Here is a 143,471-nt window from a genome sequence, read left to right on the forward strand (position 1 = left end):
AGTAATAGAAAAAACAATTAAAAAGCTGAAGTCTCACAGTAGGCTCTGCCTTTTCATTCAGTGAATCAAAGTGGATCTTGTTTCCTGTTTCTTGGAACAGAAATTTGCTTTTTTGAGCTGAACTTTTTTGGCATTAAACAGCTTTATAATTTTTGTCTTGTTTGGAAATAACTTTTTAGCAATTTTGTTGAACAGCAGAAGGAAAATAATTAAAATTACTTTGTATGAAAAAATCTATTCTGTACAAAATTCATTAGAATCACACATTAAAAAAAAATAAAACCGCAAAGCCATCAGCCTTGGCATCCAGAAATTTTGTATGTTTTTTTTTTTTTTTTTACTTATTTGGGTTTGAAATCCAAGCTTACAAGATCATCACTGTGACCCTATTCACATGATGTGAGTAAGGGACCTGAGGGCTTTTTCTATTAACAATTATTTAATTTCTTGTCATTACTGAAAAGAAAATCCTGGCAGTTTTGTGTTTGAATTTTTGGTGATACATTTGGCACAGACGTTTTCCTGTGTAAAATTATGACACTTTCAGACAGGGATATGTTGAGTGTTTTCTTGGCTGGGCACAGTGCCTGAAAAAATCCAATTAAGTATTAAAGACAAGTTTCCCAACTCATTTTGAATGCTTATATTTGTCATTCAGATCCCTTTGCCTCCAGTACTGGAATAAAATATCAAAGAATGCAAGGTGCAAAGGTGTCCAAGAGTTTCCAACAACAATTGTATCCTCTGCTGTCATAAATAAATAAAAGGAAACCAAATAAACGTTGTGGGAAAAACATTGCTAAAAGTGTTTCATATCTCATATTGCATTTGAACAAATGGATGATGATGGAAAGCACAGCTTGCTTTGCACTTGAATACTGATGGTTATATCTGAAGGAGTTATTTTTCTGAATATGATATTTTTGTCTATTTTAAGGGAGCAGTTCCATTTATGTTAGATATTTTGACATGATTACCTTAAAAGACCATGTAGCTTATTCCAACTTTTGCCTTGATTGCATAAACCAGCAGTTATTTTCATTTAAGTGGAAAATATTCCGACTTGAGACACAAACAGGGTGAAACTTCTGTCTGCTGAGCCATCTATGCAACTTTAAAAGCTCCATGTGTTATTGAGGCTGTCACTTCTGTTTCCCTCCGTGGGGAAAGCTGACTCTAATCCCATTAGCCCAGCTGAAGGAACCAGGCAGGGCCAAGGCAGCAGCTCCACTGTCTGGGGATTTCTGCTGCTCAGAGTGACCCCAAGCCTCTTTTCCCAGCCCAGCAGCCAAAGGAGTCAGAATTCTTCTGTTCCTGCTCTCAAGGTTGTTTATTTTCTCTTATCTTTCTCTGACCTGCTGAGGTCTGTCTGGCAGGTTGGGTTGTGGCACACTGACCAGATAACCAGGGCTGTGTTATCTTTTTATACCAAAAACTACCTGTACTTAATTTACAATAATTTTCCAATGCCCATCACCCATGTTAGACAGTCTGTCTCTACTCTAAACCAATCCAAAAGTGGCACCATCACCCAGAAGATGGAGGCCAAGAAGAAGAACAAGGCACACCCAAATCCCTCCATCTTGGCTTCTGAACCCCCATTCTAAAAACTCAAAATTCTACTTTTCTATCTTGTAACTTTTGTCTATTATCTTAACTTTTTGTCTATTATCGTAACTTTTGTCAATTATCTTGTAATTCAGTGTTAGACAGTCTGTCTCTAACCTAAACCAAATAATTTCTCTCTCTGTTGCCTCTTTTTGTCTCCTAAGCTCCAAATGAAGCTTCCAAGCTGGTGCTGGAAAAGGAGCAGGAGCCTTGAGGAAGAGCAGGTGCCATGTCCAGAGCCTGCATTTGCCTCCTCCTCTGCCCAGTGCATGAGGAACCTTCCAGAGCTGTGATCTGGATGTTCACACATTAAATTCAATTATGTGACCCAACACCCTCCAGTTTTTCCATTTCAGTGCAGCTGGCTCATCCCATCAAGGTGATTTAGGCTTCAGTTGCTTTACTTGTTTCCCCAACCAGCTGGAATTGGCCACTTAGTCACCAAAGCTGATATGGTACCTAGCAATGTTAATTACTCTGCCTAGTGAGCCTAATAAAGAGCAAAGCTTTGTATTTCTCTGTTCTGTTTCCTAATTAATTCACTGTATGCACTTCACAAAGTGTTTTATAAGGAAACAGATACAGGCTGCCAAGTCTTCTTCCCCTGTAAATTCCAGGCTCTGCTGCTTGTATTGGAAATAATTTTAGCATGCTGAAAAAAACAGAGGAAGGCATTGGACAGAAATAAGCATTCATATTGAGAGATTAAATATATTCCAATTCAGCCACAGGATTTTGAACATTTCCTTTCCACCAGGGTCTCATTTTATGAGCATACAGGTAATTTTGCCATGGCATGTGACTGAACTGATTTCATTGCTGCATTGTCTCAGAATTAAATTCCCAATAAGCAGCAGTGAGCTATGGACAAGGGGATTTTCTTTTTCTTGTCCCATCCCTGAGTCCCTGCTTTGCTGTCAGCCACCATCATAAGCTGGAACAAGTTTTAAAAGTGTGGAAAAATATTGAAGTTGTTTGGTTTTGACACCCCCCAGGGAACGGGTGAAACTCCACTGACACTCCTTTGGGCATGGCTGGAAGGATTTATTTCAGTTTTCCACCATTTCATTTCAATTCCCTGAACTTATAGATGAGATTTTTTCCTCAGCAGATATCAACCCTAATGCTAATAAAAAGTTAATGTAAATGTGATCTAGTTTGGGGGATTTATCCCTTTTTGGGTAGGAGATTAAACATTTTAGGGTGTGTTTTAGTGGTTTTGGGTTTTTTAAAGTGTTTATTTCAAGTAAGACGTTTGATGGGAAGAGCAAAACAGAGGCAAGGGAATTCTCCCTTTGCAAGCAAATGTCATGGAGGAAGGCTGTTTTTATTTGGTACAAATAGTTCTTAAAATATATATATTTATTGTTTGACTTCACACCTCCTGTCCAGACTCCAGATTTTGTCCCATAGCTTCAGTCAGTCTGCCTTAAATAAGCTTTCACAGAGTGAGGAAAGAGTTGGGCAAAAAGTTAATTTGAAGCAATTTTGAGCTATGTGATTACACATTGCTGACAGGAAAGACAATGGCACAGAACTAATAAAAGGGGAGGGGGGGAAAGCTGGAAAATGGGAGAGGAAACAAAGGTAAAAATGAGTTTAATGCACAAAGATCTACCATTCAGAGTTGAAAAGCCAGACTGTGAAGAGCCAATTAGTGCACCAAATATGAAAAGCAGCTGAATTAAACAGAGAGAACATCATCAAAGAGATCTCAGATAGGGATGTTCCCAGCATGCAGACATAAAGACATTTCAGATGAGTATATAAGCAAATCTTTTTAAAAAGAAATGAAATGCAGTGGGAATTCAGTAAAAACAAGCCTGTAATGGGCAAATGATAGGCTGTGAAATAAAGTAGAAAAGCCAAATCTTTATAGTGTCTAACCCTGACAAAACATTTTAAGGCTGAGTTTATGAGGTTCTGTGCCATAAACATCAAAACTTAGAAAGCACATTTGTTGCTTGATGCCTGTTTTTATTTACTCTCTTGGAGTGTTAATGAGCAGAAAGATGGATTCTAGTATAATAGCCATGTTACCAGAACAAAACAAAAAGGACCAACATTAGCATTGATGTTTTAAATGATTAAAAAATGTCTCGAAAATGGTATCTCCTATTAAGCAACTTGGATGCTCCTTGTGGTCTGAACACACTCAGAACTGCTTTGATATAAAATTCAAATTTGTAAATAATTTTTCTGCATTTGAAGTGGTCACCTGCTGGGTTTTATTCAAACGAGATCAAACAGAAATGGTTTTATGGTCCTCTTCCATTTGGATAAAGAAAAGTGTTTAGGCTGTGCAATAACAAATAAAAAGTTTCTTGAGTTTCTAGCAATTACTGACAAAAATGAGTTTAAAACCCCAAATACAATAAGAAAATATTTTGGCAAAGTATTTACACTGAGATATGAGGACCCTGAATTAAGGAATGTGGGTGCTTCCTGCAGGATAAATGAATCCTGTCTCTGTATCCTTGAGTATTTCATAATCCTGGAGGCAGTCAGTACCTCAAGCTAATATCAAGTCAACACCCAGGATTCTCACTGAGCCCAAGTTAATATTTTAGTTCAGTCACCATGCCAAGATGATTTGCAGTGCGTGTGGAAATTTTGCTGCCTGCTCTTCACATGAGGATTTTTTTCTTTCAAATAATAAATTCCCTACAGTCAGAGGTTAGCTTTGCAATCAGGACAGTAAATACTGAATTGGAACCTGAGCACTGCCTTAATCTTTGGGATGGGGTTTTTGTTGTTGTTGTTGTTGTTTGGGGGGTTTTTTGTTTGTTTTTTTTTAATGTTTCACCTTTGAAGATGTGACTGCTACCAGAGGTTTTGCTCAAGCTTTGAAGATAAGACTGACCTGTGTCCCCACGGGGGCTTGGAATGAGATGATCTTCAAGGTCCTTTCCAAGCCAAACCATTCTACAATTCTGAATTAACTGCCTCACTCTATGAATTATGTCTCACTCTATGAATTAGCTATCCTCACTCTGACACACCAGAATCTGTTTTTCAGTCCTGGCCCAAAGATTGCATCATGAAATGCGATGAGAGAGCTGGCAGGCCTTGGGTTGCTGCTTTGCACAACAAACCAGAGGATCATAACCTGCCCTGCTGGAAATTCCCCTTGCCAGTGAGAGCAGCTCCATGAAGAATCCCTGAAGGAGTTAACTCCAGCTTTGAGCTGCAAGGATACAGCTGCAGGTTGGTGGGGACCTCAACCAATAAGTGTTGCTGAAGGAATGAACCTCCTGCAGCTCAGCCTCCAAGAAAACACATCCAAGGCTGCAGATGAACCAGCCTGGACTGTGTTTGAAATGCCAATTTTGTTACTTCACCATCTCTGAAACTTTGGATGTTTGATTTCACAGCTCTTCAAGTGTTATTCCAAAGCTGTTGACTGAAGACTGTATGTAAGCTCCTGCTGATATCTTTCAATTTATTCAGCGTGTAAAATTCAAACTTTTCCTATTTTTCTGAGACTAGTTCTTTAACCCACTAGAGCCCAACATACTCTGGAGATCTCTGATAATTTTCTGAAGAATTTACACAGGTATCTCTGTGTGTCCATGTAAAAAATCTATATATACATATATGTATGTATTTACAGAACCTCCACGCTGACAAGTGTTTTTGGCATGACAGAAATTCTCTCTCCTCCTGTTTTGCTGACTGAATTTTCAGACAGCACCGGTTTTTTCGCTAAACTGAGTATTAAATTCACCCTATTTTACAGAGCAAATGAAGCTCCTAGCAGATGGCCAGCCAAGGCCATTACAGGCTGTCATTACTTCCCACACCCACTTGTCCCTCCAGATTAGGAAATACAACTGAAGAGTTGCTTTTCCTCCTGCACTGTTTCCTATTTCCATTGCCAGTGAACAGATGATGCCTCACAGATATCTCCAGCTCTTCCCCAAGCACTCTGCTGCCATTCCAAGGGGTTGCTTTGCTTTCCTATCTCAGAGAAGGAAAATGGAAGTTTTAAAGATGCACACCTGCTTCCTGCAAAAGGGAGTGCAGCATTTCACCGCACAAATAAAATCTGCTTGGGACAGAACTTGAAGGAAAATCTGATTTATGCCTGAAAAAAGGTGTTTTCCCCAGAGCCATCAGTATAAGGTGTCCACATCCAACAGGAAGACTTCTGCTGCAGAGTAATTATACACAAACACACACACAGGTTGCTGTAGCTCAGGAATTTCTCCCAGAGCAGGTGTTGGTTTCTTCATTTCCAGCTCCTTCCTTCTCCCCCCTTGCCTGGCAGGACGCTGAGGCACAGCAGCACTCCCAGCAGGGCAGGGATGCCCTGGGGCTGGCTGGGAATGGATCTGCTTTAAGCACAACTCATTTCACAGTAATTCATCCATTTTTCACTCCTCAGTGCCTCCCCAGTTTTGTTCTGCATCTGCAGGTCACAGGAAAAGCAGGTGATGCAGGAGCCAGGGAGAGCAGCAGTGGTGCCTGGTACAGCCCAGGCTCTCAGCACCTCCTGGACACCCAAAACCTCCAATTTTCCATTAACAGTTTTAGTTCCACCCCTTTGGTCACTGTCCCAGACCCAACAGCACAGCAGAGGCTCTGTGTGAACCCCTCACCCTGCACAGCCCCTGGGCCAGGCACTGCTGACTTTGGTTTCATTTCTATTGATTAAAGACCTGCAGGACACAATGAAAATGCATTTTGGTGCCATGCCCTTGCTCCTGGTCATGCTTTGTGACCTTTTTGTCAGATTTTAACAGACTCTCTGAGGCTGGAGCTCAGACAGTTACTGAGGTTGCTTGTGCACACAGCAGCTTTAGGACCTGGGCCTGAGACACAGAAAATGTCAGAATAAAAAGAATTTTTTTTTCCATTTTTAATTTTATTTTTTAAATGTTTTCATTTTTATTTTTAAATTTTTTATCTTATTTTATTTTGTGTTTTTTATTTTTTTATTCTTTATTTTATTATCTCATTTTATTATCTTATTTTTAATCTTATTTTCTTTTATTTTTTCTTATTTTATTTTTTTCTTATTTTTTAATTTTTTTTAAATTTTTAATTTTATTTTTTCTATTTTATTTTATTTTTTTATTTTATTTTTTTATTTTTTATTTTTATTTTATTTTTCTTATTTTTTCCTTTCTTATTTTATTTTTCTTATTTTTTAATATTTTATTTTAATTTTTAATTTTATTTTTCTAATTTATTTTATTTTTTTTATTTTATTTTTTAATTTTTTATTTTAATTTTTAATTTTATTTTTTCTATTTTATTTTATTTTATTTATTTTTTAATTTTTTATTTTTATTTTTATTTTATTTTTCTTATTTTTTCCTTTTTATTTTAGTTTTTCTTTTTAATTTTATTTTATTTTTTCTTTTTTTATTCTATCGTTTCTTATCTTTTCTCCTCCTCTCCTCTTCTCCTCTCCTCTTCTCTTTTTTTCCCCCCACAGCATCAGTTCTACAGCTTAAGTTTACAGCCAAATTTTCATTTTCCAGATTAGATGGGGCTTCCACTTGCTGACAGGGATTTTTTTTTCAGCATCAGGACTAAGTAGATGTATAAACACTTTCAGAATTAGCTTCCAAACACCAGATGGAAAAGTAATTGGAGTCAATGCAGAAATCTGTGTTCCAAATCACTGATACATCTTTAATTCAGGGTTACAACAGGAATCTTTCATTTGCATTTTTTACCTCAGCTCTGATCTCTCTGGGCTTTATCATGCTCAGTGATGATGAATCATAAGCAGTGAAGGACATGGCTCAAATTCCCTTTCAAAATGTCATTTACAGGGCAGGCAACAAGGCAGAAGAAATGCCTTTTTTTGCTTATGAACTGAGCAAGCTCACCTGGGGAGACTGAAGTGACAAATAAATGTGCCATTTCCCCCTGCCGCTCTCAGAGTGACTTTCCAGAACTGAACCAGACTTTAACTTGAAAGCAAAAATTACCTCTGCCAAGTAATCCATGGTAAACAATGTGATTTTAATTACAGCTCATTAGTTTTTGTTTACTGTGTCAGAAAGTGCCTGGGGGCCAGCAGCCTGTCCTGATGTTCATCAAACCCTTGGGGTGGATTGTCTTTCATTTTAATGGGCTAAAAATGGTCCCTTGAAATCCTGTGTTTTAAACATTTTTACTTTTAACTCCTCTAGTATCAGAAAGATTTCTTACTTGCACGTTTTTGCAGACCCAAAAGCCTTGAGAACAATCCTAACGGGGCACTGCTTGCTGGGTTGAGCGACAGGTACTACAGAAGCAATTAAAACCTTGAAGTCTTGAGCAGCTGAACGAAAATTCTGGTTTTCTTCGGTGTGCAGAAGGTCACTAAAGTGAATTTGAAGCTGGTGTGATAGCGCTGGATGGCTTCTAAAAACCTGACACAGTGTTAGCAGAATTTGACAGGGTGTGTCAAATGGTTTCTGTGGAGCTTGAAATACTCATTTCTGATTATTTTGGAAGAGAAGTGACACAAGAATATGGAAGTGCTTTTTCAGAGTTAGATAGTGAAATAAGCTTCCATAATTTAAGCTCATCTGTGCCATAAATACCAAGCAACTTCACTCTGGAATTTCTAACCCAAAAGAGAAGACCAACACTAGCTCAGCAGAGGATAAAAAAAGTTGAAGAAAATGTTTTTGATCATAGTAGTGGCCTCTAAAGCTCTGAGGATGCTCAAAAAGATAACATCAGCTTTTAGGAACTGTTTGACTTCAAAGAAATTGCTGTCACAGAAAACTGAAAATTGATGATCCCATTTCTCTATCTTACCCAAGCAGGTATTTCAGAGCTGCTGTTGCTGTGAAGGGACCATCACTCCTCAAAATCCTAAACTAATATTCACAGCCTCCCAGTAAGGGTGGGGAAGAGTGAAATATTACCATGGCAACTGAAGAAGCTGGAATCTAGAATACAAACCACTTTTACACGGGCTGCCCCTAATTCTGGGTCGTCCTCTACCATGAAAGCCAACCAGTGGCTGCAGAAGGCTGCAATGAGCAGAGCTTTTTCCTCTTTAAAAAGTTTTTTCTTCCTTCCTGCTCCAGCTGACCATTCCTGGGCTCTGCCACAGTGAGCTGATGCTTCACCTGCCTTCAGGCCTTCTCAGAAGTATTTTTCTTTTACCAGTCTGTGAGTTTTTCCTTTCTTGTTCCCCCTAGTCCAGTAGCAGGGCAAAAGTTGGAAGGTAGTGGTATAGTCACGATAGAAGAATGCAATTAAAACCAGTTACATGCAAATAAAAAAAGATTGGTTTCCATTCCAGAAAGAATTGTTAGAATTTCACTCTTTGTTATTTATTCATGGCTGCACTGTTTCTATGATTAGTGCTATATTTGGTACAAATTAGTTCTAACTTTTGGCCAGCTAGTGCACTAAAAAGTATTTGAATTGCAAGCTGCCAATGCAAAAAGGTACAACATAAATCAGTCAGTGTGCAGATTGGAAGGAACTGGATTCTTTTCTTCCCCCTCGTTTTGCAGTGCTGTTTTCTCCACTCAGAAGTATGAAAGATTATCTTACAGTTTTTGAAATAACTCCCAGGCCACTTTAATGAGTGTCTTAAAGGATGTAAGCAAACAAGAAGGGTTCAAAAAACAGGAATTACAAAAGCCCGGGCTATGAAAAGGCTTTTCTAAAGGAAACAAAGCCTCTGTGAGCATCACTCCCTCTCAGAACTTTAATTAGGTCTCTGTTTAAAGTATATCAAAGAACAGATGGTTTTCACAGTTAATAGGCAGCTTGGAACCATTCAATATCAGTCATCCAAGCAGGAACCCCAAGAGGACCCAGTTTAGGGCCAGACCATCTTTCCCAAAGGGACAACTCTGTGTGCTTGATTCCAACCTGGGCAAAGGCAAGATTCAAGAGAAGAGCCAAAACAGTGCTTTTCTGTAATTGGAACTTTCAGCTTTTTCCATACAGAGGCCATACATGTCCTCCTGTCCCAGTGGTCAGACTGGGATTTATAGTGGCCAGTATCCATCAGAAGGACAGAATTCACTCTTGTTTTCAAAGTCAGTGCCAGATGCAGGAATTTGAAACCAACCTACCTAAAGTACAAATCCTTAATTCCAGGATCTTTTATTAGGCTCTGAATCTCATCCATCTGATGCAAGAAATCCCAGAAGAAACAGAAAAAGGAGTTTCAGTTTGATTCTGCTTTTCCTTAATAAGTACAAGTTACATTGCTGAGCTCTAGTAATGATCCTCTGGTTTTAATCCCTGTATTATCTATTAACTGAGCAGGAAAGTTCTGCTTAAGTTTAATCACTGTCTGTGCTCCCTCAGGTGAACTTTTTTACTCCTGAATTCTTTATTGGGCTGTGAATTAAGTGCTACATAATAACAACTTCCCTCTTCCCTTCAAATCCTGCAGACCTTAATGAAGTTCTCGGCACCAAACAACTTTTCAGTTTCTGGATGTGGCCAGAAGCTGAAAAGGTTCAAATCAAAGAACCAGAAAGAAGGGATCCTAAATCCCATCCAGTGCCATGGCAGGGACACCTTCCACTGTCCCAGGCTGCTCCAAGCCCTGTCCAGCCTGGCCTGGGACATTTCCAGGGATTCAGGGATGCCCACAGCTTCTCTGAGCACCCTGTGCCAGGGCCTGCCCACCCTCTCAGGGAAGGATTCCCAAAATCCCATCTAAAACCTGCTCTAAAAGCAGAGTATTTGTTCATCTTGGTTCATTGTCTTGATAGAGAAATGGGAGAAATGGAGAAATTCATCCATTGTCTGGATGAAGATACTGACTGACTTACAAAAAGATGATTGCACTGTGATCAGATCCAGACACTCACCACAATGGGGAGCCTCCCAATGCCCACAGTAACTCCCAGATTCCAAAATGTTCATATTCTGGCCTTAAAAGAGTCTCAAATCATAGCAGTGACAGGCAGCAATAATAAAGCTGCAGTTCTTCATGTGCAATTTGAAAATAACAAAAGAAATTGGATTTTTGACTGATTTCCCTAAAAGAAAAAATCTTGATTGCTTGGAAATATAAAAGTTTACAGCTTTGGAACTATGCATTTATATAACTGTGCAAAATAAGGCTTTTTATCCTTTAGAGGGAAACAGAAAAGAAAATACTGTATTTTTCAAGGTGAACTCATTAAAGGCAGTATTTAGGACTTGAACATCTAACCTCTCTTGCTATAGTGATGCCACAGTGATGTATATCAATGCTTCAGTTTGTTCCACTTACTTTTATCTCTTTTTTCCATAAGCTACATATACTGTACCATCTTAGAGACTGAATTTTTAATATAGGGATCTAGGAAAGCGACCTTATACATATTTGTAATTTTTGGCCCTTCATCATCTGTTCTAGAAAAGCAATGAGCAGGAATTCCTGTGAATGAAATGTACCCTCCATTTAAAAATAAACCAAAATTTAGTAGCTGGCTTCAGGTAATAACAAGTCCTCCTTTTAACAGCTAAATACTCCAGATGGGCATTTTCCACTCTGAGAACAGAAATCATTTTTCCTGGGTAGCATGTAAAGCCAGCTCCAGTAGCCTGGTGCTTTGGTGTGGTGGATTCTCTGCTTTTCTGCAGGGAAATGCTGATGTTTGGAATGAAAAGCTGCCATCAAACAGCTGAGTGCTGTCCCAGGTACCTGCCCTGCTGGGAAATGTTCACCTAAGTTGCTTTTCAAGGTCATTTCTTGCCTGCATAGCTGGGGTCTGTGGTTGGGTGAGGTGCAGAGCTCCCTGGGGCTCCTGGGCTCTGGTTTCACAGAACCTTTGCTTCCCTTTCCTCCTGCCCTCTGGAGCTCTGGGGATCTGGTGGTGGGAGGGTTTGAGAAATGAAACTCAACAGGTGGTGAGATTGCTACTGGCAGCTCATTTGTTATCATTAGCTGGTACAAGGAAAAGAGTGTTCAAGAAAAACATTAGAAATAGATAAATAAAGTGAGTGGCAGGGCTCTAATCCCTGTATTTGGCATTATTTTTTAATTTCAACAAAGCCTCACAGGAACTATTCATCAAGTTCTTTCCCTGGAGGAATTTTTTCTCTGCGTACATCGAGAAGACAGAATTTACAAAAATTATACTGATATGGTATCTATTTAGAACAAAAAAGGGGAGAGTGATCCCTTTGCTTCATTCCAAAGTACATCAAGAGGAAGGCAATCATTCCCACTGAGCTACATCAGACTGAGACCAGAGGCACACAGCAAACACATCAGTATTTAGCACAGTGGAGTTCCACTGATGCTAACAAAAGGCACTGAACCTGGGAAATATTACACAACAGCCTGAGCCTAGATAAGAAAAAAAACATGCTAAACCAATCTTCCAGAACATATTTTTATCTGAATCATGCTAAGACTAATTAGATGGATTTTTGAGTAAATTTTTCTTTTTGTTAAGAAAGAGGAGCTGGTGTGTGGTCACTTTGCTGCTGTGACTTCAGCAGGATAAGCTGCAGATTCCTGGTGGGACACTGGCCCTGCCTGCTTTAATCAAGGGCTGTTCCCCCAATAACCCCTGCAGTTCCAGCAAAGTAGGCAGCAGAAAAACAGCAACACAAAATGGATCTGGAAAGGAGCCACCCCTCCATAATTCTCCTGCTGAGCCCCAAGCCCTGGCTGCTGCTGTGCAAAGTGCCAAACTCACCTGTGAGTGCAGGCTGGGGAAGCAGCAGGGCATGGAGTCCCTGTCCCAAACCCTCTGCAGCTGTGAATGCGGGGCTGCAAAGCTCTCCCCAGCTGCAAACCTCTGCAAATGCAGGGCTGCAAAGCTCTCCCCAGCTGCAAACATCTGCAAATGCAGTGCTGCAAACCTCTGCAAATGCACTGCTGCAAAGCTCTCCCCAGCTGCAAACATCTGCAAATGCAGGGCTGCAAAGCTCTCCCCAGCTGCAAACATCTGTAAATGCAGGGCTGCAAAGCTCTCCTCAGCTGCAAACATCTGCAAATGCACTGCTGCAAACCTCTGCAAATGCAGGGCTGCAAAGCTCTCCCCAGCTGCAAACATCTGCAAATGCACTGCTGCAAAGCTCTCCCCAGCTGCAAACATCTGCAAATACGGTTCTGCAAAGCTCCCTTTCATTGCCATGCTGCTCTGCTGGGGATGGCAGCAGCAGGACGTGCAGTGTGTGATGAGTTCAGAGAGGATTTCAGAGACTGAGCTAAAATGAGCTCTCACAAGTGGCAATTGCTCTGTCACAAACATTCCTTGCAGCAATCCACCTTTCTGGTGTTTTGGGGCAATACAGTGTTGTCTTAATACTTAAAATTTAACTGAAAGTCACAGCTCAGTGGGATAAGAGAGCTGCCTCAAACTGTTCCTGAATAAGGAATTCTCCTGTTTCATTCACAGTAACCTCATTGTTTATACCTAAGATGAGTTTATATATAATCCCTGAGCCCAGGGCTGGGGGCAGAGGTCTCAGGTGAGGCTGTTTAAGGCTTTTTAGTGCCCTCAGAATGGTGACAGAGCTGTGCCAGGCCCTTGGGTGGTGCAAAGCAGCTCTAGCATTTTTAATTCCCCTCCATTGCCTCAATCTGCTCTTTGCAGGAGGTGGAAGGCAGAGAGAAGGGAGAAGGGGCTGAGACAGGCTCTGCATGTCCCCAGCAAAGTGTCTGCAGGTGTCAGAGAGCATCAGGAATGCCCTCACATGCTACAGAAATGGAAACAGCAACCAAAAGAGAGGAGTGAAGCTGATCTGGGTTGTATTTTTTGATCTTTCTGCTTTCACATCAGTGAGTCACAGCTGCAGCTTATAAAGGTCCCAGAAAAGATGCAGTTCCCCCTGAAGCTCCCATGGTAGCTTTGCTAATGGTTTAAGATGTGGGACAATAATGATAAACAGTGCCAGGAAAAGGAAAATGGAAATCCCTTTCTTACCTCTCAAGATTGGTTAAGGAAAAAAAAAAAATCTTTGTTAGCTCTAAAAATTTCATAGCATGAAGAAAGACAGGAGAGTGCTGCATGATTCTCCCAGAATCAGAGGATTTTTGGGAGCTCAGTGGCTGACCTGGTCCCACCTCCCTGCTCCAGCAGGGCCATCCCAGAGCACAGAGAACAGGATTGTGTCCAGAGGGGTCTGGAACATCACCAGTGGGGGAAACCCCACACACCTCTGCTCTCTGTTCCAGGGCTCGTTCCCTGCACAGGGAAGCTCTTCCTCATCTTCAGGTGGAACTTCCTGGGCATCATTTTCTGGCCGTTGCCTCTTCATGGTGTTAATAGGAAATAAAATAAAATAAAAATAAAAATAAAATAAAATAAAATAAAATAAAATAAAATAAAATAACAGTTAAGATTTTCAGTTCTGACACATGTAGAGATGAGTTTATAGTTTTGTGATTCAGCTGGACTGGAGAGAAAACATCACCTTATGCTGACTGGGAGTAGTAGAAGCTGTACTTGTCTCATCAGTGTAAATGTATTTTTTTTTCCTAAACAGTTTAATGATTTTATTCTAATTACTTTGTTATATTTTAATGAGGCATTTTGAATGAAGTTTAATTTTAATGCATGTTGAGTTTGCTCTGTTAATTAGATCACTTCCATCTATTTTATATAAATGTTTTGGTTGTAGTTTTATACCTTCTGCAAGAACACATTGTAACCATTACTTCTTATGAGATAATAGAAATGTCATAATTCCATGTTCTGTATTAGATATAAATGGAGCTGTCATGCAATATTCCATTTCTGACAAGAAACCAATAAACCAAGAGAAAAGAGAAGGTAAAAAAACACTAAAAAAAATCCAAATGAAGCTGTGACTGATGGACATACAACTGAGCTAGGATCCCCATGAATAATGTTAGTTACACAACATGCCAAAAGACAGGGCTTCCAAAGGGAGTGATTTTGTGATTAGCTGCAAATTGTAATCAGGACCAGAATAGTTCCAGGAATTAAATGCTGCTAAGCACAGAAATGAAGAAAATGGAAAACCATTCTCATGTTAAACAGGGCTTTGTTTTTCTTGGCATGATATCTTGTGGCAGCTGTCCTGCCTATAAAGTATTGATTTGGGGGATTTTTTAAATTGACAGCTGAAAAATCTTATTAAAACCAAGCCCAACCTGTGCTGCTGATATTATTCGATATTATTAAATCTGAAAGAACTTTTGAAATCTGATTTTTCTCTTCAGTAATTTACCACTCACACATTAGATGTCTTGGGCAATAAAAACATCTGTCATATTTTGCTTTCTGGATTGTCACATTTTAACAGGGGTTTGTAACATGTAAAATGCTACAGAGAGGTTTGTAGGTAAAAACATTCCTTTCATTTCAACAAAATGAAAATACAAGAAAATAATTTAATCAATATTTGATCCTACAGAATGACTTTTGCCTTCTCACAAAGCATAAGTTATCTGACAACAAAAATAGATACAACTGAAGTGCCTGAGAGAGAAAACTTCTGAATTTCATTAAGAATAATTAACACAGGCCACCCAGCTTGGTAGAATTTCAGCCTGTAATGCTTTCCTTACTGCTTAGAGTTACAACTAAAGGGAGAAAAAAATCATCAGTGTTTGGTTCCATGTCTTACACACAAATTCTCTTACACAAGGTCAACATTGCATGTATTGTTCTCCCATGGATTGTCTGCACTTGCTGATAATTCATTCATTTTCTGGCTCATCAACTCTTCCTTCCAAGAGATTAAATGGCCCTTGAGTCTCCTCAAGAAATATGAGAGAGCTTGATTGCACAGGGGTGACAAGAAGGATGGATGGATTGAATTTCCACGTGGCTCCTGCCTTTGCTTCTCTTATTTCTCTGCTCCTTGGGAAAAAACAATCTGCTGCCAGCTCAGGAAAAGCAGGATGGATCCACTGGGAGGTTTTGCTTCCCAAAAACAACTTGGGCCAGGTGAAATTTCCCTGTGCTGGAATCTTTCTGGACAGGAGGGTGCTGCTGTCTGTGGGGGACTGGCATAAACAGGAGTCTCTCACACTTATTCAGTTTTCTCTGGAAAAATTCTTGCTACTGGTCTTTCCTTCCCATGTCAAAGAAGAAATTTTAATTCATTTCCATGGTTTTGTTTCCCTGTTCCTGAATAAAAATATGAATGAAGCCCCCCTCTGAAACATGCACAGGAAAAGTCTGTGTGAGCATAATCAATTTATGCTGCAAACCAAATTATTGTCTCAGAGCAAGATAAAGGTATGAACATTTTATTTGACCTCCTTTACTCCTGTATCTGACTAATTAATGCAAATGAACCCATTTTGGATCTTAAAAGTAAGAACCCATCATGGGTATTTTTACATTCAAACAGGATTTTTGATTTTGCTGCACATTTTTGTGAACTGCCTTTGCAGAGGTGTGGAATGAACTGGGCATGGAGGGAAGGGCAGGAGGTTCTCAGCAGGGCTTGCCCTCCAAAAACATCCAAGCCAGATCCAAATCCCACTGAAGCACTAAAAACTCCCATTCTCTTTCAACTGGCTTTCCATTTCTGATATGATTAATCCTCATTTTATATAGTACTTCCCACATTCCATACTGGGCATGAAAATAGCTAGTTAGGTTCTGCTCAAGCACCCTCAAAAAGATAAAATTAAAACAAGTTCTGCAGTGTATATATATATATAAAATGGTCAATACTAACAGAGCTCCTAAAAGCCATAATCCCCCTGCAGGGGGAAATATCAGGGCCTCCCTGCCAAAGTGCAGGACAGAACCTGGTCTGGTTTTGAGCAGAAGTTTAAATTAAACATTTAAACCAGCTGTATTTTTGCAGGACATGAGCACACCATGGACACACTTTCTCAAGGTCTCTGGTTTGCAGTACAGGTTATCTCATGGACACCATCCCTGCCTCAGCAAAGACATTGCCATTATCTCTGAGAAAGGTACCTAGAGCCATTCTCTGGTGTATATTAATAATGATACACTAATTGAATCCTGAAGCTCATTGCTCAGAAGCAGTGGATTCAGGGCTGATAGTAGTATTTTATGGTTTTGGACAGAATGCCAGTGAGAGTGTTGCCAAGATAAACTCAAGGTTTGCTTTTATTGCTGGCGGGCATTGCAGGAGCTCCTTTGTCAGAGCTGGAGTTCTGCAAAATATATCAGCACACAGCTCAGCTCCAAGACCTTAACTCACTGTGCTGAAGGTGAAACCCTTAACAATCTGTGCTGAAATTCCCTTACTAAAGAGAATTTAAGAAATTCCTTCCCCTCCTGAAGGAATTCTTTCTTGAAACTCAGCATGGAAAGGTAAAGACTGTGGAGTTCATTGTCATTTTAAAGTGCCCTCAAGAGAGCAAGAAATGAGACATTTATTACCTTTTCATTGCAGGTTGCCACTGGCACATGAAGTTTGCCACTGGAAAATGGGCAAGGTTGGACAGGAACAATTTTTATCCATAGCAAGCCCATGTTAAAATGTAGGCAGCATATTTTGGTGCCAGACATGGTCAGACACCACCAAAAAACTGCAGGGGACACAAAAGGAATTGCACTACTCTTGTTTGTCCTCAGACACGCTGTGCATGACTTCTGTGGTTTGCCAGGCATCTAGAACAGATTCCTTTCCCTCTATATTCCAATGGGATTTTCCAATCACTCTCTTGGGTACCTAAACAGACAGCTCATCCAGAGGGCTGTGCTCTTCACACAGACCTTTCCTGTGCAGCTCTGGAGTCAAGGGATTGTGGAGCTCAGTAACAAACCTTGGCAAGTGGCACATATTCTCTGGGTTTGAAAGTTGGTGCATTCCTAACAGAACTGCTTACAGCGATGACAAGCCATCTGTCCCTACTTCTGGTGTTTTCTCTGCTTCCACATCCATAAGTTAAGCCAGAAATAATGTTTTCAACTCAAAAGCCTAATTTGGGCTGTAAATTGTAGGTTTGTAATGATCAAATCTAGTTTAAGCCAGGCAGTGAATATTTTTTGCATTGCCCTTTGCTGGTAGGAATTTCTTCTTCTAGCACTGACGTCTTGCAGTTCACTGCTCTGTTATTTGCATTTATTATGGTATATTGTCATATCACCAAGTCCACATTGTGGATTCTTGCTCGTTTCACCCAGATCCAGGATTATTTACAGGTACCATTCTGCTGCACTGGCTGCTCTGTCCCAGTGGATATTCTAGTAAAATAAATGTGGGCAGTGTAAAAAAAACCACATTGCAGAATATTGGTTTGATTAGCAAGGGTGCATTGGAGAGTTCCATACACAGACACCTGGAATGAAGAGCAATAAAAGGAAAATATTAATTCATTTCTCTGCAGATACATTGTGTGGGCAGAGCTGAGCCCTCCTGCAGGCTCTGAGCACTCACAGCTGACTCTGTGGCCAGAAGAAATGAGCTTGGACTCGATGCACCAGGCAAGGAAGGGGTTTTGGAATGAGGCGTTTTCCTTGGGCAGGATGAGGGGATAAGAAACCCACAAGAAGCCAAATCTTCCTTCCATCAGAGGCATCCCAGGTACTGTGCCAGGAACTGCTCAGCCACAGGAGGGTCCAGCTGCCAGCACAGACAAGTTCTCTGCAAAAGGTTTTTCTGCTTTGCTCTCACATCTATTCTTCACTCTATTCATCTTAACAATTTCCAGCCATTAAGGTTGCACAAGCTTTCCCTTTCCTTCCCCATCCTACCATCAGCTTCAATTTTAAATAAATTTGGTGAACTTCAAAATCCTGACCCCTGCTAGAGAAAGCACAGGATGCCTCAAGCTTTGCTTAGGGCTGTGGCTGATAAAAGATCAGTGTTAAGCTCATTGAATTTATGCCTTTTTTGAAAGAGTTTGTTCTTCCTACAGACTTCCAAAGTTTCACTGCTGCTGGCCAAGCCCAAACCCACAGCGTTTTTAGCCTACAGATTATATTAACTTCTACTGAACTAATCCTTAATTGCTTTACCCTCAGTGCTTCCAGTACAACATCTGATATGATTAGCTAGGCCATTAATTATCTTGTACTTTAACTATGAACCTCCTGCTGAAACCCAAGGAAAGGTCAATGCATATCTGGAGAAAATCATACCTAACAAGGTACATTTACCAGCAAATTAGGCACACTGTGAGTTCAGCACACACAGACTGTCCAAAGGGTTTTTACTCCTGTGCTAATGGTACATTAGATTTTTTTGCTAAGGATATTTGCTTGTAGTCAACAGGAGACTGCCTGGCTAAAAACCTCCCATGGACATTAGTGAGCAAAAATCCTTTATATATTATAACAATCACTCAGATTAAAAAATGCAGAGATATTTGTTAAGTAGTCCAGTCTGCACAGATACCAATGTTTTCACCTCAAATAATTAAAAAAATAATTGTTGCCACATAAACCTCTCAAGGAACAGCTCTTGACAAGCATTTTTCCAGCAGTGTTGCTCCACAGCCCAAAGCTGTCACCTCTACTGTGGCTGAGAAGTTCTTTGGTTCACCTGAACCAGGAGCTGATCCAGAGGAAAAAGCTTTTTTTCCCTTCTGAATTCCTTTTAACCTGAGTCCAGGTCCCCAGGCAGCCTCACAGCTGCACAGACACATCCAAGCAGGCAGCTGAGTGACCAAAATGGGGAAAGAGCCTTGTAGGGTGATGTTACTACTCCAAATATGTCAAAACACCACCTGACTGATTGCAGAATTAATTACTGAGTTCACATTAGAGTAAAAGGAGCCTGACATGAGCCCTTTGAACACAGAGCACATGTATTTCAACTGCCTTGAATCTGCTGTGTCAGTGGTCTGCTGCAGCTGGCATTTTGAACTTAATGCCATTTAAAAGAAAGGCACCAATGTCAAGGTCATATTAAAAATAAATTGGGGACATAACAAAATCACTCAAGTGTATTTCAGCTCAATACATCTTTGAGGGTTTATAACTTGTATAATTTCTCCTGGAGGAAGGGTTAGGTTTGGGATCTATTATCAAAACTAAGGACAAAAGGCTGAAGAAGCTGCCCATATTCTGCACATGTATTTGGCACTTCTTTATTTCCTCTTCCAGTTTATGAGTAATAAAACATCTGGGTGCACAGAGCAGTTTTGCACAGATGGCTGAGCTCAGGAGGACCTGGGAGCCAAACCCAGTTTATTGCAGTTCCTGCCCAGGCACTGAGACTGCAGTGAGCTCCTGCTTCACAGGGTACAGGGCACAGGTTCTCAGCCCCTTTGCAAATCAAGCATTGATGACACAGGAGATTTCCTTCTGCTGTCCTCAGGACTTCTCAAACAGGTGCTTCATTATAAACACATAATTTGTATGCTGCCATGATATTTTCTGAAAAATCCCTTTGCCAGGATTTTTCCCCTGAGAAGCTGAGAAGCATCAGAGGAAAAGAAAAACAATGATTTTCTGCTGCTGTGGAATGCAACAGGTGCATCTTTGATTGGTCTCATGTGGTTGTTTCTAATTAATGGCCAATCACAGTCCAGCTGTCCTGGACTCTCTGGTCAGTCACAAGATTTTATTATCATTCTTTCTATTCCTTGCCAGCCTTCTGATGAAATCCTTTTTTCTGTTCTTTTAGTATAGTTTTAATACATAATTTTCTTTTAATATAATATACATCATAAAATAATAAATCAGCCTTCTGAAACATGGAGTCAAGATTCTCATCTCTTCCCTGCCTAGGACCCTGTGAACACACCACAATATGGACATATGCATTTATCCCTAATTGTTAATTCTGTCTCAGCTTGTAGTTTCTGGTAATGGCTCTTTTGATGCTGCTGTCAGGCACCACTGTGTTCTGAGTGTTATCTCCTGAGAGGATTTCACAAATCACTCAATACGAGATGTCACCACATCTCAATCAATAAACTTGTATCATGACCCTATTAACAAAGAGGCTTCCAGTGGCTGTAACCACATATGTTTGTACAAAGGATGGCCTGAAAAACAAAACTAATCTTGTTTATTGACAGAGCTCAGCTCTGAGAAAGGACAGTCCCTTAACAAATCATTTAGCCAAGATATTTTGCAGAAATGCTGCCACCTTCGTGAAGGACTTTCAGAGGTGATTTATTTCTGCTCTCCAGCTACAACTCCTGGTTTTCATTGTCAATATTTTCTCCACATGGAGCTTCCACTGAGAAGTGGAGGGGGAAAACCAGGGGAAATATTTGCCATGACAAAGCTGAGTTCCCCTTTTCCTGCCTACTTTATAGGGGCAGAAATCTGGGACCTGATTCTCCCTCAGATCCCTTCTCCAGCTCCCTTCAACACCACTTTAGACCCACCCTGATGGCTGCTAGAGCTAGAGCTGATTATTTAAATACTCAGAGCTGTATTTTCTCAGTCCTTTGTGGGGACAGAACAATCATGCCTGAACATCCTGCAATGCAGAGAGCACCATGAATCCCCTAAGCTACCAAGAGATGAATAACCAAATGTTCCACAACACCCATATCAAATTCCAGCTTAGGAAAACTTGGCTTCTCACTAAACTCAAGTGAGCTCCTGGTTTCTGAATAAACCTTGTCCTACTCATGCACTCAGCAGTCTCAAGCATAAACATTGCTTTGGTTGCATTCATGAGGCCATTTTAACAAGGTTACATTAGAAGTTTTTTGAACTGGTTTTTGGCAGAAAGTGAGCTACAAGGTCAACTGCTTCATTTGTTCTCCTCTCATCTCTAACCATCTCTTACATAGACACACTTCACTTTTGATTGTCTGGATTGTTATGGATCTGAAGCTGGTTTACAGACATACATAAGATGTTTCTTTTACAGCCTCCATTTGTAAGGGAAGCCTGAGAGTCCTGCATTTAAGAGCCATCAAGCTGAAAGAAGCACTCCTCCTGCACTTTGGGGAACTGCATTTTACCTTCAAGGGGGTGCATTAGGTGGGGTTCTCTGCTCTCCAAACAGCTCAGCTGAGTGCCAGGAGCCAACCCTGTATTCATGGCCACATTTTCCTGGTGACTGAAAATTTTTCAGTGTGGAAAAAAAATACTTTGGTCTTTGGGATCTGCAGCAGAGGGCAGAGCAGGTTCTGGTTTTCTGTCCATAGGTGGCTTTGCAGTTAGGAATAAACCCTACAAGGAAGTGCTGGGTGATGGTTTTGCTGTCACTCAGGTCAGGGGGACCTCAGCTTGTGGTGGTGTTCACAGGGGCCCCAGGACCAGGGAAGAGAGGAGAATCTGACTCCATGTTTCAGAAGGCTGATTTATTATTTTATGACATATATTATATATAACTATACTAAAAGAACAGAAAAAAGGATTTCATCAGAAGGCTGGCAAGGAATAGAAAGGAATGATAATGAAATCTTGTGACTGACCAGAGTCTGAGATAGCTGGACTGTGATTGGCCATTAATTAGAAACAACCACATGAGCCCAATCCCAGATGCACCTGTTGCATTCCACAGCAGCAGATAATCATTGGTTACATTTTGTTCCTGAGGCCTCTCGGCTTCTCAGAAGAAAAAAATCCTAAGGAAGGGATTTTTCATAGAAGATGTCTGTGACACTCAGCAGGCTGGAGAAATGGGGGCTGTCCAGCAGGAAGGCAGCTCTGCAGGGACAGCCCTGGCTCCTGGTCACTGTGGCTAACGTTACATTCCTGCTTTTCTTCCCCCTGTTTTTATGGGAACACAGGGATCCCATATTGCCAGGTTTTCTGGTCACACCCCAAGGGTGCCCCAGCATCCTGTGTGGATGCAGCAGTGCCAGCTCACTGCTGCAGTGGCCATTTTCCCCTCAGCCTCCCTCCTGGCAGAGCCCCAGGAGCTGTGTGGTACCCAGAGCCCATCTCCTGCTGCCCTCCACCCCATTCCTGCCCCAGGGGAAAATGGGAACTCTTTAGAGGACATCCCTGCTCCATCTGCACCTGAGGCAAATAAACCCCTCCTCAGTGGCTCTGTGCAAATGCCCTGCAGGCTGCCTGTGATCATATTTACACTGGAGTGCTTCCATCAGCCTTTGGGAAGTTAATTCTGATTTAGTTACAAAAATCAGGTCTAGAGCCAAGCTCAGAGTTCAAGAGTTGCTGTTAGAAGAGTATGAAAAAACCCCAGATTGCTCCCATTAAATCCAAGTAGTTGCCAGTGACTCCACCATTTGGATTAAGCACAGGTTTGCCAAGAGCACTGAAATGGGAACAGGCATGTGAAATATTTCCCATTATTAAACAGAAATTAATGGGATTTTTTATTTCAGCTCTGGGGAATACACCCTAATTCAAAGGGATGATTAAAAATAATAGTCCATTAATACAGCTCTGCCCCAGTCCCTGCTCCTATTTGGACATCCAGTCTCCACCAGCAGCACCCTGGCACTGATCATTTTGTAGGAAATATGAAATGCTAGATTTTATTATTCATCATATGTTTAAAAAAAAAAATAATCACATGCAGAGAGGAATCAGGGAGAATATTATTATGGAAATAGCATTTTAGACAGAGTTTGTAAAACATTTGTCATATTGCAGACACAAAGTTATAAATATTAATTTAACATTCCTTGGAAAAGGACCAGGACAACTCCAGCACAGATACTGGAAATTTTCTGTGCCATGCAAGGCATCTCCCAGCACAAGGAGGAATTATTTGACTGTGCTACTTTTATGAACAGCTGGGAGAGGAGGTGTTCCCAAGGGACAGGAACATTCCTACTGCCACAAGCAGGGAGTCCTGGAACACAGGGAGAGAAGCAGTGGATAAAAAGTTTTCCAAAAGAATAGGTTTTCCATAAAAAATTCACTTCTGTCCAAATGAGAATTTTTCAGGAAGGTAATGGATTTCTTACAGAGGCTCTGAATTTTTTGTTTGGAATTAATTCATAAAAATTTCTACCTCCTTTCTATGCCCTGTTCCATAGATATTTAGATTTTTTTTTTAATCTTCTAGACTTTTTTTTAATGCTTGCAATCACTTCAGCACAGATGAAAATATAACAGGGAAAACTTTAAATTTTTGTATGCAGATTGACTAATTAAAGTGTAATTAGCCTTACCTGTTTAATTATGCATTATAATACATACAAAAATAAATCAAAATTTACTGGATATAGTGGAAGCTGTGCTGTGTATGGTGTGTGTTGCAGCACACAAGGAAGATTTCTGCTGAGGAAGCAAAGTATTCATTTGTAGCAGACTTAAAATCACGCTATAAACTCAATTTATTTTATTTTTGTTTTATATAACTATAGGTTACACTCATTTTGATTTCCTTTATGTCCAAACTTCCATTTGCTTTTAAGATGTAAGAATGGCCTGTTACTGTAGTTGCAGCCCATTTTTTGTTTCTATAACTAGAACTTTTTGTGCCATATTCCCCAACCAATTTCCACACTCCAGATGCTCCTGATTCCTGCAGCATCTTCCTGTTCCCCCTTCCATTGCAAGGCAGCTCTTGGCCTGCCAGGGTCCCCCTGCTGCAATTCCTCTCACACACACCCATAAAATCTGACTGCTCCTTGCTGCTGCTGTCCCCTCCCAAGGGGATGTGTCACAGCCCAGCACCTGCTTGAAAATGCTATTTAAGCAAACTCAGCAGATTGCTCATGTGGCACAGAGCTGATAAATATAAATGTATATAACCCTCCACTCTGATATTTAACATGGAAATGAGGGCAGTGAGCATTGTGTTTGTGTTGTGTATATATACATTAAAAAAATTTGTATTCTAACTAACAAAGGACATTGTAAAGCTTAAGAATTTCTGTCTGACAGGGTAATTTATAAAGACATTTGTTTGCTTTGGATAAAAAGTTTCCTTTGGCAAACCTTCTCCCCAGAGCAAGAAGGATTTTGGAAACCCCAAGACTCACTAGAGGGCCACAGCCCATGGCAGGCAAGAGATGCCAAGGGAAGCGTTGGGTTTTGAGAAGCCAAACAGGAAAATCTCCTCGTTGTCCTCAGCTATCAAATGTGAGATTACAAAAGACAGAGATGTTATTCCTGAAGATGCAGAGAAAGGACAAAAGGCCACAGATACGAGCCCACCCAGACAATTTCAACTGTGTACCAGAAGAAAATCCTGCAATCCAAGCAGTCAAACATTACACCAGGGCCAGAGAGGCAAAGGATCTCCAGCCTTGAACAGGGCCCTAAGCAGGGAAGTTGGACTAAGCAACCCCCCCAAACTATTCTGTGTGTTTAAATACAAACCTTGTTGAAAAGACTCACTGGAAGTAAGGTAATTTTAATTACAGCCATCAATTTGTATACACAATAATGTGTATTTTACATATATCAAGGAAAAAAAAAAACCATACTGCATTTCAAAATTTGTTTACTGCAATAACAGAGGCAAATAGTCAGGAATAAGGTTAAGCCACTAATATTAAGGAAAGCCACAATGTGTGTGTAAATTGAAGCTACAGAAGCTCAGTACTCAGAGACATAAATTCCAAGGGTTTCACAATACCTAACTCACCTCAACCTCATTACATGAAAATGGAGTCTGGATTGCAGGGCTGCATCTAGATTATTATCTAGCACCCATAAGCTTCAGGTTCCTATTTACAGTAACAGTTCTGAGATGTTAAACTGCAAGGTCAAGGTAAGTGTTTTAGTTCTCATAACTGCAGCCTAGTTTCACTAAAATTGCCTTAATTAACTTAGAATAGTCTGTGATTCTATAATTACCAGATCAAAATGTCATTTTAAATCGTTCATTTCAGGATATGTGAACAATGAACTAGCTGTAACAAACTTCTAATATTTTCAAAGTCAAAGGTTCATTTTTACTTAAAAAAAAGCCACAATAAAACTCTTAACAGAGGCTTAAAAAGGTCTTTATAAAATAATCTCCATCACACTTACAATAGTAAGAAAATTATTCTGGTTGCTAGTTTTTAGTAAATATGAACTGGTTTGTGTAATCTGTATTAAAGATGGTTATAACCTCAGTTCACATTTCATATCTTAAAGGGGCATGAACAAATGTGTCAAGAACAGTAGATTATTGCTGTTTCTCATCAAGTCCTTTTTACTGAGGACATGCTGCCTTGCTAGGCAAAGATGTCTGGCAGCCAGCTGAGACAGGAGAGCTGAAGGAGAGAAGTTATGATTTGCATGCCAAAAAAACCTCCTTCAATCCCCTTGTATTTGGCAATGGTACAACTGAGCTGCTTTAAGATCAAAACTGTGTCATTCCATCCATCTCCTGAATGACAGTCCTGATCATCTCATAACTTAAGTTTGCTTGAAGTGACTCAAGAAGGTAGAATCCAAGTAAGTTCTGGAATGGCAGGAAAAAAAACCTCTGATGTTTATCCTCTCATATGCAGCTCTGAAAATACCAGATGTTCTTCAGAGGGGTTTTCACCAGGTCTGCAGGAGCAAGAGAAAACAGAACATGGACATATTGGAAATAGGAAATCCATCAGGTTTTCTATTCCTGCAGTAGTACTGATCAAATTAAATATGCCACCATTCAATTTCAAGAAGGTTCAAAAAGATCTAAAAATCCATACATGTTTTTAATCAAACTTTTCATACAGCAAGACTCTGAAACGTACTTTCTGTGGACATAAATTGGCAATTACAACTGCAAACAGAAAAAGCTCACAACAACTGCTAATAGGGTGTCATTAATTATACATTTTAACCAGCTGTTAGATTCTTTAGCTTTTGGTAATAAATGATCCTAGTGAGGATGGTGACAGTTTATATGTCCAAAGTTTAATCTGCTGGTGCACTTCTTTCTTACACTACTGTTTCACAAAGAGCAGCTTCTAGAAGAGCTAAATCAAGCCACTCTCACAGAATAAAATGGATGTTGCTGTCAGAGGCACCACTGGTAATAATTACCTTCACACTGCCACCTTTCACATTTGAAGGTCTTAAAAGAAGAGAAAAAAAGAGAAAAACCCTCATGACTGCTAACACTGAGGGAGAATTTTCCACTTCAGTAATTCCTTGTGATGTGATAATATTTAACTCAGCACATGGAAAGACATTTCTTGTCATGTGGAAAAGATTCCTGGTCTTGTGGTGTGCAGCCTTCCCAAGACACCACTTCAGTGCAATCTGCTCTCCCATTTAGGCCTCAGGTATCTGAATCCCAGTCTCACACACTGTCCAGTCAAACCAGTGCTGGGGAACATTGTGAGCAATTCCTGATGGAATTACAGACTTGCCTGACTGTGCTTTGCTGTGTGACATCCTGCTGAACTGTTCCCCAACAGTGGAGTCCTCAAAAAACCACAATTATCCCAGTGTCTGCTGCAGCTGAGAGCAAACTCCTCTGAGCTCTGCACTGATAAATCATCACAGCCCATTCCCCCCTGCAATGAGGCTGAAAGGCTTTCCCTTTGCAATGAGATTCCTATGATTTCAACCAGAGCCATCGTCAAGAAATAGCAGAGAAAAAATTCTGCAACTGTGACTGGAAACTGTGCATAAGCCATTGTGATGACTGATCCAGCACTGTCAGAGCTGTGCAGCCAGCTGGTGCCTTTTTCCTTTTACCTCTCCATGCTTTAAAGAAATGTGTTTGATCAGCCTTGACATTTTATTTAAAAAAAAAAAAGCTGCTATCAACTGACCATCAGAAGCATTCTGTTACAAAAGAGTACTAAAACTGTATGGTAGCAATGAAAGATACCTAAAATATTCCTCTGAAATGTCAAGCATTTCTCTTCATGCTGGGTATTTATGTACCTTGACATTATCAGCTCTTCTGAAAATGGAGAAATACATCAGAAACTATCTTGTATGATTCTAAAAAGGCAAGGTGCGTATTATTTCTTCCATGCCTCTCAAAAGAAAGTATTTTCTTTTCTGTAACAACCAGTGAGGCAAACTGGTACAACACAGATCCTTAGTCAGGAAACCTACAGCTTAAAATAAAAATACCTGCAAGAATATTTCAGATCTAAGATACTCAGCTGTACCATGTATTTAATTTCTTTCCAAAGTAGATTTCCATGCTGTGTCATTTCACTTGTTCTACTGAAATTCTTAATCTATACAAAGATAATAAAATACTGACCTATATAAGGGTCTGATTAATTTATCAATAGTAATGTTTAACACCTTCTTAGGAGACAAACAGCTTTTTGCTGACAAATGTGCACCACTGGTGAAACAATCCAGTATTTACATTCACCAGTGAAACACTTTTAGAGGTCTTTAATCTACTGCACTGTAAATAAAGTTTCATCATATCCAATTTCACCACATTTTCCTATTCTTGAACATTCACTGAACAAAAAACTGAGGGAGAAGCAGAAGAAAGAGATCATACTTTGGTTGTATTTGTAGTAGCAATTATTATCCAGTACCAAAAGGACTAAGATCAAATATCTTCTGGAAATGAAAGGAAGAAGAAAAAGACTTTCTCTGCATTCAAGTTTAGAAATTGTTTTTGCAATCAAAATGACATTTTATGGCTGTCTGCTTCATAATTTAAACTTCAGAGGAGAAAGGGAAAGTAAAGACATCTAAGCTGTAGCTGAATTTGATATGAGCACACAAGTTACATTAGAGCAAACTTACAAATTCATGTTTTTATACATCAATGCTGTGGCTGCTCAGGATTGATATTCATGGTCCTGTATATCTCTTTGAGAAACAGCAAGGCAGTGTCTTCAGAACCCCTGTGAGGAATGGAATAAATAAAACAAAAGAAAAAAAGGAAAAAAAAAAGGAAAAGTTAGTTCAATATGATCCATCTTCTAATTCTCCTAAGTCACATTCCAGCCTATTTCAGCTCTCCAAAGAGTTTGCACAACCTCTTGGCCCAGTATTTATTTGTCATGAACATGGCCTTACCTCTGCCAGCTTCCTTCGAGCTGTAATTCTACACAAGTTTTCAATTAGTTCTGCTATCAACCCTAGCCTATGCATTTACCTTTTTTCTAGTGCATTTCCTCCTCCTGCCCTCCCTAATGTCCTATGCTGCAATTCCAAATCCCCTCCTCTAACCACTTCTTTGATGTAACTTCCTTGTCTTAATCTCCTCAAATAATGTTTCACTTTTTGTTCTGAATGTATTCCACACTCCATCCTACTCATTTTGTCCCACTCCATTAATTAGCCCAGTTCCAGCAGCAATATTCTAATTCTTCTCTAGTTGGCAGGCCCTTAATTGTAAACAGACCATGTTAAACACCCATAGTCTTCCTCTCTTGCTTACCACTAAAATGTTAGGTAGATCTGCAATAATTCAAAGATTAGTATCATTCAAGTGCCATGTTTCCAAGTGGCTGTGTCCCTCCTCTTTTCAAAAAGCAAAGCTTCAGGCTATCTGAATTTAAAGTTAACATGAAGAGACTTAATCTTCTTCTTCATCTATAAAATGCTATTTAAACACACATAAACAATACCAACATAAAAAATAACAATGTTAAACAGGCAAATCTTAACAAAGTTCCAGAGCTGCAGGAGTTGTTTGATGAGGGCAGCTTCCTGTGCTTTTTAAAATAAATCACATAGGGAGCAGTGAATGAGATTTAGATGGTCAGAAGTGTGATCCTCCAAACGTGAGGAACATGATTTGCAGAAGACCTGTACAGAATTAAACACACAAGCTAAGGGAATACATGTACATTCCACAATTCAGCACAGACATTTCTTGATGGTCTCTGCATTAAATGGGCAGCAAACAAGCAAGCAGAAGGTTCAACACAGAAGCTCCAATCTCTCCAACACTCAGAGCATTTCATTTAAAGCTTTTCCCACCATTCCTCAGGAAAAAAATGCTCTCCTATTCGGGTCATTAATCACTGTGCTTATCTTCCTTACTCGAATGACAAAAACAGGCACAGGTAGCAGGCTTTTAAGATCCTGGCAGTGATCGGCTGCCACCCTGTGGAAGGAATTCCGCTCCCTTCAGCCCTGCCTGTGGAACGGCACTGCCACCACCGGGTCACGCTGACAGCCCAGTGCTCACAGCAGCCCGGAACCCCTCCTCTGGCAGGTGCTGAGCTTCATCATTCAAGTGATGATGGCTCTAATGAGACCCTTCAGGTAATGCCTTCAGAGCTGTGTTTTAACCTCTGGAAAAAATGCCTGCTGCTAAAATGACCTGCTGAAAATCAAAACCTTCAGAAAGAACATAGAGCACTCTTTGTCCAGCACCTGCTGAACTCAAAATGAGAGACCAGTCACTCCTCCTCACCAACATCACTTTGCACAGCTCACAGCTGACACCCAAGGTTGGCTATTACATTCCAAGGTGTGTTGTTAAATATAGTTCACAAATCCTTTGCTCTGCCACAAGAAGCAATAAAGTTTTACCACTTATTGTAGTCTAATAAAAATCCTTCGTGAACAGTTTTATTTGAAAAGCTGCAGTTGTGAAAATGCTTCCAGAGCTCTCCTTGTTTTGAAAATGACAGTAGCTTAAAATGTGTGTTTGGAGTGTCAAAGGTCAAGAGAAGAGTGTGCAATGTCTTTATTGCAAACAGATTTGGTCACAGAATTTTACTTTGAAGTAGGATTATCACATAGTGACATCCAAGCACAACACCCTGAGCCTGACACTCCTGGACAATCACATACACTGTGTCCCTTGAGCAGGGTTTCTGGAATCACAGGTGTCTCCCCTTACCAGTAGCACAGGTGACTCTGCAAAGCAAACAGGTACTCATTGAAGCTTTCTATTGGCTTCTCTTGTAGAACATAATCGATGCGACGCCCTCCGTTCAGCATCCCAACCTTCACTGAAACATCTTCATCTTTTGGAGGGTCTGCACTTTCAGTGATCTTCTCAGCTAAAATCAAAGAGTTTCACATTTAAACTGTTTTCAAGCACAGCCTGCTTGACTATAATTAAGGAATATTAGCCATTTTTCTGTGTAATTTCCAAATGTTTGTGATAAGACAATAATAACCTGAACTGCCCAGCATGGTTCAGAAAGGTTACTGAACTATAGGCTTACTTCTTTCCTAAGAGTTTAAACAGTTTTCTAAAGAAGTAACTGCTGAGTGATCTCTCCCTGAAGTCACTCCAACTCACAAAGCTTTCACTGTAATTCCTCTCCCACACCCAGCTGAGGACAGTGACAGAGCAGCTTTGGTGGGAACCTGGCATTTAGCAGAGATCTCCTTAACAGGGTCAGGAAAATCAATAGCAAACAGTCACTGGGATACTCAAGTGTCAACTTATTTGAGACAAGTAAGTTACAGAAAAACCAATAATGTGTCCATGTACCTTCCACCACTTGCTTTTCTTCCTCCTCTTTAATTTGGTTAGCTACTTTTTCCAGCTCTGCTTGCAGCTGGGTTGAAGATGTATGAGCACGTGCAAACTCATTAAGGGTCTGCCATGCACTCTTCAAAGAGCTAATAAAGCCCTGCTTCAGATCAGATCCCATACGAGACAGAGAGTCTTTCAGCTCTGAGAAAGAAAAAAAACACACCAAAAATTGAATTCAGAAGGATTTAAAATTACCAACTAAAAGCAGAATGATAAAGTTCTGTTCAATAAACATCTCAATTAGCAGCAGAAACAGGCCTGCTATGTCATAAAAGCATGTTTCTTGCTTCTCCATTCCATTTTAAAAGATGAGGTGAAATGCAATTAATACACATAAAAATTAATGCATGTTTCTCACTTCTCCATTCCATTTTAAAAGATGAGGTGAAATGCAATTAATACACATAAAAATTAATGCATGTTTCTTACTTCTCCATTCCATTTGAAAATATTAGGTGGAATGCAATTAACACACAATTGCCTTCTTACTGAATGGGCCAATGAATCCACCCAGATCAAAGTCAAAACAACAAGGAGCAACAAACCATATTTTTTCTCCTTTACTATACACACTTTTGGAGAGCTGTAACCTGAAACAAGTATCTTGTGTAGTCTAGCAAAGCAGACTCACTCTAATGGACAATTCCAAAGGACAGAATCTTTCCAAGTGCCTGAACAGGTGCTTTCAGCAGGGCTCTGTGAACTTGCACAACAGCAAAACTGACTTTCCTTATTAGATGTGCAAAATTTAAGTGGAGCACCTTGGTCTGATGTGCAGCCATGAGCAACAAAGTCAGTCCCTGCCCTCTCATGGCCACAAAAGCTCCTTTTCCCTCAGGGCTGCCAACACTGAACAGACTGGTTGAACAGATCATGGTGGTCATTAGGGACACCAATAAATTTAATTTCTGTTTCACAGCTTCTTAGAAATGAAGGTGATCAAGCAATGTCTTAATAGAACTTTGGTAATGAGAAGGTTAAATCTGGAGGAAATGTGATTGTTACTTTTGAATGGAATTGTGAATGCCCAGCTTATGGGGCTGGGGGGAATCACCTCTGATGTTTAGGAAAAATATGGAGTCAGATATCCAGGGATATTAATCAATCTCTTAAAATCTTACAATATTCTGATGCAGCAAATGAGAAATAATGAATAGGATCCATATGAAGTAAGTTTTCTTTTTACCCAGATGAAGTCTTTTTCTGCCTTTATGATGTGGAATGAGAACTGGTTTTAAATCCAGGTCTTCAATGATCATTGGTTCTAACCTGTAAGCTACTGGATCAAGCTGTTAAGAGACAACACATTGACATTTAGTTATCTTTAAAATTACTCTATATTTCAGTGAAAAAAGTCCCTATTTATGGATTATAGACAACCATTGTTCATTTCTGAACTATTTGAATTTACAGAAATTCAGTTCATGACATTAAGCAGGTTCATGAATTACTTTGGTCTTGTTCTCCCTACAGAAGGAGATTCTAATGAGGAAACACAACAGCAAGATTTCCTTGCACTCAATCTCTATGAACATTAAACTGTTAAACAAAATGAGACAGAGGAGAACAAACACTGCATGCAAAACCACAAATATTCCATAAAAACCTACAAGAGTGGCCTCAAATTAATTTTAAAAATCCTAACAATCCCCCCCCCAAAAACTTCCTTAATTCTGAAAAGAAACAAGGCAAATACTATGAAAACAACCTATACCTGGAAGTGTTTTAGGAAATGTACATAGGGGAACAAGAGGTATAATGCTCAGAAAGTAAAACTTGGTATTCTGCCTTTTTTGTCATCGACATCAACTAAAATCAAATGTCAAAAGCACTGCTACTCACTGGGTGATAGATATTGAAGAAGCCCTTGCAGGTGGGGAGCCTGTAGTTTTCATCAATCTTCTCCACACCCCTCACAGTAAGGAACACACCAATTGGGGAACCAAGAGCAAAGAAAATATCTGGTTCAAAGTCCAGTGCACTGTAAACCACAGAAACCTGCCAGAGGGAAATCAGACACATCATCTCTCAGAACTTTGTCAGCTTCAAAGGAACTAGCAAAAGGTCATCAACATTAAAAAAACTATAGTAAAAAGAGAGGACTGATCAAATCCTTTAAATTGTTCAGCTCATTTAGATCTACACAGTCTCACCTGGCCAGTTCCAATTTCAAAATACTCATAGTCAATGTTCACAGAAGACACAGATGCACCAACTGGGAGCTTCCTCTTTGAGTGCATCTGACCAGACTCTGAAGGTGACACAGGAGAAACTGCCTCTTTTGATTTCTGGGTGTCTTCTTGAGTCTGGAGTGTGGCAGCCAGCACTGCTTTCTTTTCTGCTACTGCTTTCTTTTGTTCCTTTTGAGAAAAGTTTTAAAGTTAGGGAGAAAAAAGGTTAATTTCACAGCTGTCAAAATTCCTTTAATATATTCAGGATGTTAACAAGAGTATTCAAGAATAGAAGCTTGTTAACATTTGGTTAACAACTTTTAACTTCCATCCTGAAATATGTATTTACCTGCTTGGCTGCTCTGTCTTTTACAAAATTAGCTATTTTCTTTCTTGGTCCAAGAGGTATCCCCATCTCCTTCAGGTCATCAACTGTACACATGAGCTAAAGAAACAAACACCAAACACACACATAAAAATTTATTTTTCTAGTAGAAAAAGTACTTAGAACTTTTCTAGTAAAATGAATAATTTCATACTGGCAATGACTTATGAATTTGTTAAGTCAATTTATAAAGCTATAGAAAATACAAAAAATTAAAAAGACAGAGTGGCCTAACAACTGGGGGGATGCACCACATCAAGAAAAAACAAGAGCTGCAGAACACTGAGTCTTCAAGTCATGCATTGATGATCTTATCTTTGCAACTGCTCTCATGGGCACTGAGAGGAAAAACAGAACAAGAAGAAAACCCAAACATAAAGCTCCATTTCCTGGGCAGCCCCTGCAGTGCAGTGAAGATTTCAGTACCAGGGACTCCATGTCGATCCGCTCCTTTTCGAAGGTGCTCACGTACTCTGACAAACTGAGCATTTCCAGAGTCTTCTGCAGAGTGGGAACATCTTCCTCTGCTTCAGCCTCACAAAGGTCATCAGCAGAAGTAGCAATGGAGGAGCCCAAGGAACTGGTATCTTCAGTCATCTCAACAAAATAGCACACAAACAGAATCACACTCTCTAAAAGTGGGAAACCAGTAAGCAGCAAGCAAAACCAAGTTGAACTATTTTCTCTTAAAAACATTATCAAGCAAGCTCTGTAAATGTATATTGATTTTTAGTGGAGCAGGACACAAATTTTGCACTAAAACAGAACTGAAAAATAAATATTTAAAAATTACTGTGAGAGACAAAACACTCAAAAATGCTTCCTTTTATTCCTCAAACAACTGGTCACCATTTCTAGTCTAAACACGAATTCTCTCCCTTTTATACATCTGCCCCATCATTTACTGTTAGACCAAGTTACATGTTCACAAGGGTCAATGCTGACGTTCACCATCAAATCTCATTACTGGCCTACTTGAAACATAAGAGAGAGTTAATTAATTTGTCCTGAGAAATTACAATATGTACAAAACAGCATCTTTCCATTAACATGTTTAAATGTACTATCAAAACCCACAGATTTGGTTCAGCTAATAAAGTATGAAAAGTTAAAAAAAAAAAAAAAGATTGAAAATATCAGATCTATAGACCTGGAAAGACCAGCATGCAAATTACCTGTTTATCATGAGCAGCCACATCCTTCACATTCCCATTAACACCAGAGAATGGTCCAGAATTTACTGATGAAGCCAAGTCCTTCTGGTTAGACAATATGTCAAATAGAATTAAGGAACCTGCAAACAGGGATTAGAGTTGATTTGGGGAAAATATCAGGTTTTCCTGTCCCTAAATCTTGAGCAAGATTTATAGGCAATAGTAATGTCATGGTATAGCTTGATCAAGAGATGGCTGAATGAAAATACTCATATGTTAACTTGAGCATAAAAAGCTAAAAGCAGCCCCTTTTCTTCCCTGCTCATGCTTTATGGAGTTGCCAGGACTAAACTATTTTTCCTTAAACACCTGAGACTGCTTGGTGAACGGGAGGAGAAGTTCCAGTCCAAACCAGTATGTCAATATTCTGCTCTAACACTTATTCTATAAAAATGATTGTACTTTTACTAAGTGGGGTTCTGAGACACAGACATCACCCACCTAACAAGTCACCAGATAATCTGTTAACTTTTAAACACAGATGAGACACTAAGTTTTCATGAAGGGAAATACTAACTTTCTCTCAAAGCCTGATAAACTCAGCTGTTGAGAGGAGTTTGTCAGCTGTTTTCTGAAAGACAGCCATGCCCTAACCGATGATTTGAGTTTTACGGATAACAAAGGGGCCATTTTCCTTTTAAGAGGCACTGATTTGAGATAAAAGCAGCATTCCTCAGACAATCACCTAAGCTGTGCCCAGCCACAGAGACTCCCCCTTTGAAGTCGGGGTTGCGGCTCATGAAGAGCGCGTACAGGCGGTTCATTTCCATGCCCACTTTATCCACGATGGTCTGGCAGTAGGTGGGGCTGTTGTAGAACAGGATGTCGAGCAGCGTCTCGTTGGTGAAGTGCCTCAGGCGACTAATGCTCGGCAAAGTGATTTTCTTTATGTTCCTGGTAACACAGAATCGTTCAAATCATGAAAGGCTTTTAAGAAACGCTCGTGAGAAATTTGTTAGCTTTTGAAATTCATGCAATGTAAATGCTACAGAAAGGGTCTCTAAAGAGATTTTAAAAACCCATACAGCCTTCTGGCCTTGTTGCATATTCACACATTAATGCTACCTGCTGATTGTAATATTTCAGAAAAATACAGCTATTTTCTTTTCTCTCCAGGCTGAAGGAATGCCTGAAATAACCTCTTCTCTATTCCAACACTACTCTCATGAAGCACCAGGGAAGTTTGGTGAGCAGATTGAAGTGGAAGAGAAAAAGGAACTTGCATATAAAATTAGACTCAGAGAATGGTAATACTCTCTTTTTGAAGAAGCTTGGCATCACCATCTGCCTGCCTGGAGTCAAGAACAGCTGCACTGGAATTGCTATAGACTTGGGACTGCCTGGTTTGATTAACAGAATAAGGATCCCTCCTCATGCAGTGCTCAAATGCAAATAAAACAGCAAGGCTGGAGCAAAGCAGTGTGATTTCACTGGGCTACAACAGTCTGGAGAACATCAGCATCACTTTAAGTGCCACAGGTTGCCACCCTCACAATTTTTACTTCCCCAGATTTGAGCAAGGGAAACAGCTTGAACTCTGAAGTCATAGCAAAGGGGTAGGCACAGAGAAGGGATTTTAAAACAGATTTTTAAATGCTGTAACATTCTTACCCGAGTATAGATACTTTGCTTCAAAAATAGAACCCCTCAGCTCAAGTGCCTAATCATAATTCAGGCACTCCTCTAGGACTGGACAGAGGGCTCAATGCCTTCCTCAGAAAGGGTGAAACTCAATCAGACTGCAGGAAATTAAAGAAAACTCTCTACTCTAAATTGTGCACACCTCATGGACAGAACATCTCCAGACTCACCACCTCATCCTTCTGATCACAATCTCTACACACTCACTCATCAAGTATCGTGCATTGGCCACTCTCATGCAAATCCTGAACTGAAAAGTTGTGTGCATGAAAATAAACAAGAGAAATATTCCTCAAGCCCTTCCAGCTTTCCAAATACTCCTCATCAAAATGTTAATTTTAAAAAATCTGCAATTCTCTAATCCAGTCACACACATATGAACTGCTCTTTTTCTCCACTTTCCATAACCCATTAAAGAGCAGCTTTTAAGATGTTTTCAACATTAAACAACACCCTCACCTCACCTGTCTACACCTGTTGCATCTCCATGCAGAGAACTGTGCCAGTGAACTGGAAGGAATTCCACCCTGCTCACTTTGCCTTCCTCCAAATACTTCTTAAAGTGAGTCTGCAACAACTTCAGAGAAACAGTCCTAAAATCATCAACTGTGAAGAAAAAGAATAATGAAAATCTGATAGCTGCAGAACTCAAGTAACACACAAATAAGTCACTTCTTCCCCTTAATTTCACAGATAGTCAGAATACAAATGATGCAAATTGAAAACTGGAAAAATCTTTTCAATTATTACCATTCTAACAATAAGAAAGTACTCATTTATGTTAGAGTGGATTTTTTAGCAAGCTTCTATTTATCTCACAATGATTGCCTGTTCACTCCATAACCAGAGAGGGCTTTGTTAATTTACTCAGTTCTACCAGAGTGTATTTAAAAAAAAAAAAAAAGCAAACACACCAAGCCACACAAAGCAAACACATCCACTCACACCACAAAAAGAAAAAACCAAATCAACCAAAAAACCCCCCTCACCACACATCCCAAAACCCAAATCACCCTGCAAGTGTGGTATTGAGAACTACCACACTTGCAGGGTGATTTGGATTTTGGGATGTGTGGTGAGGGGGGTTTTATTATCCTGGTGAGCTGTTATTATCCTGGTGAGCAGGATAATAACAGCTAAAGCTTCAACTTTGACAGAACACAGGTTCTGCCTTTGGAAAATAATAATGAAAAACCTGAATTTCTTAACACTAGAGACTTTTCTTTAAAAAAAACTTGGGAAGATGTGTGTATCTAAATATGAGCTAGAGAGAGCCACATTTAAACAGCAAGAATACAACTGCTCATTATACAAGCCCAAACTTACCACATTCAACAATGCTTCTAAACCTCAAGTCACATACAGGACCTATGCCATGAACCATAAATACCAGATGGTCAATTTGGGACATTTCTCCTGTAGGAAAAAACAAGGAAAACATTCAGAGTACCAATATATACAGCAGGAGTGAAGTTCAGGAGTCTAGCAAGTGTAATTACACACTTGTTTAATAAGCCTATAACATGGTTCAGGACATAACAGAGCCCACAGGATTAAAACACCCCAAAACCAGATTATCTCAGCAAACAGCTGAGATGAAGGAATAACTTTAATCTTTAGACTCCAGGCATGACCAGCACACAGCCACTCCACCCACCATTGTCCAGCTTCTGCACACATCCAAACTGCTCCCAGTGCAGACCCAAGTGCACCAGGAATCTCATCACCTACCATCAGGAATCTCATCATGGTCATCATCAATTCCACGTTTCACTACCCTTGGCCTTGCCTGCCCATCTTGAGAGGTGCCCCACTCATCTGGTGTGGCAGAAGGCTGGAACTGAACTATGACCTGCAACAAACACAGTGTCCAATTCCAGCCACAGAAAAGCCTCATGACTCGTACTGTTAGTCTGACAGCACTGCATAGTTCAACACACTTTTTGATTGCTTTACCTTTCATCTGAAAATCAAATATTTTCTTCCACAAAATCCCCATTAGTGTGAAAAGCAAACTGATGACTCAAAGTAACCACTAGGTGAAGAAGCTGGGCCTGCTCATGGTTCAGAATCACCATTTTAACTCCCCAGTCAAGCATTATTCAAGCTCCTCCTTCCTAGTCTCCAGTATCCACTCTTCCTTAGCAGATTACTTCTAATGTGAGGAAATTGAGTGCTACCTGATTTACAATACCTCTATCACAAGGGGAAATGGAAAAAAATAAGTGCAGTGCTTTTCAGAGAAAGACAACAGCATCTGAAGTAGTCCAGAAACCCTAAAAAGTAAATAATTCAGTAGTACAGATGTTTATAGGACTTACAGTTTGAACTCATATTTATGACACCAAGTGATTTAAATGCTCTTTCTCTAGATTTTTACTGAACAGAATTCCCTAACCAGGATTATTAAACATTTCAAGTAGGAGCAACCATGATTCTGTTCCTTGGATAGTTCTGTGTATTAATTACTGCATTTCTGATAAGTGAACAGTTAACAGTATTGATCAATAAGGCTGAAGTCCATGTTTCAATCACATGAGACTGTTCACAGAGTATTTAGAACTTTTAAAGCTTGTCTTGCTATACTTTCTCATGGCCTAAAAATAAGAAGAAACCTTCTCAGGCCTTAAAGAAACTATTTACCTTATAGCTAGATTAGTGCTCTTCTCCACATGAAGGCTCTTTGTTTTAATTTCATTTGGTACAGATTGAGGTTAAACCAATTCAAATTGCTGACCATTTGCTGCCAGTTATGCCTAGCCAAAATATTTACTATGCAAACCCTTCTTCTCTTTAGGTTTCAGAAATGCTGTCTTTTAACCACATGACAGCACATTGAAGCAAGCACAAGTTCAGTGTTCTGTAAACTTGATCATCTTTAATGCACACACACCTAGAACAACCAACTGCTACGTTTCATGCAAGATTAAGAGCACATTCAATTTATGCTTCCATCCATGTGCTCACTCCCCCTTAATGAATCCTGCAAGACACAATTGCCAAAATCTATTACCTTGGGATTATGCATAACAATTGTCTCCCCATTTGGAAATTCAAGTCGCCGATGCCATTGATTTGTAGTTACAGCCCTTTTATATTCTGCCTGAAACAAAACAAGTTACATAAAGTCAGCAGGGCAACCTTCTCAGTATTTTGTGGCCTCAGGTAATGCCACAGTAAAAATTTACAAAGCTTTCTTTATATAAAAATGTCACATGTAGAACTACACAAGTAGATTTTAGATGACAGCAGTGCAAGACTGATGCAGGAGCAATGTGGCCTTCTAGACACTCCTCTTTCCAGGATTTCCTTATGTTCCAGAAAGTGCACTCTGAAAATCATCTTCATGAAACAGAAAGAACTGTTTCTAAGGCGATTAACACAATGAACTAATTAAAACAAGGCCTCTGTGACTTACTAACCTCCAGCTTGTCACTGAAGTCCTCAGTGTAGGGGATGAAGCGGCTGTCCTTGTCTCCCTTGTAGAACCACAGGCAGCGCCGCACTTCCGAGGGCTCCTCGTCCCAGTACACGGCTTTCCTCAGGCGCTCGTACAGGAACACGTCATAGCGCCCGCCGTCCGTGCTCAGCACCACGCTCTCGGGGTCAGGCTGGACTGGGACAGACAGACACCCCTGCTCACCACACGGACACTGCACTGCTCTGTGCTCAGCACCACGCTCTGGGGTCAGGCTGGACTGGGACAGACAGACACCCCTGCTCACCACACTGACACTGCACTGTGCTCAGCACCACGCTCTCGGGGTCAGGCTGGACTGGGACAGACAGACACCCCTGCTCACCACACTGACACTGCACTGCTCTGCTCTGTCCGTGCTCAGCACCACGCTCTGGGGTCAGGCTGGACTGGGACAGACAGACACCCCTGCTCACCACACTGACACTGCACTGTGCTCAGCACCACGCTCTCGGGGTCAGGCTGGACTGGACAGACAGACACCCCTGCTCACCACACTGACACTGCACTGTGCTCAGCACCACGCTCTCGGGGTCAGGCTGGACTGGACAGACAGACACCCCTGCTCACCACACGGACACTGCTCTGACACTGCACTGCTCTGTGCTCAGCACCACGCTCTCGGGGTCAGGCTGGACTGGGACAGACAGACACCCCTGCTCACCACACGGACACTGCTCTGACACTGCACTGCTCTGTGCTCAGCACCACGCTCTGGGGTCAGGCTGGACTGGGACAGACAGACACACCTGCTCACCACACGGACACTGCACTGTCTGTGCTCAGCACCACGCTCTGGAGTCAGGCTGGACTGGGACAGACAGACACCCCTGCTCACCACACTGACACTGCACTGTGCTCAGCACCACACTCTGGGGTCAGGCTGGACTGGGACAGACAGACACACCTGCTCACCACACTGACACTGCACTGTGCTCAGCACCACACTCTGGGGTCAGGCTGGACTGGGACAGACAGACACACCTGCTCACCACACAGACACTGCACTGCTCTGCTGTCTGTGCTCAGCACCACGCTCTGGGGTCAGGCTGGACTGGGACAGACAGACACACCTGCTCACCACACTGACACTGCTCTGTGCTCAGCACCACGCTCTGGGGTCAGGCTGGACTGGGACAGACAGACACACCTGCTCACCACACTGACACTGCTCTGTGCTCAGCACCACGCTCTCGGGGTCAGGCTGGACTGGGACAGACAGACACACCTGCTCACCACACTGACACTGCTCTGTGCTCAGCACCACGCTCTGGGGTCAGGCTGGACTGGGACAGACAGACACACCTGCTCACCACACTGACACTGCTCTGTGCTCAGCACCACGCTCTGGGGTCAGGCTGGACTGGGACAGACAGACACACCTGCTCACCACACGGACACTGCACTGTCTGTGCTCAGCACCATGCTCTGGGGTCAGGCTGGACTGGGACACACAGACACACCTGCTCACCACATGGACACTGCTCTGTGCTCAGCACCACGCTCTGGGGTCAGGCTGGACTGGGACAGACAGACACACCTGCTCACCACATGGACACTGCACTGTGCTCAGCACCACGCTCTGGGGTCAGGCTGGACTGGGACAGACAGACACACCTGCTCACCACATGGACACTGCACTGTGCTCAGCACCACGCTCTGGGGTCAGGCTGGACTGGGACAGACAGACACACCTGCTCACCACATGGACACTGCACTGTGCTCAGCACCACGCTCTGGGGTCAGGCTGGACTGGGACAGACAGACACACCTGCTCACCACATGGACACTGCACTGTGCTCAGCACCACGCTCTGGGGTCAGGCTGGACTGGGACAGACAGACACACCTGCTCACCACACGGACACTGCACTGCTCTGCTCTGTCCGTGCTCAGCACCACGCTCTCGGGGTCAGGCTGGACTGGGACAGACAGACACACCTGCTCACCACACGGACACTGCTCTGTGCTCAGCACCACGCTCTGGGGTCAGGCTGGACTGGGACACACAGCCACACCTGCTCACCACACAGACACTGCTCTGCTCTCTCAGCCCAGCCCCAGCTCCACTCCTGTGATCAATATTAGGCCATTAGTACTGACAGTCACACCATGGCAGAGAAGCTTTGTAACACTGAGATGCTTCTAGAATGCTTCTATATGCTCTGTACACAACAAAACGCTTGGAAAAACTCCCAAATACAAACACTTACTCCAGAACTGACAGTTTAAAAAAAAAGGCAAGCCAAGACACAAATAACCAGGAGTTCTATATGAAAATCTGATATTCATTTGGGTATCTATAACATATACATACATACATACACACACACATATATATATAACCAAATGATCTTAACACTGACAGCATCAAGCAGTGATGATGTCAGTGAAATAAATTAAGTGGCAAAAAACAGATCTTCAAAACATTACTTATTACTGGCACACACATGAGTGGCATTACCCCAATTTTTTCCTTTAGTCCTTCTGCTCACCTCTGGATAAGACAGGACTTACCAGAATTATAGACCTCCTCTAGTTTTGCAGAATCCAGAATGCTGAATGGCATCCATATTTGCTTGTCCTCCACCTCCTTGCAGTAGAACCAGTGGGGCTGAACTGGCTCATATTGGTTCTGCAGCAGCACAGGAGGGGCTGGGACCAGGGGCCCTGCAGGCCTGGCAGGCTGGAGCTGGGACTGGGATGGTGGGAACTGAAAAGAGATGGGCTCAAGCACCTCAGTCTCACAGGGTTTTTACAGAACTCTTCTCTATTTTGCTACAGGAAATACTCTGAACCTTTATTTCTAACATGTTTTCCTCCCCAAGAATATTACCTTCCATTCTAAAAGTATTGTCCACTTCATCATGTGTTTGAGAACTTACACCTTCTCAAACTGAGAAAGAATGTGGATTTCATTACACAAACACTGCTAAAAACTGCCATGGTTTAGCATCATGATTATCTAAAACCAGTAAGATTTTAAACATTCTCTTAAATTTTCAAAACTTGAGCTGAACTTGTTTCTTACAACCACAAAAACTGACATGAAAATAAACCCATATTTTTCTCATTGTTCATTTACATATAATTATGCTTTTGCATAAAGACTCCCAATTTTAACGAGTGGCCACTTCAGCTACAGCTCTCTTCTTGCAAAGTGACCAGAACAGGCACATTGCAAACTCAAATGTAGCATCAGTGGCACAAGAAAAGGAACTGATTTTATGTATGATTTCATACAAATTTTACAAAAATCCCAGTCAGTACAACTAAAAGCAGCTGATGTCAGCAGCAGCAGCAACTGCCTTGGTTGATGATACATTTAAAGGGGGAAAAAAAAGGGGCACCAAAATATTGTACAATATATAAAATCCAATGAACAGAAGTTCTGAAATTATATAGTCTAAAACTCCAGACTGTCTAGGCTTTACTGCCTTTGCTATGTTTTGTCATTATATAACCTTCACATTCTTTATTCATGATAACAGAAATATAACAATAGCTCAGGCAAAAATAAAAACAGTTTTTACCATTTTCAAGGCAAATGTGCCAGGTTTTATTAACCTATTGGCATTATTTTAATAGTGATTTTGTGCAGGTAGAAAATAATTAAGATTATTGCTTTATACACAAAAAATCACACAAAATCCTCAACCAATTTGTTTCAAAGAATTTGCTGACAATTTTATGTGACTTAGTGTAAAAAAAAAATCTGGCTTCACCAACAAAACCAGCTTAAAAAGAGATTTTAGCCCATATCTTTGAAGTGGCTGAATGACCTGATTTAAAGCTGAGGCACAAAAAATGCAGCAGCACAGGTGAAACTCAGCAAACTCAGAAACCCACAGAAAAGAGCAACAGAACTTCACAGCCTGATCTTGTTTCTGATGCCCAGAGGCACACAGAGCTACAGCCTCAGGGTACACTCACTTCAAAGATCAGGAAGACATCCTGGAACATGAGTTCCAAGCTACTTCTAGTGAAAAGCTTTTGCTGTTATAAACAGTTCAAGACTTCTTCTGGGGTTTTGGCAGAGAAAAAAAAAGTCTTCAAAAGATAAAGCACGCAGCTGAAAGAGCAAAGTGACTTGTTTAGCTGTAGCAGCCAGGAGGAGACACGTACCTGCGTCAGCGGCCCCGGGGGTGTCTGGTACATCTGCACGGGTGGCACGGGGGACGCTGTGGCAGGGGGGTGGCTCTGCTGCAGCTGGGGAGGGGTGAGGTAGGGGTTGGCCCTGCTGCTCAGGGTGGTGTGCCTGTAGGGGTTGTAGCCCTGCTGCTGTGGGGTGCCCACGGGCAGGGCAGCGCTGGCAGGCGGGGGACAGCTCTGCTGAGGGGGCTGGTACGGGGCCATTCCCACCTGGGAAGTGGGTGGGGCACTGTAAGCCTGGGATTTGGGAATATGTGGTGAAAAGGCATTTTGCCCATCCTGGGAGCCAGACACCAGTGGAAGTGAAGTGGGGGGTCTGGAGAAGGCTGGTGCTCCGACAGGGGTTGAAACAGTTGTTAAGGGTGGCTGTCCAATATTCCCAAAGGGATCACTGCTGCTGGGAACTTGAGAGAAGTAGCTGAAAGTCTGTGGGGGGTTGGGGCTGGCTGATGTCTGACCCAAGAAGCTGTCCTCTTCCCCAACCTCTCCAGAATCATCTGCAAAAACAAAAGGGTCACCAGAGATCTTGTGAGACCTTCAAATCACTGCATGGGGTCAAGATGTTCTGGAACACCCAGCATCAGCTATGGCCAAAACTGCTGGCCCCCATAAAGCTTACACATCCTTGATTCAGCACATCATAAAATGAAACAGAAGATATCAAGTCTTCAAGAACATTTAAAATGGACCATGGAAGTCACTCAGTGTACACAGAAAAAGCAACAAATATTAAATAAGAAACCAAAATATAACTGGAGTCAGGACCTTCCCAGGGCAATGTGGCAGGCACTAAAACTTCACCTAAAACTTCACTAAAACCCTTCCAACTTCACTCATCCCTCAAAAGCAAGAGCAACCTTGGTTCACATCCTTTCACCATGAAAAAAGCCAGGACTATAAGCATAGGACTTTATGCTCCTATTTTTAGGATGGAGTTTAAAAACATTCCTAAATAGGCCAAACTTACAGGTTAAACCATCCATCCTTGCCTGCTCCTTCAGCAGAGCCCTCTCAAGGTTCCTCATCTAACCTGCAAGGTGGCTATAAGTCATGATCCTAAGCCACTTATGAGCAGGACTTAGTCCAGCTCTCTGTAAAAATCCTACTCTAGACTTGCATAAAAGCTACATCTCCGATGCATAAAAATCATTCTGCATAATTGCAGGAGAGGATTTAAAAAGATGCAAGGCCACGAATGCCCTTCCATATGGAGAAAATAAATAAAAGAAGTCCTGATCAAGCACAGTTTTCTATTTTGCAGTGATGTAGGAACGAGTGGGGGAAAAGGAGGTTTGTCATGATTTGAGGTCTCACAGCAAGCTCACCCCAGGCTGTGATGGCCTGAGCAGCGCTGCCTCCTGAGGGAACAGGAGTCAGTGCCATCTGCAAAACCAGCAGATGTTTCCAGTGTCTCACCTGCCTGGCAGCCAAATGAGCCCAGGCTGAGGGGAAGACACCACAGAACATCTCTGCTGCTCAGTCCCCAGGCAGAGAGACCAAGAGTCTCTGCAGCTGTGAGCAGCCAACAACAAATGCCTTTATCCACAGCCAACACAACTTGTAACAGGGAGCACCTAGGGAGTACAGGGGAATCCACTGAGAAGCCTCCCTAGGAAGCTGCTGTTCTAATTAATTAATCATAAAAGAGGCAGCTGCCAAGATTAAAAAGAACTATTTTAACCATCTTTTATTTAGTCTGTGCAGACAGTGTCAATTTGAGGCATCACCTGCTTCAAATTCCTCTTGCTCTCCCTTACAGCTCTTGATCTGACTTTGAGAAACAAAACCAAAATCTCTCTGTGGAGAATGCTGAAATCCCTCAGACCCAGTGACCACTCTAAAATCAGGTCTGGGGATCATCTACCAGCTGCAAGCAGTAGCCATTTTTACTAAATAAAAGGTCTCAGCTTCTAAACAACAAAATCCACCTTCCTTTCACATTTCATAAAGAGTGTGGGACAGAGAGAAGCACGCTGCAAACCACACTGTTAACTCTCAGCTTCCCCAAACAACTGGCAGCAGAGCAGGCCCTGCACCTCACCTCACCATAAACATGCAGCAGTGTGCCCAAGAGCTCTCAGGGCCTTCAGCAAATGAATGTTCACAAAACTCCTGCTATTCTCCACTTTCAAATAGGTTTTGGAGATTTAGCCTAAGGGCAGCTTTCCTTGCAAAATGAGGGCGACAAAAGTTCTGCCTAAAATACCCCTATAGGTATGTATGTACACACATGCAGTTTTCCAACACAAAATGTTACTGTTTATCCTGACTTTTCCTAATTTTGCACAAACTATGTTGTACAAACAAGCACAATTCACTCCAGCTGCAAAACCATGGATCCTCATCTGATCAAATTTTAAGTCACGTGGAGAGAAAAAGATTCACCACATTAACCAAATGCCATCAGATTTTATCTCCAGCTTCAAAATGTTCAGGAAATTGCCAGGACAGCCATTTGTGTAAAGCCACTAGCCAGATCAGCACTTCAAAATTGTTTTATTTTCTTAATGAAAAATTAATGTATATTTGCATGAAAGAAAAACTATGAGGATTGCACAAAGGAATTAGTAAATGTATCAACTACCTAGATACCGCAAGTAAGTAGAAGTAATATTTTAATGCTTTTATCCCTCCTATCAAAAAAATGTAGTTGATCTAAAAAACTATTCCAAAGCCATACTTGGCAAACATTTTATTAAATCTACAGAGAAGTACTGCACTGATCTGCAGCTATATTAATACTTACTTTAGCTAAGATACAGCAGTGCTGAAATGAAGACTCAGCATAAAACAGTTTGAGTTAAAAGGGACCTTCAAAGGTCATTAGTCCAACCCCAACATGCACAACACAGTAAAATTTGAAATATTTGGTTTCTAGATGCATTTCTAATGCTTCCAGCTTTAATCTCTGACTGAACACATTCCCCAAAAAATCTATTCCTTTCTCTGGAACTGCCTGAACACCAGATTTTAAGTTACACACGCATATGTTGGGAACACCATTAAAGCTTTAGGAGAAAAGGATTATTAGAACCAGGATTAAATTAGCAAGGATATTTAAGGCGGCTGCTTAACGTGCTATTTTCAAACCGGGGAAAGAGAAGATAACATAAGAAAGGGGTTTAAAAACCACGAAAACATTCAGTAGGCACTGAATGGAAGCACTGATGCGTCGGTGAGCTGGAAGCGGATGATCAGCGCCCGTCCTTAGACACAGCGCTAAAACCCGCACACACACAGGCATTAAGCAGAGGGAAGTAGAAGAAATGAAGTGCCGGAAAGCGGAAAATGTAATTCCGAGCAGTGTCTCTGCTGAGGCACCGCCAGGGACACCCGGCTCGGGAACTCCGAGCACCGGGTCCAGCCCACACGGACCGGGCCCCCCCGGCCCGCAGCCCCCCTTGGAGCCCCGGTTCGGCTCTGGGGACTCCCCCGGCCCCACTGGCCCTTCCCGGCGGTGGCGGCACCCGGCGGGACCCCGCACATCCCCAGCGCTCCCGGCTGCCCTCCCTCCGCTCTCCCTCTCTCCGTACCGGCGGGCAGCAGCGCGGGGCCGGGCGGCGCGGCCGGCGCTTGGCTGACAGGGATGAAGGGCACGTTGAAGCTGAGCTCGGTGGCGGAGGAGGAGAAGAGCAGGTTGGTGCTGCTGCCGGTGCCTCCCCCGGGCTTCGCCGCCGCCATAGCCGCGCCCCGGCCACGTCCCTGCCCCGGCCCCTTCCGCCCTCACCCAAGATGGCGGCGGCGGCCGCGCGCAGCCGTGAGGGGCTGGAGGCGGGCCCGGCCGCCATTCCCGCAGGAAGAGGAGGAGGAGGGCAAAGAAGAGGAGGAGGAGGAAGCGGCGGTGATCCCCGCGCTGGGCTGGAGAGCGGGACTCGGCGGCCGCAGGGTGCCGGCAGCCCCGCGGTGAGGCGCGACCCCGCCATGCCGTGCGTGGGCGACTGGCTGAACAGCCCCCTGAGCATCGTGCAGGGCATCTTCGGTGAGGCGGGGCCCGCGTCCCCGGGCGGCGGCGGGAGCGCCCCGCGGGCGCCCGGAACCGGACGGCGCTTTCCCTCGTGGGGTGGTGGCGGGGCCGGCTCTGTGTCTTATGTATCTGTTTTATATCTTATACATCTGTTTTATATCTTATATATCTCCTATACAGCGTGTGTTTTGTGTATCTCGTGTATCTCTGGGTTCCGGCAGCAACGCGTGCTGGCTGCCCGCGCTGCCGAGCGCTGCTGGTGGTACCAGCGCTATCAGCCGCGGCTTAATATTTTTTTTTTAATTATTTACGGTTATTTTAGACACTGAAAATTAAATCTGGGTTTAATCTTCCCTAAAAGAATACTGGCATTAAAATTTGCGGTGCCTCGGCTCCTGCCCGTGCCCGCTGCGGTGTTGCGGAGCTTTCCCTTGCTCCCAGGAATGGCTCCGTGCTTCTCGAGTGGTTTGAAATGGGAAGTCAGTGAATTGCAAGGGGAATAAATTAGTCCGAGATGCACTTACTTCCCTAAGAGAGAAGTGAAAGTTGGGTTTGTTTGATGTGCTGGGAGAATGCTGGGTAAAAGTCTCTTACGTGGTGATAACGGGGACGTTGATATGTTGTTTTTTTGTAGCCCAAAATGCTCCAAACTCTGACTGGGAGAAGAAGGTAACTGAATACTTCAAGGAGAAGTTAAAAGAAAATAATGCTACTAACTGGGTAAGAGTGTTTATTTCTTTTCGAGTTATACTTTTTCTTAAGCTTTGTTGTTTTTTACACTTTATTGCAGTGCCTTGCTTTTGATAAAGTCCTGCAATTTCACGATAAGTGTGCAGCTCAATTTCACGCCCAAGCTTTGGGATGTGGAATTTGCACCTCGGCTGCCTTAACCTGAGTGCAAAGCCGGGATGTGAAATCGCAGCCCATCCATCCCCTGCCTTCAGCACCCTCCTTCCCCCAGGCCATCGCTGGCGGGTGCTGCCACTCTGTAGCACAGTCAGTAGATGGCAGGAGATGACAAATATTGTCATTTTTGGGGAAGTGTGAGTCCTCACTGTGCACCACGGGCTGCTGGTCATAAACCTCTTCTCTCAGGAGCTTTTATCACAATGCAAAACTTGTGTGTGTTGAATAAATAGTTGCCTGGACCTTCAGGTTTTAAGGAAAAAATGCTTTTCCTACTAAAACTGTGCTTCATTGGGCTGAGTCAGGCCTGGTTTGTGCAGTTTAGCAGGGAAGCTTGCTTTAGGTTTTAAAAATAAAGTGTGCACAGTTGAGTTCAAAAGCTGATACTTTTCTAAAGGGCTGTAGCAGAAATGACATAATGGGACTGATAAGGGGATTAGAAACTTTCAGATCAAATCTGTTCTACCTGTCACTAAAACCAGGTGAAAATGATTTTTCTTTCTCTGTCTGTGAAAGTATTCTGTATTTAGTATTAAATGGTTGCCTAAATCAAAGTATTAATGGCAAAATTGAGTAAACTTTACAACATCAGAAGGAATTGAAATAATGTTTTCTTACTCAAAAAAAACATGACAAGATACACTTTTGTTAAAATGCCATTTCCTATAGGGCCACTTACAGCTTTTGTTGCATTTTAATGTTGGACGTGGGCTTTTTCAACAAATATTTTCTCTTCAGATTTAGAAAACCCTATTCATATTGCAAGTTCTTTGAAGTTATACCACATGCTTAGGCATTGATTTTTTTTTTTTCCTTTCTATTTTCCCATTGTCATGTAAAACTGTGTGAAAAAGACTTCCCCAATGTGGACTTGGAAATTAACGTACAGGTTTTCCAGGACCCTTTGTTATAAGAAATTGTGCATGCAAATTGCTCTAGTATTGCTGGTACATAGCACATGGTGGAAGTGCTGTTAAGTAGAAATAAGATAAGTAGTAAATTCTGTTTAATCCTTTAAAAGTTAGTTTCAAATATTGTACAGTTTTCATACAGTTCCAGTGACCTATAACCACTTCTTTCATAGTCCAGTATTTGGGACTGGAAGAATTTGGGAGCTGTTAAGTGCCTGTGAATTGTAACAATTATCTGTAACAGCCATTGCAGGAAGGTGTTTGGATAGATACACTTTGTTACTGCTTAAATTGGGATGGGAAATGCACTCAGGAAATATTAAGTCTGCTTTAAATATAGAGGTGTGATGAGCAGGATATACTGGATGGTCAGAGAATTAAGTTTTTGTGCTGGTTTTGGCTCACTTCAGAGCACTGCTCAATATATACCAGTTGTATAGAATAATCTGTTTTTTCACAGGTCCCATCACTGAATGATGTTCCTGTACATTACCTAAAACCCAACAGCTTAGTGAAATTTCGCTGCATGGTTCAAGATATGTTTGATCCTGAGTTTTACATGGGAGTCTATGAAACAGTTGACCCAAACACAAATGCACATGTAAGTGAAATCCTGAGTTACTATTTTAGCAAATGTTCGTCATTTTACTCATTCTGGTCCTTGTATTTCTCTAGTTCGTGAGTTAAACCTGTGGAGTGTGGGCACTGATAGTAACTGTGTTCAGCTCAAGTGGCATCAGTAAAACATAACTTGTTACATTTCTGTTGAGGAATAGAAAATGTCAAAATGGTGAAAGGCTTGGCAGGATGTCTGTGAGGGGCTTTGGGCTTCAGTGATTTTGGTGTGATTCATGTTCAGGATGCTGTCAGAAACAGAATGATTGCATTGCCTTTTCCCTCTTGACAGGTTTTGCATTTTGGTAAATACAGAGATGTGGCAGAATGTGGGGTAAGTACTATAAATTATATGAACTTAGAAAAGAAATATTGGAATGGAAAGTTGTAGTTTTATGTGTGACAGAGCTTCTTTGGTACTTGGCAATGGATTCCTGAAGATACTGCTCTAAATGCAAAGTTAATCTTTGGTTTGGGAAGCAGAGTATTCATAACTGCTCACTGGCATTCTAATTTCCACAGGCTTCCAGCTGTTTCTGTTGTATTTAAAATTTGTTTTGGTTGAGTGGAGGGGGGAGTGCCCATGACCTTGAATCTGTCTGCTATGGAAAATAGTTGCTTTTGGTAGTGCAGGGAAATTTGAATCAAAACATTATATATTCACTTTTTCCTGAGTTATGTAGTCTTACATGTTAATTGTAACTTCTGGCTGAGTAACTGAATCTGTGGGGTTAGTTTAAAAAAAGAAAACAAGCTGTAATCAGATTTTTAACAGAATTTCTCTTGGGATTCCAGCCTCAGCAGGAAATTGATTTGAACTCCCCACAAACAGTCACCTCAGAGAGACAGACTTTCTACTGTGTTCCAGTGCCTGGTGAATCTGCATGGGTGAAGGAAATATCTTTTTTGACTGAGCCAGTGCTTTGTTATACAATCAGTGATCACAAACTAATTAATTAGATTTAAGGAATAAGTTTATTTAAAAATTCTTTTTTTTAAGTGAATCTGGAGAGGTAATAGGTGTAGAAAGAGAAAAAAAGTTGATGGTATGTAATATGCACAAAGAGAATGCAAATTAATTTAGGAGCACTTGTTTTGATTTAGTAGACATTTTTGCTTGGGAGAGCCTTGAAAATTTCTGTTAATTTCTAGTTGCAAATGCTTAGGAAAAGAGCAACTTCAGTTGAGCCACTGGCATTTTCTACAGCAGGACACTTAGTGAGAGTCTCCTATAAAACACCCGTAGCTGAGCATGTTAAAATTAGGATTTTGTTAAAAAAACCCCACAACTAAACCTTAGTGTGGGTGAGTTTTCCCTGCTGAGTCTGAGGCTTCCTTAACCCTTGGCCCCACGCCTACATCAGTGCCAGCCAGGCCAGGGTGAGCCCCTCCACCTCCTACACCCCCAGCCGCCACAAGAGGAGCTACGAGGAGGATGAGGACATGGACCTGCATCCCTCCAAACAGAAGGAGCAGCACGTGGGTAAGAGCTGCTCAATGGTTGTTCTCATATCTTTCCAGGATTTGGCCAAAAATCATTGCTAAAACCTGAAATATTGGCAGTTGTTTTCATTGTTGTTGTTATTATTTAATTATTACTGTTTTCATTGTTGTTGTTATTATTTAATTATTATTGTTGTTGGGGCCTTTATGATTTGGAGGCTTTGTTGAAGTCAGTGTTTGATTTGAAGGAGTGTAGAAAGCCTATAGTGTTATATGTGTGTTGTGTGACTTGCTGACAATCTACAGAAATTTTTAGTATAAACTGGGTTTTATGCGTATTCTGAGCTGTTTTTTTAAACATGAAGTGCAGAAAAATATTATTTTTGCAGTCCTATGGACTATAGGGAAAAAAAAATCATTCCCCTGGTTTAAACATTGCATTTTGAAAATCAGATTTCTGGCCATGTTTGGATTTCCAAGACACACAGATCTTTGCCAGAGCTCTCTCTCACACTTAACTTGATTACATATAATATGCACTTGTGAGACTTCTCATATTAAGGGGTTATTCTGTCAAGTATATTGCATTATTAAATATTCTTGTCTCAGATGTCTTAAGTTAGTTTTTTATTCTGTGTTGCTCACTGAAGAGAGTTGTTAAGTTCTGCATTTCTTTTTAAAAAGCCTCCAAATCCTGTTTTTCAGGCAGTGGAGGTGATATCCATGGATGTGTGGAGCCAAAGAGATTAGAAACAGAAGCTTCTGCAGGTCATCATGTCATTTCTCCCAACTGCTCCCCTCCACTTGACCTAAATTTTCCCTTGCCAGGAGAGAAGGGACCAGCATGTCTTGTAAAGGTGAGAGAAGGAGAGCTGAGGCTGTGCTCTCAGAATCAGCCTTGCACTGGTTTCTAGGCACAGAAATGTGTCTCCAATTCAGAATTTTGTTTCCAGAGATAATTACATTCTTTCTCTTCACTAACACAATGTTTCTCTTCTTGAGTGCTGCATTTGAATTGCTGGAATCCTTCAGCAGCATTTATTAGAGCTTGCACCATCTCACCCCACTTAGTTTAAAAGAAAAAGATTCCAGTATTAGATGCTTGAGGGTGCAGCTGGTATTGAGCCCTGGTATTTTTCTTTTAGGATATTTCCTCTAATTGAAAAACAGCTGTGAAAAACCAAGCTGAAAATCCAATAAACTACACATTTGTGTACTGAATTTGAAATAGCCCTTGATTCACTGCTATGCTGTGTTACTGTGAAACTTTACACAACATTTCTCTGCTGTTGCTGTATTGACTTCTCTCTTATTTAGCAAATCTTGATGAATCAGAGTACAAAATACAATTGTTTACACTCATGTGGCAATGAATGCCAATAGAGAAAGCAAGGAATCATAAAACTGCTGTGAACTCCCTGACAAGTCCCTTTCCCAGTGTAAGCTTGGTGACACTGAGAGCAAGGGGAGACCTCTTCCTTCACTCAGACTCTTCTCAGGCCACAGCTGAGTCTCCTGAGTTTCCTTTATCTGACAGCTTTTCTGCTGTCCTGCATCTGGCCCATCTGCCTCAGCATTTTTTTCTTTTTATTTTCTCTTTGGGGCAGATCTATGAGAGCTGGGAGAGCTTCAAAGTCAATGATGTGCTGGAGGTGTTTGGTGTTCTGTCTGTGGACCCAGTGCTGAGCATAGTGAACAGTGAAGAGAGGTAAGGCTGCCCTGAAATGCAGGATTTTATTGCAGTGAGTAGACAAGGAAATGTATAAATACATGATAATTATGCTTGAGAAGTGAATTTTGTTGCTTTAAAATAGCTCAATGAGGAAAGTGTTACATCCAGCATCCTGGAAACTGAAGTCCAATGTGCTCTGGCACATCCATATCCTTGGATACCCAGTGCATCTTTTTTTAGGTTGTTTTGCAGTCTGTAAAGCAGAAAATGCTTCTGTAGCTAAATGTTTTGTACTCTTTCATATGTACTAAATTTTCAGTGAATGAGTGAATAGTGAGCAAAGCTTTCAAGGAAGCTTTAAAATTGTAAATGTCCTTTTAAAGGAATTTCTAAGTCCATGGAAGTTGTTATCAGAAATGTAAATATTTCTGAAGAATATAAGAAAAAAGTTTGCATGTCTGCATGTAGAGTGATGGTGACCAAAATGAGTAAAAAATGAGTTGATTTTTCACTAATTAAGGTATCTCATCTTCTTAATCCACTGATAGAAATCTCCATTTCACCTGCTGTTCTGCAATTCCTTGCCTGACAAAATACGAAATCATTTAGGATGCAAGAAGTCAATTTGCAAAATAAAACTCTTGACCAAAATCTAACATAAAAATTGCTGATGTCTTGAACCATTGCACTCTGAATCATTTCTGTGGGTGAGTTTGTTCATCCCTGGCAAGTAGGACACCCAGAGTGCAATGTGAATCCTTTATAGTGCCAACTTCTTAAAAACTACCTCAGCCTGGTCAGCTGCTTTTTGTTATCATCTGTGTGACAGCTAATCCCAGACTGACAGCTCAGTTGCACTGTCACAGGTGCTTGTGGGTTTTTCCCTGTGTCATTCTGTAACAAGAAGACAAAATGGTGGCATTTAGCAACATTTTGAATACAAACAAAAGCAATCTCTTTTAATGGACAGAGTGTGGATAGTGTGTGGATGAACTGTTGAAGTGGCTTTGAAGTAATAAAGCCTGACAGTTTTTAAAACCAGTACAAGAAGATGAAATTTGTGCTAAACTTTACTGTCATCTGATAGAGTCACTTTAGGGATTTTACTTTCTAAAAATGAAAATCACCTGGAAGAAATTTTGTAAGACATCTTCAGGGAGAGTAAAGCTTGTGTATCTGAACTCTTAAATGAAGAGGTAATACCTCCAGGTTCCAGCAGAGGTACATTAGGGTTTATTTATTCACAGTTCTTTTACTCAGCCAGTGATAGAGATGTAATGTGACTGCCTAGAAGATCTTGTCAGGCTCCAGAACTTGGTGGGAGATGAAAATCCCACATGTGCTTACAGAGACAAATGTAATAAATGACCTTATTTTTTTAAAAGCTTCTCTTTAGACTTCAGTACAGGCTGGACAGAACAGTGTGTGATATTTTGCTTGAAGCTACAGCCTATATGCTGCAAATAATAAATGTGATTTTTATTTGTGGGGTTTGGTTTGAGGGTTTTTTGTTGGGTTGATTTTTTTCTTCAGAAAAATATGGCTTGATTATTTTCTGAAAATAATAGAATCCAGATATTTTGGGTCAAGCCTGCTTTGGTGCTAATATGTCATTATGTAATTGTAATTCAGTATTTGTGGTGTTTATAAAGATTCTGAAGAAGGTGGTTAGAGTGTGGGAGGAGTCAGCAGGAGCTGGCAGGGATGTTGTTTGTCCCTCTGTTCTTGGCCTGCTTCCAGCTGCTGTGGCTCAGAGGGACAGAAATTCCCGTGGGATGTTTCTGAGTGCAGCTGTGCTGTGCCCCCTCTGCAGGGACGGCTCCAGCCTGGATCCTATGGAGTGCATGGACACCATGGAGGAGCAGAGGGTGCACAGCCCCCCGGCCTCCCTCGTGCCCAGGATCCACGTCATTCTGGCACAGAAGCTGCAGCACATTAACCCCTTGCTGCCTGCCTGCCTTAACGAAGAGGAGAGCAAAACCTGTGAGTGTCTGGCACTTTCCAGGACATCTGAACAAATACTGCTTTGCTCAGAGGCAAAACGCCTCAACAGCAGGGTTGATTTTTGAATTTAGCAGGTCAATTTTTGAATTTAAATCTTGGTAAATGATTGGTGAATCTTGGTAAATTACCTGCATGCAGTGCTACACACAGGATGCAGATGTTTGTGTGTATGTGATGTTTACCTTTTTATTTGGCTGAAATAAAAGCGATTTATGTGGAATTTGGTTCTGCATTCTACGTGCCCAAGGATTTTGCCATGTTGTTCAGCCATAAGATTTGATTTGTTTTCAAACAGAGTTGTGAATTGCTGGAAAATTAGATTTCCAATTTAGTGTGATACTGGAAATCAGAAACATACTGATAATACAGGGACTCCTAATACTGTGCACAAAATAAGGCAATTCTGCTTTTAAGCAACTGTGCTATTCCTTGTTTGACTGTTATTTTTTCACTGAATTATTGCATGCAGACCTCTGATATTTATGACTTTCTTCCTTGAGTGCCTTGTATTGCTTGTTCTGAGCAATATGTAAGAAGTTTTTTCTGCCTTTAATATAAAATGGAGCAGCTATGAATTTTATAAATTTGGCTCTACACTTCATACCCTACTGCAAATGCATTACACAATATCTAATATTTTTAAAAAATAAATTCCAAGGAAGTGTTGAGTGATTCAGGTTGTCCAAAGCCAATTGAAAAAAAATGATGAGCATTTGGGGTTTTTTCCTTGACTGCTTTGGAATAAACATTTTTCTTCATCAAACTGTGACAGAAAGTCAAATTTATATAGAGGGAAGAGGGTGAGAAACAAGAACATTTTCTGACATTTGTCCTCTGCTTTTTTGCCAGTTGTTTCTAATTTCATGTCTGAGCTGTCACCAGTGAGAGCAGAGTTGCTGGGGTTCCTCACCCATGCCCTCTTGGGAGACAGTTTGGCTGCTGAATACCTGATACTGCATCTCATTTCTACAGTGTAAGTATTTACATGTGTGCTGAGAATTTATGTATTGATCATTTAAAAGAAATCTCCTTCTATGGGGTTCTTCACCAGTCTGCAAATAAATGGCAGAAGTAGCTTAAATAATGCTGATCTCAGTAATACTTTGTCCAGGTAGAGTTGTCCTGTCACAATACTCACAAAGGCAGGTTTCAGTGTCTGAAATAACAGTAAATATAAATAAAAGACCAGCTTTATGGCAGTGTGTACTTCCAGTGCTGCTTTGAGAGCTGACAGAATCTCCAAGACACTTTTAAACAGAGGTATGAAAACATCTTTCTGCCTCTGGCTTCTTTTAAGGAATAGGACATGCCACTGACTTCCCAAAGACAGCCTGTCCTGACTGCAGGAATTATTGCTTAGGTACTACAAGGTACATTGTGGGAATTTGTTTAATTAACTGTAAGCCTGTTTATTGGTAAGTTCAAGTGACTTATTTAGCATGTGATAGAAATTTATTTTTATGTTGGTTTAAACTATCTATGGGTGAAAGAGCAGCATCCTTGGACTGATTAAAATCTCAAGTGTGGAACTTCAGAAATTACCGTTCAGGCCCAAATTTAATGTGAGTCATTTTAGTCTTCAAAATCAAAATTAGTTGTTCTCATTCTTTTTTGTGGGACTGTGAATATTCCAACACTTAGCCTAGAATGTATTTTCTCTCTTAGCTGGTATCACAAAAAGGTTGAGAGTTGTCAAGACTGGGGAGGCGATACACAGTGAGAAGAGGGAGAGGAAAGCTGAGGGCAGGTAAAGGAGATGAACAAGTGTGATAAGGAGGGAAGTTGAGATTGGACAGCAGAAAGGAAAAGAATGGAGTGTGTTCACTGAGTAACAGCAGAGTACAGGGAGAACAGAATGTCTGGAAGGCCAAGTACTGTAAATCATGCTTTTGTGTGCTGCTGTGAGGAGCAGCTTCAGCCTGGCTCAGCTCCTTGGGCACTGGGGAAGGAAGGCAGAGGAGCTGGCTGATTTCGGTGTGTGTGCTCTGAAATCCTGCTGGCTGTCAGAGACACCACACAATGCTCCAGCTGCTAACACCTGTGCCCAGTGTTAGCCAGGTGTTTGCCTAACCTGTGCTGCTTTTGCTGCAGCTATGGCAGACGGGATGTGCTTCCTCTGGGAAAATTCACCGTCAACCTGAGCGGCTGTCCCCGGAGCAGCGCCTTCACCGAGCACCTGTACCGCCTCATCCAGCAGCTGGTGCCAGCAGTAAGCATTGCCTGGGCAGGGCTGGGGGCCTGCTCTCACTGATCCAGCCTGGCCAAGGCAGGCTGAAATGCTCTCCTGCTCCCCTGTAGAGAGCAGGTAACAACAGAGATGGGGCTGGCCTGTGTGTTGAAGTCTGTGTGCCTCATCATCTAGGATGAATATGCAATGAAATCCTCTCCTCAGAGGTATTGAACTGACAGGCAGATGCTGCACGCTTTATTTGGTCTTTCTGGATTGATGTGTTTAGACATTTGGGTTATTAAATTATGGTGTGTGGTGGTCTTCACAGGGGTCTTAAAATGAGGGAAGAGACGAGAATGTTGACTCCATGTTTCAGAAGGCTTGATTTATTATTTTATGATATATATTACATTAAAACTATACTAAAAGAATAGAAGAAAGGATTTCATCAGAAGGCTGGCTAAGAATAGAAAAAGAATGAATAACAAAGGCTTGTGACTGAGACAGTCCAGACAGCTGGACTGTGATTGGCCATTAATTAGAAACAACCACATGAGACCAATCCCAGATGCACCTGTTGCATTCCACAGCAGCAGATAATCATTGCTACATTTTGTTCCTCAGGCCTCTCAGCTTCTCAGGAGAAAAAATCCTAAGGAAAAGATTTTTCAGAAAATATCATGGCTACAATGGTGTCATTAGGGTTTACTCAAGTTTGTGGATACTGCTCTGCAGAAAAGCCACAATAATTCAATTTGGGGTCATATTAACAGTATTGCTGCAATAAATCATTTTTTATTGAGCTCATCCTAGATGTGCAGAACAGGTGATAGGAATTCCCAACAGCAATATTTTCCTTTGAGAAATTTTGAAATACCCAGCATTTGGATGTTTGGGATAAAGCATTGCAGTGCCAAGTTTTGCTTTGCTGTGCAGGCTGCCAGGCCAGCTGTAGCTGCAGGAAGCAGCATTCCCTGGGGTGCTGATGCTTTGTTTCTGGTTGCAGTCCTACCACCTGCGGATGAGCATCGAGAGCATGAACCACTCGCGCTTCATCCCTCACAAGGACTACACGGCCAACCGCCTGGTCAGCGGGCTGCTGCAGCTGGCCAGCAACACCTCCCTGGTCATAGATGAGACCCAGCTGGAGCAGGGACAGCTGGACACTGCAGGTACACAGCTTCTGCTGTCTGCAGGCTCATTTGGGAGGTTAGAAGCTGCTGTGTTGTAAGACACGGTGATAATCGTGTCCCGCTGATAAGGGGTCTAGTGCAAAACTCTTTGTGGTTTCTACATCCTATTGCACTGCTTTGAAGCAGCTTCCTGCAGCTTTCTCACCCAACTTAAGACAAATTGGGAGAATTTTTCATTACCAAAATAACTCTGATTCATTGGAGTGGCCTTTCAGTTTCCTGTGATAGTGTGTGAAGTGGGCAAAGCATATGCTGATGCCTTATGCTCTATATTTTTACTGTATATCTGGAAACCATCCCCGAGAACTGGAGAAAAAAGATTGCTATTACTGTCTTAAAAACAGTGGGGATTCTATCTTACAAGCTGATGTAGCACTGTGTAGCATGCTTTCAGCAGAGCTTTAGAAATTCATTTAATTATAACTCACTTAAAAGAGCTGAGTTGCATTAAAAGCTCAGTACCTGGAGAATGTACAGTACAGGTGTCTTTGGTGAGTCCTGGGGCTGTCCTGTGCAGGGCCAGCAGCTGGAGCCCAATGATCCTTAGGGGTTCCTTCCAACTCAGGAGATCCTATGAAACAATAGGAAATCACTGCAAGTAATTTAATTTTAAAAATGCTGTCTGGAGAAAACTGCTTTGGTTTTTTTTTTAATTACTGCTCTTAAAAGTTGCTCATTAAAATTATTCAATTGCTTTTGAATTTTCAGTAGTTTTTGCTACTCAGCTTTAGAAAAGCTACAAAATTTTGCTAAAGAAAATAGTAAAACAAGTAACAAGCTCTGCATTGTCTGTTTCCAAAAAATAGTTAAAATATGATAAACTCCCATTGAGAGAGAACTCTCACTGTGCTGGTTTATAGGTTTTCTAAAATGTTTGTCTGTAATGTTTAAAAATACTCAGCATTTAGTGAAAAAATAATATTTTAGATATTAAAAGTTGCAGATAAAAAAGGCTTGGTAATTTTATTTCTTTTTTGCTGATGTGATGTTGTTTTCTACTGAATTTAGTGTAAAGAAGTAAAAATTTTTCATTTCTTACAGCAGTGTTGGGAACAAAATTTAATCCTAGAGTGTCTTCAGATGTAGTAGTTGGTTTGGAACTCTTGGAAGCTACAGCTTAGAAATTTCAAATGGAAAAATGTCCCAGAAGTCAACCCTAGTATTAAATTTGCCTTTATTTGCTAACTTTGCCTTTATTTACAATGTACTGAATTAGTACTAAGTATTTAAAGGCAAAACCATAACAGTAGTTTTGTCATTTGGTGCAGTAACTGCTGAAGAGAAATTCAGTTTGTCAGGTACATGTTGGTTTTTCAAAGAGAGAATCCCAAGGGTCAACCAGTTAATTTGTCAATATTTTAAATAACTTAATTCCAGGTAAGGCAAGTGACTACTGTTAAAAAAATTGGCAAAATTAAATTGCTAATGTTTTTCTGCTTTTGAGGAGAGATTGCTTTTTTTTGTTTTTCTCTCTAAATAGATACCTGGCTTTGTAGGGCCAATGAAGATATGAGCTATAAACTCATGTACTAATGCACTAAGCCAGACAAGGTTTGGGCCTGAAATCAAGAATTCTTAATTTGATTCCCATTCAGAAGTGGTTGTCTCTGAAGACACCTCAGACACAAGAAGGAACAAGATGATTGCAGGAATCCTTCTGCTTGCTGCTCCTCCAAGACAGAGGGGAAACAAAAATCAGGGCTGACATTTGTTTAGGTCCAGTGCTCAGGGAATTTGTTGTTGCTCTTGCAGGTGTCCATAATGTGACAGCCCTGGGTAACCTGATCACCTGGCAGAAGGTGGATTATGACTTCAATTACCACCGGATGGAATTCCCATGCAACATTAATGTGCTGATCACTTCCGAGGGCCGCTCGCTCCTGCCGGTATGGGAGGGAGGGAGGGAGGGGCTGCCAGCTTCTGCCAGGGACAAGTGGGGACAGGAAACGTGTCTTGTGACCAGGGAGGGTGTGACACTGGCAGTAGCTGCTGCCTCCTCCCTCGTGGCCAGAAAACAGAGATGGAGCTTCCCTCCTCCTTCCTGAACAGGGGTGGCGAGGCCGTGAAGGACTCGGGAGTGGGTAAAGCTGCAGAGCTGTGCTGCTCTCCAAGCCTCCCTCGGGCATGGTGGCTTCTGAGGTGATGGGCACAGATGTGGCACTGCCCCTGCAGTAGCCTGAGCTTGCAGACATCTGCTCTCTGACATGCCAGATTTGTCCACTGAGCCTTGGCTCTCCTGCTTGAATCAGGAGCTGTTCAAAGCGTGAGCTGGGGAATGTTTCAAGAATTATCTTACCTTGGTTCTGGGAAATGGTGACTTCTGCTGCTTCTGAGAGTAAATTAGTCTTGGAATAGAAAATAGTGGGATTTGGAGAGAGATGAAAGAAATGTGATTTTCTCTTTCAGTCAGATTGCCAAGTCCACTTACAGCCACAGATAATTCCCCCGAACATGGAAGAGTACATGAGCAGCCTCCTCACTGCAGTGCTGCCCTCTGTGCTGAACAAATTCCGAATTTACCTGAGTTTGTTGAGGCTGCTGGACTACAGTATATCTGATGAGGTGACCAAGGTATGGACACTTCCCTCATTTGTTTTCAGCAGTCTATTTGGATAGAAAGCACCTTAGTAGACACTTACTGTACTTGCCCTGTCAGTGATTCTCCTTTAAGTTTTACAAAACCCAAATAGAAGTGTTTTCACATCCTGATGTGCCTTCAAGGGTTTGTAAAGTATATACTGAATTTATTAGATAAGGAACAGTGCATGTAACCTGCTTTCTAAAGCTCATTTTGAAACTGGCTTCTTTGCAAAGATGAGAAGTAGCCTGCTTTTTCTCAGGCTCACTTCTGGACAGCAGTGAGTTGAAAGGTTGAAATCTAAAGCTTGTTGCAGTGTTCTTATCTCCTCCTGGAGATCTGTTTTGCTCCATAATTCCACGCTGTGTTGTTCCAGGCAGTGGAAGAAGACTTTGTGGAAATGCGCAAGAACAACCCCGAGAGCGTCACGGCCGATGACCTGCACAAAATGCTGCTGGTGGCCAGGTGGGTGTGGTGCCCCTGTCACCACTCAGGGCTTCCCAGCAAGCTGCAGCTTGAGCCAGCCCTTGGTCTGCAGCTGAATTGTGTCAGAAAAGCCAGCCAGAGGAATGAGGCAGAGGAGATTCTTAGTTAGGCCAAGTATTCCCTCCCTGCTTTCATCCCATGCCTTCTTACTCCTGAAGGCCAGCTGGGTCAGAGTGAGCTGGGCTGGGTCAGAGTGAGCTGGGCTGGGTCAGAGTGAGCTGGGCTGGGTCTGAGCTGTGTGGGTTGCAGCAGCAGCTGCAGCAGCTGTTCCTGACTGGCTCTTTGTGCTCCCCCAGGTTCCTGTCGCTCAGCGCGGGGCAGACGACGCTGTCCAGGGAGAGGTGGCTGCGAGCGAAGCAGCTGGAGGCCCTGCGCAAGGCCAGGCTGCAGCAGCAGCAATGTGTCAATGGCAATGAACTTTAACAGCTGCTGGATGTCACCCTGAAAATGTCTCTAATCCTAGGTGGAACCCATACTAAGATTGGAATATTGTTCATACCAGTTTTTGTAGATAATTTATACCAAAAAGTTATGGATATTTACCCTTGCGGTCTGAACGCGCTTAACTCTGTTCAGCCACCTAAACATATTTTATGGAATTTTTTTGGACCCTGTTTTGTAATTGAAAATTGGTAACATTGAGCAAATTGTTTGATATTAAACTTTAATACTGAGGTTGTGTAAACTTACTCCCTTTAATAATAATAAGAGAATTTAAGCCAGAGCCCTTCAAACATAGCAGTGGTATGCTCTGTTCTGGAGGACATTTGTGCTCTAATTCCTGCTTGGCTGAAATGTGAGCATCAGAGCTCTCAGCTGGCCAGCAGCTGCAGCTGGAGGAGGTGCTGCCTTCACTCTCTGTGCTGTTCTGTGAGCTGGGGCAGGTCACACTCAGAGCAGCAGCAGCATCATTGTGATGGTATCACAGTGTGGAACCGAGCAGTGATTTGACCAGCTCAGGTATGAAATGTGTTTGCCTTGTGCTTAGAGCAGACCATGACTTCTCTAATTTCTCCAGTGAGCTTTGTCCTGGTACAGCTTCTTAAAAATCCCCACAATGACTGGACAGTGGGTGATATTCCTTTACTCACACAAAACACATCTTCACTTTCTACCTTGGCAGTACTGCAGGATGTTTAAATGGTTTACTTAGTGCTTTCTGCTGATTGAAATCACAGGGACAGGAACCCTCTTTTTTATGGCATTTTCCTGTTCTAAACATGAGGGCTTTTGCTGTACAGCCAATCTAGATATTTTGTCTCTTCACACTAATAATGAGTACTTATTATGAGAAACATTTTTTGTGTATCCTAAACTTGAGCCAAGCTTGGTGCTGTTTCAAATTACTTAGAGCTTATTTCTTTTTTTTTTTTTTTTTTTTTGAACACTAAAAATGAATATTCATGGTTTTGCCTGACTTGTGCTGCATTACTGTGAAGTGAAGCAACTGAACAAATGAGGAAGGAAATGAACACTTTTCAAAAGGCAGCTGGGCTGGAATGCAGGCTTGGGTTCTAAGATTGCCTCAGGGGATGTTTTTGTGCCTATTGCCATCTCCAATAGTTCATAGCCAGGGATGGGACAGTTCCCAAGCTGGAAGGACATTGAACAGGACAAGGGGTGATGACTTCAAACTAACAGAGGGTAGATTTAGATGAAATATGAAGTTCTTCCCTATGAGGGTGGTGAGGTCCTGGCACAAGTTGCCCAGAAAAGCAGCACCATTCAAAGAGGATAAAGAAGTGAAGTCATGGCTGTGTCCCTTGACTACCAGGGCAATTGTGTCTGGAATTCTGAAAGAAACCCCCAAGCCCTGCAGTCCCACATCCCTTAACATCTCACATACCAAGCCCAGCTTTTGATTCCACTTTTTTTATTAAAATATCTCATGTATATTGCTCACATTAAAATACAGCAGTAGTTTAATTTTAAATATAGCCACAAGTATAGACACTCAAAAAAAGAACAAAAACCCAAACCCACATCACTTTAATAAAATAAATAAACCAAATTTGTTTATCAAAGTTTCAGGTGATAAATGATTTCAGACACAGTACAAGTCCTAAGACACAGAGCTACCCTAGGCCAGGACACGACGTTGTGGGGACACCACGTGCAGCCTATCTACAGTACAGGGACAGGGACAGAGGCACTGGGTCTGTCAGGGTGCTTACAGGCACAAACCACAGCACAGGAAGGTCCTGCTTCACAGCAGCTTCTGGACAAGGTCCTAGACTGGAATGGCATGGCAAGGCATTCCTGGGAAGGAGGATTTAATAGGTGGAATCCTTGGACACACAGAGCAAAGGGGTTTTTTTATCCAGTTCCCAGCAGGAGCAAATGCTCCACCCTGTGAGGTGCAAAGCTGGAGCTGGTCAGGAATTTGGTCTTGAACAGATGCTGACAGCTATGCTCTAATGCAACCCTGATCTTACAAAGCAGTGCACTGGCCTTCTGCTTCAGATGTTAGTTGGGATTTTGTATCGTTTTTCATACTTAGAGAGAATCCTAGCACAGAGGGACACAGTGCCTGATGGGCAGGTATCTGGCTCATCCTGCTTTACAGAGACAAAAAATTAGAGCAAAGGGGCAGAGTTTGGAATTTAAAAAAATTAACTGCTTTAACATGGGCAAGACAATTCAAAGACATTTGCTTCATTTCCCCCACGTCAAAACAAGTGAGGAAAAAAACCAATTACAGAAGAAATTTGCACTGCAGGATTGTGGGTATTTCAGATTGGGTCTCTAAGATTCATCTATAATGAAAGTGTCCCAGGATGTCTGGAAAGAAAAGGATAGCAAAGAAATCTTACTTTCTGGTTAACATACTTAAATTCAACAAAAACACATCGGTTCCCATTGTAGAGGCACAATTCAGAGAGCTGCATCTAGAACTTCATTGAAAACAAGTAAAAATACTAGTCCAAAAATAAATAAAATGTAATTTACCGGTACTTTATTTTGCTGGTGTAGTGCAAGGTAAGTAAGGTCAGAGAAGTGCAGTATCATCCTTTTGAGTATAAATACTTTCTACATAATTCAGAAGAGCTACAAAATTAGTTTCAAAAAAATAACTGTGCAACACATCTAAGATAGACAGCATGCTTATTGAATCCCAGTGTCTAAGCTACCTGTTTAAATATGGTTTATACAGGCTCTGTCTCACCTGCCTGAGGGAATTCTGAAGCTTGGTCAGAACCAAATTCATTTGCATCTCTCACTGCTTGTAAACAAATTACCTATTATCAATCCCAGTATCCAGTAGCAGTTCATGCCACAATAGTCCTGATGTCATTGGGTTATTTTATTAGAAGCCACAGCTAGAAGAACACTTCCCAAATGAGCAACTAGATCTGAATTATTCTCGTCTGGCATTGCGTAAACATTTCTCTCAGTTCTTTCTGTTTGATTTCATTTAAAGCTTCTGGTTCCGCAGGGCTCTTTTGGACCTTTGCCACAGCAAAATTAATCCCTTGAGTCAATCCTGCCTGGGTGATGTTGGCAACCTGGACCATGGAGCTGCGGATTTTAGCGAAGGGAGACACGGCCCTGCTGCCGTCGGCGGGGGAAGGAGTGCCGTGGAGTCCTGCCTCGTGGCCCCCGGACACAGAGCCCGGGCTCCTGTGCCATTTGCTGCAGTCAGGCCCACCCACAGCCAGGAGCTGAGGGTTTGGCTCAGAAGAGCGAACATCCAGCTTCGATGGCCTGGAAGGAGCGTCTGCAACAGCTTCAGCTTTGGCTTCTGCCTTCTTGGCAGCGCTCCCGCCGGTTTGGGTCGGCGCGTGGTGGGGCTCCTGAGGACCGGCCTCAGAGAGCTCCAGCACATGGCAGCCCTTGCTCTGGGCGTCCTGCACGAACCTCTGGCAGTACACATCCACGGGCTTGGCCAGCCCCAGCTCCGCGCTGTCAGCAGCAGGCAGGGCGGCGGCCTGGCCCTCGGCCGGCACGGCAAGGCCGAGGCTGGCGTCGGCGCTGCTCAGGGACTGCGAGCGGCTGCCCAGGCGCGGAGCCGAGGCGATGATGCCGCAGCTGGGCAGCACGTAGTCTGTGGGGCCCATGTTCTCCAGGGACCCCCCCAGCTGCGCCTCCTCGTCCGACTTGGAGTTGCTGAGGAAGTCATCCGAGTGGAAGGAGTCGTTGTCTGAGGCTTCTGTGTCGGATTCGCTGGGGGCTTTCGGATCCACCCCTGGGTTCTCCAGGGTTTCGAGGCTGCTGTCCGACTTCCAAAGATTCACTTTCAAATTTGGCTTTAAGAAATTGACTTTCACTTCAGGTTTGGCAAAGCTGCCCAGCTTCCGAAGGTTGCTGATGTTTACGTTGGATTTGGTTTGTTTCACCTTTTGATTGAGGGAGGAGAACTTGCTCAGTAAATAATTCTTGCCTTGGGCCAGGGACCCTCTGTTCTGAGACCGAATGCCAATGATATCCTCATGAGGTTTGCTGCTCCTCCTAGAAGAGGAAGAAGACCTTTAATGTACAATCAAAGCACCAAGTGTACACTGTCTTCCAGTCTATTTCTGTAACAGAAATGGACATTTCAGTTCCTAAGTTACCCTTTTCTTACATAAATAATAAATTTAATCCTTTTTTTACAGAATAATATAAGCTAATCAAGCTGAAACCAACAAAGGAGGGTTGATACAGAACAGTAGCCAAACAAGGGGAACAGGCAGTTTCTGCAGGCACTTTAGTTTTTGATGCAAAAGGATTTGAATTCTCCATTTTTTTAACCCTAACTTTGTCTGTACCCAGTAGCCAGATTTAGCAAATATTCAGTCACTATTCAGGGCAATACCTGTAAAAAGAACAAGGTTTTTTGCTACACTTTCTACTCAGCTGGGAGAAGCAGCTGAGATGAGAGCACAGGTGGGATACAGAAGGATCACATCATTGAGGAACTCACCTCTCCAGCTTCTTCTCAATAATGGGCACATCCATTCCCATTGCTTGCTTTGTGATTCTCAGCATTTCTGCAATGCACTGAAGAGTGTCTGAAATCCAAGCAGCAGCCTGTCAGACCCTTACAAACACCCTTAAAAACCCATATTCCACAATCTACAAAGAATCAGGTCTAATTTTAACATAATTTTGTTTGGTTTTATTGCTTTTTTTTTCCTTTCACCCTGCAGAGCAGTTGTGCCCTTCAAGTTGCAATTCTGATTTAAAGCTTACAAGACAAACCTCAAAAATAAACTCTCCTTCAGCCCTAAATACTCAGCATTAAGCAAATCACTGCCACACTGCCTCGTTTGGGGAAGGAAGAGAAGCAATTTTATTTATTCTAATCCTTGCTGACAAAACTCAGTGCTCCAGGTATGAAGTGATATTTTTTCCCTTGTTAGTGTTTGTTTAATCTAGTTAAACAACAAGCAAGAACATTTCCAGACACTGATTTCACTAAAGAAATCAATTTCTTTACCTCTTTAGGAGTTAATTTTAACTTCATTTTCTAAGTTTTTGAAGCAGTAAAGACCTGGACAGGGAAATAACTCAAGTTCTAGAGAGAAACTTATTTTTCTTTCTATTAAAACAGTAACATCTGAGTGATTTTTTTAAATTGTTTTCCAATGTCACAACAGGATTTTATTGGAGTGATTTCTGAAGAAGGATAAATTTTAAGAGCAATAGAACAAGCATTTTTTAGAGAAACACCAACACATTGGATACACTTCTGTGTCTAAAACTTCTACACAGGACACAAACCTTTTCCATCTTCTTCTGGGCTGCGAGCCACAGCCCTGAGAGTGTGAAAATATCCACTCATTTCTTTGTATTTGTAATGCAGCCTCATGCAAGAGAACTTGGGTTTGCCAAAGAGAGTAGGCTCAGGCCCTGAGAGAGAAACCAGGAGAAATCTTTAGAAATCTTTAACCAAACACTGAAAGAGATACTGCAGTGCCTGCACCTAAGGCTATGTAAGTGCTGACTGTCTTTTTCTGCCTAAAATGCTTCATGTTTTCATAAGAGCAGGACTGACACTTTAAATGAAAGATTTTCACATTAACTAAACAATCAATAATTTAAAAAAAGCAATTAGACTTTCTGTATGTCTGTTACAATCCAGCCTGATTGTTTATTGCAGATCACCCTTTCAAATAGAAGGGAAAAAAGTTTTACACTTTTTACATCCTGTGGGTGTTTTAGGGAATGCTCCTGCAAGGATCAAAGGGAAAGCTACTATTTTTATCAGGGGGATGTAATTGAAATTTCAAGACTTAGACCAGTACTTCAGTGCACTGCATAATCTACATTAAATGAGGTGTGGATGTAGATGTTGGACTCTGCTCTGTGCCTCAGGATACAAATCTGCCCAGTACACAAGTGAGGGAGACCTTTCCCCTGAATGCTCAGAAATTGCACAGACACAGTGAAAGTTAGGCAGGAGATGATGAAATCACTGTGTGTTGTGTAATGGAGGATTAAACTCCATCAGGAGGCCACACACTCCCTTCTCCCCACCTGGATCACCTTTTTCATGATTTAAAGACATCAGACATCTTTAATGCTTCCAGCAGAAAATGCTGGATTTAACCTGCAGATGTTACATTCTATAGCAAATAAATTAAACCAGCATCATAAGGTGCTTTTGTAACAGCATGTTTGTTATCAGCCCTTGAGAAAGAAGATTTACAAGGCTGTGAAACAGATCTGAAGTACAATTCTGAGCCAGTAGCTGTGTTTGGATCAAAGGAAGAGAGCCCTGAATGCACAAACCCATGACTCATTACAGAAGTTGGCAAAATCGTTACTGCCATTTGATAAACAATGAAATCTGTTTGGATGGCTCCGTGGCTCTTTTAGGAGTTTGAAAGAGGGAAAATTTTAGAACCTTCCAGTGATCAAAGCTTCCATTTCCAGCAGCAGGAGGAGCCTGGCATCTGTTACCAGCCAGAGGGGCCATTTCTGGGTGGGGTGCCCAGGGCATGTGCCCCACTTCAAAGCCTGCTGCTTCAATACTTTTGTAGGATGCTTTGGTAAGTGCTCAAGCCATTGTTAAGAGCTTTCAAAAAAAGACAGAGTGACTGTTTTCTTACCTATTTCTATTTTTTCCAGAGCTTCAAGACTTAACCTTTGGTACTGATTCACTTTGTCGATTTCATCATCGTAACTAGAAAAAAGAAACAGAATTTAGTGCTTCCTACTAATCTAAAGCAGAGCTGCTAAAAGAAACTACACAGAGTAAGGGAAAGTGGTAACTTACTAGGCCACATAATAGGCAGAGTTTGAAAGTAAAAGCAGCACATCCACATCCTTATGAGTGGCATCGATGAGACTGAAGGGAAGGAAAATAAATACAGGGTAGAAGGTTTTATTTGCAGAGCTGTAGCCTGTGCCCAGTGTGTTTTGGGGACACTCTTTGAGAGCTGAACCCAAGTTACAAGAAGTTTCAATCACAGTGTGTTATCAAATCCATGTAAGCAACAGTTTCTCTCAAACCTCAAGTTACCTAACAGCTCAAATATGTCAGCAGAAGGTCCAAAAATAAATAGAAAGCCCACAAGCTATTAAAAATGCTACCAGAGAAATGGAAAAATACCTCAGACTCAGTGAGGGTGATGAGCCTGTGCCCTGAATTGAATAGCTGTCATAACAACCTGCTCTGCTATTTTTAGATGCTGAAGTATAACCTGCAGGGGATCTAGCCACTATTTTTCTCTTGCAAGCTCCTGAACTCTGAACTTGATAAGGAGTGAAGTTCAGAGTTTATGCTCATTACTTTCCACGAACAGAAATCCAGACTGTCCAGCTGCTGACTCATTCCCCAAGGACTCAATCTGATCAGTTCAATTACACTTTCCCTATAAAGCATTAAGGAACAACAGCTCCTCAAGCACTCCCTTTTAACCACCCTCAGTTCCACAAGTTCTCTTCATGGCCACATTTTGGCAATATTAACCACATCCATCCATTTCCAGATGATCTCTCAAAGGTCATTCCAGCATGCACCATTTTTATGGCACTTTGGGGAAAGCACATGTTTAGGTGACTTTTCCAAGTGTTCAAACCCTTCAAGCACTCTTGTCCTTGTCTACAGAACTGCTCACACACCAGCTATCAAAACCTTTTAACATCAGTAGTAATTAACAGAGCTGTCAGAGTAGCAGCTGATCAATTTTAGCTCTGTTCAACAAACCTTGGGTCACAGTCAATGAGTGCCCAACCTCCATGGAATTTTTCATCATCTGGCAAGAGCAGTTTCATGTAGCTCTGCAGCAGCTGGCTGATCAATTCCTGGTGGCTCCTCAAGTTCTCCTTGTGCAGGGCTTCGTGCTCCTTCTCTTTTGTAAATATGGAGTACAGGTCCTCTGTCACAGGGATGCCCTGCATCAAATCTAAATAAACCCCAGGAAATATCAAGCAAGAAACAGTTAAAAGTGATACATGGTAAGAGTTTGTAAATTCCTTCCAAATGCTGCATTTTAATGATGCTCTTGGTAGTCTTTCTGAAGAGAATGTTTCCTTAACTGAAAACTCAGAAGGTGTAATGCTACTTTCAGTGGAAAACAAGAGTTCCTCATGATTTTAAGAGATACTTGCTACATAAATTTAACTTTGTCTTAAAAAAAAGAGATGCTAGAAGACATTGAATGCTAAAATGAAGCTGGGGCAAAGTCTCCAATGAGTCACAGTGCATGCAATTCCTCTGAATTGAGTGTTGCTTAAATTCCAAAGTGAGACTGTTCCTTGTAGAGTCCAGTACAGACATGTACCCAGTCACAATGCTTTTAAGCAACAGGGAAAAAAAAATCAGTCAGAAAGACAAAACCAATATGATTTAATCTTTTCTAAATACCACAGCTCAGCTGGGTTGAAACTGTGCTCTTACCTATGACTGCTTGCCTGTAAGCATCCCTGAAACGATTCAGGTAGTATCTGTTTGCAGAGTTCACTCCATCCTTCATCACCCCTGCCAGCTTCCTTTCACCAGTCCTTGTGAAGTCACCCTGTCACACACAACATGCAAATCTTTACATCAAACTTTGGAGCAGCAGGCTCAGCTCAAAGGATTTGGCACTCTGAAACTCAGAACTGAATAGATGGAAACTCAGGAATTATCTTCAAGTAATTATTTCATACAGAAGTTGAAAATATTGATTTCTTTCAAAGAGCTTCTTCTGGCATTGCCTCTGCAGAGAATCCTGTGTTCTATACAGACTTACAATTTCAGTAGGAAATTCCAACAGAAGACAAATCTGGACATATAAGCCAGCTAACATTGAAGCAGGACTTTAAATACATCAATCACTGTGATGCTTCAATACCTCCAAGAGAAAAAATCCCTTTATTTTTTTTGGCCTTTAATGTAAAAGGAACACTACTGGAAGAGTAGAGAAGACTGAAGCTTACTGAAAAATGGTTTTCATCTCACTGCTTTTGCTACCAAAATAAGACAAACATAACATACTGGGGGAAAGCAGCACATATCCTCACAACCTCAGAAACAAAAGAAAGTTTCTAGGCCACAGAAGGCTTAGAATTTGAATAAAAAGTTGTTTTTGTAGTTACACTTCATTAGAGGATTCTATTTTCAGAGACACACTGGCACAGTGCAGTTCTAAAAGCAACATCAACTCCTATGAAGAATATTTCAAATGTGTTTCACTTTCAAATTAAAAGAAGTACCACAATTAAAAATAATTAATTTAATCCATGAACCTCAACAGTGTGTGGAGAAGTCTTCCAGCAGAAGGGCTGAAAATTTAGATCTATAAATTGAGGTCTGCACTTCAGATTTAAAGTTTAATATACTCAATGAAAACAAGCATGTTAGGCTTTTATTAGTGCAATCTAATATTAGTGCAAACTAATCAAAGCTCAGTAGAGATATTTACAGAGAGATTTAAGTGTTAAGCATTTCCACCATAATGATTTTTCTTATGCCAAATGCAAACACTACTAAAATTTGTTCCACCAGTTACACACAGCAAATACCTCAAATTCTATGACTTTTCAAAGCAGTGGAAGTACAGAGCAAGGAGTTTCATGCCTGATCTTGGTACACAGAGTGCATTACAGCTACTTAAGAAGAGTCCTTAGAAAATACAGCTAATTAATATCACCCATTTACCTACATAGCTTGATCTCCAGAACTTTAGAGTATTCTTTAAGTATTGTTACTGCTTAGAAGTACTATAACCATGATAAAATATAAATGGATGTAATAATATCTCTCAATCTCTTATCCCTGCTGTGGTTTTTGTTGAAGAGAACAGAATGAAGGTGAAGTGCAGGGAGCACTCAACTCTTCTCTGACTCACACCATGCACAACACAAAACCTTCTTCCATTGCAAAGCCTCATCTCTCCAGAACAAAACCACACAGAGAACTTGGTGAACTTTTAAATATCTGTCTTAGGTTGGAGATGCAAGATGTGGCTGGGGGTGTGTATTCTATTGCCATCTGTTAGAGGTGGGGCAGTTATCACCTCTGTTCATTGGGCAGTTTTCTTTATCTCTGCCACAAGCCATCCTTCCTCCAGGAGATCTCTGCTGTCCATGGCCAGTGAGTGTCCCTGCAGGGCTGATCCAATCCCATCATCCCATGGGGAGATGCTCCACCCAGGGGAGGAGCCAAGCATTCCTACCTGGATCCAATCTGAGGTTTGGGACAGCCCAGCAGCCTTTGCCCAGTGCATTCCCAGAGGAGCAGCTTCTGCTGCCCTGCATGGCCAGAGGGAGCCCAGGCCCATCTGCAGCAGCCCTGGAGCTGCAGAGGAAAACTCCCCCCTTGTGCAGGATCCCTGCTCCAGCAGAGCCACAGCTGGCACTGCAGGAGGGCTGAGCCCCCATGGGATGGGGCTGTGCCACCCCCTGACACACAGGGGGACAGGGACTGCTCTGACTCTGTGAGTTCTTTTTTTGTACTATTGCATTTGTATTTTTGATTTTCCTAGTAAAGAACTGTTATTCTGTTATTCCTATTCCTGTATCTTTGCCTGAGAGCCCCTTAATTTCCAAACTATAACAATTCGGAGGGAGTGGGTTTACATTTTCCATTTCAAGGGAGGCTCCTGCCTTCCTTAGCAGGAAACCCTTTCAAACCCAGACAATATCCCAGGGTTTTGCAGTGCCCATGAGCCCTGTATCCCCAGGCACTGCTGGGGGCAGGCAGGCTCCCCCTTACCTTCAGGGCTGCCGTGCCCGCGTACTGCCGGCTGATGGCATCGCCGTTGTTGGCCCACATGATCTGGTAGATCCTGTTGCACTTCACTGGCAGAGGCTGCTCTGGTGGCATCACACCCAGTTTTTTGAGCTGGAATTTGACATATGGATTAATTCAGTGCCCAAAGTAAAAGTCATTCTCAGTGTCAGAGCTCAGTGAAGTGAATGGAAGCGTTTGCCAAGTGTTTAATTGTTAGATTTTGTGTGATGGGGGGAGGAAGCCATTGTGCTGATTTGTCAGATTAAATTAATGAATTGGTGGTTTATTGCTAAACATCACACCACTGGAGGCAGCAGGAACATTAATTATGGATGTTAAGTCAATCATCAAAAAAATTAGCTGAAGGAAAACAAGCTACTGGAGATTCTCAAGATATAGGAAATTTTTCAATAGAGAACCATCCAAGAAACAGATATCACAATTTTAAAATAAACAAGTTAATATGTCTTCTATTGCAAAGGCATTCATGACCCCAAGGGTCGGAAAACAAATAAAACTAACTTCTTATGTTGGTTTATTATGAGTGCTTGCACATTTTGGACAGTTACTGCTTGTCACTGATACTAGAGTAGGATCTCTCCCTCTGAGAACACCCAGTCCTTCAGTTTTCCCCAGATAAGCCTTGGGTACAACACCAACATCAGGCTTTGTACACACACTGAGTGGGCAGAGCAGCACATATAACTGCAGTGCAGTCAATAAATGATAGGGATAACTTGGAATAAATCATAAGAAAACTTCCATTTACAGCTGCTCAAGCACTCTTTGCAAGCTAGATGAAAATTAACACAGAGCTGCTCATTAACTCTGAAAGCCCTTCAAGTTCCCAGATGAGAGAAAGCAGTGGTTGCAAGGAAGAGAAGTGTGAGGTACGTGAACCCAGAGTCCTTCACTCCATGCCACTGCCCCTGCAATGCTCGGGGCATTTCTCAGTCATTAATGATTCCCAAGTACTTCAGCTCCAGGATGACAATGATGCAGCACACCACAAGCTCACACCTCAGTAATGATTTAGCCTCTTCACAACAATCTGTAACGCTCTTGTTTTTCAAAGAATTGCCTTGGAACTCGAGAGTTACCCTGAATAGAAATCCTATTTTAAAATAATGACAGTGAGATTGCTGATCCCTCCCCTGCCCTCAGCACTCCTATGTCAGGAGCTCACAACAGCAGATCACAAAGAGGAACTGCCAGGTACAATGGCCAGATCCAGTCCCTTTTCACCCTAATGAAGGGCCCACTTCATCCTTTCTCCTTCACTTTAATCATAATCAGGTTTGCTCATTTTGGGCTGTGACTGGGGCTTTGATGTTCCAGTTACAGAACATTAAGTCTGCATTATGTCTGTAGCAGTACTGTGTCAGGGAATAGAGTCACCACTGAGCTTCTAGAAAACAAGTGAGGGCCTGAGCAAAGAGGAAAACTAAAGGAAAGTACTCTCAGTCTGCTTGGAAATCCCTCCTCTGTACAGGGAGAACTATTCCACAGCACAACAGTCACAGCCATCAGGGCTATTTACATCATGAATTCATTATTCCTCTACACACAGAAGGGACAACTCATCTCCCTACTTGCTGCATCACAGTATTTCACTTCAAAGCTCCTAAAATACCACCCAACTTGTTAGATTTTAGTCCTTCAATATCATTTCAGTGAGGCAATTGGAGGAGAAGGTGTCTTGTTTCTAAACTCTGTATTCCTACATAACTTAAATTACTAAATCCAAACAAGACAATCCTCTCCAAGTTGTGGACAGTCAGTCCTTTCTGAAGGAGGACAGAGGAGGCATCACTGTTCTATAATTATTTCAAGTTTTGCATTTGTATATATTATTCCTCTTGACTTCACGGCTTGTAGCCATGATATTTTCTGAAAAATCTTTCCTTAGGACTTTTTCTCCTGAGAAGCTGAGAGGCCTCAGGACAAAAGGACAAAATGTAAACAATGATTATCTGCTGCTGTGGAATGCAACAGGTGCATCTGGGATTGGTCTCAGGGTTGTTTTTAATTAAGAGCCAATCTCAGTCCAGCTGTCTCAGACTGTGTGAGAGTCACGAGTCTTTGTTATCATTCCATTCCTTTCCCTTTGCCAGCCTTCTGATGAAATCCTTTCTTCTATTATTTTAGTATAGTTTTAATATAGTATATATATCATAAAATAATAAATCAGCCTTCTAAAACGTGGAGTCAGATTCTCTTCTCTTCCCATGTTGGGGCTGCCTACAAACTTCCACAATGGCTCTTCAAGTATTTTGCACAGATTTTTTTGTAGAGGTCAGTTTGGCATTTTTCAAACCACAGATTTCTCTGAACAGAAATGAAGGTGTGAGGGACTCAGCCCTTGGCAGAGCCCCTCAGTTGTACGTGCCTGCTGCTCCATGACCACTCTGGCAATAGCAGCCTGCACCACGTTGGTGCGATCCAGGCAGTCCATGCAGTTCACCCGGAAAATCCCCTCCTGCTTACAGATCACCCCAGCTTGGTCAACCCTGCCAACAGGGAGAGAACAAAAGCACACTGAGACACTGAAAATCCAGTGTAATTCATCAGCTGCTACAAACAGTAGAACATTTTACACATGGAGCACTGTTTATGGCTGCACTCACACCCCAGCCACACCCCACACTCAATTCACTCCTCTCGTTCCAACTTCTCCTCCTCTTTAATCTAGGCTGGATATCAGACATAAATCCTGAGGCCACAAACTTGAAGTGCAATCAGATGCTGAATTCAAGTCATACATACATAATACAAGCTTTCAAGAGCAAAGGCATTTAATTTCAAGAACAGAGAAGCCAATGATAATGACAGCAACGCAGAACAATACAGAGCAACTGACTGAGGCTGCAGCCACACTTGTTACCCAAATGTATGAACTTTAATCAGTTCAAACTAATCTCTGCTTGCTGTCAACAGTCAGGCTGCCATCCTAGGGCTTCTGGGTCAAATACTGAGTGTTTCACACTAAATGTGAGCAACCCTAAAAGTGTGAAATGCAGAAATGCAATAAACCTCAGGCAGGAAACAGCACCTGAGAATTTCTGCCTTCACATGGGTAGAACACCAACACTTCAGAAGACAAAAACTCTGACAAACAAGCTGGACACCAAAAGAGAAATATATAAAACATATTGGTTTGGAGAAAATTAAGGCCTCTGAATATCTACTCTTTGTTGGAGTTTTCCTCTACAGATGTTTCCTACTAGTCTCAAAACAGTTAAGTACCTACCAGCACCACTTCATGTCAAGAATAATATCATGAATGGCATCAGTCAGTGTTTGAACATTTTCAAATTTCATTCCTCGGCTGAAACACAGAATTTCACAAAAGTTAGTCTGAACTAGAGCAGTGACTTTACTGAAAAACTTTATCTTATTTGTACTGTTAAGAAATATGGGGTTTTGGCTAAATGAGAGAGACAAGCATTCCCTCCTGCAATGAGCTTTAATCAGGAGCCAAGATTCAGAGCTATTTTGCAGTACAGTTCAATGTCCAAATCCAAGGCAAGAGGTTAAAAGATCATTCAATTCTCAGGACTTTGCATTTTTTAATGCTGCTTCCATTAGGAAGAGCAAGTGTGCAGCTATTCAGGCATGTGCAACACTCTGTTCTCATTTTAGTCTCAAGAAAAATAACTACAGTAGATTTGGAACTGGGATGGTGAGTCCTGCTTTGCCAGTGATTTTACAGAGAAAACCACCTAGAGATACATCCCTCCTCCTTCCCCCACCCCATCTGGTAATTTTTCAGGATTGTTCTCAATTCACTCCTGCTCACAGTGCAGAAACAGTCCTGGTCACAGCAGCTGTTTGTAGGAAAAAAGTAAATAAAGGAAAATGAAAGTTCCTCTAAACAAAAGATTATCAAATCAATCTAGGGTGCCAACAGTCCCACAGAACTCTCAAAGGCCAATACTGCTCTGAGAGGGGTTTCCCTTGCCACCACCCCCTCTGACAGTATCTACTAATGCCACACTCAGTCAGCCAGTAATGCTCTCCCAGGCCAGCTGCAATCCCTAGATTAGGTATGGAAGTGAAGATTAAACCACTTTAGATCCCACACAAATGCAGCCTGCTTGAGGGGAGCAGGAGAAATACATGCCTGTGACAGATGACATGCTTGGGCATGTGAGCAGGGCAGCATCAGAGAGAGGGCAGTCATGAAAACAATTACTCACACTGGATCAAGATAAAATCCCTGTATTTTATATTGAAATAACAGCATCAGGGTCCTGAAAGAACCCATGGTGTTTTTATAGAAACAAGCAAGAGAAACAGAAATAGAGAATTAAAAACAAAATGCTACATAGCTTGAAAAAGCAGGTCAGCCACAGCTTTAAACTCATGGCATGTTTAAGGAAACTCTTAAAATGTGGGACAATTAAGCTTTGCCCAATAAGTAACTGCATATTTAACAGGTCAGGGACACAATATCACAAACAGCAGTGCTTGGTTACCCAAGTTTTAAATTTTATAGTGCTTTAGTTTAAAAACTGTATTCCTGTCTAAAAATCCGTGTTTCATGCAGAAGTAGAAATAATGAGTTTTTATACTTGCGTTTCATGGCAATAAAAAAGATGCAAAGTGACATTTCCAAAAAGTTTCTTACCAGTGCTCATGGAAGTCAAATGAAACATAAGTCAGATTTGCATTGTTGTAGAGAAGAACTTGTTTAAGGTAAGCATCTCCAATAATCTTCTCTCTGCCTGTCTGGTCCACCAAGTTAATAATAACCTGTTCAAAAGTTTAATTATTTAACACTCATCATCTGCTACACAACTTGCTTAGATTTACACCATGCAATAACAAATAGCTCCAGAGTTAAAGATTGCTATGAATCTTGCTGAAGTTACAACCTTTGACAGATGGTACCTAAGACAAATAAGCTCCAACAGTTCCCTGCCCACACAAATTTAAATACAGAGAAGCTCTGAATGCATAGGACAGGTATACAGAAATAAGTTTTAAACACTGCCATAAGTTATTCCTGGGTTTTACTGGTTATTTACAAGGATATTTGAAAAACCTGAAGTAAAATTCTATTTATGTACCAACCTTCCGATTGTCAACAGGCTTCTAAAAAAACCCACAACACATCACCAAGAAAAACAACCTAAAAACATTAACTTTCAGCCCCTGCATTTTCATGAGATTACTCTTCTGCCATGTAGCACTCACCTGCTTTTTGTAATTTTTCAGCTGCTCTTCAAAGTGCGCACGAAAACAGGACACGGTTTCATTTTCACCTACAAGGCAGAGCAGTGTTAGACAGAAGCAGCCTGCTCAGCAACAAATCCTGTTTGATGTATTAAATCATGCCCAAATTTGTACTCTAAAAAAACCAAGATACCTTAGCTTAAAGATAATAACACATAGTACAAAATTACTTTAAAAGGTCTTTCATTAATTTGCTCAGCTTCAACATTGCTGTTATAAGCAAACACGTTCTTGAATTTTGCTGCATTTTGCTTTTGGTGCAGAGGAGATGGGACAAAAAAATTAACTTTTAATAAGCCTGCTTCATCCTTCTACATATGCACCACACCCACATAAACATCTCTTCCAAAAGAAGAGTTCCAGGGGGCCCTGATTTTTAGGTTTTTCTCCCAAACACTTACTCTTGTCCAGCCGGGGCCGTGGGTTGTATCTGTATCCAACCTGGCTCCAGAAAACAGGCACAGAGCCTCGTGTTTGGATGTAGGAAAGGGTGTGATTGTGGACATGGATCAGTTGCTCTGTCTCAACATAATTTGCCACATTTCCATTTTTATCAACACCTCTCCGCTTATACCGCATTCCTGGGGGAATAACGAGAACGGTCAAGTCACATTAAAGTATTTGCTTTAAACATTAATAGTTTATGTTGCTGGTTTTGACAATGCTAACCCAAAACAAGAGTTCTAGCCCAAATCCATTCCCAATGGTAGAAGCCACTCCTATCCTAGTTTATTCCTCAAAAGTTATTTTGACTGTATGGATAAAGTTTATTTACTGATACACCGTGAGCAGCAGAATGTAAGCTGACAGGACAGGGCAGATTAATGTCACAAATACCTCTGGTCCATCTTAAAAGACACATTTCTTCCTGTTTTGTCACATTTAACACAAAGTTTTATTCTAGTGCTCAGTATTTTCCATGAACCTAAAGGCCACTTTTACTGGCAGAGGCTCCACTTCTCACAGAGGTCCCACAAGCAGCCCAAGAGACCAGAGCTAACAAACACCTGAGTCTGAACAAGAAATACCATCTCACACATTTAATCCTGAGCTTGGCAGAAAAAAGCAGCCAAGATTGAACAGCTCAGCACTGTCCAATTTCACCAGCTGCATCCCCTGCAGTGCTCAGGGTCACCCCAGCAGCCTGCAGTGTGTTTGCCCACCAGCTCTGTGCCGACTCCGGCGGGAGATGAGTGCCACCAGAAACGTGGGGTGGATGTCATCCACACAAGAGGATTCCTGAGGAGGAGTTTCAGGGCTGCTCTTATCATCATCAGAAGATTCACTGTAGTTTACTACGAGTTCCTCAATTTGCACAAATCCTTGAATGATGGGGATAATCCAGAAGTCCACTTCAGCATTCTGAAGGGTACAAAACACATTTACTTTCTTGTCGGTCCAACATTAGCTACAATTATTTCTGCCATTTCTCATGTTAATAAAGCAGTTGCTTCACATACTTTTCATGCTTTAATTTTTGCCATATCCTTATTTCTGTAAGAGATAGCAGCATTTTTCCTCCATCAGTCACAGGGTTTTTAAATCAGAAGAAAGCAAGCAATTTTTTGACCTAGTTTCTGCTTTAAGGCAGTTTTAAAACCTCTGTGTGGACACATACTGAATCACATTTATACAGGAAGGTAGATGTTAGCCTGTTTTCTGCAACACATAAGAGTACAAAGCTTCATATGGGCTAATTTAGTGCTCAAGACACCTGGTTCATGGCTCTGCACCTTAAAACATTGATTTCTTAAACAGAAATGAGATCCAAATTCCCCAATAACTCAGGTTATCCATTTCTATCTGATAACATGGAAAATACAACTCATTAAACTCCTGCATTACATGTAACTTTTCACAGAGGACATAGGTTTACCCTGCTGTGACTCCATAACCATTTGTTTATGTATAATTATCCATGAAAGAAAAGCAGGGCATAAGGCAAGATGCCTGCTGTTACCCCTAAGGAAAATTAGACTTGGCCTAAACTGGCACACAGAAGTTAGCAACTTAGTCCTTGGCCTAAGAGGTTAATTTAAAATTATGGAAGGTCATATATTGAAGAAAAAGTGGTGGCTTGCTGCTTCTTTATGTGCTCATTTGCCAGGAAAATGTTTTATTTACTCTGGACAGATGTTCAGAACAACTTGTTCTACACTGCTTTTACACTGATCAGCTACTGTGCTCCAAGAGACAAAACACTATCCTCCACTGTGGAGGACCAAAATCTTATCTCAGGGAAACTCTAGAATTCAGAGTTTATTTCTTTTCTGGCTCCTCCTCATTATCAAGTTCAGCTCTGTTCAGAGATAATCCATTTCACATAAAAACACAACTCAACTTTACCTTCAGAAATCAGCACAAACACATCACACAAAGTTATTCTACATTGCTTTATTGTATTTCATGCTGAAGTTTCCTTCGTAGCAATGACCACAGGCTGGCTGGGGGCAGAAGGCAGTGCCAGCTGCTCAGCTACAGAAGGCACAGCCCTGATCCTGACCTGTCTGCCAAGCAGGTTTGTAACCAAACCCCCACGAGGCCTTAAGCAAACATCTCAACTCAAAAGAACTAAAGAATTGTTCTCATAATTCATCTTAGAAATACAACTCACATCAATGCTGATGAGATCTTCAATCATGTGCTTGTTCCAAAAGAATCTGTCATCCACCTGTTCAAAAGAAAAAAAGGGCAGTTTTTGCAGCACTACAAGTTAGGTTTGGCAATGTCTATGGGAAGGACACCAGTGTCCATCAGTTTATTCACCACAGCTGTACAGACAAACCAGAGCTTTAAATAAAACACTTCAGTTCAGGTCATGCTGCTGCAGACTTTTGTTTCCTTGCACCTGGGCTGGTTACAGGACAAGGTGTTCTGTAAAATGTGACCAGCCTGGCTTGGACCATGACCATTATTGGAAGCTCATCCCCCAGGTGGAAGAAACAATACAACAAACACAAACAAACAGAAACAAACACAAATTGCACAAACACAAATTGCACAAACACAAAGAAACCCAAGCACTCACTTTGCGCCACAGGGGTAGGTTGGTTTTCTCACAGGCGCTCTGCCTCTGCACAGAATTTGTCAGGTCATAGCTCAGGCTGTAGTAAAAGGAGTCTGAATCCATGAACATCTTGAACAACTCTTCCAATAATCTCTTCTCCAGTCTCTCTTTCTCTTTGCTTTCTCTAATCTGAAAGAAAATAATGGCTCTCATGTCCTTCTCTGTGAGTGAAAGAGACTCCAGTCATATTTTCCATTTCTAACCTTGGAGGACAAGCACTTTCCCAGTGATGAGCAGGACCTTAAAACTCGCAGCAAAGAAAAACACAAGAGACAGCAGCCTGAGAAACACAATTCTAATTTTACTAACTATTGTTTTGACTTCCTAATCCAAGCCATTATTGGTTTAAAGCAGTTAGATGAGATTGTTTGGTGCTCTGAGGAACCAGGCACCAAATTCTGTGTCCAATTCTCTATTATAAGAGATACTTATGCAAAGAAATTTCTAGAAGTTTAGAACCTCACTAGAAGCTAATGCTAGTAAAAAAGAACTCTATTAGCAATTCTGCCAAAATGATGCAATTACAAAATGAAAAAAATTGCAGAAGAGCCATAGCTAAGTAATCAAAAAAATTAAACTGGGCATCAAGACAGTAGCTCCACATTCTGCAATTTTTTAAAGGTCTTTGTATTCCGTTTGATCATCCATCGAAACTTCTGAATTATAAACTCAATATTTTGGAACAAAGAATGAAACAGTAGAAAACTTTACCTTCTTTTTATTTGGAGCAGACACATTAGATTTAATTTGAGTAAGAGTCTTCAGCAGGAATTTTGTATCATCTGGGGACTGTGTTATCTTCTCTGGCTTGTTTATCCCAAAATGGTGCTTTTTACAAAGCTAAAATAATGACATTGAATTAAAGCCAACATTTAAATACTCTTTAGAAAGGTCAAAGAAAACTGAAAGTCTACAAAAGCAAGATTTTTATGTCCACAGACCTAGGGGAGACACTGAAATAGAGGGGGAATATGCAGGTTTCCATCTATAACCTAATTCTCCCTCTTCTATGAAAGGCATTTTCTCCTGTGATTGTGAGACTCTGCCTGAACTTGACATGACTTGAGTACCCAGACCCACCCCAACTTCCCACCCAAATTAAATTAGCACTACTCAGTTTTATTTTTATTTTTGTTCCTTTATCCATTCTCTTTTGGGGAAAAAAGTGCAACATTTTAAGTAAGAGTTTTCCTTCAACATAAATTATAGAATTAAGATTCCAAAATGGGATGAAAGCAAGAGAATCCATTAAAAAATATACTTGCTCCTGGTTCAGTAAATCTTTTTTCTTGTGTGGTACTTCCAATGATTTTTAGGAAATTTAGGTATTATTTTGTTGCAATTCCCCCCCCCAACAGAACTTGTGATTTCTGTTTAAAAAATACTTTTTATCAAAAAACAGTATTTAAAAAAGCACAAAATATTCAAAGTGTTTGCTTATATCAGGCAAAAGAGACAAGAGGCATTTGACTTTTATTTCACTGAAGCAGGAGGGGGACAGTCAGAGTTCCTTGAGGATGGCCATACCTCCAGTTCCAGATCCTGAGGTTCTGTCTCAGAAAGTGGAATCACTGCAATCTTGGTTATTTTGCACACCTCGTGGTCTCCTGGAAGTTTGCCAATCAAGGCTTTCTGACGAATTAAAAGCAGCCACCATGGTAAATCTGGGAAAAAAAGAGATCAGTAGATGCTTTTATTTGTTTTGTCAGGAATTTATTTTGATTAGGGTGCCAGAAACCATTTGACTAGAAGAACCCAGTGAATGATGATTTGTTATTGTTGTGTTTTGTTATTATGCATTGCAATAAAATTGAAAAAATACTTTAAAATATTTATTCCGTCTCTAATATAATAAGGAGATTAACTATTTCACAGACTTACATTAAAGTTACCCCTGCTTCACTTATAGCAATTAACCATCTCTAGGATGATGCACATTCCCACTGATGGCAGCTGGAAGTCAAAGAGCAAGTTAAGAATTTCCCTTTGTACCTCCTGTCATGTAGCAAACAAGACAGATGCAGGTAACACCTGACTGCAAGATTCATGAGTGCAGAAATCTGCTGAGCAAACATGGACTGCACCACATAAAGCAGTTTACACATGTTTAAAGGCTCATGACTGAAGAGCACAGAGTAGTGGAGAAATTGGTGAGATAAAAATTAATGAAGATATCGGTGACAAGTGCATTCCAAGAACACATCCAGCCTCCAGCACTTGCAGCTATAGCACCCACACTTTAGTGAGACTGGGAAACACAGCAAACATTCCCACTGAGTGCTGAGGAGTGCCTGGACACTCCCAGATTTCAATCCCTTGGCTAGAGCAGGAGTTGTGTGCTGGGCTTTCAGCAGCCAAAAGCAAAAGTTCTGTTAAGGGAGATGGAAAAGGCAGAGAAAGTCCTAGTGACAAACATAGACACTCACTACTTCTCCCAGCTGAGAAGCAGCCAACGGAGTTCAGCTGAAAAGGTGACATAAAGACATAAAAAGCCTGCTGTGATAGACTCAAATATGCTCCCACACTTGTGATGGCAGAATGTGTCATGTATTGTGCCTCTGAATACCATACACAGCCTTTGAAAAATCTATTTAGCAGCTCTATAGCAAATACAAACCCTGTTCTCCTTGCTCAGTAAATTCTAAACAGTATTTTATCCTCTGAATGCTTAAGAAAAACACAGAAAACCCCAGCAGTTCCTTTTATCTAAAGAGCAGGAATAGTCACTGCCAAAAGCCAACTGTGTGCTGTGCCACTGCACTCCCCCCTTGGATTCTACATTACTGCTTTAGAAAAGGGATGTTTTTTCTAGGGTATTAAGAAGCCTTTTAAAATTTCCTAACTACAGACAGGTTGTGAGAGCCAGAGGGTGCCTCCCAAAAAGGCAGGAGGGGAAGGGGAATGAAGACAGGCACCACTTCTTAATTATGCATGGTCCTGTAAAGGGAGCCCAGTGCTGCTCCTGAACCCTGCAGCAGAACCCAGATCTCTGCAGGATCAGACACCTCAGGTCAGGAGGGAGCTCAGGGGGTCACCCTGATGGAGGAGCAGGGACAGGAACAATCCAAGCTGTCACAGAGGCACAATCCCCTAAAACTGGCCAAAGGACACCAGACCAGGAGAGGAGAGGGACAGAAAATGCCACTCAGTGATCCCCAGGGCCCAGCACTGCTGGAGCAGCTCCTCTGTGCACTTGTAGGAAGATGCCTTGGAGAACTCCTGCCTTTGCCCCAGCAGCTATGGGGAAAGGGAAGCTGAGGAAAATGACAGATTTTATGTAACAGCAAGAAGACCAATGAACAGGTTCAAAAAATCCTTTTGCAAAGGAAAAATTGAAATGCTGCCAAACCCACCAGCAGCACATAAAGATGCCTATCAGTTCATCTGAAAAATCTACCCTTTCTATGCTGATTTCCAGTAGGAAAACCCAGCAGTGTCTGAAAGCCTGGGCAATGCAAGGCATCCAGGCAGGTATTCCTGCTGGGCAGCCCTGTAATCTCATCTATTCCCACCTGCAGAGGTGGGAAAACAAAATATTGGCCATACAATTTACTCCTAGGAGCTCACCAGTGCATGTCAACAAACAAAACAGATATTCTTCTAACAAAGGCAACCATCAGAGCTCCAGTGAATTAATCAGTAGGGTTCAACTGGAGATTAGTGTAAGGTAAAGACATTTCTGAGCAGATAAACCACAGTAAAAAACTGGAAAAGGAAAAATCTCTGCCCAGTCTTCCCCTACCTATATTAACAAATCCTGCTAGCTGTAAACAAGAACTTAAGACCTCTATACAGACAAGTGAGTTGAGTATCCTTCTGTCATTTTTAAAAAGGCACTGAAATGTCATCTTGGTGTACACTGCAGAACTCTTTGTATTATAGCCAGAGCCACAGAACATTGAAAGAAAACAGGAATTCCCCAGCAGATCAAAAGTAAACAGTCAGGAAGTAATTATGCAGATAAAGTATGCCCTGAAGTAAAAGCTTCAACAATAGCCATAAAAGCAGCACATTATAATAGCCAGCAGTACCTAAATAACTGAATCCCTAAATACAGAGAATGTGCTTCTGCAGTCAGGAGGAAAGAAGCAGTTCCACAGATTAGAGAGTGCCTGCTCAATGTGTGAGGTATGGTGTGCACTGCAGAACAGGACAGCTGCATGCCACCCCAGAAAAGTGCACTTTTCAAGTCATCTCTCAGGATATAATGTTCATTTTCAGTGTTTTATGAACTAAGGCAGAGCAGATGGTGACAACTAGTTTGAAGTATTGCATCCAAAGGAAGCTATTACCTCTCATTCCTCACTAAAATGGAAATTTACTCCTCTGTTGTTTCAACACTGTCAGCACAACACTGCTGTTTTTCTCTAACACTTCTCTAACAATCTAGCATTTACTTTCCCCCAAATGCTTCTGCAGTAACTTTTCATAAACTGCACATGAGTTTATTACAAATGCTGCTTTCTGCAAGGATTTTGATTTTAGCCAAGAAATTCTACACCACCAATCTCATACTTTTTGTTACTTGAACAACTTCAAAATTGGCTGTATGCAAAAAGAATGCTTTGGGTTGTTGACTGTATGCAATTCAGTGAGGAGATTTCAGAACAGCCTGTAGTTTCTATCAAGATTCAGAGGCATGCAAACAAAAAAAAAGCTGGGGATAAGGAAGGAAGAACTCCCTGTTTACAGAGTCTGTGGACTCTTGCCAGCAGCATTTAACCTGGGTCTTAATTAACCAGCACTGGAACATTCCAAATGAATCCAAGCACAGACACTGCACTGCACAGGGGTATGCTTTGACCAAGAAACACAAGAACCTCTGGGAGAAATGATTGTGTTATTTGGTAATTGCTGGAACTGGTCAGGAAATCCAGCTTTGGTTATAGTCAGATATACTGGACAACAAAATTAAATTCTATAAAGGAGATCCTTAGTGCAAGAGATGTGTTTGCCTCTATATGGAAAGATTATGCAAAGACAATTTTAACTGTGCATCTTACCAAGAAAATGTGCAATAATCTGTTGCAGTAACATCTCCACAATACATCCTAAAACCCTTTTCCTTTTATTCCCATTGATACTCTGCATTTTCTTACAAGTTCTTTTGGGATGGGCCATATTATGGTAAGCAATGATATTCTTATATTCAACCAACGTTTTATTGTTTGGGGTTGAGTTCCCCACACACACAAAAAAATAAAGTATCTGAATGTTTAAGAAAATTCACTTTGGAGAAGAACAAAATATTGCTTTAAATAGATTTGAATCTCAAATCTAAGTGTACCATTATGTTCAGAGGTACAACTGGCCCCCTCACGTCAAAAATTCTTTGGAGAATTAAAAAATAAACTATGTAATATTGGTTTCTATGAGACAGTTTCCCTGTCACAGCAGCTTTCCTACAAATTCTCCTGTATGAGGCAAGCAACAAAACCAGCAAGATTAAGAATAAATTAAAACCCATCCCTAGTTACAGCTCATTGGCAAGGGTATTCCAATGCTAAATTACAGACAGCCCATGACTGATTACAGGGACGTTTCAAGGTCATCTTAGACAATTCCAGCATTCCTGCAATAAACAAATCCTTCAAGAACACATGAGGATCTATGTCCCAGACATTCAAGTGCATACAGGCTTTGCCACAGCTCTAGAGTGCACTGGTAGCAACTCCAATACTTAAAAAGGCATTTGAAGTTCTTAGTCTTTTTTTGTGTTCCAAGGATTTTTAAAACCTCTTTTCAACAACAGCTGGTAACAAGGCTCTGAGCAGGACAAGGCCAAATTCACCAAATGAGCTTCAAACTAATTTTTCTGATCCTGATAACCTGGGGGCAGGGGAGCAGAAATCAGAGCAGCAAGTCCTCCTGTTGCAGGTCAGGCATTTCACCCAGCTCCTGCAGCACAGTTCTCCTGCTGAGCCTGGACAGAACCATCCAGCAATGTTAAATATTTATACAACTTCTGCTGATAAAGTTTCCAGGTGACAAAGATTGATACAAGACTAAGTAATGAAGACAGGTTACTGTTACAGACTGCTGGATGATTCAGCCTGAGGATAACATCAAGCTACATTGGAATATGACCAAGTTCATTGAAAACAGCAGGTTTGAGGAGAGCTGTGTGAGACACCTCAGTCAGTCCCTCTCCTTGTCACTGCAGCCTGATGGATGACACTCATCAGGAAATGGCAGCAAATTCCAAGAGCTCTCAAAAGAAAAGTAAGGATAAATAGCTGGAGGCCGTCTTTCTTCAGCCATTTAATAGTAGAAAACAAGACACCATTTATAGGAGAGTTGCATCACTAAATACCAGAATATCTGCAACAAAAAGGATGAACAGTTTGTGATGGTGGCAGCTGACCAAGGCAGAGACAAAAGGAAACACTTCCACTGACCTAAGCAGCAGCTGAGTGGAATACCTGGATGAACTTAATTGATTCAGGAGCTCTATAGGACACATGGAAAGAAGAGATATCAGGCTTATTACCTGATAATCTTAATTTACCTGACAACAGCAAGATGACACCTGTTGAAGTATCACACTCTGGGGAAAGTTTCAACTCAGATTTCATAAGCAGAGGAAGCAGCTCACAATAAAAACACATGCAAAGATCATCAGTTGCCACAACACACTAAAAAAACCTTCCAGAAAGCATTTGAAGTGTCCCTTTTCAAAGGCTTTTATAAGTAGATTCCCTAGAGAGAAGGGGGGAAGGCTTTTGTGTACCCAAGGGCCTGGTTTTAAAACACCACACTCCATACAAACACAAACACAAAAACATGTGTCAAAACCAATCACTGAGCACTTTCCCACAGCAGAAAAAGGGCATTACTGGAGTTTAGCCATCATTCATCATGGACAGCACATGCTGACCAGCACAGACAACCTGGATGAAGAGAACAGAAAGTGAGATGGCAGAGTCTGAACCACTGCACAGCACCAGATCTGAAAAAGGGTGGCTGAACAAATCTGGAGAATGAGCACAGACAGAAATATCAGGTGAACTCAAAGAAGATGAAGTGATGTGACTAGAAGGAGGACATGACCATAAACTTCATGGAGAGGTGGGCTCTGAACTATCAATCCCAGAAACAGGACCAGGGATCACAGTAGCTGTGGAGCCACAATAATTCCTAGGATTTGTCTGCCCTACACTCAAGCCAGGGTGTCCCAGTCCCTGCTCTCCATCCCATTATTGCCACCCTGAGCAATCTGTTTCTATTCAAGGCCCCACAAACATCTGATCCATTTCAGCACTTAATCCATCCTGCCCTCCTGGAACACACTTGAAACTTTACCTGTATTGATCATATTGCCAGGCACTACTTTAAATGCAGGGTGTAGGCACTCACAAAAACAATGGCACACAGCAAGGGATGCTGACCACCTTTCCTACCTGCCAGAGCTCTACTGGCAGAGCTATCTTGCTGGACAAAGCTGGTACATATCAAAATAAATACTTATTATGGCTACAGGAATTTGCAGCTGATAAAGCAAAAGGAGTAGTGAGTTTATTTTACAGGAAAACATTACTACTATCAGTTAGAGACAAGCTTATCATTAAAATAACAATGAATTCTACACCTGCTTGAGTTTTATAGCTCTGTCATTTAACTGCAAACAAGTTTAAGTGTTCCTCTTGCTTTCAAAAATTCCTCTACCAAGGCAACAATTATTCTTCAGGTTTTCATACAGCATTGAGAATTCAGGCCTTATACTTTTGTGAAAGCTTCCTTTATTAGTTTTTGCACTGTACCACAGGAGAACAACAGGAATCTCCTTGAAAGGATTATTACAAAAGATTTAAGAATTTTATAAATCTCACATGGAAATTTAGATAGAATTTCAAACACAAGTTTCTAGTATTTGTGAATGCAGGTCTCTGTTTTTACGAGACAATGCCAAACCACAATTCATTCACTGGAGAGCAGAGTGAATTTACATGTGCAGCTATAACAGAACCACCCTGACAAGTCCATTTGGGGAGTGCTCCCCACAGCAAAGAACACTACACTGCTCCATTGGAGCTATGCAGTACAATTTGTAATATCACAGAGTTTAGCAGTAAACAAATAAAAACCCCATCAGGTGAGAACATACCTGTATGAAGCTGGACTTTCCCAATGACTCCCTCTACCAGGCCCAGACAAATGGGATTCCAAGCCAAAAGAAGATCAGTGGCTGCAAAAAAAAAACAAAGCTCCTGTTTTTTAAACAGTAAACCAAACAGGACAATTAAACTGAACAGTCACCCTCTCCACTTTCCCCACTTTAGAGGGTGGAAAATGTAAAATAATTCCAGCAATAATAAGATGATGTACATGTCCATTTTTGCTTGCTATGAAAAAGTGACTAAGTTTTCAACATAAAGCCCTACCACAGATATTTTCCACATTTTTGAGGGGGGAAGGTAGCTTTAGGCAGCAGTGATTAAATTTAATGGAGGCTTAATTCTTCTCATATCCACTAGAATTTTTAACGTAAGCAAAATTTTACTGGCTGTAGTGAAACTGAATAGAGGTCACTGAGTTACCAAGCACAGCCTCAAAACCCAGCAGATGCTGACTTTCACCCCCAGCTCCCTCCCATTTGTATCCAATTACTATGACTTTCACATCCTCTTTCTATAAACACACACACACAGACACTTCCCCTTCTGTTCAAGCACTCTCCACAAGCACATGGAATATCAGAGCACACAAAGTTAAGGTTTAGGTTTCTAGTTCTCCAACTCTTAACAAATTCCAAAGAACCACATAGGAAGTAGAAGAGAAAGCAGGAAGAAAATGAGTTTCTAACTGTGCTGCAGTACCTGTACAAGGATTTGAGAGTGGGGAGAAAAAGGAAATTCCTAATTCAAATCTTTAAAGAAAACAAACACTTCAAAGCAAGTATCTGTGTAGGAGAGAAAAATCTCAAAGGAGAAGAAGATTTTCTATACCGTGAAGGACAAGCTTCTTATTATTTACTAAAACACACTTGTTCCAAGGTAAAAGAGCTTCTCCAGTTGTAACATCCAAACTGAATGTCTTAGCTATTGGTGTAAGTAGATGAATATTTGAAAGAACAAACTCACAAAAGAGTACAAATTATCTACATAAACACTTTATCTAAAATACCTCCGTTTCTTCTTGTAAATCTGAGATCTGCAGGTGACAACTGACAGTATGATTTTTTTACACAGTTGTTTTAGAACACTGAATCATCCTTGAAAGATTTGTAATTGAGGCCTTGATATTCCAAGAACACACATTGTTTTCCCAGCTTCCAGCATAACATTTAATAGTACAAGATTCAGCTAATTTCCTCATTAAATACAAGCATTTCCATGAGCTACAGTAGAAATGGTTGCAGTCAGGGTAGATCTGGAATGAACTCATTAAATGGGATGGACACAGACAAGCAAGAACTAAAAGCCCACAGCAGCAGAATTTGAAGCCATGTTTGCAGCAGCATGCAGGGCTGCAATTAATGTGTGTAAGCACACTGGACCAAATTCCTGTTTCTTCCTTTCTCTGGAGACTTTAGCTGCACAGAACCTCGTGTGAATCATGGTAGAATAAAATCAACTCCCTGGGGAGACTCACACAGCTGAGCATCAGGAAATCAGTGACAGTGAGTGTGACAGGTTTGATGTGCCCTCAGTCCCTGCTGAAGCACCTGAACACATCTTGTATCCTCCTGGCAGATTTGTGCTCATACAAAACGAGCCCTAGAACAGCCTGAGCTCAGTTTCACTCCAAATAACACTCAGGAGAATCTCTGTGCTGAGTGGGAAATCTGCACTGGCAGCAAAGAGGAATGCAGGCAGCTTTCCTCACTCCCAAAGCTTCCCCCTTCCTTCCCAGTTCTGTCTAAACCCTTGGACTCTTCTACAGCTGCACTGCCTCACACTTCATCCACTCATTGTTCTCTTTGTAATTAGCCTTAAATTCATATTTCCACCTGCCAGTGGTATCAAGCAGCAAACAAAGCCAGACACAGGAGGAATTTAAAGAACCAAATCAGTGAAGGTTTGCCATGGCCACCATAAACTTGGTAATCTACAATACATTCTATGTCTTTCTAAAACTCTGATTTCCTGCTGTGATAAAGTATTAGCAAGAAAGCCTCACTTGCTATCCAGAGCCTTCCTCTAGGAGTTTACAAGAGATAAAAAAAAAATGAGGAAACAAGATTTTGTTTTAATTAGAGGAATAAAGAAACAAAATTTTAGACCTGCCTGTAAAAGGACATAAGAAAATAGAACATCTTACACAGATATTTTATTCCTCTTGTGGGTTCCTCTGACAGGGGCAGCACCAAGAAATCCAAGCCTTCTACAGGAATCCTCCTACCCCAGCAGCAGAGACACAATGAGAAATGGCTCTAAACTTTAAGTACAGACAAATTTTGGAAAAGATGAGAATGCATTTGGAATCAAACATTCCACTGTGGAATGCAAATATTCCAGAGTTTAAAGGCAGCAAGTACAGACCCACCAGCTGGGCAGCACAGGCTCTCAGGTCAGTGTGATTATCAAGCTGCTCATGGTAAAGGCTGACTGCTTTAAGAAAACTTTCCTTGGGGAAGGCAGGGCATAGAGGAAAAAAAGACTCATTTAGCAATATATAAGGAGCTTACCATGTTTTTCTGTGTCCAAGAAAACCTAGATGCAAAGAAGCTTTACAGGAGAAATGCTTGTAGGCTATGAAAAAACACCACTTGTGGAATCACACTGACTTCCTTTTGGTGACAGCACCACAAAATTTGGTTTTCTTACACTATTTCTAGATAATATTTTATAGGAAAGTATGTGTGACAGCACAGAGGCAAGGCAGTTGTTTTGTTTTTGGGTTTTTTTAACTAAATAAAGCAAATCTGATTCCAACCTGATTAGAACTTTGTTATTAGTTAGAATTCAGTTTCCTGTGTGACAATCCTATCTCAGCTCAGAGCCAACACCCAACCATGCTGAATAAATATCACTACAGAAAACACCAATATGAACCTCGAGCTCCTGATGAGTGCACTCTGGAAATAAGAGATGGATGAGCCAAACAAAATAAAGGTTTAAATATAATTTTCCGACTCATGCCCAAAGATGGGCTTTCATGCTGAGTGCACTCCTATCCACTCTGTATAGGAAAAAGATGCCTCCAACTTTTGTCTAACACTAAAATTGATCAAGACTGTTTCCTTGAAGCCATTTGGGAAAACTGGCAGCAGCAATCTCCAGTCACTATCTTGTATCTTTGAAAATTATAACCACTCTATATTTAAAATCATTACATAAGCAAAGATTCAGAGATCCAAAAATGTTAACTGGAAACCTGCAGGATATAAGTATTGAACTGTATTATATTTTACAGAATTTAAGAGGCAACCTAAGATGGTAGACAGTGATACAGGCTACAGAAGGTACCCACATCCTTTTAAAGTCATAAAAATAACCATACAAAATAAAACTGAAAATGTTCAGTTCAAAGTTTTCAGAAAGTATACATGAAACCTGGCCACATTTGACTGCTGAATGCTGAAAGAACTCATGACAAGTTTGATTCTTGTTTTCTTTTTTAAAGAAATGCCTATCAGTAAGAATTAACCACCACAAGGCTCTGTCAAAGGAAACTGAACTTTCCTTACAGACAAAACAGACAATGTTTTGAGATATAATGTGAAATACAACTTATCAATAGTCACTCTTGTTTCCCCACACAAACTTAACTTCCTATAAATGTCATACAGTTCTCCTTTAAACCTCACAGATCCAGGAACAAAGACTTATCAACTTTAAACTGCAACACAGGGATGTTGAAACAGACTTCTTACAGTATTGTGCTGATGATAAAAGAGCAGTGCCAAAACAGTCACTGTCAATGGAAGCAGAAAGTCCAGAAAGGATCACTGTGAGCAGTGAGATGAGTCCCAGGGAAGATCTTCCCTGACTTGAAGAATTCTCTGCTGCCCTCAACGTGTTTAAATTGGAGAGAACTGCCAGTGTTTGACAGCTCTTAACACTGATGGATACACTTGCTCACCAAGCTTCCATCCTGAAGTACAAAATTGCTCATTCTTTCTTTCCCTCACCCTACTAAATAAATTCAAGCTACTGAAACAAATGTTGGGGTTTTTGCTGATTCCTGTCAGAGATAAATGACCACTGCAATGCATTTACCATTCACAGTGATTGTATCAGCATTCAGTTGCAGCACAACAGGAGTTGTGTCACAAATTCAGAACAAAACCAGCTTTGATGTGATTGACTTCCACCACCACCACCACCACCCTCAGAGGTCACCAGCAGCACACAGAGCCGTGCACCACCAGATAAAGTCTCTTTCATTCTTTGTGTTTACACACACATAACCCTGATAAAGGTGATACAAAAGCAACTTGGAAGAGCATCAAAACCCAAAACTGCTTTCTGGCTCCTTCTGCAGTCTACCACCAGCTGAGCTGATCCAAGGTCAGGCACAAACTCTGATTAGAAAACAAACCACTGCTTTGGGATAAACCACTTGCTCAACACAGAATGGCTGGAGGCAAGGCTGGCAGCTTCCTCAGGAGAAGGCAGGAAGAAAAGATGATTTAATTTGTTATCCTTTGAATCTAGCCCATAGTGCCTGGTTCAACCCATGGAGCAGCTGTAATTATTTTTTCCGACCCTGCTGTAGTTGAGAGGGCACACACACCTCTCATGGCCCTTGCTGTTGGCATTTGGGAGTGAACCTCAGCTAGGAAGTGTTTCCTGACAGTGTGTTCAATACAGAGCATGCACATCATCCCTGGATTTCCTTCAGCTTACACCTAAGTGAATGAGCATGGACTTTCATGGGGCAGTTCTCAAGAAGTCTTCCTGGGGTCTGACAGAGCACTGACTCTCCATCATTTTCACCATTCAACACAAGCCATGGATATTTATATAGAGAAAATAAAAGCAGAATGACTCACTATGTACAGCCAAAATAAATCATGCAGCTCTGCTAATGTAAATTTTAACACCAGAAGTGTTAATTTTCAGGAAGAAGCTTCAATATTTTAAAATAGATTTAAGGGTGGGTTTTTTTTTTTTCCCCTTTAAATTGTGTCTGATTTAGATCAAAAACAACAGCAAGGCTTTATTATTAGCATTATTTGACCTTTATGATCTCCTGTGGCTTCTCAAAAGAAAGTCTGCTTTCAAGTTCCAGTTCATCTTTGAATAGTGTTCTGGAATTTTAGCCAGGATTAAGAGATTACAAATTAACTGGGAAGACTTAAGAATATAAAGTTGAACTTCTTTCTCTTGGAGGAAATAAAGTACTACTTATGCAAATAAAACTTAGGCTAATTGAGTTTTCTTTTCAACACAGACTTCTAAAACTGTCTTTAAGCTACTTGCAGAAAGATGAAGCATTAAGACATTGAGTATTACAAGCTCTTAATTGTCATGAAGTGTTAACTTTATTTACTGGCATGTTCTCCTCCAAACTTTAAACAAGTTATCCCTTTATTTAATCACCTGCTTTTTTGGGACACTTCCCTTCAATATCTCAGCATTAAAAAAGATGACCACAAACAGGTCAGGTACAATTTAGTGACAGATTTAAAGCAGTGGGGACGGCAGCACGCAATAATAGACATTTATAGTGCTGCTGCCAAAGCAGGAAAAAGCAACTAACAAAAATGAATCCCTACTGCTCATCTTGATAAAGAAATACTTCTTTGTATTCTGGTGCAGCCAGAAAATCCCTTGAGTCACCAGGCATTGCTTGGGAAACTGGAAACCATACGGGAAATGTTGGGTTGTCTGGAGAGCCTCCAGTGCTACACGGAGCCGCACAAGGAGCCCCTGTGCTAGGAGTGCAAACAAACTGCTGCCACCAGTGATTGCTCCAAACACAGTCTGAGCCTGTGCATCACTGCCTTCCAAACATTCTGATCAAATGCCACACCGAGAAAAACAAAATTAGCACAAATCCCAAATATGTATGTTTATTTGTCCAGCAGAACATGTAAATAATTTTTATTGCGTGTATTATAAAACATAAAAAAGATAAGAGGTTTTTAATGGGTGAAATAAGCATTATTTTCAAGCAGCGTTTATTTTTATTAATGGTACACAGTATTTTCTTCCCACACCCCCGGTGGATTGCCTTGAGCACCCCCAAGGTGTGTGCACCCCACTTCAGAGACCACTGATGGCTAAATACATCCAACAAGCTTTGATGTGCACCTCAGCCTTCGAGATAAGAATCAGCTCCTCACATCCCTTCCACAAACCTGTAAATACCACTCAGAAAATCACCCAGCAGGGACTCTTAAAATGCAAATAAGTGCCAAGCCACTGGAGCTCAGAGGGTTGGTTTTTTGCTTGACTGGTTTGGCTTTATTTTGCTTTTCTTTTTAACTTTAGAGCTTCCTTTTATTCTTCACATTGCTGAACTCTGTTAGCAAACACATTTTCTCAGAAGTAAAATAGAAATGGAAAAAATATCTTTTATCCTTCCAAAAGCAACAACTCTGCACTAATTAATATTATTCCACACCAACACACATTCATTCCCATTTTTAGATGGTATTTCAACAGAGCTCAAGTTGTTTGAGGATATACCCTTAAAGCTAAGAAAGCAGTAGGCTGTCTGCATTTTTTAAAATCCTATTTACTCTGCAAGAAGGAAACTATCAATCAGGCAGGAGAAAGATTTTATTCAAACCTACTTACAAACCTGACAGCTTAAACACTATGTTCACTCATTCTGAAGATTGTCTATTAAAAGTTTGCTCAGCTACAGCCACACTGAAAGAAGAACACAGGAAAGCTATCCTATGCTCAAAAATTTAAAATATAAACATTTACTGAGCAGAAGGATTTCACAATTATGGAAATTAGTTTGTTTTACTAATCACTGAGCTGACTTATGCTAATGCCCCTTAAGAGCCATGGGAGAATTACAGTGTGAGCCAAGTTGAAGCAAGGTAAAGTTTTCCCTCACCGTCACCTGTTCTTCTGATGCCATAATTAAATTTCCTCTCTGACTGTCCAACTCATCAGTCTCAAAGCACAAGATGAGTTATGGATTGGAAACAACCATTTCTAACACTAAATATGGGAGTTTTACTCAAAAATTTGGCATGTGTTTCAGGAACAGACAGGATTTCAAGCCACTACCACCCCCCGTATTCCTCCCTTTATTTCTATTTTCTTTTAATTGTTGGGGAAAATTTGACTACTCAGATAACAAGCAGCAACATATTATTTAAGTGTTACTGGAAGGCATGCAAATATAGGGAAAAACTTAACCATCACCCCATGTGCAAAAGTTGCTGTTTTTCCTTAACTGAGAAACAGACAAGGAAAAAACCTGAAAGATAACAATTAATGACAGACCAGCATATTTGCCATTCAGATCTTGCAACCAGCTCTTGGGCAAGGTTATTTACTTTTAAATTTGGCTCAGAATTCCATTTTCCAGTTCAAAGGATGTTCAAGGGCCCTGTTTTCAGTGTTTCAGAGACTCAGCAAACACTGCTCCAGGGCTCTATTCAAGTAAGGTTTCTGCCTTAAAAGGAAAACCTCAGTGTTCAAGTGCTATTTCATTCATTTGGGTTCAGCTTTTCAGGAAAAAAGTCCTCTCCCAGTTTTTATTGGGGAAGATGTGTGGAGCAAGAAAATAAAACTGATGATTAAGTATTAATATTCCTGTCTACTAAAGCCAAGCTTTAATAAAAAACAGTTTCTGCACTACTTCCAAATTCTTCCTCTAGATACACAACCAATAATTTCTCCTCTTCTTGATACCCCACTCCCATTACTTTATTTTCTATCCCATTCCAATCTGCAACAGTTGTTTTGAAAGAACACAAGCAGCACATCAAACAAGTGGCTGCCTTGTCCTGCAGTTCAGAGTTTAAAACTTAAAATCACAAAGATTTTCACGTTTCCTTACACATAAAGATGAAATATCACCCACACCAATAAACTGTGAAACAACCTAACAAGAGCAGTGTTCTCATGAAAAAACCACAAGCCCTTGGTACAGATGCAGACCTTTCTTAATTGAAATCAGAGTCCTCTGTTCTAAATATTTTAGCTGCAGTTAGTCTGCAATTTCCTACTCAATATTTAGTTAATACTAACTGATGAGATCAAAGATGAGTCACTTCTGCCAGCAAAATACAAGCCAAAGAAATCCACTTGAATTAGATTCATTTTAATACTGGGGGAAGGCAAAAAAAAAAAAAAAAGAACCAGCAACATCAAGATATGAGGCATTAACATTAGGAGTTTTTCCTGTATTTAAAACCTCAGGTCATTTCAGCATGAACAGGAATTCCAAGAAATCTTCACATTTGAGTTGGGACAAGTTTGGCATTTTCAGAACTCTTCATAGAAAGAAAAGGAGGAAAAAAAAGAGAGGGGAACACCCTTGTCATATTCAACTCATCACCTCCTAAGACTCTACAGGAAAGTAAAGAAACATCTCACCTCAAGGTGTATTTAATTCTCACCAGGCCAGGTTTTAACACACTACCAACCCACTTAAGTCTCAGTTTTAGTTTTACTATGTTCTATAAAAAGAACTGCAGGTGGAATTACAAAGTAGATTTTATTTATAAAAGGTACAAAATAATTTCTCTCTTATAAATATATAGGAAGATCTCATCTCAGAGTCAGCAGCTACCACAGTGACTAATGTATGCAATATTTAATCAGAGGCAGGATACAGAGCAGCCCAGCCCACTCCCCTGCTCCCCTCTGTTCTCTTTCCCAGGAAGGCAAAAGCAGCACCAGGGACCCAAGTGCTGCAGATTTTTTCAGCCTACATTCTCCAGCTAATGCAGATCAGCTCTGACATCTGGTTTGTCACAGCCGCCACAAGGACGTGGTGCTGACAACCAAGAGAGGGGAGGGAACAGAGGAACAGAATGAGCAAGCAAGGGTGAGAAACAGTGCAGTACCCACTGCAGCTAAAAAGGTGTCAAAAAACAGCTTGAGGTTCCTTCTGAAGTGACTTGAAATACTAAAGCTCCAGCCTCCTGTGGAATTCATTGCCCAGAATAGATAGGCAGTTTCCAAGACATACTACTGAAATTCAGGAAGGCACTTTTGTATGAAACAATTCAGCAGCATGACTTCACAGCCAGGCTGTCACCCCTCAGAGCCCTGTCTAGGACTGCTCTGCAGAGTAAAACTTACTAATAAATGCTTTGGTGGCAGTGGCATCACTCCTTACACCATTCATTAGCTCAAGGCCTTCACTTGAGCGCTCCCAGGCTTGCACAAGGGAACTGCTCTTGCTCCTCCAGTCTGCAGCCATGAGGAGCAGCTCAGGAATTCTGACAAGTCACTGCTACATGACTCCTGCAATGCCTTGGAGGAGGAAGGCAAGCACACAGCTGGAATATTAGACGGCCTTATGATTTGTGATTCAGAGATGACTTCACACCATCAGACTAAGACACCTAACGTGAAATGTGTCCCCTGCTACTCTGAAAATACTGTTTGGTAACACATCCCTCACTGAAAGTATTTAAAGTGCATCGCTTCAGTTGCTGACTCACAACCATTTTCAACAAATGAAAATGAATTCTGTAACAATAAATTCCTAAAGTGTTTGTTTGTTTCAAACAAACCCATCTGCCTCTAGTTTACAGTTCCAGAGGTAAAACACAGCTTAACCCATCTAACTCAGGCAGAGGCAATGAAGTCTTTGAGCATGACATCCCCAAAAGCTGAGTCAAATTCCAATCTGTGTATCCCTCAAAATATTTGGTAGGGCTTTGTTCTCCAGAGCAATGGGAATCAGCACAGTTAGAAGAAACAGTTTTAGTAGAGCTTCTCTGACATTACTGCCTGGAGTACTATCAAGGCCAGCACAATGATAATAGAAGCTTTACACCATAACAGTCTCATTCCTTCTACTGCTGCTAAAAAATGCTGAGAAGAATTCAGTGCCTTCAATACTTTTTAGCCTTTACACACACATATATATGTATTCATATGCAAATATAAACACAATTTATACAAACATCATCAATAAAAAAATATTTCTAATCTGTGTAGAACCATCAATCAAGAGCCACCCAGAGCATAAACAGAGTAATCCAAGAGTGAAATCCTGACCAAGACCTCATGTAAGGCATTAAAGGCATGGTTGAACAGCACATGTTTTTTCACTACACTGAAAAATGCACACTCTCAACAGCCAAATTATTTTAAAAAAAAAAGTCTATGATGCCAAAGTGATTCATGGATTTCCTGCAGGTGACTCATTAGTGCTTTCACTTTAGAGAATTAAAAAAGCCCAGAAACATCTTGTAAACACAGGCTGACATCTTTCAAACAAGGGCCAACCTCAGACTTTGCTTATGGCAAATATTTACCAAGATTATTTGCCTTTTTTTTTTTAATTCAAGCTGTTATCTCCATGATTCAAAGAGGTCAGAAATACAGCTTTCAATATTGGCCAATTTCTGAACATGCCTTTATAGCTGAGGGAGGAGAGTACTTTCAAGCTTAGCATCAGCTCTTTAGATTCAGACCTACTCTCTCAAGTAATGATTTGCAAGGTTTACCAGTATTATCTATTTCAACCCATGAATGTGCAAAGATTAATTCAGAGCAGCCTCTGTGAGACAGAATTTTTAAAACCAAGGCCTCCAAAACCAAGCAGAGACACAGAGCCAGATCACAGCCTTTTGACAGATTATTAAACATGTCAATGAACACAAGTTATGACTTTGTTGTTTTTTTTTTTTTTAACACAGCAGTGACTCATCACACAGAAATCCATTTACTCATTTCTGGGCATGAAACTGGCCCCAATAATAAATGGTCAAATGTAATAAAATTGCAAACATGAGGATATGAAGTTTTGTCTTAATACAAGAAAGAGCTATTGATCCAAGAAACACTTCCTTGTGAGAGAACTGTTTCTTTCTTGGGCTTACTTTCTACCTGCTAAGGTATTTCATTTCAGTCCACTGTCAAGAAGATGATCCACAGAGAGGGCTGGAAAAACAAAGCTGCAAACACGTGGGAATGGGAAAGCACTGCTAACAATTGAGAGTTTCAAGCGGGCCAGGGGACTTCAATATCACATTACCTTTAGTTAATCTGCAGGTCACACATAATAGGGATCACATGGAAACTGCCTGAAAATGCAGAGGCAGGCACAGGACAAAATGCTGCTGGAACAGCAGGGAGACAAACTGCTGGGCACTGGCAAAGCCTCCAGGAGGCTAAAGGACACCAAGAAAAAATAAAACGCAGCAATGGCTGCATGAAACCAAGGCACTGATGCTTTTAAATTTGAAATTATCAAACACTAATCTCCAGAACTACAGATCATTAGTTGTTTTAATTACTGTGGGTCAAGGAAGAGCTTTCAGCCCGTGCAGATGGCTGTAACCATCACAAACCTCAACCTGAGGGGTTTTCTCCCCTGTGAAAGCACACGTTTCACTGAATAGCAGCACTGCCTGCTAGCCTAACACCAATTATTTTGTAAGGTCACTTGCAAATCAAAGTATTGCTGGATTAGTGAAATTGATGGACAGGAATTAGTCATGCTAACGTGACACAGATTGCAATTTTATCTAAGAGACATAAACTAACTACACTGAGAAGACACAACTCAAGGATGAAAACATGACACAACAAAGTGCAGTATGAAAAACAGTTCTTTGAAAAAACACAGATAACAACGGTATTTGATGTTTATGTTTAAAGTTTGTCCAGCCTTTCACAGAAGCTCCTAAAGTCTACTGTACTTGGATAGCCAGCCTGGTCATATACATGTTTAGCCACCTTTTTTGGCATAACACAGATCCCAGTTTTAGAAAGCTGTAAGTAACACCTGTGCAGCCTGCCACATGTTTGGTGAAACACAGCTATTTAGAGTTTCTTTCTCATACAAGCAGGGTCAGCGTGGTCCTCTCCACCAAAGCTACGTATTAGAATCACAGAGAATGACAAAAACTCATAGAATGGTTTGGCTCAGAAAGGACCTTAAAGACCACCTGGTTCCAACCTCCTGCCATGGGCAGGGAGCACACATGGCACAAAGCAAGGGTGGCATTTTAGAGACACCTTTACTCCTAGGTAGGACAGGATAACCACCATGGTTTCAAAATTCCCTTTTACACAACTCCAGCTCAATTCTTGTTTGCGCTGCCTTCCCTTCAGTCTTGTACTAATACACAGTGGAGTCCTGAGCAATGGTCACTCACACAGCCTATCATCACTGAAAAATTCAGAAGCACTTCAGAAGCCACAGAATCACAGAACGTCGAAGGGCCGGAATGGACCTTACAGATGACCCAGTCCCTCCCGGTGTATCCAGCTGTTCAGTTTCTGGAAGAGGCCACCACGGGACCCATCTGCCCACAGACGCAATGCCCGGGAGCATCCCTTATGTAAGGCGGACACCAGCCCCTCGCCCCAGCGATGCTCCCCGGGGATCACCGGCTGCCTACGGCCACCGGCACCGCTCCGGTCACACCGGGCGCGGAGCGGGGGCAGCGCTGCTTTATTACCGGGGAAACAACCGCACGGAGAGGCGCGGCAGCCGGGACACCGGGACCTCCCGCGGCCCGGGGCTGCTCCTGCGACCTGCGGGGCGACGGGCAGCGCTACCGACCCGCCGGGGACCGGCCCCGCCCGCTCCCGGCTGGCTCCCAGCCCGCCCTTGCCCGCGCAGGCGGCGGGCGCGGCCGCGGGGGTCTCCTCACCGGCTCGCAGCTGCAGGCTGCCGTCCCTCCGGCTGCACCAGAGCGCCCGCTCCCCGCTCTGCAGGATGTAGTGGTCCTTGGCTTGGAACAGCTCCATGCTGGCACGGGGGAGCCGCCGGCGGAGAGGGACGGAGGGCGGCACGGGAGGAAGGGGCGCTCCCGCCGCCGCCGCCGCGCGCGGCCCCGGGGCGGAAGGGGGAATGGCCGGCGCGGGGGCGCGCGCTCCCGAGCAGCCGCGCGCACGCGGGCGCTGCCCCGGAGCCGGGGCGCGAGCGGGCGGAGCGGGCTCGAGCTCGGGTTCCGCTCCCGCCGCCGCACGTGACAGCGCCCGGCCCCGCCCCGCGCGCGCTTAAAGGGGCAGAGCAAGGGGCGGGGCCCGAGGGGGCGGGGCCTGTTCTGGAGGCGGGGTCTGAGAAGGGGAGGCGGAGGGGCTGCGGCCCCGAGCCTGCCCGCCGGCCCCCGGAGGTCGTTCAGTGGCTTTCCTTCAGCTGCTTCCCCTCAGCTCGGCTCCCCTCAGCTCGGCTCCCCTCAGCTCGGCTCCCCTCAGCTCGGTTACCCTCAGACCGGCTCCCCTTAGATCGGTTCCCCACAGCCCAGCTCCCCTCAGATCGGCTCCCCTCAGCTCAGCTCTCCTCAGCTCCTTCCCGTCAACCCCGCTCCCCTCAGCCCCGCTCCTCTCAGCCCCTTTCCCTTCATTCCCTCTCTCCTCAGCCCACCTTCCCTCATCCCCGGTCCCCTCAGTCCGGATCTTCTCATCCCCTCTCCCCTGAGTTCCGCTCCCCTCAGCCCTCAGAAGGTGATACACGGTATAACCCGTGGTGAAAGGAAATCTCAGGACCACAGCACGCGGCTCATCGTTATATTAAATTTTTATCCAGAAGGCGGCATCTGATGAAAGGGCAAATCATTCCATTTCTTCAGCAGGCAACACTGGAAAATATACATGCGAACTTGTCACTGCTGCAGACCCTTCCCAGCCTTACTGAGGGCTTGTCCACAAGCTTCCAGAGCTTTTGTTTCATCACAGAAGCTGAAGCCCCACTCGCTGTGAAATTGAGGAAGAGACGGACACAGACAGAAAGCATCCTGTCCTGCATACAGCCAGGGCAGGGATGGAGCAGCTCTGCTGGGCACCTGGCGTCCCAGTGAAGGGCTGCTGGCTGCTTCAGTTCGCAAATTAAAACATTTACCAATTATTGTTAAACCACCCACAGTCGGAGAAAAACATTACTTTCAAACCACTCTTTAAAAAGATCTGTTTTTCTCATACTATTTTTCTCCATTGATACGTATTAGTGATGCTACAAAACACTAAGTGACTAAAGGACATTAAGAAATGAGAAATCTCATTATTAAATGTGAACATTCAAGAGCCAGGGAAGAGCTCGATTTTGGGAGGTACAGTCTAAAAAAGCATTTAAGTGCAGGCATGACTTTAAATGTATAATTTAAATAGCTTTAATTGAACATAACATCTTTTAAGATAAGTATGCACTTCAAGAACTTTTCTGCTTTGGGACTAGGAACTGAGATTCTCAGTGGGTCCAAACATCATTTTTGCTCCCATATCTTTCATCTGCACTATCAGTCATTAAATATTTCTCATCTCTATTCTGCTTGCATTTCCCAAGCAGTTCAGTGTTGTAGCACAATGCATAGGGTCACCATTAAAATGCTTGCAGGGATTTCAAGGACAGACTTTTGTTTTGCCCTTTTTCACGCTTTGATCAGAGCTTTTTTTTTTTTTCTTCCCTGTGGGTAGTTTTCTGTTTGCATTCAGCGTGTTTTCCATAGATTCACAGCTGGGTGCTGTTTTTATGAGCCTTTCAGCTTTAGTTAGCATAGGAGAAAAAACCTGAAAGATTAATTTTGCATTTTTCCAATTCATTGTCACTGGCTGACGGTAGGGAAATGCGTAGGCTGACAATTAGTCATGCACTCTCAGTGTTACCTGATTGCCAGCAGCTTGAGTTCAAGTTTCAATGTTGGTTAACAGGAAGAGATGTGATTTAGTAACACTCCACACTTGGAAGTCCAATTGGCTGGATAGATTGGACAAATACACCACTCCTCCTGAGGTGAAGGGTACCAGATTTGGAAATGGCACTGTAGACGGGGGGAGGAACTTTATTTCTAAATGTTGGCTATTAAAAACTCATGCAACAATTGTTTTGTTTGTTTGGCCTCAATGCTCCTGGCAGCTTCCAGAGAAACATTAGAAAAATCTTGGGTCATCTTTTTTGATGATGCCAAAGTAACTACAGAAGCCTTTCTTGTTACCCTTCATACTCCTTGCTAGTTTTTAATCCAACAGTGCTTTGTCTCTTCTATGTTCATCCCTTTGTGTCCAAGGCAACCCCTCTATATTCCTCCCTGGTATTCCCTACCCACCTCCATGTGCTTCTGTTTTCCTTTGGAGCTTAGGGAGGTTCTCTTAGTGAGGTTTCTCTCCTCTCCTGAGATATGTTTTTGAGAAAGCTTTTGTGTGCTTTTTAGAGAGGGTCTGCTGTGCATTAAACAGAGACTGAAGAGTCTGCTTTGAGAAGGAACCTCCTCAGAGCAAGAGCAACACAAGAGGGTCTCCTGGCAGGCAATCTAGTGGATAAAAGAGATTTGTTTGGGACTAGAACATTTTCTGAAGTGCCTGTAAATGTACTACTGAAAAATAGTTGTGTGTTGTGTTTTATAACAGAAAAATATAAAACTACTGGCAGGAACATTCGCTTTTTTGGCAAGAAAATGAAAACTCTCAAAACCCAGGGAAAGCAGCTCTGCATAAGAATTTTTGCCTGAATTTATTTTTAGCTTTCTTTTCACTGAAGAAGCTTTTTGTGGCAGCTGTAGTTATATCTAAAGGAAGAGGAACTCTGGTATTTCCTCCTTCACCATGAAGATCTCTTACTTGCAATGGGAATATTTCTATTTCAGTGAGCACTAGGAAGTGAACAAGCTTCTCCCTTCAAAGCAATGTGTATGTGGTTAATATCTGCAATACACTCTAAGGCTTATGGACAGTGCATTGATTTCCCTCTGTTGCACTGGCTCTTAAGAGCAAATCAATGGGACCATTTTCAAAAATAAATGAGAATGTTTTGATTGCCTACGATTCTTTTATTCTGGAATTGCAAATTGCACTTTGCCAAGCCTACCAAGCTGGTGCACACAAAAAGATTCCTTACTGTGTTGTTGGGCTGCCTTCCTCAGTTAAAATATGGTTTATACTGTACCAAGGCTGCATTTAATTCATAATTTCTCCAAAGTAAACAGCAGGCTGTTCTTCACGGCCATTGAAATCAAATTTGCATCTCATTTAAAACAGATTCTACTCGCTTTGCCTCAGTCTGAAAAGTTAATGGTTTTATTACCCTTTGGAGGAACTTCTCTCCCTTTCTTTACTTGTAATTTGGGCTGGGGTTTGTCTAAAGAGCAAAATAGCTCACATTACAAAAAGAAAAATTCTGCCTTTAGAAAGGATAAAAAGTAAAATTTCAAGATCACTGGAATTTGTCTTTTGAAAAAAAATATTTTTAAAAGGTTTTTTTTTCTGATACCATTTAGCCAATTTGAATTCATTTTACAATTAGCTTTCTTGGAAGTTCCTTTAATTTCCCTAGGGTTTTTTTTTTCCATTTTAATATTATAGAAACAAAAAACATCATCGTCTTTGTAATGTTACTGCTGGTGTTGACTGAATCCAGCTTCTTCCTCAGGATATATCCGTAGATTAGACAATAAAACATTAAAAGTAACTATATATATATATATATTCGATTTTTGCATAACCAACTTTGTATTTTTGCATTACTTTTATTTTTGCATGACTTTGAATACTGTGGAGGCCAAGCATCAAATGACACCTGAAGAACACAGTAGTTGCCAAGTGCTGAAGTGTTATACATGTCTTTTTGTCACTTTTCCCTGGGTTTGGCTGCCCTAGGAAAAGGATATGTATTAGCTATTCAGTGCAAAAATCTGTCAGTCATATGTGATGGAAATAAATGCAGGAAAAGTGGGAGGGAGGGGTTGAATCACATTCCTCTTGCTCCCTGGTCTCCTGGCACTCATTATTTATACAATATTTATGAATTATTATGCACTGTTTACACTCATGCCATGCCCAGGAGCTCCAGTTGTGATAAGGATCCCCACTGTGTGAGGTGCTGTGCAGAGCCAGCAGTGTCTGCTCAGATTCCAGGGATTTAGAGCCATTACAAAAGGCAAGGTCAATAACAGAATAAGGTGTTTAAGGGATAAGATGATGAGGCATTTTTCATCAGCTTGGAAGCCAGTGGTCTCAGCTTTCCAGGATTTAAGCTTTACCGAGTTGAGATGGAAAATTACTTTATTAGTCCATTCAATTAATAAAGTTTTAACATAAATATTTCTATTATATCACTCCATTCTCTATATTGAGAATAACATGCTTTCAAAATAGCACTTGTACAGCTACAGCAAAAGCCTATGCCACAAATTAACTTGGGGTCAAACCCTCCTTTCTTCACCCCAGAAGTTGTTCCGGAGGGACCTTTGCAGGGTAAGGTCTGACACGCTGTGACATTCAGCAGCAATACTGGATGCTGCTAAAGCCAGCTTAAATAATCCTTGCCTCCTTCCCAGCTGTGTGTTTCTATTCCTGTCCCATGCCTGTGCTGGACAGCCACAAGCATTTGTGCAGCATATTGTCAGCTGGGTTTGCAGATGCACAATAACCTATTAAATGCTATTTTTGAAACTGGATATCACAGTGACTGAGGTTAGAACAAACTCACCTGGCCTTACTGAGCAGAAGGAGCCTGATTTTGTGGGGTCACCTACCTTAGTGTCACTCAGACAGTGCCAGTGTCACAGTGAGCAGAATCAGATCATGTCCATGGTATGGGTCTGTTAATGCCAACCGTGCCTAGGTTAGGACACAGTGCCATGGAACTGCCTCCTGAGTAATTTCACTTACAGTATTAAAAGCAAGAGTTTAACTAGACAGCTGCTGCTGCTGAGGATCCAGCTTCTGAGCTATGCACACTCCAGGGGCTTCATTTAAAGTTCTAAACCTACAGACCCCTCCTCAGGCTTCATTTAAAATTAGATCTGGTTTTGTCCTACAGACCCCTCAGCAGCTGGAGCCTGTCAGAGGCAGTTCTAAAGTACATCTCCTTTTTTCTGTTGCAACTCTTAAGGAAACCAATTCATGTGCCCACATATGGAACAGCAGAGCTCTGGGATGAGCCTCAGAGAGTGTCATCCAAATGAGCTTTTTCAGCTCCATCACCTTTCCCAAATGTCATGAGGTGGAACAGGAAGAGTGCTCTTCTGGAAGCCTTGCTGTATCTCAGACAGATTCACCAACACAGATGAGGTGATTGATTGCTTTTAACACTGTAAGTGAAATTACTCAGGCAGAAATGTGGAGCCATAAAAAACCTCACTCACACACGTATCCACTGGTCTTCAAGAGAACTCTTATTTACAGAAGCTCAGCCTCTACATAATGCTGCATTTACACTGCAGAGACACCTCAGTGTTTAAGAGGGGTAGGGATGTGTGAAGTTCAGAAAGTGACACTCAACCCTCTCCTCCCAAGAGCAGAAACTCTAGCTGCCAGGCAACAATTTAGGTGAAAAAACACTTATCGGCTTTTCCTTCATCTGTGGCATAAAAAAGTCCTGTGTAGATCTGGCAATCCTCAAGCTCTTGATGCTCAGTTAAGTACTGTGCTGGTAATTAGAATTCTTATGACTCTCAAAGGACAAACCCAGAAGATTAAAAGAACTTCATTTTCCTGTGAGATTATATGTTCTATACTTGAGTGACTGGGAGAGATGATCATTCTATATACAGGCTAAAAGTGTTTATTGCTGGCTTTGCTTTCCTTGTGCAATGCTATGTAGGTCATTGTCAAACCTAGGGAAAGAAGATAGACATGAGACAGAAAAAGAGGATTGAAAATCAGAAAGTGTGGGTCCTTGTCCTTGAACACACAGCAGGTTCTTTGCACCACACTTTTACATTGATCACTAAAGGTAACATTTGTTCCCTACTATGCAAAAGTCTTATAGCCAGACTACAATGATATGTGTAAAATGTTTTAAATTGCCATGACAACAGTTTACATTTGTATTTATATGCAGATAAATGAGAGCAAGGTCTATCTTTTATGGTAATAATAATAAAATAGAATTTTATTTATGTATGGTCATACCTCAAACAAATCAGGGCAGTTCTGTATTTTTGTTGGAGTCAGTCAGGTCCTGCAATTGTGGGGGGGACTGCCAGTGAGAGACAAGATTGGTGTGGAGCAAGGTGGCATAAGAGCCATGTGAAACACTTGGCAATGTGCTTTTCACTTTGATATTTTAATTATATTACAACATCTATCTATCTGAAGAATTTATTTACTGCATTTCTGTAATAGGTTTTTACTCTGGCTCTATGGCTATGTGTGATAAATCAGAGGGCTGTAACATTTTGACAGGTATGGAGCTACACAAATGACTCAGCTTCGCCTGATGTTTCTGAGATAAGGTCAAAGGCATTCCTAAACAAAATTTTTAAATAGCCTAGAAACTGCATATAAATGGTCAACTGCCTTTTTGGGGGAAGAGACACATGAAGAATTGCAAGGCACTCTTTTATGTATTAAGGTGATATACACCATTGCACCATACAGGATGTAGGAGGAAATAGAGCTGTCCCTGAGTGATTACTGAAGGGAAAAGGAGAAGCATGTGTTGTTGTTGCAGGAGTTACACTGGGTCATCAGTCTGGTAGGGCCAGCTGCAGACATGATCAGCCTGGAGAAGTAAGTAAGTGCTGACCTTTGAAAACTGACAGGGGATGGAGGCCCCAGAAGGTAGGAAAAGTATTCAGGTTTCTAATTTCCTATTGTTTCCCAATGTCTGTGAAACCACTGGATGCTTATAACTTACTATATATTGAGGAATCTGTGCCACCATCCTGGACCTAACAAAGGGAAAGTAGGAAGAGTCACAGAATTTTACATCTTTTCTTAAATGAAAAGAAAGAAGAGAAAAAAACCCAAAGTATGTACTTTCAAATACCTCCAAGACAACAAAGTGTGAACAGTTAAGATAATAAACATGAGATTGAAGTAAGATCCTTTCTTCTTATGAAAGTTTAGCAGACCTGGGCAATAGTTGTGCCTGCAATTTATATGACTTTTGATCCTGTTCCTTGTGATTTCCCTGTAACTACCTAAGGAAATATGGTCCACTTGTGGCACCTCCACAGTCCTAACGTTTGGGAATTTTCTCCTGGAGAGTGGTTACTAATGGTTGACACTCCAGTTTGGTGCTATCCTGGACCTTTGCCAATGGCCCCAATAATGGAATAACAAGTGTACTTAGGAAACTCATAGGGCTAGAAGGGTCAGAAAGCCTCCTGTGTATCAGGATTCCATTGTGAGGTCATTGTGGCAAGCTGAATAAATTACCTGAAATGAATGAAATGCCTGGCAAGAGGAAAAATTTTCAAGAGTAATAATCATCTGTATAAATACAAGCTCAGGAACAGTTGGTTAATCAGGAGTTCTGGGCTAATCCTAGATCATAAATTGATGGAGGAGCCAGTAACAAAAAAGTGAAAAAGAAATCCATTTATATTACAATGAATACACAGGAGCATTATGCATAAGACCTATGCAGTAATCCTTTTACTCCGCTCTGACTCAGACCTCAGTGGGAATTCTATATTCAGTTTGATACAACCATTTTAAGAATTATCTATAAAAAACAAGCCAAAGGAAATCAAGGGTAATCTGAACTTTCAAAGCTGTGATTTATTGTTTCAAGAAGAGGGATTTTTTGGACTGGTTTCTCATTGGAAACAGGAAAACAGTCCTGAAACACACAAGAGTTGCTGGAAAGAGGACAAGAATAACTGGTTTCTTTGCCCAGTGTTGCTGAACCATAGAATGGTGGAGGCTGAAAGGTACCTGTGGTTCAAGCCCTCTGCTCACAGCAGGATCAGCCAGGGAAGGTTGTCCAGGTTCATGTCCAGAGGGATTTGGGTATCTCCAAAGACAGTGACTCCACCCCACCCTGGGCAATCTGTGCCACTGTTTGACCACCCTCACAGAAAAATAAAAATTCTTAACTCTAAGTGAAATTTCCTGTATTTCAGTTTGCAGCCATTTCCTCTTGTCCATTCACAGGAAATCCATGAGAAGAGTCTAGCCCCATCTTCTTTTCTTCCTCCCTTCAGGCATTTACACACATTGAAAAGGTTCCCCCCTTAGTCTTTTCATTTTGAGGCTAAACAATCCCAAGTCTTATTCCAGAAAATACAAGTACTGAGCATAACCACGGGAAGAATGAGTTAGACAAACAAAGAATGAGTAAGAAACAAAGCATTTGGCTAAACAGGCCTGGGAACAGACAGCTCAGTGACATTATCTGGGCACTGTCCCTTGCTGGTGTTGGTTAAGAACAGGTTAGGCAAGACAGGAACGAGATAATGTGATCTCTTCCTATTCACAACCTACGAGGATTTGCTGCGCCCTTAATTTTTATGAATCTCAGTCTCTTTGCCCATTTCCACATTTCTTTAACCTTCTTTTCACCCATTCCCTGTCTTTCTTGTCTCATGCATGGATCTGTCAAGCAGCAGTAGAAGTTTCTGTAGCAATCCCACAGAACTGCAAATACTTGCCAGCTGCAAGAAATTGCAACATCCATCCTACTTGACCCTCTTTGCTTTCTGTGCCTCTTCCTGCTGGGTTCTGAGCCTTCTGAACAACGGGCTTCATGTCATGTCCTGTGTGCTGCTCTTCTGAGGTCACTGCCTCGTTAGAAATATGGTGCAAATTGAACTTGGGCATCCAGAGCCACCTGAGAAATGGTAGAATTGTCACATTTCAGTGGATCCCAGCACTTCCCTAAGGCTGCAGATACTTCACCAGAAGGTTTGGGCCACAGCTTCTCAATTAAGAAAAGAAAGCCTCCTTCACAAGAGTTTTGTTTCTTTCTGTGGCATTTATTAATTTTTTTATTATTTTTTCCTAGGCGGCTGTTGTAAGCTGTGGAAGGAAAAAGGAGAAAAAAAGAGCAAAAAGGCTGCCATTCCATTTCTCCCCCCTCAGACATATTTACCTCTTTACAGAAAAAACAGCCCTGAATGGGCAAAAAAAACCACCCCAAAAAATGAGAAAACAAAATGAGCAAGTCCCCAAATAACTTTCCTGCTCAACTAAGTCAGTTTGAAATGAGGTTTCTGAGAGCAGCTGGTGCACCACACAAGCAATTGTTCTGTTTGGATGATTTGATTTGCCTCAAGCTGCAATGTTAATTACAGTGAAAAAAATAAACACAAACTCTAGTTAAATTTGCTAACAATCCTAAAAATAGGAGCTCCTGTCCTACTCTTAATCAAACACAGCATCCAAAAGCAAACACAATTTAATACTAACAAAATCAACCGTGGCAATAGGATAGATTCTCAGTCAGAGTGTGTAATTTTAAATATCAGTTTTGTTTAATATATTTGATTCAGTTTAAGAAAGATAAAATGAAAAATTTATGTCCTGCCACTGTTCTATAATGCCTGTGGGGAAAGGATTTGAGGAGCACTGGGAATCAACACCACTGGGTTATATAACTGACACTCAAATAATTCCCTGTGCTACTTGTAAACTGGAATAATGGGCACATGACCTCTGCCATGGAGTACTTCATGACTGGAAAGCACTTTGGAATCAGGTAATTAAAAGACTACATAAGTACACACAGGAGCATGCAAAGTTCTCTGAGATGGAAATCGGATGAAAAATAATCCCCAACAATTGTGATAATAGGATTAATTTATGTGGACACTACTCCATCACACAAAGACCAATTTTTGCTCTGTACTTTACGTGTCCTCTTCTTACAGCCCAGTTTGTTCAAGAGAAGGCTGTCTCAGCTATCAAATCATAAAAACTGGAGCAATCCTTAGAGTCAGAGGTTTGTGGCTCCTTGGCAGCCTTTCTTGGTGACATAAGTCACTCTGAAGGGATATGCAATCACTTCCTCTCAGGGAAATGGTGGCTCATATGAATTCTGACCCAGCCCGGCTTTGACCAAGAGCACCCTCACCAAAAGAAACATTTACTGAATAGATTGATTGCGATTTTAATGTCTTGCCCTTTCAAAATGGGTTTTTCAGAAATCAAAGTGTTCCACTGCTGCTCAGCAGGGACCTCAGGAGATTGTTAGCCTAACGTTTCCCTTCAAGCAGCACTTTATTTAAAAGCAGGGCTGAAATTTTACATCTTGCTGCTCCTCACAGTACATCTCCCAAGTCTGTGTAAGTAAAAATAGCCGATACAAAGCGCTGGGACTACTTAAATCCTGCTCTTATTTAATAGCCGATACAAAGCGCTGGGACTACTTAAATCCTGCTCTTATTTAATAGCCGGTACAAAGCGCTGGGACTACTTAAATCCTGCTCTTATTTAATAGCCGATACAAAGCGCTGGGACTACTTAAATCCTGCTCTTATTTCGCAGTTTGGAGGCTTTGGAGGTTTCTAAGAGCAGCACCTGAGCCATCTGATGTTTACGCGCCCTTAGACCGGCACAAGCGCTCCCGTCTCTGTCGCGCCGTGCGGGGCTCGGTGCCGTCACCGCCCCGGGTTCCCGTAAAGCCGCGGGGTCCGGGTCCGCCGCCATCCGCGGGGCGCTGCTGCCCCCTGCCGGCCGCCGCCGCGCTACGTCACGGGGCTGTGTATGACGTCATAGCGAGGCGAGCTGGGAGTGTCCCCGCACAGCGCCGAGCCTCGGGGCACCGGGGAAAGGTGGCTTTGTCACCATTGTCATTTTAGTCACCATTAACCTCCTGGTTAATGCTGATGGGGCCCTCATGGACCATTTTCATGGTGCGCCTCTGCAATGTCACAGAATCACTGAATTGTCAAGGCTGGCGGAGACTGCAGGATCATCCAGCCCAGCTGCCCACCCCTAAACCCCAAAGCACTGCACCCAGCTCCTCGTGAACACTCCAGAGATGGTGACACCACCATTGCTGTGGGCAACCAATTCCCAATGCCTGAGAACCCAGAGAATGAAAGAAAATTCTTATAATAATTCTTATAATAATTCTTATATCTAACCTTAATGTTCCCATCTCAAAATTGGTGTGATGACTGCTTCATCGCCACTCACTGGCACTGTTGGGTTCTTCCACTGAGTGGACTGTGACTTTAGCAGAGCATCATGTAACAAAACACGTTAGTTAGGAACAAGTGGCTCAAATCAAGCCCAAGGAACTTCAGGAGTTGAGGTTTTAAATTCAATAGACTATTGGGGTTTTGTTTTGCCAATCTTTTGCCAAGATTTACATTTTGACAGACTCTTCAGGTTTTGTTTTGCCAAGATGTGCCTTTTGCACACGGCCTGCTTGACTCACACTGGAAATGTCCATTTGAGCTAATACAAAAATCGAGTCTTTTCTTGCTCTGTCATTTACATAAATATACTCAGGCTCTGTTCCAACTTTTGAACAGCTTTGGCTGTCCAGTCCTTGAGACAGAAAATCCACCAGGGAGGACAGGGGAAATTGTAAGCACAAAAAACTCCTTAAATCTCCTGCCCCTGAGAGGAGAGTTACAGGAAAAGAAGCAGCAGGAGGGGATTACTCTGATGGATCAGGCTTCACCAGCCACTACTGGGGACTCATGCAGAGCTCCCAATGGAAAACTGAGGGACAAAAAGTAAAAATATCACCATGTAACACTGAGAGAATTTCACTCTCTTGGTGATGTAGCTTGGATGGTACAAAATGTGAATAAATTATAAAGATAAATGCTTTAAGCCTCTCTGTAAAAATCTGAGAAGCATGTTCAATTTTAATTAAACCAAGAAAGCATCACTTATGCTAAAGAAAAACTTTTATCAGATTTATCAGAGGAAAGTACAATACACACTCACAAATAATAAAGATATGTCTCAATTCTACATTCCTTGCTTGATAAAAACCAAAAATTCAAGTGAGTGAGTAAAATTTGCCAGCTTTTTCTGTGTGAGCATTGATAGAGGGCCTGGTTTTGCAGCTGGCTGATTCATTCTCTCCTGTAGAAAAGCCAAGCCCATCAGACCAACGCTGACCTGCTCACTAATGTCAAAAGCAGGTGTCACTGAGAGCAAGGTGTTTGAAACCACACCTTCCCCCAGTGCTTTTTCCACTTCAGTTTACCATCCTCTCCCTCAGTTAGGCTGTGCTCAGTTTCAAAGCCGCAGGAAATTAAGATCTGCTGTTTGTGTTCACTCCAGAAGAGCTGCTGGAAAAATTCCGGGTTTGTTCTTTCTGAATCTGCAGGCTTGTATTTCTTTTGAGATTGATGGATTAGGATTGTGGGTGGTTTTGAGATTTGGAATGAGGATTAGAGTTGTGGTTATGGAATAAAGAGGTGCAGAAATGAGCCAATGGCTTTTTTTGGGGGGTTTATAAACTGAAACTCTAATGTCTGTGTTGGGGTAACTATGTTCATGTAGACCTAGACTGGAAATATTTATTGTTTTTACGTGAAGATTAAGAGTGTCATGTGCAAGCAGTGTTCTACAAAACCCAGCTTGGAAGCCAAATCTGAAAGTGTTTGTTAAAATGATGGATATGTCAATGTTGTTTGTTAAAACTGGAACTGCAGGACCCCAAGGCCTCCAGTGCAAACCTGACACCTTTTATAGGCTTTGAAAAGAAACCCTAGAAATGCAGGCATCCCCCAGAGCCTGCCCACACCGCTGGGGAGCACCCTGCCAGCACGGTGGGCACAGGCAAGGTGAGAAAATTCTCTTCACTATTACAGGAAACCACTTTCCATAGTGGTCCTTCTGCTTTTCCAGCACAGAAGGAGGAAATTCTGGTGCCTGGGAGGGGCAGTGGTGCTGCAGGGAGGTGGCAGTGCCACTCTGGGACCCTCATGGGGACACTCAGGTGAGTGAGGTGACATCAGCAGTGTCCCAGGAGGAGAGACTGATGCCTTGTGAAAGCTGACCTAGAACAGAGACTGAACAGAGCTAAAGAATAAAGCAGGGATTTATTAGAAAGCCTCAATGGACACACCTTGGGCAGCACCAGAGCCCAGCCAGGGCCACACCCCAGGATGAACCAAAAGGGCCCCAAAATGCACGGCCGGGCACGGGCTCTGTCCCTGGGATCAGTTCTGCTCCATTTGCACCTTGCAGTTCATTGTCCCATTCCAGCTTTAGCCCCTGCAGTCCCACCCTGCTTGTTTTTCTCTCTCCAGCCCACGGGGTTTGTGCTCTTGGGCTGAGATTTGGATCATTTGTCCTTGGTGCCCAGCTGGAGCAGGAATTGTTTTGTCTCCCTGCTCTGTGCACAGAGCTCAGCATCCCCTGATGTGAGCCCAGACCCACACACTAAAGCAGCACAGAATGGGAAAAATAGAAAAGCCAAACTTGAGGCATCAAGACCTGCACCCTGCCCTGGTTCTCTCATCAAATGACATCCTGTGAGGTGCCTCAGGTTCCTGTGCCACAGCAGGATTCATTAGACTCTGACTGCAATCCCAAACCAGGGATGGGCACACAGAGGAGCTGCTGGGCTCACACCATAAATCTGAGGTACAGGAGAGTTCAGCCAGGCAGCTTCTCATGCAGCTCTATCAAATCCCATCCTCTAATTTCACAACCATGCCTCTTCCTTAGCGTAGTCAAGCACAAACTATTCAAGGCAGGGATTCCCTACGCAGGTAATTGTATGTTATATAACAAGAGTTACGTGTCTAATTGTTACTGAGGGGGGAAAAAAGGTACAACAATAATAATTGCTATAATTCCTGCCTTCTCCAGTAGTGCCTATTCTCCTTGAAGTAATCAGGGACTTGTTGCTAGGTAGTTAATATTAAAGGTACCTTAAATATTTTAATGTGTCTATGCCTGCTGTTTCTAGGCAGCAGTATTTGTTTATGATATTGTTATCCAACCCTACCTTACATCCTTTATTCAGTGTAATCTAATACATCCCTACAGCTAAACTTCAGTCCTGATACTTTAGTTTGTCACAGAGTAGCATATTGAAGTAACTACTCTTTAGAATGAAAAGATGCCTCTGATGTACAAGATTTAATATTTGTCAGGGTGCTAGTTAACAAGCTTAGGAACTAAATGAAACAAATAAGGCCATTTAAAATTTGGTAGTGCTTCAGTGCACTTTCAGCACCAGCAGATGCTTCCATCTGCCATAGTGCAACTTTCCAAAGTTTTAAAGTAAATTGGATGATTTCACTCTTGGGTGGAGAGAAGCCCAATTTGGATTGATTTATAGTTACCTTGATCCTTGTTTTCATTCTTCCAGGCATGTTCCATCTTAAGAGCTGGCTTTATACTGGGTATGCAGTCATGCAGAAACCTTGACAAATGTTTGAGTTTATTGGCTCAAGGTCAAGATCACTTTTCATTGATGAGAGAGGTTAGAGTTGAACTCCCAGCACTTTTTTTGAACAAACTCTTTAAATTTTTAGGAGAAATCTTCACATGCTCTGTCTTGCTCTTTTTTCTAAGTGGTAATAGGTCAAGGGAAAGAAACATTTCATGGTTGTGGAAAGGCAGCTGGGGAGAGCAGGAATGGGGATGAGACAGGAGCTCATCATCAATTGTGACACGAGGGAAGGTCCTGGGGACCAAGTACTCACCAACACCTGAAATGCCCAGCTGGGGATGTGTGTTATCATTTCATCAGTCCTTTGGAAGCAAAAATTACTGCATGTGTGGCTGCTGGGCAAAACTGCTTTAGGTTTTCCTTGCTTTCATCTCATCCTGATTTAAATAAAATAGGCAAGCTCACACTGGGTTAAACATTATGGCTCTCACTAACAGATTTTACAATCTGAGCTGTGCACTTGGAGTGGCAAGACAGAGTGCTGACAACTCCTATTCTTTGCCACAGATCGGTATGGGCTGCAGAAAAAACCCACATTATCTGCCTGCCAGCCCTGTGGGAAACGCACAGGGGAATTATTCCAGACACTGCTCATTTCTGCAAATGGAAGGAGCAGAGCTTTCCTGACAAGACAGAAATGGATGAGAACTCAAAGTTCACGAAATGATGAAAAGCAATAAATCAGGGCTTCAAGTAACCCATGTGGATGATTTTGCAAATCTCATCTGTTCACTGTCAGGGGCTGAATAAATGCAGTAAGAAACAGGCTAAGTTCCATAGCCCTGTTGTTGCTAAATTCAGGGTATTTCTTTTACTGTTTTAAAACTCAGCTAATCCCCCATTTTAAAAAATTATTTTATATTTGTGAAGTCAGATGAATCATCTACCCACTGAATAGATATAAGTAGTAATATTTCAAAGTTTGTTCCATTTTCTTGCCTGCTCACCTCATTCCTAACATAGGCACCATATTTCATTAGAAATGAAATAATTAACTGGAAATAGTTAATTATTTTCATCTCTGTTCTATCTCCAGCCTTTTTCCCAAGACTTCCAACAACGTTATCTTCAGTGCAAACCCTATCAGTGATTTCTGTGTTTGTTGTGGGACACGTCAGAGAACATTGCACAGTCCTTGAATAGATGTCAAATGTACAGAACCAGGGATGAAGAACTCCAGATTACATTTTTAATTCTGAAACATGAAGTGTGTCCGTACAGATCAATGCATTTTGGAATTGTTTTCTGAAATATGTGTGGCAAATGCGCTTTTATTCTTACAGTCTGAAATTTAATGTAAGATCCTCCACTTCTGCTTGCACTACAATTTGCTGGTGCAGGGACATATGGAAGATAAAGGCTGGCTGGACCTGTTCCTTCCTTTCATGCAGATTTCCAACTTCTGGAGTGGAAATTCCAGCAGGAACAACTGAACTAGCCTCTTTATTCTTTTTAAGTTGCTTATTTATAGATCCTGGAAAGGTGTTTGACTGAGAATTGGTGTGTTCCCCTGCTTTGTAACCAGCCTCTTGCCCATCTTAAAATAACTCTTGCTCTGGATTAGAGGGGCTGGCATTCAGTTACATTGGTCTATAGTGTTACAGACCATCCTCGGTCCCTTCCTGCAACCCCATGGATGTGTGCTTTGGGCAGAGCTCAGGAACCCAAATTATCCAGTCTTAAAGGCCAATGGATCTCAGTGCCATCCATTTATCTTTAAGCAAAAGATTTATCTCAAGAAAGAATAAACACACTTGTATTTGGCTCTCCTGTACCATTGCACATAAATAGGTGAAAGTGCCAATAAAACCACTGCTTGCTAAATGCTAAAATGATGGAGTTCATATTTCATTAATGGCAGTACTATATCTACCCAGAGAAGTTTGGCTTTGGAGTTTTAATATTTACAGTAAGGCTCCAGGAAATGGTGTTTTGTATGGTTAACTTCTGGCTTCAATCTGTGTTCCACAGTGAGTGCTGGGCTCTGATTAGTTTTTCCTGAAGGCCTCCTTTACCCAAGTGGCCCAGAAAGGCTGGATTTGTTTCTGTCAGAAAAACTGTTTTACTGCTGGATTTTGTAACAAACCCAAAATTTTATGATATTCAACTTTTACAGCACTAAGATTTGTTTCTAGGACATCTGCATTTTATTTCTTGGACACAACAGGACCAAAAGCACAGAAATTATTGCCCATTACTAGGCCTTTAGTCTAAGCCAATTTTCCCTCATGTTTGTGTACATTTTATTTGAGTTCATGATACGGTGCCTTCTACTTGATTACCTGAGTATTTAAAAAGATCAAGACATGCACATTATTTAAGGAGAGAAGCTGAAAACGTAGCAAATTAAAACCTTCTCATAAGCATACATTGACTGAGATTTGTCCTCTTCAGCAGCAGTGTGCCAGCCAGCAGAAGCTATTTTTTTATTATAATTATTTTTAAAAGAGATACCCTCCCTGAGGACACCGGACCAGGGCTTTCCTTGACTTACCTTAACCTGAGGAGCAGGGGCAGAATCTGCCTCTACAAACTGCTGTGCTGCTTTCCTGCCTCCTTTGTGTGGTTTGTGCCCCTTTGCCTCCCCACCCTGCCTGCAAACACAGCTGAGCCAGCATCGAGCTGAAAGCAAAACAGACCCCAGGTAAAGGGTTTGTCCCTGCCTCTGGAGAGGAATTAGACACCAATTCCTGTCTCACCCTGCTCCCTGGGGGCAATGTACCTGCTGCCCCTTCCTCGGGGCATGGCATGGTTTGGCAGCCTGTAAATAAATAGTCAAAGTGCTATATTTACAGGAAACACAATGCCTTGCTGCTGTGAGGGTTTAAATATAGAGAACAGGCCACTACTGGCATTTAAAATAGCACTAGCTGGACAAGATAGTGCAATCAGAAAATAGCCTCAGCTTTTACTGTGGTTCCATGTACAGGCTTTTCATATCCCTCCTGCTACTTTCAAATGAGCTGAATCAGTGCCTTTCACTGACAGGGGATCGTTTGCTTTTGAATAAATTGCATTTCTTGAACAAAAAATTTGTTCAATTTTTTGAAATGGCTACTGCAAATGCACCGTGTATTTGAAAGCCTTGCATTCAACAGCACAGCTGCTGTTTGCTGTACACAGCTGTATTTGAGAATTAATGTAACAATTCTCAAGGCTTTAAACTCTTAAGTGCTTTCTACCTGAGTTTCAAAGCAAAGTTTCCAGCTGTCCCCCAGGGTCACAGCACAGAGCAGGTACCACCATCCTGCAGAAAGGCAGAGAAGGAGGAATCCCCTTCCCCTCCCCTGGCAGCTCCTCACATCCTCGGTACCGAGTCAAGGCAGCAAACAGGCTCTGCACAGAGGAGGTCAGGAGCTCACAGGGAATGGGTGGGGATCTCCAGCTGCCTCCTCCTTGGCCCCTCCCTCCTCCCAGCCCATGTGCAGGGTTTGTAGCTATGCTGATGTGTCCAGACATATAAACTGGACTGGGCGCAGTTGAGTCTTGAGCAAGAGAGGAAACAAAGAGAGCCTATGAGTCAGAGCACCAGTCTCCAGCTAGGCAGCTCCAGGGCAGACAAATGTGCTTTCCCTTATTAGGCCACATCGTGAAACCTCACTTTGTTTTGAGTTGTACCTAACTCTGCAGTAGTAGCACCGACTTTAAGAATCAACTTTTAAAGCAGCACTTGGCAGAGTGCAGCTCCACCTCCAGCTTTGCTTCTTAGAAGCACCCCATCAGTTGTAATTCAGTTTGACTCCACCTACTCTGCCCAACACTGAATAATGAAACATGAATCAGGCCCCATTAGCAGCAGATGACATGTATTAGAAATCTAGCACCTGTTTAGTTCCCTGTAAATACTGTAAATAACCCTAATTTCCACTGTGCCACCTCAGTTAATGAGGTGGTTTTGATCTGGATTATTTTAGTGGTCTACTAAGAGAAACCATTAAAAGATAGGGAGGGCCTTATACCTCCCACACACTTTGCTTAGAAAGCTCAGTTCTAAAAATCCACAGCTGATTTTCCTCAATTTAAGTATTTTTGTTCCATGATGTCAGGTCTGTGTCCTCAGCTGAAATGTAACCCTGCATGAGCAATGTGCCACTGAAGTGAGTTCATGCAGGAATTATGCAGGCAGCTGAACTTTCACACCTCTTCTTCTAGAATGCCTCAAATGCTGCTCCCAAAGCTGGAGCAGCCAGAAGGTTACAAGACATTGTGTATTCTCACACAGTGCTGTTGATGATGAAAATGAAACAAGAAGAAGCATCAATCAACCTTCCACCTACAACTAAGCAGAGAGTTCACAGCCCAAATGCTACACATATTGCAGTGTAATTCATGTGCTGTATTGTTACTTTAAAATAAAGAGTGACAGTTCTCAATGACCACTCTCAAGCCTCTTAAAAAGAAGAGATTTTCAGATGGGCTTAAACCTTATTTCAAATGCACTCTTATGAGTCTAGGTGTAGGTCAGTAAGTGATCAATTGCCCTGAGCAGATTTGTTTTGGCATTCATAAATTTGGGGCTCTATGCTGCAAACATGCTATCAGGTGAAAGAAAACTTGCATTTGTAAAGTTAACAAGTCAAGTGTAACTTCTGGATTTCAGTTAGGACCCCTTCCTCCCCTGCACTGACTCTGTTGCTTTCTTTTCACATGGCTGTAGCAGAAAAATGGTTTCTCTTCTCTTCCTTAAGTACAAATTGTTAATCTCTTTGAACAAAGCATTGCTTAAAACTGTTCACAAAGTGAGAGGAGTCCTACTGACTCTATGAATACAAAATGTATTTCTAAATACAAAAAAATTTTGTACTTCTGCATACAAAACTTCATAACCGTTAATAAAACAATAGTGACTTTGCAGAAGAAGTTAAGATCTGGAAATTTCTATAAGACAACCACAGCTCTCAATGTTATAAACATTTCTGTTAAATGGTGACTTCCAGGGCGAGGGGGCAGAAATGCTCAGCCAAACTCCTTTCTCAATCCATGGATGTGACACAGCAACAACATCAGCAGGGAGGACACAAAGAGAGAAAGGCATGTTTTTGCCTTGATGAGAAAACAGCTGTCAGACTTCAACTTTAATGCTGCACTAACAAGTCTGTGTTCAGAATAATGTATTTAAAACCAATTACTGCCTTTACAGCTCCAGCTTATAAAATCACAAGACTAAATTAGGCTTCCATATTATTTTATTTCCCTCTTAAAATATAGCATTGAAGTCCTGCACACATATAAATATCCCTACAGTTTCTTGCACACTTTCTATCCATCATTACTTAAAGTGCCCAACTGTGAACATTAAAAGTAAAAACATTACTGTTAAGAGTGGCTATACTTGTAGGAGGACTGGTATTCTGACAATGCAGGCCACTGATTTTACAAAAATCACCTGCAAAAGAATACACCTTAAACAACACGCATCAATATTAACCCTGAAGTCATTTTTTCTTTTCCATTCAGCTTATCTAAAAGCAATTAATGTACAGGGTTTATTTTTGAAACATGTCTTTTACATAGTGTAAGAATAAAGGATAAATGCATCACTTTCTTTCTAGCTCCCTCCTTTCCCCACAAAGTGTTTACTGTGTCCCAAGCTGCTATGTTGATTAAAACCAGTTGAAAAGAGCTCCGGAAATGCATGCAACTTAAAATTCACTTAAACACACTTTAAGTTATAAAGTCTGAGAGATTTTGATTTCAGCACGTGGCTATGGTTCAGTTGGGTTATTGGATGTGTTTGTCGTGGTGGCAAGATTGGTAAACACTTCTTCCTTGGTTTCAGGCTGATGTCTTTCCATTTTGGTTTCCTCTTGAGCATTTTTATTACTGGTATCTCCCTTGCTCTTGACTTCCACAGGTTCTATCTCCATGATTTCCTGTGGTGGCTTAGGCTCTGGAAAATTTGGCTGAAGTCCATCAACTTGAACAGGTTCTGGGACATCTTCTGCTTTCTGTTCAAGTTTTTCCAAAATGGTCTGGACCTTCCTTACACCATCTCTCCTGGCCTGGCGCACATCCGCACGACCCTCAGGGTCCACTGAGTCTAGGGCTAGCAACTCTTTGGTCAAATACTCTTCAATCATCAAGTACTTTTTGTCAGTTTTCTTGCCTTCAAAGGAGTTGACTGCCTGCTCAAGCATTTGTACTTTCTCCAGAATTGCTTCCACTTTCAAAACACCAGGATGCTTTTGAGGTTCTCCTGTTTCCATCGTCTTCGGTGGCACCGCTTCTTCGGGAGGAGGCCTTTCCTGGGGGGGAGCAGCCTTAGCAGGGGAAGGAGCCTTTTTATCAGCCTTCTCTGCCATGGCTGGAGGCTTCTGGGGCTGTGGTTTAGGATCTGGCTCTTGGTGGGTGACCTGGATTGGGATATATGTGGAGGGTGCCTCTGTTTCGGGCGGTGGGGCTGCCTTGTTGTCAGGCTTGACTTCAGGAGGAGGGGCTGGTCTTGGTGGCTCCTGAGCTGGGACTTGTTGCTGAGAAACCTGGTGAGCAAGGCAAGTTTTGTGTTGAGACACAATGCTCCTTATTTCCCTCTAAAGAACAAGTAATCTACCATCTAATTTTCTGTACTCCTAGCAGTGCAATTTGACACACACGAGATGTTTAATCTTCCCTGAGCGTTGCTGAATTTCAGTTTTAAATTGAAAAAACAGCACTGTGCTGAACAGTTATTATATCCACCAATCAACTCTCTCAAACATTAAATTTCAACCCACCAAATCCTGCCCATGCTCAATAAAATCAGCCCCATAGGCAGGTTTAAAAGACAGGACCTTTGAGCAAAGCCTTCACCTAGCTAAGTCAGTGAGATTTCTTGCTGAAGAAAGATCTCATTCTGTTTCACTAATTAAGGGCTCATCTTCCTTGAAAAGCCAACTACTTTGCTGAATTTTAATCACACTTGGGCTATTCTCATCCTATTCCTGTTTTCAGGACATTCCTTTTTTGGTTAGCGCTTATTTTTAATCTTTAACCTATTTACATGCAGAGGTTACTGTGTCAATCTTATTACACTGTAGTGATTAGAGACTATCCTTGGGATTACTCCACTTTTAAATCATCAAATCAGAAATCTCTTGAAATTGAGATTAGTTTTGAAGTCTTAGCAGAAAACTGAAATTTAGGAGATCTGCATTTTCCTCCCTCTGACACTCCCTTTAGTTACTTGGGCACATAAACAGTGATTTCGAAAGATACTAAATCCAGCTTTCATGGATTTAAATAGTAAAATATCTGTATTTTATTCCAACCAAGTATGTAAATGGGCTACACTACAAATCTGTTACTGCTTTACCTGTTAAACATAAAATTTGATTAGGGAGAGCAAACTCTCACCCACAAAGATAAATAAATTAGCACTGACCTAGAATATGCCGTTAAATCTTGAGTCTTCCGTGTTTTGTCCTAGCCTGGGTTTTCAAAACTATTAACTTAAGTTTGCTTCTGTCATTTTTAATGTGAAAAATCTCCAGAGAGGAAATCAAGGGTTGTTTCTGTACATACCCCCTTCCACACAGTTGTCTAATTCCCAGTAGCCTTTTAATTGTAGTTTTAGTAAGAATTCTAACATGGAAAAAATGTTCAATGAGCAGCAGGTTCTATGACCAAGAACACGCTGTAAGTCAGAAGAATAAAAAGCTCTGGATTTTGTTTGTCCCCTTTCTGCATAGCAAAAACTACTTTGTGCATCTGATGCTATCCCCCAAATGGTTCTGAGACATCAGTGAAGTATATTTACATAGATGTCACAAATCCCACAGACCTGGTTTTCGTCTCATAAACATAATGCAACATCAGTGACCTCAGTGTAATTACACCAAATTATACTCTGACAAGAGAAGATTAAATCCTATTTCAGTGATCTACCACAGTCCTGACAGGTGGAAAGGCAACTTGCAGCTTATCTCAGGATCTCCCAGTCTGTTTAAATCTAGCAGTGGAGACTGCTCTAGGTGCTTTCATGTATGTGTTAGTACAAGCTCATTTTACAGCTCTAGCCACGCTCAGGTCCCTGGCAGGTGAATCACTTCCCCACTCTACATACCTGGGGTCTGTCTACTACTGTCTGCACTCGGATGGGAGCTGGGGGCTGCACCTGGGTGCTCACTCTGGCCGGGGAACTCTCCCGACTGGAGGAGCCTCTCTGAGCCACCCGGAACGGAGACTGCGCTCGCGCCGCCTTGGGCTCCCGCTCCTCGGGCTGGATCTTGTGGAACACGGGCTGGTGGGCCTGGAACTCGCTCTGCTGGGCAGGGTAGTGGGTCTTCTGTGCCTGGTGGTAGGCTTGTGCTGGCTGCCGGGGCATGTTCTCATGGATCACGGGGATCGGGATGTAACCGCGAGGAAGCGCATGGCTCCCCGCGTTGGGTCTGCCAGAGGGCTGGGGGGAAGCTGTAGGAGGGTCAGATGCTCCAGGAGGTTGAGGCTGCCATGAAAACAAAAATCCATTATTAAATGTTAACCATTGTGTGTTCACAATACTTTTCATTTCTAAAGAGAAAAGGGGGCAATCATCATAGAAACTGAAGTTGTGTTTCCGGCGTGCAAGGACTCAATTTCCCTGGTTTTTTGGCCAAGAGCCTCACTAGACAAACCACATAAGTTGTGAGAGCATCATTATAACAAGCAGGAACCTGAGCTACAGCATTCCCAGCCCTAAAATGAGCAGGGAGTGGATGCTCAGTCAGAATGTTTGCTGCTTTTGCATGGCTGTTCCTGTCTAAACCTGTTCAATTTGAGGTAAACTAAAGCTAAGCAAACAAATTATGCTCTGGAGACAAACCCCTAAGAGCACACAGCACTGACTTCTGATCCTGGCCACACAAACAGATTTTCTATGTTTTGCTGGGGCTTTTTAGAGCATGTCATTAATTTGGTGATGCAGATATGGCTAATTGCCCTTTGCCCCCTCTCCTGTGAAAGGCCAGACTGAGCTGTGAGAGAACATGCATTGCAGGAGAGAAGGGGAACAAAACCCCTCTTCTGGTGCTAATCAACTGCTAAACTGCCCATGGAACAGCAGGAACCTTAGATAAATAAATGATGGTTTGCATTACAGCACCATTAGTGGCACTACTGATGAGCAGTGTAGGGTCCCCACCACAGGCTCTGGTCACTTGGCACCCACACTGCACTGTCTGAGCATGTAACAAGTTCTGAGGTCCTCCCTCCCTGGTTATCTCCATTAAGTGGCACAGAAGAGACATTCCTAAAGCTACTCTGCATACAAGGCAAAGCTGTACACAGCTGGGAGAAGGAAAAGCTGAGCTTGTTGTCTTAGACAGGCATGGTTAGTCAAAATAGCTGAGAAACCTGCCAACAGGATTTTAATTACATTCTTCAAACTCCAAATGGGTTTCAGAGAAGATGGCACCACTGTTGAATTACAGACCTGATATGTTTTCAGCCTGGTGAAGGCTGAATTTCCTGCTCATCTTACTTTGAATAAAAATGAGGCTTATATTTCCATATATTACAAGAATACCAATTCGCTAATTCTCTACAGAGAGCAGGCCAAAAATCCCACCTTCTAAAACAAAAAACAAGCAGGGTGGCATTTTTTCAAAGAAGTTCACAGTCTGAAATTTTTTTCACATGCCACTGAAGGACAAAAATACTTTACAACTCACTTCTAAATGTGTATTTATGCAAATCCATTTCATGCAACTGAAATTTGCAATTAGGAAGCAAAGATCTTCTGAAGTGGCCTGGGTTGTTAGCTGACTGGACACTTGTCTCTCCCACTTTTGACTCACGGTGCAGAACACAAGAGGCTTGTCTGCATTCTCCACTTGTAGGAAAACCTGCACAAACCCTAAAAAAACCCTCCCCTGCCACAGGGCCTGCTCAGCTCTGCATTTATCTCTGCAGAATCATTCCAGAACAGAAGTGGGTGACGCCAGAAAAAAAAAACCCCATCCATATTCATGCTGCCATGACTGTGCACTTTCAGTACTCTGAAAGCATTGGGAAAAAACACAATCCTGTGGCGAGCTGGGCTTTCTAAGCTCCCCATGTGTGACATTCAGGCCATAAATGCTGCAAAGACCACTGCAAGCAGAGCCCAGCAGCGCTGACGCTCACCTCGGCTCCGTGCGTGGCCGCAGCTGCCGGTGTCTGTCCACATTGTTTATCGGCCGCCGGCGACTCGGGGCCACCATAGCCCGCCCTGAGGGGTGCCTGAGCCTGCCCCGGCGCTGGCACGGCCTCTGTCTTGTACCTCTGCAGCCCAGGCTGCGGGGAGGAGAAGCAGGGGTGCTGCTGCCGCCCGTCGAGGCCCTCGTGGATGACGGGGATGGGGATGTAGCCCGCGCGCAGCTTGGGGTAGCCCACGTGTCCTTCTCGGGCCGTCGGCTGCTTGGGGCTCTCTCGAGATGGGCCATTGGCTGAGGACTGGCCTTCCTGCAAGGGAAAACAGCACACAGAGTTGTTGGTAGCTCAGTAAACATGGTGAGAGAAAGCTGCCCTAAAGGTCTGCCCTAAAAGCAGCATCAGATGTGTGTGAGGCACTCAGAGACTCTCAGGCCTGCACAGGGCAGCCAACACTGCAGGTAAGGGGAGGAAGATAAATCTGCTTATGTGTGGGGCTTTCACCCCCACTTCTCATAAGCATTCACTTGTTCTTTGAAATACCTGCCTAATTCCACCTGGATTTCTTATTTATCATGCACTTAGCCACCAGCCCAGCCTCTTCAGTGGGAGCTCATCCAATTCAAACAACTACTGATGGGACCAAAGACATCTCCTCAGCCCCTCTCAATGCTACACCTGAAAGGACACTTGCAAAGAAGACTAATCTCAACAGAAGCACAGATTTTGTTGGTATCGTTCTTCCCACTGGCTATTTGAAAGGTACTGACACTGCACACTGAAAATGTATTCACTTCCACCTAAGGAGAATCTGGTTCAGTAAATATTGAGAGAGAGAGGGAAGGGGAAGATCGAATAGCTTATCAAAGAGGAAAACACTGAAAAGCAAGATTTAAAAATTCCTGTGTTGTCTGAGTAAACTCACTGGACAATGTCAAAGCTCTGGCAAGGGTGGAAGTGGTTTGTGCTAAGAGCCCTCACAAGTCCTCTAGTAAGTTCTTCCTGCGTCGGTCATTCTATTTTGAGACCCCGCGAGGGCCAAGTTCCAGATGTATCTCTAAGTCAGATCATGTAACAAGCACCTCTGTCATTCAGAGGGTAATGTCATTATTCAGTAAGAGGAGAATTTAATAAGGGGACATATGGTGCAAGTGTTGGAAACCCTATTTTTAAAGGGGTGTTTAAGCTGCAAAAATATTTCATGTCGCTCCTGTACACACTGACATACTAATTCATCAGGAATTCACTATTTTACCAACCAGATTATCAGTGCTCTTACTATATGATAGTATCATCTTAAAAAGTGATTTCTGAGAATTCTTCTTAGCAGTAAAACCGCAGAGAATTGAGGCTGTAAACTAATGAAGACAAAAAACACTGAAAGGAACAAGTTCAAAGTCTGAAAGTCTGAGCCCCACTATTCCATTTCCTTTTACTCATTAAAAAAAAAAAAATCCTCCACAAAGGAAGGATTCTAGAAGAGGCATAGAGGAGAGCCAGGCCGAGAAAGTTCGCAGAGAGAAGCAATCTGAAATTGGCTTTCCCAGCTGCAGAACGAGGATGATCTCATGCCAACGTCTGCACCAGGATCCACAGATGAGTCATTTTAAATTCACCCTACCAGGAAACCACATTCCTGTGCTCCACACAGGCTCTCAGGGGCTCTCAGAACCCCCCACACCAACACACGCTCGCTCTTCCACCAGCACAGCCCTGGCCCCACAGCTCTGCCGCGATCCGCAGGGACGCACCCTTACGTCAGCAAACGGCATTTGTTGGAAAATAAAAAAATAAATCTGAGGTGTGCTCAGCTGACAACAATGCGAGGCCGTGCTGGAGCCAAGCGTGTGTCAGAGCCTGGGCTGGGAGGGGAGGCCGTGGATCCCAGCGGGAAGCAGCACCTTGGTGCTGCGCTGACTGCGGGCATTCTGCGAGCGCCAGCTGCCCCAGCGTCCCCGCCCGGTAACCCGAGCGGCCACCCCACGGCTCCCACCGCTATAAAAAGGAGATTCCCTCACTTCCAGCGGCTCTGCGGGAAGGGCTTGGGAGCTGGGTGGGCCTGCAGCACCTACAGGTGATCTGGCATGAGAAGGTTTTGTCAGCCAAAGCTGCTCTGCCCCACCTGGGCATACAGAACTGCCCAAAAGGAGCAGCTGCTTTGGGCTCTGCATTGTCTTTGATGGCTCCATTTGGGGATAAGACCTCCAGTTTTCTGGAGTGCCCCACAATGATAAATCATTCAACATGGACAGTGTCCCACTCCCCACACCCTCCATGAACCCCCCCAAGGAGTCCAGCCATGGGCTTCCCCTCCCTTGTCTTCATGCTCAGACCCGTGGGGCTGCCCTTGTTTTGAACCTTCTCAGCAATCTGAGAAATCTGCCTCTGCAACTTAAGCCCTGCTAGGAAACACAAAAGAGGCAGCCCAAAACCAAAGCAAAAATCAGGTTGGACTGCTTTTTCAAAGCATTCAGTTTATAAAATTAAGTAAAGCTTCTGTCAATACTTAAGGTGTTTTTGTTTTGTTGGTCTCTATTTTTTTAATAGACTATACTCCCACGATTTCTCACGTATTCTTACAGCTTCAGACAACCTGTGCTGCTCCTGTGGAAAGTTAGTATTTCAAATTGGTCCTTTGTTGTAGGCTTTTTTCCCCTGTAGTCAGGTTTAACCACAGAGGCCTCAGCTGTGCAGTCATACTGGAACAGCCCTTGGTAGAAGAGCAAATGCAGCGTCCTTGTTTTTCCCACCATCAGTGGCTCCGAGGCACAGATCAGGTTTAGGAGAGGTGCTCTCATCACAATGCACTTCCTGCTCCACACTGTCCCCTTCAACACTTAATTAATACTTGACTCTGCAAACAGTTGCCTACATTAGCCAGTTTGTATCACCACATCTTGAACATTCTTTCTTCCCTCTTTCTTTTCCTCCCACCGTGGTAGAATCACAAACAGGGACAATGCAGGTATTCTGAAACTCCCATCTCTGGGGAATGACAGCACTGAGGAGGCCCTGGGCTCTGGTCTGTGTTTAGTGAGACTCTGACACAGCAGGGAGTGCGTGCAGATCCCAATGTCCCTGTCTCCAAACTTCTGGCCAAAGCAGCTCTGCTCTGTGCAGGAGAGCCTGTGTTTCCAGCCCGGGCAAACAGGTTCTGGAAGACTTCAGGAAAAGCTCAGGTGTGCCTGGGGACACTGTGCCAATGGGGAGGAATGGAATCAAGCTATGGAAAACACTCATCTTCACACTAAAGAAATTCACAGATATCGTCCTAATGCTTTAATTCCACAGAACAGCCGGCACAATAAAAGGAGCCATTTTTTGGTTTTATTTGCCTTCTATAATATACAGTTCTTGCTTGTTACATTAACAAACCTGCTACCTGGAAAAAGTCCAGAGCTCGCATTTAATTCAAATCTACACAAAGAGAATCACCAACAAATGAATGACAAGTCTTAGTCCACCATCCTTCTGGTTTAAGTATGAAAAAAAACAGGAACCCAACTCGGGTTTCTGCACTGAAACCAATTGAAGCAAATTTCTCCTGCCTTCATCTAAGGAAACAACAAGTTCCTTAAAACTGAGTAGCTACAAGCAGCAGAGTATCAACTGATTTTCAGTAAGTACCAGGACTGACTCTCAGCATTCCCAGCTGTGATCACTCACTCAATTTACCTTGAAGAGAGAATCCCCCAAAAGGTGGTAGCACAAAAATGCAAAAAACTGCCTTGAGCAGCTCAGAAATGTTCCAAACAGTTTTAGATGACATTTCAGGTAGCCTGAAATACCCACAGGAACTCAAACCTGATCCAGCACTTCAGGAGGTGTTGAGGTAAGCCATCACATCCAGGCAAATGAGAGGTTTGGCCCAGGAGGGACAGTGGAGCTGTGCCTGAAGAGCTGCTCAGAGCAGGGACAGGGCTCACAGCTCTCGGGACAAGCGTTTCTGTTGTGAGGCCATCACCAGGATAAATAAAGGTGCAGCCAGCACGAGTTGTGCAACTGGAAAAAACACTTCATACCCCCACATCCTACTGCTGGCTTCCCATGGGAAGGGCACTGTCAGGACTGACACTAAAATCCTCCAACTTGCTCCCATTTGAGAGCTGAAGCCATGAGGCACTGGAATAAAAGAAGTGACAGCAAGAGCAAAAGCACAGCCTGGCACCAGGGCTCCCAGCACAGCTGTGCTGTCTGGAGTGGATAATGGATAACTCCTGGTGTGCCCCAAGTCTGCTCAAGTCTTATTCCAGACCCAAACACAGAAACCTGCAAATTCAGCCACTGCTGATGCCAGCAAATTGCCACTGGAGTTTTCCAAGACAGCTCTACTGTTTGAAATAAATTTGTCAAAATATTCTCTATTCATGTTAAATGACTTGAATAGTTGTGTCAAATTCAGAATCTCCCTTTTGAGACTCCTTACATAATACATTTGTCATTCCTCCAATACTGAAATGGTCTACAGAATAAAGTCTAAAATCCTCCTTTGCTGCCATTGCACTCCTGCATTTTTCTTAACCTGTACTGATGTTATTTGCAGTACAGTCAATTCAGTCTCTAAAGCAGATATTATTCACACATGTAGCACCCCTGCAGCTCTTGCAGAGCAGCAGTGCAAGTATTTAAATTGTACCTGTTTTGTAAATATTATCTAGCAAGGGGAAAACAAAATTTACCAACACTGCCAAGAGATTAAACAACTTCTCTGTATGCAAACAGATGGACCATGACTCCAGTATCGTTTTGAACTTGTAAGCTGCTGCTATAGAGTACTACACAAACAATTATTCTGGTTGCTCAAATGAGAAAACACCAGTACTTGACAAAATCTTACCTGAGAACACACCTTTCATAACTTGAAGCCCAAATCCTTTCTCTTTAGGAAGAAGGAAATAGCATGATTATGTTCTTTCACAATCAAATACAGCAATATAAGCAAAATGAGTGACATAACCAACTTCTATTCACACACTTGCTCAAACCTGTATTTTATCAGAAATTGCCATGAATAACAAAAAAGCAAGCCAGTGGTACCCTGTATTCAAATTAAGAATGAAGTAACTATTCTATTTATTAAAGGAAATACCATTTTTGTCATGGAAAGGCAAAATCTTAACCATTGTAATTAGATTCCACATCCACTTGGTATTTTACTTCTGGCCAGACCTTCTTTCCTTCTCTGTTACATGAACTACAAAAGTACCACACTAGCTTTGCTACCAATAGAAATCAACATATCCCAAGTATTTCTCAGAAGTTCCTCGTGTCTGCTGTGTGTTTGAACATATAAATAGCACAACATCAGCATGAGCTGGGTTTTACTAACACTTCCCAGAGAACTACACGAGTTCCAAGGTACCCAGTGATTTACTCTCAGTGCTGACTCCAAACTTCTTACAGCCCTGCCTCAGCTGCTGCAGACATTTGCATTCTCACCCTTTTACTCACAATTTGTGCTTAAATATATAGACTGAGCACATAGGCATTTGAGCAAGATATCATTAGCTAATGACTGAAGGAACCCATGAATAAGCTTAGCTGCATGAGCTGTCTCAGTAGGACTTCGTGTCAGTCGCATCATGTAACCCAATTACAGGCCAAGCTGCTTTTGATGTTCCACTTGCTGAATGCTGAGTTTTATTTCCCAACATACACATGTGTAGGCAAACAGGCCTTTTGTTCTCTCTTGTAATTATCAAGTTGTATTATACATTAACATTGGCTCTAACTGATGCCATTAGAAATAAATAAACACCATTAGAAACTGAAGGAGAAAACTGAAGGGGAAAACTGATCCTCAGCTTTGCAGAGCAGAGAGCCTTACTGGAGCAAATACGTTGGCTATCTTGCAAATCAATCTTGTACTAGGAACAAAACCTGTCCTGTTTTAATCACTAGGAGGATTCTTTCTTCAGCTAAAATGCCTTGGTGAGGACATGACAACACCTGCCCAGTGTGCCCATGAGTGCAAGCTGGCACTGAAAGCACCCCATGGGCCAAACTGAACATGTCTGAGACAGAAACAATGACTGCTCCCAGGAGCAGAGGGCTCTTAGAGAGCTGGGATCACCACCCACCCTGCCAGCTTTAGGGGATGGACTTTAGAGAAAAGCCCTTCAGAGTGCTAGCAAATACCCTTGCCAAGGGGGATGAGAATGACACTTTATTCAGTTATTTCTGTTCACTGCCTCATTACCTAAGAAGCAGGTGATCAAACTGTTGCTTTCCTATTAGTTATGGCCCAGGAATCTCAAATACATCAGAAAGCAGAACCCTCAAAAATTAGCAAAACAATGTCTCATTAAAAAAAAAAAAGGAGAATAAGCAGATAATGGTTGAAGAGTGGGCCATGAATTTCAGTTTATAGTCAGGCTTCAAATTTTCATCTAAAATTTCATTTTGTACACAGCAGTTTTCTGACTTCTCTTCCTTAAAGGGCAATTTTCCAACACTATAAAAGCATTTGCTACATTGCACCCCTTTTATTAATTAGGCTTTGCCATCAGCCATAAAAAGCACTTTTGCGCTACCTGGTCTACTAGGCAATGTCAGACAAGTCTCTTCCCCATCCGATGCCTGATTTTCCTGTCTGTAAAACCAAAAAGGAAAAATAAAAATAATCAAACCAACAGCTTCTGCAACATATTTAAGATACAGCATTTTTCTTTTTGCCTGTAATTAAGTAATGTGATCTGTGTGAACAAGTAATTTCTTCTAATTTACCTTCACCTTGGCATAAGAGAGACCACAGCTCACCTACAGAGTGATACTTCTGCACTCCCCAAAGTATAATGGAATTGTTACCTGCCTTATCATGGTTCAAGTGGGAACAATTCTATTTTTGCCACGTAGTCATGGAAAAGTTCTGCCTGTGCATACAAGTGTTAAAAATACAGTTCCTAGGTAAGAATGCTGCCACCTGGCACAAGTATTCCTCCTTTGTCCTTTAGATAAGGGGCACACGGTGCCAGGAGTTACACAAAACCCTGCAACACCTTCTCTGCTTTTCCTCTTCCATTATCTCCAGTATCATTTCCTGGTGTTCCTGTCTCTTATTTCCGATTAGCCCCACCCCTTGTTTTCAGGTTAATTGATATGTCCATAAGTTAACTCCCTGCTCACCATGTTCTCTCAGGGGGGGTTTAAATAACGACACCAAGCAGCTGCAGGGAATCTGGGCAAAGCCAGGACACAACCCTCCCAAAAATCCCCTTCTGGTAATTCTACCACTCCTACCTACTGAGCCTTTTCTGTGCAGTACCTTTTTAATCCAGTAAGTAATTTATTAGCCTGACAGAATGCACATCAGTATTAGGAAAGTAAAAAACACTGCAGGTGGAAGAGACCTTAAGTATTACTAAGCTGACCTCACGTTCCCCTCCCCTGAGGAGAACCACTGGGAGAGGTGCAGCTTCAGAGAGGCTGTTCTGACCTCTCCATGCCATTTCTAATTCAGTCTACCAAGGATTTTTCAGTCAACTTGACCACGAGAAGTCAATGCTCAAAAATAAGCCCACTGCTAAAGAGATGCGAATTGAGTGACTTCAGACTTATTTGGGGAAGCAGAGAGAAAAGAGATGCAACAGCCATGAAGGGAGAGGATGGAAACTTAGGTGTAGTCAGTTGTTCCCCAGTGAAGCATCAGCAGCAGGGTGAGATGGCTTCTCCTTCCTTTGTTTAGGCCTGTGCAGTCATTGCTGCAGCCAATACTTATCATAGATCACTTTTATGGCTGCTCCCTGACTCGTGCCTGGCTGCTGCTGCAGCTTTTATCTCAAACCCAAGGCACCACTGAGCTATTGATCACTCCAATATCCGTTAGTGAAGCTCAGCACAGTCAATTTCTTTGGTTTATTTTTAGCTGCATTATTTCCCAGGGGGTTTACTGCATGTGGAAACAACACATAGAAGAGGTATTGATAAGTACCTATACAAACTTTTGTTTGCTTCTTTGAGTGCAATCTATTTTTATCAACACTTTGGGGAACACCAAGTGAACAATTTAATGTCAAAAGACAATCCTGCAGGAAGTATGCAGACCTATGATACTCTAAGTTAGCACAGAAAGTAACTACAACAAATAAGCATAGGAAATGAGTAATTGTATCAAAAAAAAGGAAGAGTGGCATCGCTAGTAAACACATTTTTTACGAGATGTATATACATCTTCACAGTATTAATTGTACCTTATTCCTTAAATGTCTTGCTGTTAACTAATAGGATCCTTGAAAGAAAATCATTAGTCTACCAGGAGGCTTCATTAATAAATATTTTTCTGTCATTTGCAAAGTCATTCCTTATTTCTCACTGAAACAACATGAGATTTTTCCCTCTTTCTAATTAAGGGCTCCCCAATCCATCCTTATGCTGCAGTGATTTCTTACACATAACAGAAACAAACATGTAGAAGAACATCCATCCTTCATGTAAGTAAAAAATAAAAAAGGTCAGACTGAATGAGGAAATAACAGAGAGCCTGAATTCACAAATGCACCTAAAATACAGAGATAAATGCAAAAACAGCATCTGGTTTCATTGCTTTAAAATGCTTTTGTCATGGGTTAAAATTTCAGAAGAGCCACTTCAACTTTTACCCGATTATGTGTCTGGCACAGATTCCTGCAGTCAGCATGGCTACACTGATGTTAAGCCTAGGGTAAGTGAGAAGACCAAGATCAAGCACTTGGGAACAACAGGACTTTGTTATGACAGTGCCTCAGCTATATTCTTACCCAGCTAGAAAAGCTCAGCTAGCCCTAGATCTGTGCTCCAGTCATTGTCCACTTGGAGTGTGACACCTCATTTCATCGCCTAATCACTTCAGAAAGGGAACAAACGTTCACAGACAGAATATTGGCAGATACAGTGCAAGATCACCTCAAAGGTGGTAAAAAACCTGCTAATTTCACTGTCAGATTTCAGTGAAAACAATGCAGTGATGGAGTCAGCACAAGTTTGATCTCTGCATAATCACTCTTGAAAAGGTGAACGAAGTCTGAGACATGCAGTCAGCTTTTGTCATTCTCAGATCTCTTCCAACAGCCCCAAGTTCTCATCTGAGCTAGGCTGAGAATGAAGGAAATCAGAAAGCTCTCCCCATTCACATCTGGTTTTTTGCTTTCATCAGTGGTTATGTCCTTCCTACCTGTTTAGGCATTAACAGAAGTGTGCCATCTTCAAAAATCCTTGCTGAATTTGAAATTCAGTGTCAGTGGGTAATTTGCCTTCCTTGGCATTGTCCAGCTAAGACAATATTTAGAAAAAGACGTATTTTCCTTGGGCCTGATTCTAAGATTCTTTTGCTAACTAGTACCTGTCCTTGTGAAATACACTGGTATTCAAAAAACTAGTGATTTCAGCAGCTGTCCATGAATTCCAGCAAACACATTTAATTCGAGGCTGATAAATGGCTCTGTGAGAGCAGTTACACACAACTTCTACCACCATAAACTGGAGGACTTTCTTAAGCTAGGAACTCCCAAAAACCAACAACTCATCTCTAGAGGCTGTCTCCCAGAGAACAAACCCAAAGTTCACGCTCCTGCTTACAGCCAGGAGTAACAGATTTTCCTGTTTGGAAAAGAATGCATCCCAAAAAAGCTGTTGAAAAGCAGATACAGCTTTTTGTACCTGTGGCTGCCCTTGCAATTGGGAGAAGAGGCACAGAGGCAATTCTCATCACCAGAGATTTCACACGAGATAGGGGTGAAAATTTGTTTTGTTTCAGGCACCCACTCAAGCAGAGGGCTGATCCATCAGACAGCTTCCAACTCTCTTCACACAATTATTGAAAGCAGCTTGAATCTGACTATTCTGTTAAATGGGTGAGGCTCAAGTGGTATTGCTGAAACAAAACCCTTTCAGTAAACAGCACACTTTTCTTCTCAAGTACATTCTATGGTTATAAAATCTACACTACTTTTATTTTTACTACCATAACAGCAAGTGTCAGCAGGTGCCTCCAAAAAGGAGAGAAAACACTTTTTCCTATACTAATCTCAATATTCTTATTATCTAACTACATTTTTTAAGACCTCTGTGTATTACTAAAACTTATTTATAGACCAAATGAACCAGCACTTAGAGAGCTGCAAAGGGGTTTAATTTGCCATAGACAAGTACGTCCCTTCCTTTCCAAGGCCAGCTGCTCTCACACCGAGCTTTCAGTCACGGTCTGCTCTCACAAACCGGGCAATTACTATTTTAAGAAACGGTAAGTTCATAAAATAATTAACACTTCTTGAGCGTGTCGCTCCTCACATTGTAGGCAAGGGGAGAAAAACTTTCAACAGAGCTCCGGTGCAGCCGCATCCCGCGGCCCCTTCCCCCGGGGCTCCCGCGGCCCCGACCCTGCTGTCCCCCGGGGCTCCCGCGCCCCCGACCCCGCCGCGCCCCCGGCCCTGTCCCCGCTGGCGCCGGGGCCCCGCAGCAGCCGCCGCTCCCCGGAGCGGCCCCTCCCCGGCGGCCGCCGGCCCCGGGCTCCGGTCCAGCCCCGCCGATCTCCGTGCCCGAGCCCCCGGCCGGGAGGGACGCCCCGGGAGCCCGGCTCGCCCGGGGTTGGGCGATGCTGCGCGCAGAGACCCCGGGGAATCGCTTTCCCACCAGGCAAATCCTACTCGGCTCAAGTTTCCAGCACTTTCTGCCCACAGCCGCCGCGCTGTTGGGTCAGAGGGCTGCGTTGCCCCAAGGAGCGGGCCGGATTCCCCAAAAGCCGCAGGAGCTGAGCCGAAAGGGTCACTCCGCAGGGCCCCGGCCGCTCTCCCCTCCGCGCCGCTCCTTCCATGGACATATTTGGACTGGGATGCGGCTTTTCCCCGAGCGTGCTTCGCGACAAAACCGGAGCGGCAGCTGCCGGCAGAGTTCGGGACCAGGGAAAAGCAAACGGGGAAAGAAAAAAGAAGTTGGACTCCGAGCCGGATCGCTCCTTTTTTAAAGGCATCCAGCGTTCGGGCGGTTCACAGCTGAAAAATAAATCAGGTTTGCCTCTCCCCTGGCAGGCCGGGCAGACTTAACCAACTTTAAATAAACATTACAGGGCCGAGGTATCAAATGATTGAATGCACAAAAAAGGGACTGCAGTGCGTCAGAGACAAAAGGCAGCTCCTGCCCTCACGGCATCGCCACGCGCGGGGGGAGCGCGGCCCCCGACGCCCCTCGCCCCGCCGGGACACCCGGCCCGGCCACCCCCGTCCTCCCGCCCGCCCTACCTGCGGCGCTGCCCGCAGGCGCGGGTCGCTCCAGGTCGTGGTGCGGCTGTTGTGATCCACGAAGAAGGGCCAGCCGGTCTGCGGGTCGATCTTGATCTCCCAGCCGGGGGGCAGCGGCTCGGCGCTGCCCTCCATCTGCGGCGGCGGCGGGCTCTGCGCAGCGGCGCTCATGGCGGGGCAGAGCCCGGGGGCCGCGCCGGCCGCTTTATCCGCCGCGGGCCGGGGGGCGGGGGCGCGGGGCTGGAACTGTCTGGAAACGGCGGCGGCGGGGGTGGGACCAGGGGCGGGACGCGGAGGAGGAGGAGGGCGGAGGAGGCGCTGGCTGGAAACTTCTGGCTGTGTCCAGCGCGACTTGGCAGACCCCCGGGGTACCGGGGAGGGCTGGCGGGGAACGCCCCGGGAGCCGCAGCGGCCCCGGCACGGCACGGCACGGCACGGCACGGCCGGCTCTGTGTGCAGCGAGGGCAGGGCTGCTCGGCACCGGCACCAGCCCGGGCTGCCCTCCTGCTCCGGCCGGTCCCTGCCGCGCCCCGAGCCCGTCCCGGGGTGGCCCGCAGCCCTCTGGCAAGGCGGCTCCGATCTACTGCCCTGTGCCCTGAGCGAAAGATCAAAGCTCCTCCCCAAAACGCCCTGCCCCGTGACTGATAATTCGAGGTTATGGCAGATAAACAACAAAAATAATGCTTCTCAAGTGAGGGTGTGGGCAGGCGTTGTTCTTCGGATGCAACTGGATTGAACTTTCTCAGCGCTTTGCAAATGCGTGTCTCAATTCTGAGTTTCGCTTAGAAATACGCCTGAAGGCAAAGAGTGTGTCTGTGAGGTTTAAAACAGTGGCTTTCTCAGGGACTCGGTGGGTTTGGTTTGAGGTAACCGTGCTTCACAACCACACCGCTTGCAGTCATCTGACAGTCACAGGAGCAGCCGCAGATGCCTGTCGATAGTTACTCTAAGTAGAGGAGTGAATGCACGGTGTCCCTCACACGCAGAGGTTTCCTTCTGCAAAGCTATTTGCCTAGAGGAATTCCAAGTATGAATCCCTCGGAGGTAGATGCTTATTACTGAAATATCTCTTATTTCAAAAGGACCCCTGCCTCTTCACAGCCCTGAGCACAGCCAGGATCTCCTCCTGCTCGAGGCAGGATCAAAGGTCTCCTGATGCTGCTTCCCACTGATGGTCATTCATCTTTTGACAGGAGGTTTTGTTTATCACACTGACAAAACAAATAATTGCTGACATTTGCTCCTTTACTCCTGCAGCTCTTCCGTTCTTGCTCTGAGAACCACACTGTTCCATCACAGACCCATTTTTCTGTCCCCACTGTTGTGTGCCTTTGACTCCTAAGTATTATAAATGGATCATTTTTTCCCCAGAGCATTTATTTGCAGATGTCTGTATTGCCATCACCTTTTCTGACTCACCTATTTTCTAAGCAACAAATCCCAAACTTTGCTCATCTCACAGTCCTGAACTGTGGTACCTGTCCCTGGCCACGTTTCCTACCTCTGCTGCCTCTCATGCTCTCTGGTATAAAACCTCTGCTCAGCCTCACCAATGCCAGCAGTGGCCTCAAAAGGAGTAATATCAGTGATTTATTCGGCTTCCAATCTGCAGAGGAATTTCACTCTCAGTTTTGCAACAGAAAGGCACACTTAGACCATATGTTCCCTGAGCATATGCCAGAGTCTCTTCCAAATCAACAAAAGCAGCTGATTCAGACACAGGGGACACAGATGCTAAAAAGGTCCTGCAGAAAAATTACTTTTGTAAGTTGAGGAAGTGATACAGATGGGGCTTGTAGCTGAGGGAATGTAAACAAAGGCATGAAGAATGGGGGGTCTTTTATTTTGCTGCAGCTGGCAGCAAATATACTCAGCAGAGCTAATGAATAAGGTCACAAGCAGGTGAAAAATTAATGAAAGGAAATTTCAAAGGCATATCTAACCTAAATTAGACATTTTTGTGGGGGCATACCCTGCTAAGAAGCAGAGGGGGCTGCATTTCACAGAAATTATCATGGGCTAGTGATTCAAGATTCATTTGAGCTGCTGCAGGGTCGACAAGCATCCAGCTGGAAAGAGAACAGTCTGAGCTGACAGGGAAAAGCCTTTTAGTGATTGAATTTAGTTGGCAACACATCATGCTTTTTCTGTTAATGAAATTGTCTTTCCTGACAGGTAGGATTTAGCCTGGTTTCCTGTGCAGGTGAAAGCACTGCCAGTGAGGCAGGTGACACAGGATACCTGTACAGGGACTCACTGTTTGCTCTCTGGTGCTGGGGTGTCACTGGGCCATAGCTGTGACCCTGAGGCAGTGTGGCTTCTAGTTTATATTGTTATTAGCCATCCTTCAGATCAGAATGATTTATGAAAATGTCCATGGAGGGAATACTGCCAAGCAAAACTCTTGGCTTCAGGAAAATCTGTTATTAAGATAAGTGAGTCTCTATAGTGTCTGGCTAATCTCAGATGAGACTCCAGGTTATGTGCTCTATTTCAGAAGGGAAAACACTCAAGAAGCATTTTCTACTTTTTGTGTTCTTCATCTAAGTGCAAACACAGCACTCCTGACTTGTCCAGGTTCCTATCTGCACAGTGCTTCACACACCCAGGAGTACCAAACTAAACATTTGCTCCAGGGTGTTCCACTACAACTAGAAACCGTGTAATTGTAGTTACCCAGAGCTGATTTACTCTCCAGGGTCTTCCATGTCTGTTTGACTTGAACATGGGCTGCAGAGAGCTCCCTCCCAGCTGCACAGCACCTCTAGCCCAGGCTGTACATCACAGCACTGCTGTCATAGAATTGTTATTCACAATCCAATTATTATTGTTATTCAATATACAATATTGTTATTGTATTAATCAAGCAGATATCTCTGGTGTGTCAGGAAACAACATGTCTTGCAGTGAGATCTAAATCAACTTTCTGCCTCCTGGGTACCTGCAGCCCTTTCCCAGGTGACCTGAGCAGGAAAGGCTCTGCTAACCAGGACTGGGAGCTCAGATGTTTTTTCTGGATGAGCACTACAAAGAGCTGTCACTGCTGAACCTGGGTGAGTGACGTGCCTGGCACGTGTCGAGCGCTGTGTGGTGAAGCAGGCTCCAGTCCAAATCCTCTGCTGGATGCAATTGAGTCATAGAAACACTCCTAATAAATGCAACAAACACAGACTTTCTCAATCCTCAGATTCAAGAGACATGATGAATTTGACCCGCATGATTTCCATCACTTTTTGGTTCATGAGGAGCATCACTGAATAGCCCAGGTCTTCACTGACTGTACTTTGAATATCCTGCTCCAGGTGTATGAACCATTTCAGCTAAAAACAAAAAGGTCCCACCTATGAATTACTGTGACCAGAGCTGTACAGATGTTTGCCTTCATGGTTTGTTCAGAATCGTGGAGCTGTTTGTTGGGCCACTGACACAACTGGGGCCTGCCTTTAAGAAAATTAAAGATACAAAGTGATTGCTAATCTTGTACTAATCTGCCACTTCTGCTGCAGACCACTTCAGACTTGATTTCCAGAGTCTGGTACATGATTTAGTGTAACTGATGGTGAAGTGGAGAGCAGAGGTAGGTGGATGAAGCCATCCACACAAATGGTCTGATCTCACTCTGCTGCATGCTGCAGACACTGCTCGGCTCTTAGAGCTTGATCATGCCATCTGCTTGTTGGAGTCACACTAACTGGCAAGTCATTTGATAGATAAATATATTTCCTATGAAATTTAATAGGAAATTCGAAATATTAATAAGAAATTAGAGTGCTAATTGTACTGTTTAAATGGAGAAAAGCTTTTTAAATATACATGTTGCAATCACACTGCAACTACACTGAAGCTGGGCATTCACAAAGCACCTACTCCGATTTCAAAATTTCAGATTTTTGGATAAAGATTGAGGGGCTAATTCCAGCACAATTTCTACTTTCTTTTCCCTTTTTATTTCCACTGGAATGAAATTTGTCATAAATCAGAGAGAAAATCTGGCTGTGAATGCTGCAAAACCAGCTTTAATTTCTGTGACCTGTATGCAGCAAAAGCAAAATTCAATTTCAAGCATAGGCAGCAGAAGACAACTTGAATTTAGAGCTAAACACTCTCTTAATACGTCATTATATGGCACATGTAAGGTGAATTAATATTTCTAGAATAGGCATTATTGGCTGCTCATTCCCTGTTCTTCCAGTGTCAGTCAGACAGAAGCCTAAGGAGGCAGCTCTTTGGTTTAGGAGAGTCTGGGTCTAACCAGGGAGCAGAACTTTGTGTCCCTCAGACATCAGGAGAATGAAGGAGAGCCGGTCTGAGCCGGTGTTCCATTGCCACAGCGGCCAGCACCCATTAGAATTGAGAGGCTCCCACCTAGTGGATAATCTGCCCTGCTGTACTCCGGGCTGCCACGGTCCAAATGTGCTCGGGAACGTCTGAGTCATTTCTCCAAAGTTTACTGGCAAATCTTGGTCCAAAACAGAATCATTTCCAGACCTGGGGGTGCCCAATAGCAGACACAGTACGGAGTTTGGAAAAAACAACTGAAAAGGGAGTTTAAAAAGCCTCTTTCATGAGCAAATCGATCCTTTTATGAGCAGAATGTTGCACATGTAAAGGCAGAAGTATTTCTCCAGTTTCTGTGGGTACTGCAGATGATTTAATTATATTGGTGCTCTGTCCCTAATCATCCCTTCCAAATATTTTTATTCCCTTGAATTGAAGAAGCAGATGCAGAGCTGATAGCATCTCTGGCTCTCTCCCTGGCACAGTGGAGTCTCAAAGGAGGCAACAGACTGGAAAGAAAGAAACAAATGCATGTCCTTTAGTCTCTGCTCCTCCTGGCTCTCCTTGGAGCAGCCTCTGCCTGAGAATTCAGTTTTGGAAGTGCTAGCATTTCCTAGCCATACAAAGAGCTCTTCGGTTTATGCCAGGAATGCAACCCCTCCACTTCTTGGGAGTGTGCTTGGCTGCTCAGGGCTGGCTGGCTGATAAGAGCAGTGACAAGGCTTGGAAGGAGCATTAGTGCCTCCCCTCCTTTCTCCTGGAGCTGTTTCCTGCTGAGCTCTCACCCCAGGCCCTCTCCAAAGATAGCCCACAGCTGCAGTGCCATAATTGCTGTTTGCATACCTAGGAAATCCATCACACAGGATAGCTGCACCAGCAGGATGGGCAGAGGTGAGGGGAGGATTTCTGGACAGTGTTACCCCTCAGTGCATCAGCTAGCTGATCCATGGAGGCATTTACCCATCCACTCAATGCCGCAAACCAGTCAGAAAAATTAAAAACTAAAACCAAAACCCGAAAACTTAAACCTTTTGGTGGCACAGAACCCACACATTCCTTCAATGGGGAATATCACTGTGCCTCTGCTGAAATTTGAACCAGCCAAGAAGTCAGCACAAATCTTCACTGGCACAACAACCTCCAGGAGATGGAGTTATAAACAAAACCATCCTTGCAGGTATCCTCATGCAAAAGTGAGTTTTGCCATGGTGAATTTTAATACAGTCTTCAGCAGTAAAGAAAACCAAGTGGAAAATCCTAGTCTGCACACTCCTGATAAAAACAAAACAACAGCCAGAGGAGATATTTATAAAAGACTATTTATTATAATAATTTTCCTCTAATTTCCTTGCTAACAGAGTTGAATAAAAATCCCCTCTCTAGCAGTGGCTCTCTCTGGTGTTCAGGGCATGGTTTATGTTGGATTGCATGGCCCAGGGGTCCTGCAGCAGGGCCACAGAGGGAAAACCTGCAGGTCAGACTGAGCTGCCACTAACTCCCTTCTTAAATTAGAACTGAAAACTGTGATCTGCAGCTCCTGAGCACATTTTATTCTCTGCCATTCTTGCTGCAGGGTCAGCTGATAGGGCAGAGGGGCAGGAAACTGGGGACTCCACTTCTGCTCCAGGGGCTGAGTCGTGACTGCATCTCCGCAGATTCGGAGAAAGACAAACCTGGGTAATGCAT

At 42.3% G+C, this 143,471-nt stretch overlaps 4 protein-coding genes across 6 annotated transcripts; 1 reads left to right on the forward strand and 3 right to left on the reverse strand.

The window, feature by feature from the left end:
• Positions 1–24,671: 24,671 nt before the first annotated feature.
• On the reverse strand, positions 24,672–47,469 carry SEC23IP (SEC23 interacting protein). 2 transcript variants are annotated; one of them, XM_054637653.2, is made up of 19 exons: positions 47,267–47,469; positions 43,707–44,230; positions 42,099–42,294; positions 39,527–39,720; positions 39,118–39,207; positions 37,836–37,956; positions 37,431–37,520; positions 36,569–36,710; positions 35,149–35,357; positions 34,425–34,543; positions 33,676–33,846; positions 33,214–33,309; positions 32,847–33,053; positions 32,536–32,691; positions 31,880–31,982; positions 30,649–30,834; positions 30,046–30,208; positions 27,990–28,090; positions 24,672–25,820 (listed from the first exon to the last, which is right to left on the reverse strand). In XM_054637653.2, the coding sequence occupies exons 1-18, from the start codon at positions 47,412–47,414 to the stop codon at positions 28,009–28,011; spliced, it is 2,997 nt and encodes a 998-aa protein (XP_054493628.1). In that variant the 5' UTR covers positions 47,415–47,469; the 3' UTR covers positions 24,672–25,820; positions 27,990–28,008. The 2 variants fall into 2 exon arrangements, with proteins under 2 accessions (XP_054493628.1, XP_054493629.1); XM_054637654.2 differs by having other exon boundaries at positions 24,672–25,823.
• Positions 47,470–47,512: 43 nt separating this feature from the next.
• MCMBP (minichromosome maintenance complex binding protein) lies at positions 47,513–62,349 on the forward strand. 2 transcript variants are annotated; one of them, XM_054637658.2, is made up of 16 exons: positions 47,513–47,712; positions 48,332–48,417; positions 49,975–50,115; positions 50,422–50,463; positions 50,925–51,026; positions 51,483–51,612; positions 52,278–52,429; positions 53,180–53,280; positions 55,058–55,227; positions 56,098–56,221; positions 57,340–57,457; positions 58,425–58,590; positions 60,364–60,497; positions 61,018–61,182; positions 61,566–61,654; positions 61,972–62,349. In XM_054637658.2, the coding sequence occupies exons 1-16, from the start codon at positions 47,655–47,657 to the stop codon at positions 62,096–62,098; spliced, it is 1,905 nt and encodes a 634-aa protein (XP_054493633.2). In that variant the 5' UTR covers positions 47,513–47,654; the 3' UTR covers positions 62,099–62,349. The 2 variants fall into 2 exon arrangements, with proteins under 2 accessions (XP_054493633.2, XP_054493635.2); XM_054637660.2 differs by lacking the exon at positions 47,513–47,712 and adding an exon at positions 47,730–47,822.
• A 1,182-nt stretch (positions 62,350–63,531) lies between these two features.
• INPP5F (inositol polyphosphate-5-phosphatase F) lies at positions 63,532–102,147 on the reverse strand. The gene is made up of 20 exons (XM_054637661.2): positions 101,825–102,147; positions 89,228–89,308; positions 82,651–82,787; positions 81,835–81,963; positions 81,085–81,252; positions 80,671–80,727; positions 79,220–79,418; positions 78,458–78,637; positions 78,018–78,085; positions 77,449–77,573; positions 76,069–76,146; positions 75,208–75,328; positions 72,801–72,929; positions 70,503–70,620; positions 69,810–70,008; positions 68,877–68,948; positions 68,710–68,783; positions 67,379–67,507; positions 66,579–66,666; positions 63,532–66,124 (listed from the first exon to the last, which is right to left on the reverse strand). Exons 1-20 carry the CDS (start codon positions 101,919–101,921, stop codon positions 65,023–65,025), a joined length of 3,351 nt encoding a protein of 1,116 aa, XP_054493636.2. The 5' UTR covers positions 101,922–102,147; the 3' UTR covers positions 63,532–65,022.
• A 19,232-nt stretch (positions 102,148–121,379) lies between these two features.
• BAG3 (BAG cochaperone 3) lies at positions 121,380–137,931 on the reverse strand. The gene is made up of 4 exons (XM_054637329.2): positions 137,508–137,931; positions 126,292–126,609; positions 124,253–124,633; positions 121,380–122,690 (listed from the first exon to the last, which is right to left on the reverse strand). The coding sequence occupies exons 1-4, from the start codon at positions 137,676–137,678 to the stop codon at positions 121,917–121,919; spliced, it is 1,644 nt and encodes a 547-aa protein (XP_054493304.2). The 5' UTR covers positions 137,679–137,931; the 3' UTR covers positions 121,380–121,916.
• Positions 137,932–143,471: the final 5,540 nt, after the last annotated feature.

Source organism: Agelaius phoeniceus, chromosome 9, assembly GCF_051311805.1.
Source record: "Agelaius phoeniceus isolate bAgePho1 chromosome 9, bAgePho1.hap1, whole genome shotgun sequence".
In the NCBI taxonomy this organism is placed as follows: domain Eukaryota; kingdom Metazoa; phylum Chordata; class Aves; order Passeriformes; family Icteridae; genus Agelaius; species Agelaius phoeniceus.

Coding starts and splice junctions, on each gene's coding strand:
- BAG3 (XM_054637329.2), bottom strand. CDS start 137,678: ATGAGCGCCGCTGCGCAGAGCCCGCCGCCGCCGCAGATGGAGGGCAGC. Junction 126,610..137,507: donor GCCTGCGGGCAGCGCCGCAG/GTAGGGCGGGCG, acceptor TTTCCCTTGCAG/GAAGGCCAGTCCTCAGCCAA. Junction 122,691..124,252: donor CAGTAGTAGACAGACCCCAG/GTATGTAGAGTG, acceptor CTTGCTCACCAG/GTTTCTCAGCAACAAGTCCC.
- INPP5F (XM_054637661.2), bottom strand. CDS start 101,921: ATGGAGCTGTTCCAAGCCAAGGACCACTACATCCTGCAGAGCGGGGAG. Junction 89,309..101,824: donor CAGCCTGCAGCTGCGAGCCG/GTGAGGAGACCC, acceptor TTTTTTTTGCAG/CCACTGATCTTCTTTTGGCT. Junction 66,667..67,378: donor CCCAGAAGAAGATGGAAAAG/GTTTGTGTCCTG, acceptor CTTGGATTTCAG/ACACTCTTCAGTGCATTGCA.
- MCMBP (XM_054637658.2), top strand. CDS start 47,655: ATGCCGTGCGTGGGCGACTGGCTGAACAGCCCCCTGAGCATCGTGCAG. Junction 51,027..51,482: donor AATCTGCATGGGTGAAGGAA/ATATCTTTTTTG, acceptor CCTTGGCCCCAC/GCCTACATCAGTGCCAGCCA. Junction 61,655..61,971: donor AAAATGCTGCTGGTGGCCAG/GTGGGTGTGGTG, acceptor GTGCTCCCCCAG/GTTCCTGTCGCTCAGCGCGG.
- SEC23IP (XM_054637653.2), bottom strand. CDS start 47,414: ATGGCGGCGGCGAAGCCCGGGGGAGGCACCGGCAGCAGCACCAACCTG. Junction 37,521..37,835: donor CCATGATGAGATTCCTGATG/GTAGGTGATGAG, acceptor TTTTTCCTACAG/GAGAAATGTCCCAAATTGAC. Junction 35,358..36,568: donor GATGCAACAGGTGTAGACAG/GTGAGGTGAGGG, acceptor CTGTGTTACCAG/GAACATAAAGAAAATCACTT.